Here is a 135,565-nt window from a genome sequence, read left to right as displayed (position 1 = left end):
TTATAGTGCCAAATTTAAAGGGAACTGGACCCATATGTAAAAATATTACATTAAGTACTCATAGAATCCAATGATTCAAATCCAAAACGTCCAATTATACACATGTTTTGTCCATATTTATAGATTCCCCTCAGTATTTCATCATACATTTTATTTTGGTTCAATAAATGTGACGTTTTAGGACATTTAGTGAAGTGGACAATAGGCAATAGTTTTGCTTTAAAAGAGGATCTGTCACCAGTTTAGTAATGCCCAATCTCCTAGCGAATCTAATAGGCACTGTCACACGGATCATGCTAGTGAAAATTGTGTCCCAAAAAGTTTATTATTTTAGACGTTATGAGCCTCTCAAAATATGCACGAGCCTATACTGGAGTGGGTGTCAACACCAGTGATCCTTCTGAGGTGGAGCTACCTCACAGCCTCGGACGGTGTCCTATCAGCATGAAGCTGCTTCACAGTGTGAGAGACTGAGGCTGGTGGGAAGGAGGATCACTTCAAATAGCCATATATCGGGCTGCAGGCCACCTAGAACAGTGGTTCTGGTGGCATATGAAAGAGGAGATTCTAATCTTTCATATGACACCAGGATCACCAGCCGTGAAATAACCAGAGGTATCACCAGCTGAAAACAGTCGATAATGGAATACTATATGACCATGCAGTGTTGCTGGGATGGGAAGAGGAGAACTGTATGATGCTGATTGGACAGAGTCATACAGAAAGCATTACACCGCCCAGAGTGAAAAGAAAGTCACCTCCCATTTGGCAAGTATAGCCAAATTAGCATATTTATAGAAAAATGCACATAACTTGCAAATAAAAGTGTTTGAAAGTAATTACACTGTAGTTATCAGCATCATAGCACCTATTAGATTAGATAGGAGATAGAAATCTAATAAACTAGTGACAGATCCTCTTTAAATGCCACAGGATGCAGAAATACCGATCAACTGTACAAATAAAAAAAAATCTTGCTTATTTGTTGAATTCATTTTTAATCCAACTGCGACCAATTATTTTTTTGTCCAACTGTAAGGGACCTGTAGCTGACCAGGAGAGAATGTGTGGGAGTCTTAGTTCCCCATTTTACAGTTCCCTATTTAGAGAGCCAAATGTTGCTTTTGGACGGCCTCACACTCAACGTTTTTAGGGAAACGCCACATTTTATTGGGGCATCTTTCCTGGAACTTGTGACGTCTAAGGGGGAAATATAATACACACTACAAACATGGTGTTTTTTTTATTTTGTGTTGCATTTTTTGGCTCAGTGGCACTTTTTTCAACTGCAAAAAAGGCTGGCTTTGGAGTTTTTTTTCCGGAATTTAGTAGCCTTTCTCCCATAGACCTCCATAGTTTTTTGTTTTTTTTGCTTCTTCAAAAACACACAAGCGTAAAAGGAGTTTGGCGTTTTTTTTTAAAGGTGTTTTTACAAAAAAATTATGCAAAAGAGCAATCTTTACACCACATGATTTTAATGCGAAAATACCAAATAAACAAAAAAATGCAGGTAGTAAAGCACATTTTGAAAATATGGCACAAAAAAAAAAAAAACACACCCTAAAGATTACATGTACGATTTTCCTAGAATTTTTTTTTATATGTGTTTTCCTTACCAAAAAAATGCCACATTAAATGTCTGTGCAGGAATCCTCAGCCTGCTTTAAAAGCACCTTCTACTTTGTAAAGAATAACACATGACAGCATGAGATGTAAATTCTAACAATTTGTCTTCAGAAAACGTATGGTAGGGGATCGTCTGTTGTGAAGTTCTAGAAAGCTGTCGTTTCCACGTAGAAGACAGTTAAGCCAGTAAAAACGCTGAGCCTATTTGCTAATTTGGCCAACATAAGGCCTTTTTAATCCTTATCATGCTAAACAGAAAATCTCATTTGGGATATAGCAGCTTCCGCTGTATAAAAGCAACGTCTGTACTGCTGTCCATGCAGAGTAAATAGCCATAATAATAGCTAATGCCTAACAGTGGGAAAACCAACATAAGGCCTTTTTCACGCAATCATAAAACAGATACATTTTTCTTCCCATAGTTTTTGTTTTGTTTTAATTGTTTGTCTATGTTCATACCTATATCCAAATAATAACCAACGATAATGAATAATAGCAGAAATCGTATTATGCACACAATCGCATTATGCCTCTGTACAAACTCCAGGTTATACGCAGCCGTAATAGGGTGTATATAGATATCTTTGGGTACCTACTGTATCTCTGTATGCCTTCAACTTCATACGGAGATACAAGGATCTTTTTTTTTTGTACTGGGTTTTATCAGATGGCGTATTACGCTCCACACAAAGTGTACAGGCTCTGTGCACAAGTTTTGCCCCCGTGTGTTTGTTTTTTTTTATCTTAATAGGTCCAACTTTCTCTGCTGATTAATTTCTTAGGCTATATTCCATGAAGTGATTTGCTGCAGGTATACACAATACAGTATAAGCAAAGCGGATGAGATTTTAACAGATCTAATCCACATGCTGTGGAAAGTTTCCATGCAGAAATTGAACTGCGGTGTGGTGCACAAATCTTTAGAGGATTTTCCCCATTGAATTCAATTGGTAAAAAGAAATCCACAAGCAAATCCTATTGTTGCGGATTTATCTGTGGATTACTTGCGAATCCGCAGCAAAATCCGCAAGTCCAGAGTAGTTTAAAGAGGCTCTGTCACCACATTATAAGTGCCCTATCACCTATATAAGGAGATCGGTGCTATAATGTAGGTGACAGTAATGCTTTTTATTTAATAAAACAATTTTCACCACTTTATTAGCGATTTTAGATTTATGCTAATGAGTTGCTTAATGCTCAACTGGGCATATTTTTACTTTAGACCAAGTGGGCGTTGTACAGAGGAGTGTATGACACTGACCAATCTGCATCATGCACTCCTCTCCATTCATTTACACAGCGCATAGGGATCCTGTTAGATCACTATGTGCTGTCTTATACTAACACATTAACAATACTGAAGTATTTAGACAGTGAATAGACATTCCACGGGATGTCTATTCACAATCTCTGCACTTCGTTACTCTGTCTGTGGTAGTTACAGCAGAGGAAGCGTGATCTCATTGTAACCTGTCATTTACCGCGTAATCTCGCGAGATCATGCTTCCTCTGCGGTAACTACCACAGACAGAGTAACGAAGTGCAGAGATTGTGAATAGACATCCCGTGGAATGTCTATTCACTGTCTAAACACGTCAGTATTGTTAATGTGTTAGTATAAAACAGCACATAAGGATCTAGCAGGATCCCTATGCGCTGAGTAAATGAATGGAGAAGAGTGCAGGACGCTGATTGGTCAGCGTCATACACTCCTCTGTACAACGCCCACTTGGTCTAAAGTAAAAATACGCCCAGTTGGGCATTAAGCAACTCATTAGCATAAATCTAAAATCGCTAATAAAGTGGTGAAAGTAGATCGTTTTATTAAATAAAAAGCATTACGGTCATCTACATTATAGCGCCGATCTCCTTATATAGGAGACAGGGCACTTATAATGTGGTGACAGAGCCTCTTTAAAATAAAATAAAAATACATTTACATTTCGCCACCATGAAACCACCAACTCCGGAGAGATTGCCCCTTAACCCTATAGGAACAGGAACACACAGATCTTAAAAGCCCCCACCCCCTTCCTGGCCCCAGTTAGTTTCCTGTTCCTGTAAGGTCAGGGGCACATCGAGGTACCTCTATATTCCATGGATTGACACCGCACCGGTGAGGGGCGTTTAGTCACTCTCTCCCTCTAGATACCGCTTCCCCCTTCCTGCGGGATTGGAGATAAGGATGGCAACTGCACTCTAGACGGGTTATATGTTGCCTCCTGGTATGCCACTAGGATCGGAGGTCGTCCTGGCTTTCCCTGATATTCCTCTGTAATTTCCTTGAGATGTGGTGGTGAAGGTATGCTGTTGCCCCCCCCCCACCCGCTCTATCATTTGCAGGGAACCTGGCGTCACTTCCTGTGGCGCCATGTGAATGCCGGGCGTGTCGTATGTGTCACTTCCGGTGATACTGGGTGAGCGTCGGACGCGCCATAGGCATCTGGCGTCACTTCCAGGAGAGCTGGAGCGTTGGGCGCCACGTCATCGGCATCTGACATCAGCATGGCCGGAAACTCCAAATTCTTGCCGCCTGGAGAGGGGTGCACCAACACAGGAGCAACATGGCTTATGGTGGCGGACGCGGTGACATTAATACCTCAGGTATTTAGGAATGACATATCACTAAGCTGGGGCTATGTCAAGATGCCTACCTCTGATGGCAAAGTTCCCCAGCACCCTGATTATGTGAAGCCCTTGGTTATCCCTGGTACAGTAGTAAAAACCCCTAGGGGGCTCTATTTACAATACCATTGGTTTAAATGTAGTTAAAGGAGTCTTTGTAGTTCTTTCCTTTAGAGCGACAAGACTCCTTCCGCAAAACCTAAGTCCCAGACTTTAAAATGCGCAATATGCACCAAAAAGCTCATGCCTGACTACAAGTACCCCCCCCCCCTCCCAGTAAAGAAACCGAGACTGGTAGTTTCATTAGAGTCAGAGCAGGACTCAGATCCAGAAACTATTACCTGAGTATTTGGAAGAAGGGGAAGTCCCTCCGTATCTAAATCTGAAGAATTCAGAAAGTTTTATTTTTCAGCTGAAGAGACCGATATTCTATTAGAGGCAATACAGTGCACAATAAATACGGAGGACAAAGAAGCTATGTAAGGTGAACGATGAAATGTTTGCAGAGCTGGCTCCTCCTAAAAGGGGAGTGTTCATAAAAATCTATGTAAGCTAATATTAGACTAATGGAATAATCCAGATAGAAAACTGGTTATTTCTAAAGACATCAGGGTTACATTTCCCTTTGATCCTGAAAGTTGGGATGAAATTCCAAAAGTTGATGTGCAAGTATCCAAGGTTGTCAAGGAAACAGCATTTTGTTTGAAGATGATTCACAGCTAAGAGGACAGAAAAATGCATGGGGGTTCTTAGAAAAGCCTGGGAAGCTTCTATGGCACTATTTAAACCAAATTTGGCAGCCACTAGTGGGGCCAGATGATTGTATATCTACAGGGTGGGCCATTTATATTGATACACCTAAATAAAATGGGAATGGTTGGTGATATTAAAGGGAATGTGTTGCCAGAAAAACATGTTTTTTTTTTTAAAAATTAAACATTTAGTGTGTGGGTGATTAAACATTGTTCAAATTTTTTTTATTTTTTTCACGAGTCAGGAAATATTATAAATTAATTCTAATTTATAATACTACCCATTTTTGGTCACTAGATGGAGCTATTCCCAAAATTGCAGCATTGCAACATTGGGTTAAAAGCCCTCGCTCTAGTGAGCTCTCAGCATCCCCCCCTCCTTTATCCTGTCTAGTGCCGGGATAAACGAGGGGTTTGAACGGTGTAACCTCCTACACTGTGTGTCGCCATTTTTTTGAGCTAACACACAGTGTAGTAGGTTTACATACAGTAGTAAACACACACAAACACGAACATACATTGAAATCTCTTACCTGCTCCTGCCGCCGCGGCTCCCTCCGGCCCGTCCGCTCCGTTTGCTGCCGCTGGTCCAAGTGCACAAATCCGGAAGCCGCGACCGGAAGTAGTAATATTACTGTCCGGCCGCGACTTCCGGTCCACAGGAAAATGGCGCCGGACGGCGCCAATTTCGAATTGGACTGTGTGGGAGCGGCGCATGCGCAGTTCCCACACAGACGCCGTACACTGAAGTCAATGGGACGGGAGCCGTTCGCAGTCCCTATGGGACTGTGGCTGCCGTATTCCATGTCTGTATGTGTCGTTAATCGACACAGACAGAAATGGAACAAAAAATGGCAGCCCCCATAGGGAAGAAAAAAAGTGTAAAAATAAGAAAAAGTAAAACACAAACACACAAATAAATATAAACGTTTTTAATAAAGCACTAACATCTTGAACATATGAAAATTTTTTTGGGTGATGACACTGTTCCTTTAACTTCCTGTTTGTGGCACATTAGTATATGGGAGGGGGGAAACTTTTCAAGCTGGGTGTTGACCATGGCGGCCATTTTGAAGTCGGCCATTTTGTATCCAACTTTAGTTTTTTCAATGGGAAGAGGGTCATGTGACACATCAAACTTATCGAGAATTTCACAAGAAAAACAATGGTGTGCTTGGTTTTAACGTTACTTTATTCTTTCATGAGTTATTTACAAGTTTCTGACCACTTATAAAATGTGTTCAAAGTGCTGCCCATTGTGTTGGATTGTCAATGCAACCCTCTTCTCCCACTCTTCACACACTGATAGCAACACCGCAGAAGAAATGCTAGCACAGGCTTCCAGTATCCGTAATTTCAGTTGCTGCACATCTCGTATCTTCACAGCATAGACAATTGCCTTCAGATGACCCCAAAGATAAAAGTCTAAGGGGGTCAGATCGGGAGACCCAGGGGGTCATTCAAATGGCCCACGACGACCAATCCACTTTCCAGGAAACTGTTCATCTAGGAATGCTCGGACCCGACACCCATAATGACATAAATAACTCATGAAAGAATAAAGTAACGTTAAAACCAAGCACACCATTGTTTTTCTTGTGAAATTCTCGATAAGGTAGTTACAGATTTTCACAGATCACAAGATATCATTTTGCAACAATCCCAAGTCAAGTAGGGAAGAATTCCATACTCTGGACGTTAGACGTATGATTTTGTTTTACTTTCAGTTAACCAAACCTCGGAGAAAGGATCTAAATTTATTTTTACAATTCCAATGAGCCAACAAGGGTAGGAAAGCCTCTAAAGGGACTTTAGCATGTTGGCTAGAAATGGCCATCTAGGAGGCTTATAAAAATTTAGGGAAAGATCCTCCAGAGGCTCTCAAAGTCATTTCACTAGAATAATCTCAGTCTCCTGGTCTCAAAAATCTTCTGCGTCACTAGAGCAGATTTGTAGAGCAGCTACGTGGAAGAACACACATAGCTTCTTTAGACACTACAAATTACATGGAGATTCATATTCATATCCAGCGTTTGGATGCAAAGTTCTACAGGCAGATGCCCCTCCCTAATTTTTTTTCGATTTGGCACCTCTCCGGTGTTGGTGCAGTCATGGTGACGATATGGAATGGTAGAATTAAGCCGTACCGATAATTTGGTTTTCATGAGTTCACCATGACAGCACAGTTTATTTCCCTCCCTCTTGGTACATTCTTTTATTCTAAGGTTTATACTTGTATCAATTCCCTGGTAACCTTATATGAGCTGGAAAAAACTGGGGCCAACTGTGTGTTCCTGTCCCTATAGGGTCAAGGGGGAAATCTCTCCGGTGTTGGTGCTGTCATGGTGAACTCATGAAGACTGAATTATCAGTAAGGATGTAATTCTACCTATACTCATCTCCCCTGGCGCTCCCGTGGCAACACTGCCATGGTCTCCTGCCAGTCTCACCGGCCGCAGCGGTCACACGCAACGACACGACATCGCGGAGGTCATGTCTAGAGACAAGCGGGGGACCAAGCAAACATTGCCACAGGTGCACCAGGGGAGGGGAGTATAGGGGTATTTTTTTTTTTTTTAAGACACTTGGCTGTTTCATGCATGGAAATCCGCACTATAAGTATAAATGAACACGATGCGTATTACGTGCGGTTTTGCTGTGCATATTTGCGTGCAGCAAAAGCGCAGCGCAATACAGTACCAGCATAGGCAATGAGATTCCAGGGAATCTCACGTCCACTCTGTATTTTTCGGGACCTAAATTGACCCGCGGTGCGTATTTTCAAAACCGCGGCATGTCAATTTATCCCACTTGCGAATTCTCTCTCTCTAGTGCTGGACAAATACGCAAAAAAAAATGCAGCATGAAAACGCTGCGATTTAAGCAGCAAAATTTAAAAACCGCACAGAAAAATCGCATAAAAAAAAACGAAACCTCCAGGTGTTTTTTTTCTGTGAATTTCTTGCAGTTTTGCTGCGTATTTTGCATAGCAAAATCCGCAACATGTGCATGTAGCCTTAGATACCCCAAGATACCCAGCTTCTTTCACTGCACAGTGTGATTGTTCAGTGAAAGAAGCTGGGCTGGAACAATGAGAAGTGCAGGACACTGATTGGTCAGCCTCATACACTCCTCTGTACAATGGCCAGTTGGTAAAAAGTAAAAACACGCCCAGTTGTCTATTAAGAAACTAATTAGCATAAATCGAAAATGGTTTATATCTTGCTCAAAAATTATTGTTTTTCAAAATAAAAACCACTGTTATCTACATTCCAGCGCCGATCAGATTATGTAGGAGACAGGGCACTTATAATCTTGTGACAGAGTCTCTTTAACACCATAGCGTCATCCGTACAGTTATGTTGGATATGCGCAATCATGATATGGATGACACCCGGCCGTATTGACCCGCAGAATAAAGTTTTTATGTTGTTTTTACCACATTGTCAACATAAAAAAAAAAAAAAGCTGTTTTTTCTTATTCCGCACCACAAAAAAAAACATAAAAATGTAATCGTTTCCCAGTTAATTAAATTGTACAATAAAAAAAACTACAACGCGTCCTGCAAAAAACAAGCCCTCATACAGCTATGTCGATGGAAAAATAAGAGTTATGGCTCTTTGAATGCAATGATGAAAAAACGAAAATTGGCTGTGTCTCTGAGGCGCTATGTCACCGATCCTGAATTGTTTATTTTAGTAAATACTTGTATGCTCATAAAATAATTATTCTAGAGCGACTTTTCTTAGAACTCTGCGTTGCACTGTTCCTCTATTAAGACTCCTAGAAATTTATGAATACATTGACGACTGTGTTTTTACATTCCTCTTGTCAGTGTGTGTGTACGAACACACCCATTTGACCAGACCGTCAGAATATGTAGGGACAACCCCCCAACTAATACTAATTGTCAATTTATTCATACATTTCTAGGAGGAATAACAGAGGAACGGCAACACAAAAAGGGACGGATGTACAGTTGCAAGAATAAAATGTGGTCTGAATACTGCCAAATCTATTCTTCTAAAGAATAATTGGTTAGTGTAAACCATGTCTTAAAACAAACAACTTTCATAAGACGTGTTATAGAGATGCATGAAGCAGACAAAGGCCACAAAAGCTAAATTGTCTAGAAATAGACATTTCAGGACTGTTGCTACTCTCCCTAGGAGTGGGCGTCCTGTTAAGACCACTCCAAGAGCACAACGGCCAATCCTGAAAGAGGTGTGAAGCAACCCAAGGGTAAGAGCAAAAGGCCTACTGAAGTCTCTACAAACTGCAAAAACCTCTGTTCATGTGTCCACTATTGGAAAACCACTGAACACGAATAAACATTGCAGGCAAAAAAAAGTTTGCCCGAGACCACCTGGATGTTCCACAATGCTTCTGTGTGGCACTACAAACAAGGGAAGAGCATTGTGGCACTACATACAAGGGAAGAGCATTGTGGCACTACATACAAGGGGGGTTCTGTGTGGCACTATATAGAAGGGGGGGCGGGCTGTGTGGCAATATACGGAGGGATTGTTGTGTAGAACTATATACAAGGGGGTGCTGTGTGGCACTATATACGAGGGAGGGGGCTGCGCGGCACTATATACAAGGGAGGGGGGCTGTGCGGCACCATATACAAGGGAGGGGGGCTGTGTGGCACCATATACAAGGGAGGGGGGCTGTGTGGCACCATATACAAGGGAGGGGGGCTGTGTGGCACCATATACAAGAGAGGGGGCTGTGTGGCACCATATACAAGAGAGGGGGGTTGTGTGGCACCATATACAAGAGAGGGGGGCTGTGTGGCACCATATACAAGAGAGGGGGGCTGTGTGGCACCATATGCAAGGCAGGGATTGCTGTGCAGCACTATCGACAAGGAAGGGGGTGTGGCACTATATGCAAGGGAGGGCACTGTGGCACTATGTACAAAGGGGGCTGTGTGGCACTATGTACAAGGGGGGGGCTGTGTGGCACTATATATACACACGGGAGCGGTGCTGTGTGGCACTATAAATACAAGGGAGGAGGGCTGTGTGGCACTATATACACACACACACACAAGGGAAGGGTGCTGTGTGGCACTATATATACACAAGGGAGGGACGCTGTGTGGCACTATATATACACAAGGGAGGGACGCTGTGTGGCACTATATATATATATACACACAAGGGAGGGGCGCTGTGTGGCACTATATATACACAAGGAGGGGAGCTGTGTGGCACTATATACAGGGGGGTTTGTGTGGCACTATATATAAATGGGGTGCACTGTGGCGCTATCTACAGGGGGGCTGTGTGTGGCGCTATCTACAGGGGGTACAAAGGGGGGGATTACTGCTGGAGGGTCACAGTTACTGATGGGGCACTTTTATTGTGTCAAGCATAGAAAGATCATTATTACCATTTGGGGCACTGCAGATTACAAGTTTCTTTAGAGGATGGGGTATAGGTGTGGAGGGTGCTTGAAAAGCAAGAAACCAACATGCCTGTGTGCCAAATTCTGCAGAGACGAGTCGTGGCTGGAATAAGTTGTTACAGTGGTCTGAGCCAGATGGAGGAAAATCCCTCCCCTGGGTGTCACACAACCCCCCCCCCTTGTAGATAGTGCCTTTTTTACAAACCCCCCCTTTTGATAACGCCATACAGCCCCCCTTGTAGATATCTACAGAGGGGGCTGTATGGCGTTATCTACAGAGGGGGCTGTATGGCGTTATCTACGGGGGGGGGCTGTATGGCGTTATCTACGGGGGGGGCAGTATGGCGCTGTCTACAGGGGGGGGCTGTATGGAGCTGTCTACAGGGGGGGCTGTATGGCGCTGTCTACAGGGGGGCTGTATGGCGCTGTCTACAGAGGGGGCTGTATGGCGCTGTCTACAGAGGGGGCTGTATGGCGCTGTCTACAGAGGGGGCTGTATGGCGCTGTCTACAGAGGGGGCTGTATGGCGCTGTCTACAGAGGGGGCTGTATGGCGCTGTCTACAGAGGGGGCTGTATGGCGCTGTCTACAGAGGGGGCTGTATGGCGCTGTCTACAGAGGGGGCTGTATGGCGCTGTCTACAGAGGGGGCTGTATGGCGCTGTCTACAGAGGGGGCTGTATGGCGCTGTCTACAGAGGGGGCTGTATGGCGCTGTCTACAGAGGGGGCTGTATGGCGCTGTCTACAGAGGGGGCTGTATGGCGCTGTCTACAGAGGGGGCTGTATGGCGCTGTCTACAGAGGGGGCTGTATGGCGCTGTCTACAGAGGGGGCTGTATGGCGCTGTCTACAGAGGGGGCTGTATGGCGCTGTCTACAGAGGGGGCTGTATGGCGCTGTCTACAGAGGGGGCTGTATGGCGCTGTCTACAGAGGGGGCTGTATGGCGCTGTCTACAGAGGGGGCTGTATGGCGCTGTCTACAGAGGGGGCTGTATGGCGCTGTCTACAGAGGGGGCTGTATGGCGCTGTCTACAGAGGGGGCTGTATGGCGCTGTCTACAGAGGGGGCTGTATGGCGCTGTCTACAGAGGGGGCTGTATGGCGCTGTCTACAGAGGGGGCTGTATGGCGCTGTCTACAGAGGGGGCTGTATGGCGCTGTCTACAGAGGGGGCTGTATGGCGCTGTCTACAGAGGGGGCTGTATGGCGCTGTCTACAGAGGGGGCTGTATGGCGCTGTCTACAGAGGGGGCTGTATGGCGCTGTCTACAGAGGGGGCTGTATGGCGCTGTCTACAGAGGGGGCTGTATGGCGCTGTCTACAGAGGGGGCTGTATGGCGCTGTCTACAGAGGGGGCTGTATGGCGCTGTCTACAGGGGGGGCTGTATGGCGCTGTCTACAGGGGGGGCTGTATGGCGCTGTCTACAGGGGGGGCTGTATGGCGCTGTCTACAGGGGGGGCTGTATGGCGCTGTCTACAGGGGGGGCTGTATGGCGCTGTCTACAGGGGGGGCTGTATGGCGCTGTCTACAGGGGGGGCTGTATGGCGCTGTCTACAGGGGGGACTGTATGGCGCTGTCTACAGGGGGGACTGTATGGCGCTGTCTACAGGGGGGACTGTATGGCGCTGTCTACAGGGGGGACTGTATGGCGCTGTCTACAGGGGGGACTGTATGGCGCTGTCTACAGGGGGGACTGTATGGCGCTGTCTACAGGGGGGACTGTATGGCGCTGTCTAGAGGGGGGACTGTATGGCGCTATCTAGAGGGGGGACTGTATGGCGCTATCTAGAGGGGGGACTGTATGGCGCTATCTAGAGGGGGGACTGTATGGCGCTATCTAGAGGGGGGACTGTATGGCGCTATCTAGAGGGGGGACTGTATGGCGCTATCTAGAGGGGGGACTGTATGGCGCTATCTAGAGGGGGGACTGTATGGCGCTATCTAGAGGGGGGACTGTATGGCGCTATCTAGAGGGGGGACTGTATGGCGCTATCTAGAGGGGGGACTGTATGGCGCTATCTAGAGGGGGGACTGTATGGCGCTATCTAGAGGGGGGACTGTATGGCGTTATCTAGAGGGGGGACTGTATGGCGTTATCTAGAGGGGGGACTGTATGGCGTTATCTAGAGGGGGGACTGTATGGCGTTATCTAGAGGGGGGACTGTATGGCGTTATCTAGAGGGGGGACTGTATGGCGTTATCTAGAGGGGGGACTGTATGGCGTTATCTAGAGGGGGGACTGTATGGCGTTATCTAGAGGGGGGACTGTATGGCGTTATCTAGAGGGGGGACTGTATGGCGTTATCTAGAGGGGGGACTGTATGGCGTTATCTAGAGGGGGGACTGTATGGCGTTATCTAGAGGGGGGACTGTATGGCGTTATCTAGAGGGGGGACTGTATGGCGTTATCTAGAGGGGGGACTGTATGGCGTTATCTAGAGGGGGGACTGTATGGCGTTATCTAGAGGGGGGACTGTATGGCGTTATCTAGAGGGGGGACTGTATGGCGTTATCTAGAGGGGGGACTGTATGGCGTTATCTAGAGGGGGGACTGTATGGCGTTATCTAGAGGGGGGACTGTATGGCGTTATCTAGAGGGGGGACTGTATGGCGTTATCTAGAGGGGGGACTGTATGGCGTTATCTAGAGGGGGGACTGTATGGCGTTATCTAGAGGGGGGACTGTATGGCGTTATCTAGAGGGGGGACTGTATGGCGTTATCTAGAGGGGGGACTGTATGGCGTTATCTAGAGGGGGGACTGTATGGCGTTATCTAGAGGGGGGACTGTATGGCGTTATCTAGAGGGGGGACTGTATGGCGTTATCTAGAGGGGGGACTGTATGGCGTTATCTAGAGGGGGGACTGTATGGCGTTATCTAGAGGGGGGACTGTATGGCGTTATCTAGAGGGGGGACTGTATGGCGTTATCTAGAGGGGGGACTGTATGGCGTTATCTAGAGGGGGGACTGTATGGCGTTATCTAGAGGGGGGACTGTATGGCGTTATCTAGAGGGGGGACTGTATGGCGTTATCTAGAGGGGGGACTGTATGGCGTTATCTAGAGGGGGGACTGTATGGCGTTATCTAGAGGGGGGACTGTATGGCGTTATCTAGAGGGGGGACTGTATGGCGTTATCTAGAGGGGGGACTGTATGGCGTTATCTAGAGGGGGGACTGTATGGCGTTACCTACAGGGGGGGGGGGTCTGTAGGGAACGCCATACAGCCCCCCCTGTAGGGAACACCATACAGCGTCCCCCCCCCCCTGTAGGGAACGCCATACAGCGTCCCCCCCCCTGTAGGGAACGCCATACAGCGTCCCCCCCCCTGTAGGGAACGCCATACAGCGTCGTCCCCCCCTGCAGGGAACGCCATACAGCGTCGTCCCCCCCTGCAGGGAACGCCATACAGCGTCGTCCCCCCCTGCAGGGAACGCCATACAGCGTCGTCCCCCCCTGCAGGGAACGCCATACAGCGTCGTCGTCCCCTGTAGGGAACGCCATACAGCGTCGTCGTCCCCTGTAGGGAACGCCATACAGCGTCCCCCCCCCCTGTAGGGAACGCCATACAGCGTCCCCCCCCCCTGTAGGGAACGCCATACAGCGTCCCCCCCCCCTGTAGGGAACGCCATACAGCGTCCCCCCCCCCTGTAGGGAACGCCATACAGCGTCCCCCCCCCCCTGTAGGGAACGCCATACAGCGTCCACCCCCCTGTAGGGAACGCCACACAGCGTCCCCCCCTCCCAAAAAAATGCGACCTACAGTGTGTCCTAATAAAAGACATGTATCCCCTATGCACATGATAAGGGATACATGCGTGATCGCTGGCAGCGATAGGGAGAACGGGGGACTGAAAGTACCCCAATGTTCTCCGTGACTAACCTCTGACTTCCGGCGTCTGCGCAGCTCTGTAGAAATGAATGGAGCGCAGGTCACGCATGCGCACAAGCGGGACCGGCGCTCCATTCATTTCTACGGAGTTGCCGACACAGACCCCGGAAGTCCGAGGTTTGTGATGAAGAGCTTCAGGGGACTTTCAGTCCCCCGTTCTCCCTATCAATGCCAGCGATCACACATGTATCCCCTATCCTGTGGAGAGGGGATACATGTCTTTTGCTTAATGGCAGAGCGGGGAGATACCTCCCTGCTCTGCCGTACTGTTCAGTGGCGTCGCGCTGTAGCAGCCATAGCGGCTGCTAGCGGAGCCTCCGGCCATGGTGGGGGCCCGTACCGGCGGGCGACACGGGCCCCCTCATGCCGCGGTCCCCGTAGCAGCCGCTACTGCTGCTACGGCGGTAGTTACGCCACTGGTATGGGGGTATTATTCAGTCACTATGTGGTTATGGTGTGGCGGTATTATTCAGTAACAGTATGGGGGTATTAGTCAGTCACTATGTGGTTATGGTGAGGCGGTATTATTCAGTAACAGTATGGGGGTATTATTCAGTCACTGTGTGGTTATGATGTGGTGGTATTATTCAGTAACAGTATGGGGGTATTAGTCAGTCACTATGTGGTTATGATGTGGCGGTATTATTCAGTAACAGTATGGTGGCATTATTCAGTCACTATGTGGTTATGGTGTGGTGGAATTATTCAGTAACAGTATGGGGGTATTATTCAGTAACAATATGGGGGTATTATTCAGTCACTATGTGGTTATGGTGTGGAGGTATTTTTCAGTATCAGTGTGGAGGTATTATTCAGTCACTATGTGGTTATGATGTGGCAGTGTTATTCAGTAACAGTATGGGAGTATTAGTCAGTCACTATCTGGTTAGGATGTGGGGGTATTATTCAGTCACTATGTGGGTATGATGTGGGGGTATTATTCAGTAACAGTATGGGGGTATTATTCAGTCACTATGTGGTTATGATGTGGGGGTATTATTCAGTAACAGTATGGGGGTATTATTCAGTCACTATGTGGTTATGGCGTGGAGGTATTTTTCAGTAACAGTATGGGAGTATTATTGAGTCACTATGTGGTTATGGTGTGGAGGTATTATTCAGTAACAGTATGGGGGTATTAGTCAGTCGCTATGTGGTTATGGCGTGGAGGTATTATTTAGTAACAGTATGGGGGTATTATTCAGTAACAGTATGTGGTTATGGTGTGGCGGTATTATTCAGTAACAGTATGGGGGTATTATTCAGTCACTATGTGGTTATGGTGTAGAGCAGGGGTCTCAAACTCGGCCGGGTAAGTGGGCCGCATATAGAAAAAATGGGAAGTTGACGGGCCGCATTACTTTCAAATTTGATACAATACTAAATTATTGTTAATCAATTAGTTATTTGAACTACTATAACACTATATTACTATAATACTACATTACTATAATAATACCGCTAGGTTTAAAATTTGAGATATTTCTCCACGTGCTTATTTCAACAATCCAGCTTTCCAGTTTAAGTGTCGCTAAATGCAGTCCGGCGGCTCAGTTAGCACACATGTCAAGATTGGGCAGCCCCTTTTTAGATAGTGCCACAGTGCCCTCTGTGGATGCTGCCGCAGTGCCCTCTGTAGATGCTGCCGCAGTGCCCTCTGTAGATGCTGCCGCAGTGCCCTCTGTAGATGCTGCCGCAGTGCCCTCTGTAGATGCTGCCCCACTGCCCTCACGGGCTTGCCCAGAGCTGGAGTCCCAGGCAGAGCGCTAGTAGGCTCTTCCTGGGACTCCAGCTGTGCTCCTGACATCACTGGGACTCCTGCTCTGGGGAAGCCCCTGACATCATTGTCGATGTATGGACAGCGATGTCAGAGGCTTCCCCAGAGTCCCGGAGCAGAGCCGATAATAGCGCTCTGCCCGGGACTCCGCACTGGGGAAGACCCTGACACACTGTCCATATATGGGCAGCGATGTCAGGGAATTCCACAGAGTCCCGTAGCAGAGCCGACACCAGCGCTCTGCTCGGGACTCCGGCTCTGGGGAAGCCCCAGACATCGCTGTTCATATGTGGACAGCGATGTCAGGGAATTCCACAGAGTCCCGGAGCAGAGCTGACACCAGCGCTCTGCTCGGGACTCCGGCTCTGGGGAAGCCCCAGACATCGCTGTTCATATGTGGACAGCGATGTCAGGGAATTCCACAGAGTCCCAGAGCAGAGCTGACACCAGCGCTCTGCTCGGGACTCCGGCTCTGGGGAAGCCCCAGACATCGCTGTTCATATGTGGACAGCGATGTCAGGGAATTCCACAGAGTCCAGGAGCAGAGCCGACACCCACCAGCACTCTGCTCGGGACTCCGGCTCTGGGGAAGCCCCAAACATCGCTGTTCATATGTGAACAGCGATGTCAGGGAATTCCAGAGTCTCGGAGCAGAGCCGATACTAGCGGCTGTGTCCCGCGGGCCGCAGATGACAGCCCTAGGGGCCGCATGCGGCCCGCGGGCCGCGTGCTTGAGACCCCTGGTGTAGAGATATTATTCAGTAACAGTATGGGAGTATTATTCAGTCACTATGTGGTCATGGTGTGGTGGTATTATTCAGTAACAGTACGGGGGTATTATTCAGTCACTGTGGTTATGGTGTGGCAGTATTATTCAGTAACAGTATGGGGGTATTATTCAGTCACTGGGGGTTACATTGGACTGAAAGAGATTTTGAAATATACATTGAGGGCATGCAGTTTTAAAATACAAATAAAAAAAAAACTGCAGCACGCCCAATTCATAGTACTTTTTTCCTTATTGACGTCATTGGAGAGCATCGCAGCATTAAAATCACATGTAAAGATTTGTCTTTTTTAAAAAAAAAAATAAATATATATATATATATATAACAGCTTTAAGTTTTCCCAGTACGGTGTCTAAAAGTCCAAATGAAGAAAAACTGTATTTGCCGGCCAGTTTCAGACAATTGGTCAGATTTTAACATGTGTATGCCTCCATACCCAGTTCCCTCACAGGTTTACTAATCCAAACTTATTACAATAAACATTTGTGTCAGGAAAAAACAACAACTTCAGCCCACTGTAAACAAGGAATATGCAGGGAAGGAATGCCGTATTATAACACAATTATGACTTACAATTGTTGTAAATATGTTCAGAAACTCATTCCCTCACAAAGCAAAATAAAATATTCCTCAAATTACCACAGTTAAGCAAACCACATTTAGGGCGACATGTCTGAGGAGAATTGTTTTTTTTTTCTATTTATAAACATCCTACACTTCATAGAACGAACCACCTGAAACCTACACTGCACGAGCGCCACCTCAGCTGAATCACTAGTCAGCCTTCCTTACATCACTTCCGCCTTCACCAAGATGGCGGAACGACGGCGCCTTACGTCGTATTTACGAGACAGGTGACGGAATTGCGTCATTTGACGTTGCCATGGGAAACCGGCAGATTTGACAGCAGGCTTGGAGACGGGTGGAGGAGGGGTTAAGTGAAGGTGGCAAGCGAGAGCTCTGTGTGTGACAGCTGTGTATTCGGAGCTGCTCCTGAGGTTTGTACAGATGTGATCGCCGCTTCATGCAGTACGTGTGGATGTGCAGCGTAGTGTGTACTTAGTCCTATCTCCAGATACACAACTATGTCTCCGTTATACGGCAGATTTCCGGTGATTGCCGAGCGTGGACACAGATTACAGGCTGTATCTGTCAGTGAGGGTCATACAGAGGGTCATATAGATTGCATGTCAGTCTCTTATATTGAATTATATGATGATGTGTTTAGTACTTGTCTGATCATACGCACATTAATGTCCATTAGGCCGGATTTACACGAGCGTGTGAGTTTTGGGCACGCAAAAAACGCAGCGTTTTGCGTGCGCAAAAGGCACTTGACAGCTCCGTGTGTCAGCCCCATATGATGCGTGGCTGCGTGATTTTCACGCAGCCACCATCATTATGACACTCCGTTTGGATGTTTGTAAACAGAAAAGCACATGGTGCTTTTCTGTTTTCATTCATCCTTTTCACAGCTGTTGCGCGAATCACACGCGTCCAACGGAACTGCTTCCGTGTGACCTGCGTGGTTTTCACGCGCCCACTGACTTCAATGGGTGTGTGATGCGCGAAATACGCACAAAGAACGGACATGTCGTGACTTTTTCGCAGCGGACTCACGCTGTGTAAAAATCACCAAGCTGTCTGCATGGCCCCATAGACTAATATAGGTCCGTGCGACGTGCGTTTAAATCATGCGCGTTGCACGGACGTATATCCCGTTCGTGTGAATAAGCCCTTAGGGCGGATTCACACGAACGTGATTTGCGTCCGTGTAGCCCGCATGGTTTTCACGCGGGTCTGCGCGAAAAGCACGCAGCCGCGCATCCATATGAACAGGGCACACGGAGCTGTCAAGCCTTTTGCGCGCGCAAAACGCTGTGTATTTTGCGCGCACAAAACGCACACGTTCGTCTGAATCTAGCCTTATAGTTTCTAGCAAATATTGCTTGTCTCATAAAGACTATCCCTGTACATATTCTCTATGGACGTCACAATGGGGGTCCCCCCCCCCCCCTGCATGCACCCCCTTTATGAGACAGAACGGAGAGAGACGCTTAGGTGGAGCAGACGTCCAAGAACAGCCGTTCAATTTATATAATGTATAGTCAGACGCAGTTGATCGCCGGGGTGACTGGGGGGGAGGCATTCTGGAGCGAAATGTGCTGCCCAGTGTCAGGAAGCTTGCTCTCAGTCGCAGGTCATGGGTCCGCCAACAGAATAATGACCCAAAGCACACAGCAAAAAACATCCAAGAATGGCTAAAAACAAAGCATTGGACTATTGTGAAGTGGCTTCTATGAGCCCTGATCTAAATATTATCGAACATCTGTAGAAGGAGCTGAAACCTGCAGTCTGGAGAAGTCACCTTCACACCTGAGACCGCTGGAGCAGTGTCCTCACGAGGACTGGGCCAAAATACCTGTGGACAGGTGCAGAAGTCTCATTGAGGCCTTATTCACAGGAACATGTCCGTTTTGCGCACGCAAAAAACGCAGTGATTTCCTGCGTTGCAGCTTCGAGTGGCATCAGTGTACGATGCGTCTGCATTTTTTACGCGCGTATGTCATCCGTATGTCACAAGTTTTTTACGTCAGCAAAATAAACTGAAGGTGTTTTTTTTCCTTATCATTTCTTTAGCAACTGTTGCGCAAAAAACGCATGGCACACGGATGTGCGTCCGTGTGTTGTCCGTGATTTTCACGCATCCATTGACTTCAATGGGTGCGTGATGCGCAAAAAATGCACAAGTATAGGACATGCAGTGAGTTTCACGCAGCGGACACATGCTGTGTGAAAAACACGGAATGTCTGAAAGGCCCCATTGAATTGCATAGGTCCGTGTGACGTCCGTTGTTTTAACGCGCGTAACACGGTAGTGAAATACGATCGTGTAAATAAGGCCTGAGAGTTAGCCTTTGTTCACACGACCATGTTACGTCCGTAATGTACGGAACGTATTTTGGCCGGAAGATCCGGACCGAACACAGTGCAGGGAGCCGGGCTCCTAGCATCATAGTGATGTACGATGCTAGGAGTCCCTGCCTCGCTGCAGGACAGCTGTCCCGTACTGTAATCATGATTACAGTACGGGACAGTAGTTCCACGCAGAGGCAGGGACTCCTAGCATCGTACATCACTATGATGCTAGGAGCCCGGCTCCCTGCACTGTGTTCGGTCCGGGTCTTCCGGCCGAAATACGTTCCGTACATTACGGACGTAACATGGTCGTGTGAACCCAGCCTTACACAAACCGTTTGTTTGCAGTGATTGCCTCAAAAGGTTGTGCAACAAAATATTACGTTAAGGGACCATCATTATTGTCCAGGCCAGTTTTATTAGTTTTTAAAAAAAAATACAATTCTGTTGAACCACAATTCAAAAGCAATGTCTGCTTTACATTAGTTGATTTTCATTGTCCACAACTGTGTGTTTTAAATATATATACATACATACGTACGTACATACATACATGCAATCAATCAATCAATCAATCAATCAATCAATCAATCAATCAGTTAGGTCCAGAATTATTTGGACAGTGACACAAGTTTTGGCATTTTAGCTGTTTACTAAAACATATTGAATTTACAGTTATATAATCAATATGGGCTTAAAGTGCAGACTCTCAGCTTTAATTTGAGGGTATTCACATCCTAATATGAGGAAGGTGTTAGGAATTACAGCTCTTTAATATGTAGCTGCCTCTTTTTCAAGGGACCAAAGGTAGTTGGACAATTATCTCAAAAGCTATTTAATGGGCTGCTTGGGCTATTCCCTCGTTAATCCATTATCAATTAAGCAGGTAAAAGGTCTGGAGTTGATTCCAGGTGTGGCATTTGCATTTGGAAGCTGTTGCTGTGAACCCACAACATGAGGTCAAAGGAGCTCTCAATGCAAGTGAAACGGACCATCGTTAGGCTGAAAAAATGAAGAAATCCATCAGAGAGATAGCACATGTGTTAGAAATGGTCAAATCAACAGTTTGGTACATCACGTGAACTCCAAAAGGCCTGGACGTCCACAGAAGACAACAGTGGTGGATGATCGCAGAATCCTTTCCATGGTGAAGAAAAACCCCTTCACAACATCTACCCAAGTGAAGAACACTCTCCTGGAAGTAGGTGTATCAGTATCTAAGTCTACCATAATGCGAAGACTTCATGAGAGCAAATACAGAGGGTTCACCACAAGGTGCAAACCATTAATCAGCCTCAAAAAATAGAAAGGCCAGATTAGACTTTGCCAAACAACATGTAAAGAAGCCGCCCAGTTCCGGAACAGCATGAAACTAAGATCAACCTGTACCAGAATGATGGGAGGAAGAAAGTATGGAGAAGGCCTGGAACAGCTCATGATCCAAAGCATATCACATCCTCTGTAAAACATGGTGGGGGCAGTGTGATGGCATGGTGGGGGCAGTGTGATGGCATGGTGGAGGCTGTGTGATGGCATGGGCATGCATGGCTGCCAAAGGCACTGGGTCACTAGTGTTTATTGATGATGTGACGGAAGACAGAAGCAGCCGGATGAATTCTGAAGTGTTCAGGGATTTACTTTCTGCTCAGATTCAACCAAATGCAGCAAGGTGATTGGACGTCGCTTCACAGTACAGATGGACAATGACCCAAAACATGCTGCGAAAGCAACCCAGGAGTTTTTTAAGGCAAAGAAGTGGAATATTCTGCAATGGCCGAGTCAATCACCAGATCTCAACCCGATCGAGCTGCATTTCACTTGCTTAAGACTAAACTTAAGGCAGAAAGACCCACAAACAAGCAACAACTGAAGACGCTGCAGTAAAGGCCGGGCAAAGCATTACATAGGAGGAAACCCAGCGTTTGGTGATGTCCATGGGCTCCAGACTTCAGGCAGTCATTGTCTGCAAAGGATTCTCTACAAAGTATTAAAAAAACAATTTTATTTATGGTAATGTCAGTTTGTCTAGTTACTTTTGAGCCCCTGAAATGAGGAGATTGTGTAGAAAAATTGTTGCGATTCCTAAATGTTTCACAGGATATTTTTGTTCAACCCCTTGAAATAAACCTGAAAGTCTACACTTCAATTTCATCTCAGTTGTTTCATTTCAAATCCAATGTAGTGGCAAGCAGAGCCCAAATCATGAAGAAGATTGTGTCACTGTCCAAATAATCGTGGACCTACTGTGTGTGTGTGCGTGTGTGTGTGTGTGTGTGTGTGTATATATATATCTCAAAGTTGGGGAGATGTTGGTTTATTCACCACCGGATGGAAAGAATGATCAACGTTTCGGTTCACACCTGAACCTTTCTCAAGCTTATATATATATATATATATATATATATATATATATATAAAAAGCTGCAGCAGTATGGAGGAGATTATACAACAGTAATGAGAAGTGTAGCTGAGAATTCAGCACTAGGGTGAGAAAAAAACACTTACCAGGAAGCTGCAACACTTCTGTGTGTGTCCTTCTCACATTGCTCCTGCTCCCACCTCCCCTCTCCATGGATTTGTATGGGCAGCATGTGCAGGGTCAGCTGCTGCTGACGATGTTTTCTTCCTGCCCACGATCGCGGCCGCCAGCTCAACTGTGCTCACTGGCGTCCGCCTCCTCCGGGACGTCGGCAAGCTCTGAACTATGTGAGGCAGAGCATGATCTGCCCGTTGGGTGGGTGCGCATGCTCTAGCAGTCTCTTAAAGGGCCAGCGCACCAGTTAAATTGTCCCCAGCCTATCCCTGCATACCCTGGACTATTAAAGGAAGTCTGCCTTGTATCCCAGTGCCTGAGCAATGTTGTACTAGCCTAGTGTTATCCTCCCAAGGTTCTGCATCCTGTGTCAGTTACCATTTGGTATCCTGTACCCTGTGTCCATTACCAGTTGGTATCCTGTGTCCGTTACCAGTTGGTATCCTCCATCCTGTGTCCGTGACTAGTCCTGTGTCCGAGACCAGTCGATATCCTGTGTCCGCTTCCAGTAATCCGGCACCAGCTTGTATCCACCATGTGCCTGTTCCGGCAGAGTAGCCCAGTGAATCCACAACCCCATTGGACGTTACAGCGTCTCTGTATCTCTCTCCCTCTGCTTCCCCCTCCCCTTCCCATAAATTTCTATGGTTAGCATGTCTGTGTGCTCTCTCTTTCTGCTCTGAATTTGTATGGATAAAACAATTACATTTTAATAGTAAGTACATTTTTAAAGTTGATATATATCAAGTATACTATTAGATTAGCATATGTTGCTTGAAAATTTAGTGTCCATTTAAAAGCCAAAACTGGGTTGGTCCTCATGAGGTTAATAATTGAAATAACATGACATATGTTTAGGTAGTAAGTTTGCTATAATTGTTTAATCCAGTGGTTGAAGTCACATGTATCCTGTTGACTATCATAGAGCAGTTACTTTCCTGAATCACTACTTTTATATAGAGCCAGTGTTATCTGGAAATGTAAGCTCACGTGTCTACAGTTTTTACAGGGGGTGTTCAGATTGTTCCTGAAAATGTACACTCTTTGTATCATCAGTTATTTTTATGTTGTGTGTTTGTGGATATGTTGAGATACAGTCACCTCTGTTTTAGTAGGACGATCATGGGCAATATTTGAACATGAAAAACTAGAAGGTTAAGAAACAGGTAAAACAAGCATAAGACGATGTTGATAAGTAGATATTTGTAGTCTACGTTGTATTTCTGCTGTGCTACTATAACAATTTTTTGTATGTTGCAATGATTTTAAATTAGTTGTTTTTTTTGGAAATCCAATGTCTGGTTCCTGATTTATAATGTACAGCTTTACAGAATGTGTTGTATAAATCCATAATAATGTTCTCCTGCAAAACAAAGCCTGACAATCTGGAATTTTATTAGACATGGTCCATATCAGACATTTGCAATCCCTTGACTTTCCACCTGATGTAGAACTAAAGGTTGCAGCATATTTTAGCAATTACAGGATAGACCTAAGTACAGTACTGTGACCTGCAGTTCTACAACAGAAATGGAACGTTTTTTCAGGAACATGTAAGCAAATAGTAACATAGTAAAAGTTAGTCAATCCTGGCACTGTATGCACCTTTATTTATTGAGACACTTCAGAAGATTGGATTGGTGGAGTCCATGAGCTAGGATCACAAGAAAAACCCATACAATTTAAAGGGAATGTATAACCTATTTTTATTTTTTAAAAGCAGATTCAGTAGTCAAGCATATACTTTTTATCTAATCTGTTTTTATTTTCTGATGGTAGATTTTAATTTCATATTTTTTATTTTCTGAACATGATTACGGGGGCAGCCATCTTGCCTGAGCAGCTGTTCTGTTAACATTTAGACATATGCTCTACAGCAGCCACGTAGACCACAGGAACTTGTAGTCTAGAGGTAAAACATTGACTTCTGTGGGAGGGTTTTCTAGGAATGCTCTGCAACCTGTGCAGGGAGAGGATAGGAGGGGAGCTGTGACTTCACTTTTTGTCAATGGTGGATCCTGTGATATCTCTATATAGGTGTTACATTTCATTGTAATCCTGTTTGTGCTGATAATGTGATGACTATTGAAAAGTGATCTGTACGAAATACAAAGTGGTGACATGAAAAAAAAAAATAACCATCAAAACTTCTGAAAAAAATAAGTTTAACATATAAACTTGATTTAAACAATAGGTAACTTCTCTTCATTTCAGCTCGATTCACAGCACAACGTGATCTCGCGATATCACGCTATCACATGACTTCCTCCCGCAGGTCCTTAACCGGAGCGACGGAAGACTGAACAGACATCACCTCCAGCCGCTGCAGATTCGGATAAACGTCCAGGCACGGCTCAGGCAATGTCTGTTCAGTCTTCCGTCGCTCCGGTTAAAGACCTGCGGGAGGAAGTCACGTTACAGCGTGATCTAGCAAGATCACGCTGTTGTGTGAATCAAGCTGGGCCGGAATGAAGAGAAGTGTATGACGCCGATTAGTCAGCGTCATACACTTTTCTATACAATGCCCACTTGGTGAATAGAAAAAAAACGCAGTTGGGCATTTAGAAAAAATTTGCATAAATCTAAAAATGTTCATAACTTGCTCAATAATAAACTTTTTTTGAAAAAAACAGTAGTTATCTACATCAAAGCGCCTATTAGATAAAGTAGGTGATAGGCAAGTTACAAACTGGTGACAGAGACTCTTTAAAGAGGATCTGTCACCAGATTTCACAATACAAGCTGCACACATTATTAAATAGATATCTTAGACCTGATGAAGCTGGTGTACTTACTTTAAAAATCCATGTAGGAATGGCTGTATAATCCTTTCTCAAAGTTTTCCTGCCTGATATTCAAATGAGCATTTTATGGGACGACGAATATGCAGGATATAATCTTAATCTCATCCCACCTAGAGCTGACAAGTTCCTACCAGTGTCCCTCCTTCCCTTAACCGTGGTCAAATACCACACATTTTCAGTAAAGTTGCAGTTTTCCTGGTTCTGCAGTAATAGAAAGCAGCAGTTGGAGTTAGAAGCTGTAATTCCACACTAAGGGTATGTGCACACACACTAATTACGTCCGTAATTGACGGACGTATTTCGGCCGCAAGTCCCGGACCGAACACAGTGCAAGGAGCCGGGCTCCTAGCATCATACTTATGTACGATGCTAGAAGTCCCTGCCTCGCTGCAGGACAACTGTCCCGTACTGTAAACATGATTATACTACGGGACAGTTGTCCTGCAGCAAGGCAGGGACTCCTAGCGTCGTACATAAGTATGATGCTAGGAGCCCGGCTCCTTGCACTGTGTTCGGTCCGGGACTTGCGGCCGAAATACGTCCGTCAATTACGGACGTAATTAGTGTGTGTGCACATACCCTAAAGCTGCTGCTGGAAGACTGGCTCTCACTGCAGAACCAGGGAAACTGCAGCTAGTACTGAGCATGTGCAGGATTTCTGCATGGTGCAGGGACACTGACAGCCCTTGGTGGGTAAAGATTGAGATTACATCATGCATATACTTGGTCCCATGAAATGCCCATTTTAATATATGGCAGGAAAACTTTGAGAAAGGATTATACAGCCATTTTGGCATGGATTTGCAAAGTACATTAGTCTTATCAAGTCTAAGAGATCTATTTGATAATGTGCAGCTTTTATTGTGAAATCTGGTGACGGATCCTCTTTGAATAGTACAACATAGTACAATCTTAAAGTTAAAATATGTCACATAAAACACATGAAAGAAAGAGGTAAGATATGGATTCAAGAAATAAAACTTCTATGCAAGTTAAGATAAATGAATATGTTACGTTTAGGATATATGAAAATAAATGTTAATGTGAAATATTGGAGCTAGTATGCATAAGATGTAAGAGCTTAGGGAAAGTAAATGGTATTGAGATTGAAAGGTTTAGGGAGATTAGCTTGTATTGGCTAGAACAGGATCAGCTTAGTAACAATGAGCAAGAGTATAAAACTGAAATAAATTAATAGAATATTTTTTTTTTTTATTATTATTATAGCCAGCAAGCATAATACACATAAGAAATTGACGATTAACTTCAAGATGGCCAAGGACAAGATCAATTGCAGGTATGCTACAAATTCTGTACACAGTGGTCTAATGGTTTCTCTCTTAGGGTATGTGCACACGTAGTGACCAAAAACGTCTGAAAATACAGAGCTGTTTTCAAGGGAAAACAGCCCCTGATTTTCAGACGTTTTTTTGAGCAACTCGCGTTTTTCGCGGCGTTTTCTACGTCCGTTTTTGGAGCTGTTTTCATTGGAGTCTATGAGAAAAGAGCTCCAAAAACGTCCAAAGAAGTGTCATGCACTTCTTTTGACGAGGCTGTATTTTTACGCGTCGTCGTTTGACAGGTCGTCTGCACAGTACGTCGGCAAACCCATTCAAATGAATGGGCAGATGTTTGCCGACGTATTGTAGCACTATTTTCAGACGTAAAACGAGGCATAATACGCCTCGTTTACGTCTGAAAATAGGTCGTGTGAACCCAGCCTGAAAGATCTTCTCTATTACTTATCTAATGGTACTTCTTGACTTCTTAAAGTTGCATGGTTTTAAATCAGATTTCTACTTAAAGGTGTGGTCCTGTCCTAAGAAATTGAAGGCCAATCCTCAGGATAGTACATCAATGTCTAATCGGTGGGGGTCAGACTCTTGGAAACCCCGCCAACCAGCTGTTTTGAAGGGGGCACAGCACTCGTACGAGCACCATGGTCCCTTCATTCCTTATCTGCTTGTACTGCTTATCACACTTGTAGCAACGGTTCAGTGCTACAAGTATGTCGGCAATTCACAGTATGAGCAGGTAAGGAGGAAGCGGCCCATTCAAAACAGCTGATTGGTGATGGTGCCTGTTGTAGGACCCCCACCGAAAAGATATTGATGGCCTATCATGAAGATAGGCCATCAATTTCTTATGACTGGACAACCCCTTTAAAGGCTATAAATATCTTTGATGACGATTTTATTTTATTTTTTTAAATGTAATGTATGTGTTTTGGCATAATAAACATTTCTCGAACATAGTTATAATATAAAAATTGTTAGAATATAAAAAAAAATATTTCATTTTAGTGCTGCAGCTTCTATGTATCCACTATACATAAAAGCTGCATAACGCTGCTGTAAGCCAAACCAGCCAGTCAGCTGGAATGACCTCAGTTCCTGTGTGCCTCTGACACCCAATCTAAGGCCTCATGCACACGACCGTAGCCATGTGCACGGCCGTGATTTTCGGGTCGGCCGGCAGCGGACTGTCAGCCGCGAGCCGCCCGCAAATCACGGGACATGCACATGGCCGCGGCCATTATTTTCAATGAGCCCGGACCGCAGAACACGGCCGTAATAAGACAGGTCCGTTCTTTCTGCGGTGCGGGCTCCCAGGCCATGCATGGACCGTAAAAACTACGGTCGTGTGCATGGCCCCATAGAAATGAATGGGGCCGCAATTCTCCCGTGGATTTTCGGGGGAATTGCGGCCGCAAAAGCACGTTCGTGTGCATGGGGCCTAATCCTAATACCAATCAAATCGAATTGATCGGTATTAGGGTTAGATTGTGTATATCTCTAACAAAAAAAATATACCATTACCTGCTTATTAGTTTCAGAACATATTGGCTAAGACATTGCAATCATTTCGAATCTACGTATTCTTAATAATGAGGGACAAAAAAATGTAAAACCCTTATTAAGTTATTTGGACACGGATAAGATTCAACATATATTTTACGATTCTGAAAGCAGCCGGATGAATTCTGAAGTGTTCAGGAATTTACTTTCTGCTCAGATTCAACCAAATGCAGCAAGGTTGATTGGACGTCGCTTCACAGGACAGATGGACAATGACCCAAAACATACTGCGAGAGCAACCCAGGAGTTTTTTAAGGCAAAGAAGTGGAATCTGCAATGGCCGAGTCAATCACCAGATCTCAACCCGATCGAGCTGCATTTCACTTGCTTAAGACTAAACTTACGGCAGAAAGACCCACAAACAAGCAACTGAAGACGCTGCAGTAAAGGCCGGCAAAGCATCACAAAGGTGGAAACCCAGCGTGTAGTGATGTCCATGTGTTCAAGACTTCAGGCAGTCATTGCCTGCAAAGGATTCTCTACAAAGTATTAAAAAAAACATTTTATTTATGGAGATGTTAATTTGTCGTTACTTTTGAGCCCCTGAAATGAGGCGGCTGTGTAGAAAAATGGTTGCAATTCCTAAACGTTTCACAGGATATTTTTGTTTAACCCCTTGAATTAAACCTGAAAGTCTTCACTTCAATTGCATCTCAGTTGTTTGATTTCAAATCCAATGTGGTGGCAGCAGAACCCAAATCATGAAGAAGATTGTGTCATTGTCCAAATAATTCTGGACCCAACTATATATGGATTAGTAGACGTTTCCTTATCTTTTGCCTCTAATTCAAGTGGTTCTAAAATGCACAAATATGTTTGATAGCAACAGTCACACTTGCGTTTTTGAGCTTCGGAACTGATGTATGCATGAATAGAGTTCTGGATTAGTCCATTAAAGACACAATAAAATACAATACAATTGTACCTCACCGCTCAAATGATGATTCTATAAGGGAGTTCTTAGGAAACGAAAGCTGTCCTCTTATCCAGACACCACTGTATACACCACGAGGTAGACTGAAGAGATTTTCTCTCACACCACTTTGTTGTGCTGCCTTTGCCTACTTGCCCTTCTAGTTCTCCAAGTTGGAGGCACTGGGATAAGACCAAGGACCTCCCCTTCACGGATACTAGATAAGGCAAAAGCAACCTCACATAGTGTAATACTGTAACCACTTACAAAGAAAATTCAGTTTTATTGTACTTACAAAATATCCATTATAAAACAAGCATGTATAATGAGAAAATGTGGCACGCTTCATTTCTGCCCGACCATAGTTTCGCCCTCTTGGCTTCTTCCGGGGCATGCTCCCTGTCACACTGCAAAACTTCAGTAATGTTTTAAGCAACATGACAGGAGGATATGTGGGATGTGGTGGAAAAACAACTCTGATCCATAGAGGCCCCACCGCAAAATTTACAGGACTTAAAGAAGACCTCCGGTGGAAACACAACTTTCCATGTCTGCTTTCCCCACATGACTGTATACCACACTCTACACTTCTTTTATGTATATTTTACTTACTTTATGAACTGCTGTGTTGTCTGTGCTTTAAAAAAAGCCTCCATCTTGATTCTTAGATTCCTCCAGCTTTCTCTTCCTCTCTGCTTTGCTATCAATTCCATGATGCTTCAGCACAGCATCACATGACCAGCTAAAGACCATACCATCTCTGCATGCTGGGGGACACTGATTATCATTCTCTCTACATTCTCCTAAATAAGCTGAGAAACCATAAGTATACAGACAGGGAGGCTGCACTATATTCTTCTACATTATACCTGTGTGACAGGAACCTGTGTAAGTATTAGTGGTAGCTGATGATAGACGTTTCTGTCCCCCCTGTGTATAACTAGTTTGGTACAGGAACTGCTGAAGCCTGTGATGGGTGACACAAAGATCACCATAGACTCAAGTAGAGAAAGCATGTCACCGGGCCGGATTTACACTGCTGCTAAGCAACCATCCTAGTCCGATATATAGCTACAAGCAGCAAGAAAAATAACAGGTGTGACACATGGAATACCATAATAGTACACATGGGAAAATGTAGTTTTGGCAGGAGCGTGCGTCCCTTTAAAGGATCTTCTGCAAACGTCTTGGTGCCAAATACCACATAACACCTTTAGAGGTGTTGTGGAGTCCATGCCTTGATGGGTCAGAGGTGTTTTCTCAGCATTATTCACGGGGCTTTAATGTTATGGCTGAACGGTGTATGTTACACATTGTTGATTTTACATGAAAACGCATTATTGTCATTACAATAATATTCGAAAATGAAAAGTAAATATTTTTTTACAGTCCTGTACAGGTTGCCCATTACATTTCGTCCCTAGCTTACATGGTTACCTCTAAGTGTCCTGGAAAAAGATAATGATGAATTAATCCTTCCTCTTCTCTCTTGCTCTACAGCCTACACTTACTGGATCTGCCTTGGGAAGATGTGCTTGTTCCTCATATCCTTTCTTATTTACCTTTGAGGCACATCATATGTCTGCAGAGAGTCAGTAAAGCTTTCCAGGCCTTAGTTCAGCTCTATTTGGCCAATTGCCGCAGCTTCGATTCAACCCAGGTAAAGTGCCAAAATGTACTGTGAGCATTGACTTTTAGTTTGTCATATGTCTACATAACACCATGTGCATTATGCTGTCACTCTTTCAAGTGTAAAAGTCCTTTTATAACAAATTGCTAAGACAATCACTGATTGGCAATATTAGCAAGTCATTATGTTCCCAAGACTAAAGGCCCTATTACACCTGCCGATTTTGGCCGGTGCAGCGAGCGCTGATCAACGAGACCGCTCATTGATCGGCGCTCGTTTGCTCCTGACACAAGGAGCTATGTATGGGGATGAGCAGTAGTTACTCCGATCGCTCGTCCCCATACATCATTATGTCGGCAGCACGTCTCCATGTTTACACAGGAAGATGTGCTGTCGACAATGATATTTTACTTTTTTAAAACGATACTTTCAGCAGATGATCAAGCGCTTGCTCGTTCATCTGCTGATCGCTGCCCTGTTTACACAGGCAATCATCAGCAACGAGCATTCTATGAACGATCGTTTGCCCGATAATTGCCCAGTGTAAAACCCCCTTAACGGCAGGCGTATAGTGTTTTTACGTCGGCCGTTCAGGGTAGTTCTTCTGAAGCGCCGCCTTTTCACGTCGGCACTTCAGAAGAAATTTCCCCGCTTCGTGCGGGGATCTCCTGAAGCCCGTGCTGTTGCTAACCGCCTCGGGCTTCAGGGCAACGATCGGAGACCACTAGCAGCGTTCTCCGGTCATATTTAACCCCTCAGATGCGGCGCTCAATAGCAAGCACCGCATCTGAGTGATTTTAGAAGGAGGGGGCTCCCTCTCTCATCCCACTGGCATCCCCGCGTGCATCGCGGGGTGCAGTTGTGTTCTATGGCAGCCTGGGAACCTAACAAAGGCCCCCAGGTCTACCTTTAGTGATTGCCTATTCGGCTATGCCAGAGGCATGGCCTAACAGGTGCCTATCAGTTTTACACTGACCGGCAATAATACACTGCAATACAGAAGTATTGCAGTGTATTATAATAGCGATCAGAAGTCTGCACAGTAAAGTCCCCCAGTGGGACTAAAAATAAAGTAAAAAAAAAGTTAAATAAAGTTTTAAATAAATAAATAAATGTCCCAAGTAAAAAAAATAAACCCCCCCACTTTTTCCCCTATTATGAAAAAAAGTAAAAAGTTAGTCATATTTGGTATCGCCGCATCCGTAACAAACCCAACTATAAAACGATTACATTATTTAACCCGCACGGTGTACGCCGTAAAAAATATAATAAAAAGCCGCCAGAATTGCTGTTTTCTGTTCATCCTGCCTTCAAAAGTATTTGATAAAAAGTGATCAAACCGTCGCATCTACTCCAAAATGGTACCAATAAAAAAAAGCCCCCATACAGCTGCATCGGTCAAAAAAAAAAAAAAGTCATGGCTCTTAAAATATGGCGAAACAAAAGCAAATAATTTTGAAAAAAATGTGTTTATACTGTGTAAAAGTAGGAAAACATAAAAAAAGCCATATAATTGGTATTGCACAATTGTAACGACCCGCTGAATAAAATTATGTTATTTATACCGCACGGTAAATGGCGTAAAATTAAGATGCAAAAAAATTGCAAAATTTGTGTTTTTTTTCCAGTACCCCACTAAAAAAGTTATTAAAAAGTTAATCAATAAATTATATGTACCCCAAAATGGTGCTATTATAAAATACAACTTGTCCCGCGAAAAAAAAAGTCCTTATACAGCTATGTCAACAGAAAAATAAAAAAGTTCAAGATCTTTCAATGCGACGATGGAGACACTTACAAAATTGCTCTGTCATTAAGGTTTAAAATACCTTCGGTATTAAGGGGTTAAGGCCCCATGCACACAACCGCGCGTTTGCGTCTGTATAATATCCGCAATTACAGAGCTGCAATTGCGGATAGTATAGGGCACATGATGTCCTATGGGCCAATGCATACGACTGTGGTTTCCACGGTCCGTGCATTGCCCAGAGCCTGGACCGCAAAAATAGGACATGTCATTTGCGGGCTCATTAAACTCAATGCACTCTTGTGTGTACATATTCCATGATTTACACTGGAAAATTGATTGAGAACATTTATTTGATCTAACGATTGGGCGATTATCGCCCTGTGTAAAAGGCCCTTAAACTGTATAGAAGGGAATTGCATTAGCTATCCCCAAATAAATATATATTGCATGTGGAAGTAATTAGGGTAATAGACCAGGCAGTGGATAAACAAATCTAATTCCTTGCAGCTATCCTCCCTGTGCCAGCTGCCACCAAAGTTTTTTGCATTGTCTTTCAGTATTTAATGGTTTGCAATTGATTTAGGCTCTGTTCAGACTAGCAATTGTCTCTATGGTATTCTGTTCCATAATTTTTGCAGAAAAAAAGTTGAGAACCTTCCCCATTAATGTCCCTATTGATTTCTGTGAGATTTTTCATTGGAAAATGCTATCAAATGGCATCAGTTAGCCTGCGTTCCAACAGGTTTCCATTGTTTTTGACATGCAAAATATTGTAGTCTGCTATGCTTTACCGTGCTAGTAAAAGACAAAAAAAAAAAAACCTGGTGGATATCATCAGAGTTAATGAGATCCTTCAGGATCCATTATGCTATTGTAAAAAAAAACAAAACAAAAAAACAACATCCTTTATAAATGATCGCCTTGATGTAGATGTGCACAGAGCCTTAATGCTTTCATTGAAAGTACAGTATATTACCTTGAAGGAAATTTCCACCTTTTATTATAGTTATTTTTAGGTCCAAAACTTTATGCAGCTTAATTGCTTAATATGTCTTTTATAGCTCCAAAGCCCCTTTATAGACATAGATTTAAAACATAACATCCTGGCTGCCTGTAACCACCACTAGGGGGAGCTTCTGAGCTTGCTGCATACTGTGTTATTATTGAGTTCTATGTATAAACAGTATGCAGTAAGCGCCCTCTAGTGGTGGCTGTAGGCAACCAGGATTTTATAATGACAGAAATATATGTATATGCTGGGGATTTGAAGCGCTGTATCAGAGAATAAAAAGTTCATATCATTATATAACTTTATTTATAAATTAATCAGCACAATATTTTTAATCTATTGAAATTTAAATAAAGTGGCATTCAAGGGTGGATATTCACTGTAAGATAGTTTTATGAAACTCATGAAAAAATAGCATCTTCTCCTTTAAAATGAATCTCATATTTTCTAGAAATACAGACTGGCCAGGATTTTGTGGCATGTGATAAATGTATCTCAAGGTTTCCCCTTGTAGTTAAGGCAGCAGACTTGGAAATAATATCATGAGATAAATTTACTTCCCACTGAAGAATCAATTGTGTGATATGAAGTAATCAATATAAATTCACTTGGATTTATTCTGTTCCCAATCAATAATTATTCAGTAAGGTAAATGGAACAAGTAACGTAGAATAATTCATCATCTTTGTAGTCACAAGTTATCAGTGAAGATGTTTGAAGAGACTGACACTTCTCTGAGATCAGACTTGAAGCATTGACCTATTATGTAGTGAGCAGTAGGTGGCATGGCTGGTTGACAAATGACGTTGCCTAGCTGACAAAGCCAGTTAGATAATAGAGACATCCAATGTCAAACAAGGCATCATAGATTCTGAAAATATCCATGGGACAAATCAATAATTGCTGTTCAGTGCAAGATATTTTCTTCTATGTTTAATGATAAATGGCCACTAAATACGTACTGAATGTTTCTATTTGCGGTATGGTGGATCTCTGGTGAACATACATGTGTTTATGGGTATTACTGGCTGGTGTAGCATGGCAGCTTCCATAAATACCCACTATGATTTAAATGTCTAATGCTGGTACCGATGCAGCATAAATGTTTCATTAGCTACACTAACTCAACTCTATTTAAAATGTACATTTCACATTTTTTTTTTTTTTTTTGCAGACTTAGGACCAATTTGCCACCCTACAAAATCTGGGTCCATTAAAAATAGAGATACTCTGCCTGATTCCCACAGAGCATGACCACTTCTGTACCTGCACTGACTGATGTCATGACCTGTCCTAATCTCTGTATAAAGTAGTGCTCCTTCTGCTGGATATCACAGGATCAAGCAGAGAGAGTATTTCTTTATATAAGTACCAGGGCTGATAATGACACTTCTGTGTGGGTGTTACTGCACAATACAATGAAAGTGAGGGATCAGCAGCGCTCCTCCGAGATCATCCATGCAGAGAAGTGATGTTTTTTATTGGCTGCCACCCACTGCAGTCCCTTGGTAGTAGAATCCTTCTTACCGTGGACGAAACATATAGAGGAATGATGAGCAGAAAAGTAGCAGTGTCGTATCGGGTATCGGTACTGGTCCGGCCCAGAAAGCGTTGTCGTTCCAATAAAAGAGCACCTTGAACAATAAAACCAGAGAATTTGTTCTTTATCTTCCGAGCCTGGCGCCGATACCCAATACGACATTGCTACTTTTCTGCTCATCATTCCTCTAACTGACTTAAAGGGGATCGGTCTCCTCTCCTGACATGTCTGTTTTAGTAAATGCTTGCATTCCCATAAAATAACAATTCTGGAACATATTTTCTTTGAACTTTGTGTTGTTCCTCCTAGAAATTTATGAATAAAGTGACAACTGGGTGTTACCATTCCCCTTGTCAAAGAGGCGTGTCCCTACAGTCACTCTGTCAGCACTGATTGGACATTGTCAGTCTGTTTAAGGACACCCCCCCCTCCAAATGTTAACACCCGATTGTCAATTTACTCATACATTTCTAAGAGGAATAACAGGGGAACGGCGCAATATAGAGTTTGAAAAAAAGATGCTCCAGAATTGTTATTTCATGGGGAATACAATTATTTAGTAAAACAGACATGTCAGGAGAGGTGACCGGTCTTCTTTAAGTAAGAAGTTCCAAGAAGCCCCAAGAATGTTAAAATTCCAACTCTCCAGTTAAAATTTGGAGGGTTCAAAAAATCATTTTTTTTTTTTTTGCTGGAGTTTCATTTGGCACCAACACTTTGTTGAAGCATGAAGATTCTCGAAAATCATAGTTAAAAAAAGGCCAACCTTTAACCCCTTAACGACCAAGGACGAAAATGAACGTCATGGTCGGCTGCTAGTTCCCGCACCATGACGTTCATTTTCGTCCGCATTTCAAACTATCACTCTGTGTAAACACAGAGTGACAGACCCGCGCTGACAGCTGTCCTAGACAGCTGAGACATCAGTCTCGCCGGACAGCGGACCATCGCCGCTGCTTTCGGCAGTTAACCCCTTAAGTGCGGCGACAGATTGCCGTCGCCGCATTTAAGTGGCTTGAAGCACATCAGCAGCCCCCACGAAGTGATCGTGGGGGCTACCGATGCTTGTCACGGCAATCGGAGGTCAGATAATGACCTCCGGGTTGCCATGTACGGAAGCCTCGGAGGAACAGCCTCCGGCCGTTCCTCCTCTGCTTCCTGTCAGTGTGACAGTCACCTCACAATGACAGTTAGAGTACATTACACTACGTGTGTAGTGTAATGTACTCCAGCAGCGATCAAAGCTGCAAGACTAAGTGTCCCCTAGTGGGACAAGTTAAAAAAGTAATAAGTAATAAAAATGTTTTAAAAAAAGTGTAAAAATAAAAGTTAGAAGTTCTATAAACACTAAATGCTTTTTTTCCTATAATAAGACTTTTATTATAGAAAAAAAATGAACACGTTAAAAAAGTACACATATTTGGTATCACCGCGTTCGTAACGACCCAAACTATAAAACTATAATGTTATTTTTCCCGCACGATGAACACCCCAAAAAAAATCAATAAAAAACTACGACAGAATCGCAATTTTTTTGGTCACCACCGCTCCCTAAATAAAGAATAAAAAGTGATCAAAAAGTCGCATGTACCCGAAAATAGTACCAATAAAAACTTCTATCTGTCCCGCAAAAAACAAGCCCTTACACAGCTTTTTTGACTAAAAAATAAAAAAATTATGTCTCTCAGAATATGGTGACAAAGAATTTTATATTTTTTAATAAATAAGTCATTTTATTGTGCAAACGCTAAAAAAAAGGACAAAACCTATATACATATGGTATCGCCGTAATCGTACTAACACGCAGAATAAAGTAAAAATGTAATTTATAGCGTACGGTGAGCGCCGGTGTCAGAATTCCTGTTTTTTGCTCAGGATTGCAAAAAAATGGAATAAAAAGTGATCAAAAAAAATCGCATTTACCCCAAAATGGTACCAATGAAAACGACAGATTGTCCCGCAACAAATTAGCCCTCACAGGGCTCCGGTGGTGAAAAAAATAAAGAAGTTCTGGCTTTCAGAATATGGCGATGCAAAATGTGCAGTGTCCAAAAGCGGATAAGATCGGGCGCCATTTATCAGTGCAACACCGGCCACATATCTATGAAATATTATTTATTTACCCCATTATTATACCCTCTTATTATGCCCTGATGTACCCCGCACAGATTACATATGCCCCCACATTATAAACTGAAATACCAGCGAAACCCAAAACAGAAAAACTACCAAGCAAAATCTGCGCTCCAAAAGCAAAATGGCGTCCCTCCCTTCTGAGCCCTGCAGCGTGCCCAAGCAGCAGTTTGCGCCCACATATATGGCGTCGCCATACCTGAGAGAACCCGCTTAACGTTTTATGAGGTCTTTGTCTTCTGTGGCACAAACTGGGCACGACATATTATGCACTAAAATGGCGTATCAGTGGAAAATTGCAATTTTCACTTTGAACCATCCGCTGTGCATTAACCCCTTTGCGCACTATGACTTAATAGCACGTCATGGTGCAGGGTTTGATGTATGGAGTCGGCTCACGTGCTGAGCCCGCTCCATACGCTGCGGGTGTCGGCTGTGTATTACAGCTGACACCCGGGACTAACGGACAGGTACAGCGATCGCTCTGTTACAGAAGCCTGTAAAAATAACAATATACTGCAATACATTAGTATTGCAGTGTATTCTACCAGTGATCAAATGATCGCTGGATCAAGTCCCCTAAGGGGACTAATAAAATGTGTAGAAGAATTATAGTTATTAGTAGTGAGAATTATTTTTTTTAAAGTTAAAAAAACAAAACACCTTTTCGCATTTTTCTTCTAAAGTAATGTAAAAAAAATGAACAAAATTGGTATCGCTACGTCCGTAAAAGTCCGAACTGTTACAATATACCAATATTTAATTCGCCCAGGGAACACCTTAAAAAAAAATTTAATAATTGAAACCGCCAAAATCGCTATTTATTTATTTTTGTCACCTTCGCTCTAAAAAAAAATGTAATACAACTTTTGAATCACTTTTTATGTACCAAAAAATGGCACCAATAAAAACTGCAGCTCCTCCCGCAACAAATAAGCCCTCACACCACTCTATTTATGGAAAAATAAAAAAGTTATGGCTCTTGGAAGGCGGGGAGTGAAAATCTAAAATAAGAAAGCAAAAAATGGATCAGTCCTGAAAGGGTTAATTCATTTCTAATGAAAAACCTTTTGACCCCATGTGGGGTATTTCCGTACTCGGAAGAAATTGCTTTATAAAAAATGGTTGTTTTTTTCTCCTTCATCTCTTGTGAAAATGAGAAAATTCAACATTTTAGTGGAAAAAATGTTGATATTAATTTTCGCGCCCTAATTCCAATAAACTCTGCAAAAGACCCGTGGGGTGTAAATGCTCACTATACCCCTAGAAAAATTCCTTGAAGGTTTTTCCAAAATGGGGTAACTTGGGGGGTTTCCACTGTTTTGGTCCCTCCAGTGCATTGCAAATGCGACATGGCACCGAAAACCATTCCAGCAAAATCATAAATCCAAATGGCGCTCGTTCCCTTCTGAGCCCTGTTGTGGGTCCAAACAGCAGTTTATTACCACATATGGGGTATTGTCGTAATCGGGAGACATTGCTTTACAAATGTTGGGGTGCATTTTCTTCGTTATTCCTTGTAAATAATAAAAATTCCTATGTTGTTTCAGAAAAAAAGTACATTTTAATTTTTACAGACTAATTCCAATATATTTAGCGAAAAACCTGTGTGGTCAAAATGCTAACTATACCCCTAGATAAATACCTTAAGGGGTCTAGTTTTCTAAATGGGGTCGTTTATGGGGAGTTTCTATCGTTCTGGCAGCTCAAAGCCTCTCCAAATATACAGTGGGGTCTAAACATTTTCAAGCAAAATATGAGTCCTGAAAGCCTCCGGGTGCTCCCTTCCTTTTGGGTCCTGCCGTGTGTCCAGGCAGCGCATTAGGGCCACAATGTGGGTATTTCTGAAAACAGGAGAAACAGGGTGATAGATTTTGTGGTGTGTTTCTTCATTCTCATGGTCGCTTTACAAAGAAATTGGTCTTCAAACTGATACTTTTATGAAAAAAAGTGAAATTATTTTTTTTTTCACCTGCTATGTATTAAATTTAGCAAAAAACTGTGGGGTCAAAATACTTACTATACCCCTAGGTAAATACCTTAAGGGGTCTAGTTTTCTAAATGGGGTCATTTGTGGGGGTTTCCATCACTCTGAGACCTATGAGCCTCTGAAAACCTGGCTTGGTGCAGGAAAACAAAATGTACTTCAAAATTTATAAAATTATTATTCAATTTGTAAGTCCTCTAAATTGCTGAAAATTTATTTTATTTTTTCAAAAGTGCTGCCAAAATAGAGTAAAGAGATAGAAATATATATTTAATTAAAAAAATTGTACTGTATGTATGTACATATGTGACATATTGCAGTTAAAAATAGGGGAAAATTGTAATTTTTACAAAATTTCTTCAATTTTTCTATTTTTTAATTAATTTCCGCAAATCGTATCAGTCTAGTTTTACCACTAAAATAAAGTACAACATGTGACGAAAAAACAATGTCAGAATTACTTGGATATTCAAAACTTTCACAGAGTTATTCTCTGATAAAGTCAGACATACCAGATTTGACAAATCTGGCTTGGTCATTAAGGTACAAACATGCCCGGTCATTAAGGGGTTAATAACGACTGACGTGTCACCAACAGAAATTATATTCGGTACCACAGATCACATTCATACAAGGCAGTATTGTAATAATTACATTTTAGCATGGTGATTTGCATTTATGTATATTTGTCAGACTTTATTTACTTTTTCTCTGACAGCTTGGCTCACAGTTACCCAAAAGTGCTTTTTCCAGCATGCTCAGACACAATTCAGTATTACAGAGACTGGATCTACGAAGTTGTTCTGACTGGTTAACAGATAAGGAGCTACTTCCAGTCATTGGGCAGAACCATCATCTCCTTCTTATCAATCTAAACAGCTGTGTCCAGCTGAGCCGTCAGTCCCTGGTGGCCATCTCACTCAGCTGTCCCCATTTACGGAATATCTGCCTGGGACACTGTGAATGGCTGGACTGTCTTTCCCTCCGCAGCCTGGCAGATCACTGTAAACATTTGGAGGCTGTTGACCTGACAGCTTGTCGTCAGCTGAAGGATGACGCAATATGTTACTTGGCGCAGAAAAGCAAGCAACTCAAATCTCTCTCGCTAGCAGTTAATGCAAACATTAGTGATGTGGCTGTGGAAGAGACTGCTAAAAATTGCCGGGACTTAGAGCATCTTGACTTAACCGGCTGTCTGCGTGTCAAGAATGAATCCATTAGGTAAACCTGCATTTCAATTACTGTTATTAAACCTTCACTCACACCTAGTAACCAAAAGCTGTATTAGGCCTTATTCACACATTGCAGATTTGGTCAATATTTTAAAGACAAAATCAGGAGTGGTTGTGTGTTTAGGATCCAGTCGTGGTTTTGGCTTTAAAATACTGTTGCAAAATACTGACTAAATCTGCAATGTGTGAAAAAGGCCTTCGATTGATCAGTTGCATACAAGGCTGCACTTTTTCCCATATAGCCCATATGAACTACTACTACTACTGTTTCATGGTCCAGTTTTTAGTCACAGGCCAATTAACATCACAAATAAGTCTTTCATTTAATGGGAATTATATAAAGGGAATTGAAGCACAGGAAGAAACCCATGCAAATATGCATTAGATCTGTTGTAGTACATTAATAAGTCATATGAAGGTAACCGCAGTTTGAGCCCTTAGACTTCTATCTCTACTCATATAAAGTGCCCTATTACAACTCAGAACTTGGATAGAGCTGTGATATGGCCATGTACATAAGACCTTAAAGAGGTATTCTGAGGATCAACAATTATCACCTATCCATTAGATCAGGGGTCTCAAGCACGCGGCCCGCTGGCCGCATGCGGCCCCTGGGGCTGTCATCTGCAGCCCACGGGACACAGAGCTGCTAGTACAGTCTCTGCTCCGGGACTTTGGAATTCCCTGACATCGCTGTCCACATATGAACAGCGATGTCTGGGGCTTCCCCAGAGCCGGAATCCCGTGCAGAGCGCTAGTATAGGCTCTGCTCCGGGACTCTGTGGAATTCCCCGACATCGCTGTCCATATATGGACAGTGTGTCAGGCTCTTCCCCAGAGCGGAGTCCCAGGCAGAGCGCTAGTATAGGCTCTGCTCTGGGACAGCCTCTGACATCGCTGTCCATACATCGACAATGATGTCAGGGGCTTCCCCAGAGCAGGAGTCCCAGTGATGTCAGGGGCCCAGCTGGAGTCCCAGGAAGAGCCTACTAGCGCTCTGCCCGGGACTCCAGCTCTGGTATTGCCCGACATCTCTGTCCATATATGGACAGTGATGGCAGGAGCTGAGCTGGAATCCCAGGCAGAGTGCTAGAAGTGGCTCTGCTCCGGGACCCCAGCTCTGGGCAAGCCCCTGACATCACTGTGGCAGCATCTGCGGAGGGCACTGTGGCAGCATCTACGGAGGGCACTGTTGCAGCATCTACAGAGGGCACTGTGGCAGCATCTAGAGGGCACTGTGGCAGCATCTACAGTGGGCACTGTGGCAGCATCTACAGTGGGCACTGTGGCATTATCTAGGGGTGTGTTGCATTATCTAGAGGGCACTGTGGCTCAGATATTTCAGTCACTTCCATAGATATTGAATGGAGCGGCAGACGCACGCTCGACGGCCGCTCCATTCAATGTCCTCCTCACTGTGGGGGGTTGTAATGAAGAGGATCTCGGGTTTCAGGAGACCTGTTCTCATGACCGGTGGGGAGCCCAGTGATCAGACCGTTATCACCTACCTTCTAGATAGGTGATAATTGTCGATTTTGGGACAACCCTGTTATCCTTTACAGGATTACATTAAACTGGGTTACATTAGAGAATAAAGAGCAGCTTATAACTGAAAATCTGCTGTATAATTCATTTTAGTAACAGCTGTATGATATATGGAATAGCTTGAACAAAGAAGCCAAAAGCTGCCTGTTGAAAAGCATTTAATTGTCTTGTAACAATTTTGAAGTGGTTTTCTTCTTGCAGTATTGCAATGTATGATTCCTACCCAGTGACAATGAGCTGTGAGCTGGAGGCAAATTCTTTGTTCTGTGTTTACTTATTTAATGGATTTCAAAATCTGCATTGTAAGCAATCACAAGGAGTGTGGGTTTTAAATCTGGCGTTCCTCTCCAGGAGAATATCTATTAATATTTTATAAGTTTACAGTGATAATTTATTTAGGACTTTTGGAAAAGGTAATAAGATGTTGAGTTTTGATCACTTGGGAATCACAATTTACTTATATTTTCAAATGATAGCGGTTATAATAAAAACAAGGCAACAAAACCTTCACATTGTGTGCCATAAAGACGGAGCTTCCTAATACTAAACGTATTCTACAAAACTAATATTGCTATAGATGGCAGAGTTTGGTGTATTATAAAGGAGTTGAGGAAGAATGAAACTCCTCCAAAAATGCAGCGGTGGAACATCGTTCATCACAGAAACTACTTGTAGGCAACATATGACAATAAATTACAGAAATCAGAGGTAGCCGCAGAATATATTGTACACAGGTCGACAATTTACAAAGTATTGCACAAAACGGACCATTATGGGGCATTTACCACGAAAGCGTTTGACTGAAAAAACCTCTGAACAGCATCGCCAGATGTGACCAATGGACAAGAGTGGCGCTGTTTCTGGAAAAAAAAAAAAAAAAAAGTCGACTCTTTTATTTAATCTCATACCCACCTACAAAGATTAAATCTGCCCACAGATGTAAAGATTATGTTAATGTAAATTATTGTACGGTTGTTACCAATAATCAGTTCTCGCCAATGAAAATCAGTCTGAACACTTTTCATGGCTTAAAATAGTTTCCCTGCCATTAGTGACCTGCTACAATCAGCTATTATCTGAGAGAAATGCAAAGATATACAACAATTTTATTGGGAACAAACACTCATATCCTGGGAAATATGTTTTTTTGTGCATGCCCCTCTTCCATTCAAACGCTCTGATCACACAGGCCATACAAACTTAGTAAGCCATTGGCAGCACGATGGCTCAGTATTATCATTGTTGGTCTTGCAGCGTTGAAGTCCTGTCTTCAAAACAGACCAAAAACAACATCTTCATGGACTTTGTATGTTCTCCCCATGTTTGCATGGGTTTCCTCTCACACTCCAAAAACATACTGAGATGTTCATTTGAAATTTAGGTTTTCAGCCCCAACGGGGACAGAGACCAATGTGAGTGATGACAATCCCTGTACAGCACGGTGGAGTATGTTAGTGCTATATAAATTAACTTTTATAAGTACGAGTGTGCGGTGGAAGTTGCACTCATTTAAAAAAAAACTTCACTTTATACAGTTGATATTTACAGTAGCAACTATCAGTTTCTCCAGAAATAATGAAAAAATGAGTGCAATACTTTACAAGTAAATTCTGCTAAAAATCTGAGGTTGACTTTTCTGTCAGTCGCACGTTCAGCCTAATGGTACCTGCTGAAAAAAATAATAGTGATAAACTGCCAAGTAAACCCAACATATCATCTAGTTATCCAATATTCACACTTCCTGCTTAAAAGAGAACTAAACTTTAAAAAAAAACTTGAAATGTCATAGTTACATGTTCGAAGCTTCAAAACGGTGGGGGTCCAATCGCTGAAACAAAGTGGCAGAAGAGCTCGGGTGAGCGCTGTGCTGCTTAGTTTCTGGTCGACTTTCCTCGGAAAGCAGAGTAAACGGGGTACGGACCCATAGACTTTCTATTGAGCCAGTACACCGCTCGCTCAACTTTCCGAGAGAAGCCCATCAGTAACGAAGTAGCATAGCACTTACCCGAGCACTTTTACCGCTTTGTTTAAGCGAATGGTGGGAGTCTCAGTAATCAGACCTCCACTGATCAAAACTTCTGACATGTCACTCTGACTTTTCCAACTTTTTTAAATAGTGTAGTCGACTACGCTATTGATTCCATCAAAACGACGGAACCCTTGCACAACGGAGACAAACGGAAACCATTGGCACTGGATCCATCATCATTGAAATCAATGGTGATGAAAACAGAAATCTATGGTTTCCGTTTGTGTCCGTCAAGCTCAGACGGAACGGAGCCCTAGCGCAGATATGAACAAAGCCTTAGACAGAAAAGCTGAGGGCACATATTTATAATGGGATTAAGGTCAGCAGGGCATTTAAGGGCTGTCTTCTTTATAACCCATTCTAGTATTGCGCTGCACTTTCATCTTCTCAAAAGACAAACTTAAAATGTTTTTCAAGTAGTGTGCACAAATCTAGCTCATATTAGCGACCATTTACTCAACTGGTATCTGGGTACAGACTTCATGTACTACTAACGCTTTACTGTTACCTACTGCAGGTAAACTCCAAGATGATAAACATTTTTTTTTACTCCAACGGTGTACTTAATATGACGGTCTTTCTATAAATACTTGGGCTAATGTGTACATGCTGGAGATTGTGAAATTAGATTGTGAGCTCCTTTGAGGACAAAGACTGATCTGAGTAAATGCATTTTACCAGAACTATTTAAGGGTTTGTGATAGATTTGTTTGCCGAAATTTCTGTGATTGAAACTCCGTTCCAAATATCTGAATGGGGTTTTTCCGTAAGTGAATATATGCTTAATGTCAAGTTTGTCACTGGGTTTATATAAAAAGTTTTCATTATTTTTACAGGACTCTTGCGGAATACTGTGCCAAGCTGAAATCCCTCAAAGTAAAGCATTGCCATAATGTGACAGAATCTAGTCTAGGAATCTTGAGGAAGAGAGAAGTTACTCTGGACGTGGAGCCCCCCTTGCAAAGAGCATTGGTTCTTTTGCAGGACGTTGTTGGATTTGCACCATTTATTAATCTTCAAATATAGCAATATTTCCAGAGTAGGGCCATCCATTAGCTTATTTACTACCACTGCCCAAAACACCAAAACCCAGCAGACCTGACCCGTACCACTGCCACATAGTCTGCAGCCAGACTTTACAGCAGCAGTAAACATTTTAAAAGGTGCTGTGAGGACGGAGCACATTACTTTGTGGCTGGAGGCAGCTGAGATTTACTGCCATAATTCAACAGGAGGTTGATAGTGATTATTAGCCCATCAAGATCTTTGATTTGTTGACCTTTTACAAAGCAAGAAACAGCAGACTGCCCCGCCGGTGACACCACGGATGGTTTTATTTATTACTGCAGCGCCAGATCAGACATATTTACACAGTATCATTCACTCCAGCTAACTTCATGCAGCGAGTGAAGCGTGGCTCTGCTGCAGAGTAGACGATCAGGATAGATTCTGAATATGGATAGACAGTTTGGTGGAAATATTTTGTGTTTAATGACTACGTTAAACATGAGTTAATAAAATGAAAGGATTATCTGAAGCCTGAGTGTGGGTTGTTTGCATTTTAACTAATTACAAAAATAATATGACACACACACACACACACACACACACACACACACACACACACACACACACACACACACACAATACCCGGTGGGGATACTTCTTCCCATAGATCAATGGTGCCCAGTCGTTGCATAAGCTGGGAGAACACCAATATAGGGTCAGATAAAAGAATAATTCAGGTATGGGGCTAGAGGTTCTACCTCAGTTTCTAAGAGACTTTACGTCTTACTTTACAGAGGTACACTAGCTGGATACTGCAAGGGAGATTTTTAGTGCATACATTAGGAGAAAAAAAAATGTATGTACCTTTTTCTATGTTGTTAGACTTTCTTCACACTAGAGACATGACTTATTTATAACAGAGCCATGATAAATATGCTGGAGTTCATGGACTTCAAAGGGGTCCGTCAGGGCTCCGGTATTTTTGATGGCAAGAATACAGCTGCAGGCTGTGCTATTCCTGCCGTCAAGAATACGGAAAGCCTGATTGAAACCCCTAAGGTTCTGTTAACACATGCGTCATGGTTATAGTTGATAACAGAAGCCACAATGCAGTGCCAGATCCGTCGCACTATGGATACCAGCACCGCCCGATGGACTACATTGACTTACAATGGAGTCTGTCGAGGTGTCCGTGACTTTGAGCAGTGATATTATTCCATATTAAATTTGATGGAATCTGTGTTTGGAGTCTCCATAGCAAATGTGAACATGGCCTAAGCCACACAACGAATTAGATAAATAGGTGCAAAGCTAAAGTGCGGTCACACAAACAAAGGCAACTGGTATAAATAATAGAAAGAATTGCAAGCTAAAAAAAAAATCAAAAATTCTTGAAAAAAAACAAACAAATAAAAACACAAATGAATAGAATCTAATCTACAATTTATTAAACACAGTTGTATAAATAAAAACACAATATACAAACAAACAAGCAGTGGCACAAAAATAAAGTCTGCAATGAAAAAGGCATTGTTTAATATCACTGATCAGAATGTGCTGCAGAATCCTTTACAAGTATTTTAATATTAGGGTATTGGAGATCATACATATGACTACAACCACCAGAATCCCTTTCATCACCGTTAATTTTATGTCATGATGATTAGTAAATAGATGTACAAGGTATGTGTGTAAGCTGCAGATCCTTTCCCTCTCCATTCACTTGATTTACAGCACCGCCGTGCTAGAGAGGTCATTTAGTTTACTTAATTTCTCTATCTAACACAAACAATTGAATGACTGTACATAAAGCCTGCATTGTTGATTTTGTAAGGTGAATAAGAACCATTGATTTCTAATAAACCCATGGAGATATGAGGCATATATAAGAAATAACAAAAACTAAATGTAGAGGACAGTCAATGTAGAACAAAGTAAAGCTTTGTTCACACTGTGTTTGAGCCTTACGTTAGGTGTATACGCATATGTCAAATGTATCCAGAGGACTTTATTTACCGGGTGGAGGTGAAAAGTGTCCTTTTGCCGTTTAAAAAAAAGCATAGTCGACTACGTAAAAAAAAAACAAAAAAATAAATAAAATACAGCGCGGTATACGTTTTTTAACATATATGCCACTCTATGCCTATGAAGTGGTATACGTCAGGGCAATACTTCCGTCGTATATGTCTGATGAAAGGCTCTGACGTGATATGAATAGAGCCTTACCAACAAAGTGCAAAAAAGCACATGACTTAACTTCTTGGAACAGCACTGCTCTTGTCCATAGGTATGTCTGGTATTGCAGGTCAGCCTCATTCACTTGAATGACACCACTTATGGACAAGGGAGGTGCTGTTGCAAGAAGGAAGCAGCCATGTTTTTTGATCTTATACAACTTCAAAACGGTCTAACAGAAAAAATTTGCTTTGTAGCCCCGTAGCAACCAATCACAGTGAAGCTTCCACATTTTAAACTGCTCTGAGAAAATGAAAGCTGAGCTCCGATTGGTTGCTATGGCCTACTACTACTGCATAATATTGGTTACCGCTTTTAAAAAAAGCCAATAGTCCGAAGTAAAGAAATCATCAGTTTGGCAATACATGTAGGTTGCTAACTAGAAAATTATGAGCCTGAACAGCCATACTGTTCTTTCTGTATAAGGGACCTAGAGTAATGTAATGGTCATCTTCTGATTTCTTTAGTAGTCCTTCTTATAACCTCTACCAAATCAGTCACACTTATAGTGTGTGGGCCAGCTTAATACACTTAGCTTAATAATCTTCTAGCTATCTATAAAGTAAACCTATAGAAGTTTGGTCAAATCGAATTCCTTTAGTTCAGCACCCAAAAGTCCAAAATTCTGTTGCTCTGCAAAATGAAGGTTTGAATGCAGATGTAAAAGTGTTGGAAGATTCAGCAACAGACCAGATAGAAATGGCCTACAGGAGTTCTGCCTTGGAAGATGCCTTTTAATGTATTGCTGTCAGACAATTTGCTAAAATAACAACGGTAAATTGCTAACTTTATTTCTGCATATTATCCCACTTTAATGAAGTCTTGCAGCAACAAGCTCCTGAACCCTGGAAGTTTGGCTAAATAAAGTTATTCTTCTATAGATTTGCACAAACCATTCGCAAAGAATAAAGACTATGTGCACCAGCTGTTACTGCCTCTGGTTCATCCCATTTTTTGGGCAGAGGAAGTTACCAATCAGCCAGGGAACTCTGCCATCAAGAAGATCATTGCCTTCCATAGAGCACGGATGTTTGAAATCGTAAGTACCAGCTCGAGCTTATTAGCACAGCCTTTTGTTTTTACTCAATACGCTTTGATGCAAAATTGCATGAAGGCGCCCAAAAAGTGTGAAAATTGTCCGGTAGTGAAAGGATTAAATTGGCAAACGTTAGACATCTCTAATACCAGGCTCATATACACGTATAAAATGCCAATGGTTGCTCAGTGCACAGTGTATCAGGGAGGTATCAAATGTCCGTCATGACAACCCAGTGCAGAGAAATATAGGAAATGGACAACTACTGTTTTAATAAACAAAAATACATATTCTGCTTTAAGAAATAATTATGTAATCTAAGCACACAAAAAAATACTCATGATCAGTAACATGTGATGAAAATACTCACTGGTACATGGAAAATGGTTTAATAGTTACAATTGCATTTAGTGTTATGGAGGGGACAGGAAAAAAACAAAAACCTGTTTTCCTTGGGTGCAACACATGTCATGTCAGTGGGCTAGTGGCCTGTCAGCAACTCTCTCCTGTCGACACGCATGCAGGCATAATGTGCAGCTAAGCTTGCCACTCACCATGTGTGCAAGAGATTTAAGGCCCGTGCGTTCACAGAATGAACAAGCAAACACTCGTATATCGTTGTCGGCAGTACATCTCCCTGTGTAAACGGAGATATGCTGCCGACATGATAGAAATGTAGAGGGACGAGTGATCGTAGTAATGAGCGCTCGTCCCCATACAAGCTCCTCATGAAAGGAGCAAACGAGTGCCGATCAACGAGCCGTCTAACATACCTAATGTTTCAATTCCTCACCATTTTCAAGATCTCGGTTTGCGGCCAGTGAATGAGAACATTCTTGTTTACGATCACAGGCTGCAAACCTATACAGACCTAGTCCTGCTGTCAGCTGATAAGTGGATATAATTGTATCTAGTCTAGTCAATGCTCTCTGGGCTAAATGCATCATCTACACAAATCTCTGATGGTTTGATATAATGTATCAGTCTGGATTCCAGGCTATTTTTTTTTTCACATTGCCTAGTCTCAGCTGAAAGCAGGACTAGGTCTTTAGGGGTTAACAGTCTCTGGGAATGTTTTCATCCATTGACAGCAAAAAAAATCTTGAAAATAATGAGGAATCTTAAAATAAAGGGGGGAATTTATTAAGACTGGCCCTCATACGCCAGTCTTAACATGAAGAGTGCTGGAGTAAAATGTGCCTAAGTTATAAAGAGGCGCACACCTCTTAACAAATTAGGTGCATCTTTGGCTGTCCGTGAGCCCCAGAGTGAAATCTACACTAGCTAGGAGCTGGTGTAACTTTTCGCCGTAATTTATGCCAGTTTCTGGCGTAAACTATAGTTAATGTCAGGCCAGGTGTGGCCCAGCCTCTACAGTTATCTCCATCAATTTTTTTAGAAAAGTGCCGTGAGCAAAATGCGACTTTTGTGCAGTTTGAGACTTTTTTTTGCACCAGAAAACTAGCACAGCAATTACAGGAGTTGTCCTCAAAATGTAGTAGAAAGTTGTTTTCATTATCGAAGGTTAAGGGTTTCTCCCCCCACAGCTTCCAGAAATTACATCACTTTCTAAAAATCTCCTGTGGCTATGCCATATATGTCTGAGATGGTAATACCTGTGAAAAAAAAACCCTTTCAAACGAATTTTTGCGGATTTACTACTCTACTAAATTTTTACTAGATGTAATCCCAAAAATTTAAAACATAAATAAAAGCATTAAAAGAATTGTGAAAAGTTTCGTGAACAACCCTTTCATTACAGGATCTAATCCACAAAGAAAACAAAACAAAAACAACAGCATAAAAAAAAACTTGATACGATAAACTACAAATAAGTAACTAAAAAAGTATAAAAAATAAAAAAAATGCGGTCTAGCCAATTGTCACTACTATATACAGGACTACTGTATCTGGGCACTGACGTGTAAAAACTGTTCCAAGTGTCAGAATGGTCTGTAGCAGCCAATCAGATCACTACTATAACTTTTAAACCTAGACATGGAAATTAAAGCTGGAATCTGATTGGTTAGTGTAGGCAACACTGACACTTTGTTAGCACAGTTTTTCTGCATGAGGCTTTATATGTAGTGAAGCACTCTGTGTAGCTATAGTAGTTCTGGCTAGTTCATACACGTTTTTCATATAAATGGATTAAGAGGGCTCTGTTTTTGTTTCCAGCACAGGACAATGTTGGCAGGCTTAGGCTGGCAGAGTAACGGAGTTGCTGTGTTACCAGGATTTTCCAATGTTATACACCTACTGGGATTCATGGCGTTGTGTATTTGAGACCAGTTGAGAACAGCTTTACAAAGAGGAAGTTTCTGTGGGCCGACATGGAGCTGTAGGTAATGCATCATTAACAGTTTCAGATCCTGTGGACAGTAATGGATTAACCAAACTGTCCTGAGATGCCATCATAAGAGCTTTACATGTAGCGGCTAGGACTCTCCCACCTGACATCATATATTGCTTATTTATTGCGAGGGAAATGATCACCCCCATGGGTGAATAAACCAGTGATGAAACCTGAATGTTCTCTTCTCTGTTAGAGTGTATTGGTATCTACCTATGGTGGTAAACAGAAGCTGGGAAGGCCCCGATGCTTTCACGCCTCAGTGAAACTTGTACTTTCTTGCAGGCTTGAGATTTATGTAGGTCTTTTTCATCTCCTCGCTCTCAGGTTTCTTGATATCTTTGTATCGCTCCCCCTTTGTGCTGACCACTTGATTGTCAATGTATCGAATCAGTTTCTTAGGGGCCTAAAAAAAAAATGGATAAACTGAAATTTTGTAGGCACCAATGCCACTTACAAAGTACAGGTATTGTTTTATTTTATGGAAAAATCCTCATTCAATGAACTATAAATATATTATCCTGACCTCGTATGACGGGTTTTCTTCAATAGATTATGCAGTTGTAGTTTTCTGCCTTTACTTTCTATTCTAATCCAGAATATTTGATAATACAGCATATATTATTAATTCTGGATTACAAAAGGAAAACAAAGTGATAGTGCTACATTTTCTATTAGTAATTTAGACTATGACTGTCCAATAATCAAGAATATTTGCTAATCTGCCACCAATCAGGCCCACACGTCGTTGCTCTTACCTCTTTTGGCATTAAAGGCCTGTGAGTTTTTTTGTCTTCTTCGTTGTCAACCAACATGTATCTGAAGATAAAAGAACCATAATAATAATAATAATCTTTATATAGCGCAAACATATTCTGCAGCACTTTACAATTTAGAGGGTTCATTTACAAACATTACATAGTGACAAAACAAATATACAATTCAAACAAGAGGCGTGAGGACCCTGCCCGCAAGAGCTTACAATCTATGAGGAAATAAGGGAGACAAAATGTAAGAAGTGCTTGTTAAGTACAATGACCCAGCCATCATTTATACATATGGGGTATTACACATAAAGCTGCATGAGCCGTCACCAGCCAGTGTCTGTGTATGACAGATATAAAGTGAATTCGGGTGCAAGGAGTGTGGGGGATGTTGCTCAATGAAGGGGTCAGGTTCTGATGACTAATGTAAAAGGGGGGCCAGGAAAGGAGTCAGATTAGAGAATGCTATGGGCCTGTCTAAAAAAAGACGTGTTTTCAGGGCACGTTTAACCCCTTCAGGACCAAGCTCATTTTGGCCTTCAGGACCAGCTCCATTTTTTCAAATCTGACATGTGTCACTTTATATGGTAATAACTTTGGAATGCTTTTACATATCCAAGCGATTCGGAGAATGTTTTCTCGTGACATATTGTACTTTATGTTAGTGAAAAAATTTGGTCGATAAAGTCATTGCTTATTTGTGAAAAACACCGAAATTTAGAGAACATTTGAAGAAATTATGATTTTTCGAATTTTAAATGTATCTGCTTGTAAAACAGATATTAATACCACACAAAATAGTTACTAATTAACATACCCCATATGTCTACTTTATGTTTGCATCGTTTTTTGAACACCCTTTTATTTTTCTAGGACGTTACAAGGCTTTAACAGCAATTTCTCACATTTTCAAGATAATTTCAAGAGGCTATATTTTCAGGGACGAGTTCAGTTCTGAAGTGGCTTTGAGGGGCCCATATATTAGAAAGTCCCCATAAATCACCCCATTTTGAAAACTTCACCCCTCAAAGCATTCAGAAAGTGTTTTAACCCTTTAGGCGTTTCACAGGAATTAAAGCAAAGTAGAAGTGAAATGTACAAATTTAATTTTTTTTGCCAAAATTAATTTGTAATAAATTTTTCCTGTAACACAAAAGGTTTTTACCCAAGAAACGCAACTCAATATTTATTGGCCAGATTCTGCAGTTTCTAGAAATATCCCACATGTGGCCCTAGTTTGGTAATGGACTGAAACACCAGCCTCCGAAGCAAAGGAGCACCTAGTGGATTTTGTGGCCTTCTTTTTATTAGAATATATTTTAGGCACCAGGTCAGGTTTGAACAGGTCTTGTGGTGCCAAAACAGTGGAAACCCCACAAATGTGACCCCATTTTTTAAACTACACCCCTCAGGAATTTTTTTTCTAGGAGTATAATTAGCATTTTGACCCCTCAGGTTTTTGGCTAAATTTGAATTAGTCTATGAAAATTAAAAAAGGAATAAAGGAGAAAAAGCAAACCAACATTTGTAAAGCAATTTCTCACTATTACGGAAATACGCCATATGTGGTCAAAAACTGCTGTTTGGAGCCACGGCATTTCTCAGAAGGGAAGGAGCGCCATTTGGATTTTGGAGTGCAGATTTTACTGGAATAGTTTTTGGTGCCATGTCGTGTTTGCAAGGCACTGGAGGGACCTAAACAGTGGAAACCCCCCAAAAGTGACCCCATTTTAGAAACTACACCCATCAAGGAATTTTTCTACTGGTATAGTTAGCATTTTTACTCCACAGGTCTTTTGCTGAATTTATTGGAATTAGTCTGTGAAGATGAAAATCGACTTTTTTTCTGCAAAAACAAAAGAATTTTCAAATTTTTATAAGGAATACAGAAAAAGCACCTCAACATTTTGGACCCACGACAGAGCTCAGAAGGGAAGGTGTGCCGTTTGGATTTTGCAGCTCAGATTTTGCTGAATTCGTTTCTGGGGGCCATGTCGCATATGCAGAGAAATTCCCCAGGTGTGATCCCATTTTGGAGACTATACCCCTCAAAGAATTAAATTAGAGGTGTAATGAGGATTTTGATCCCTCAGATGTTTTATAGATTTTATTAGAATTGAGCCGTGAAAATGAAAAAATATTTTTTTCCCAATAACATTTAGATTTAGCTCATAATTTTTCAATTCCACAATCAATACAGGAGAAATGACACCCCAAAATGTGTTACACAATTTCTCCTGAGTAGGGAAATACCCCATATGTGGTTGTAAGCTGCTATTTGGACACTTGGCAAGGGCCTAAAAGGGAAAAAGCGCAATTTCGTTTTTGGAGTGGAGATATTACAAAATAGTTTTTTGGCGCCATGTTGCATTGCGCTGAGGTACCAGTACAGTGAAAACCCCCGAGAAGGGACTCCATTTAGGAAACTGCACACCACAAGGAATTCATCTAGAAGTGTAGTGAGCATTTTGACCCCAAAGGTTTTGCAGAAATTAGTACACAGTAGATGTTGCAGATTCATTATTGCCATTTTCCACAGATATGCTATTTCGGTGCCCAATGTGTTGTGCTCAGATTGTGCCCCATAAATTGTTAAGCAGGTAATCCAAAGTACAGTAATACCCCATATGTGGTCATAAACTGCTGTTTGGGCACACTGCCAGGCCCAGAAGGAGCACCATTTGGCTTTTGGAGCGCAGATTTTGCTTGGTGATAGTTTTGTTTAGTGTTTTACTGGTGTTTCAGTTTATAATACATCAGGCTATATGTAAGCTGTGCGGAGTACATCAGTGTATGTGTAAGCTGTGCGGAGTACATCAGGGTATATGTAAACTGTGTGGAGTACATCAGGGTACAGTGGAGGAAATAAGTATTTGATCCCTTGCTGATTTTGTAAGTTTGCCCACTGTCAAAGTCATGAACAGTCTAGAATTTTTAGGCTAGGTTAATTTTACCAGTGAGAGATAGATTATATAAAAAAAAAAAAAAGAAAATCACATAGTCAAAATTATATATATGTATTTGCATTGTGCACAGAGAAATAAGTATTTGATCCCCTACCAACCATTAAGAGTTCAGCCTCCTCCAGACCAGTTACACGCTCCAAATCAACTTGGTGACTGCATCAAAGACAGCTCTTACATGGTCACCTGTATAAAAGACTCCTGTCGACAGACTCAATTAATCAGTCTGACTCTAACCTCTACAACATGGGCAAGACCAAAGAGCTTTCTAAGGATGTCAAGGACAAGATCATAGACCTGCACAAGGCTGGAATGGGTTACAAAACCATAAGTAAGACGCTGGGTGAGAAGGAGACAACTGTTGGTGCAATAGTAAGAAAATGGAAGATATACAAAATGACTGTCAATCGACATCGATCTGGGGCTCCATGCAAAATCTCACCTCGTGGGGTATCCTTGATCCTGAGGAAGATGAGAGCTCAGCCAAAAACTACACGGGGGGAACTTGTTAATGATCTCAAGGCAGCTGGGACCACAGTCACCAAGAAAACCATTGGTAACATATTACGCCGTAATGGATTAAAATCCTGCAGTGCCCGCAAGGTCCCCCTGCTCAAGAAGGCACATGTACAGGCCCGTCTGAAGTTTGCAAATGAACATCTGGATGATTCTGAGAGTGATTGGGAGAAGGTGCTGTGGTCAGATGAGACTAAAATTTAGCTCTTTGGCATTAACTCAACTCGCCGTTTTTGGAGGAAGAGAAATGCTGCCTATGACCCAAAGAACCACGTCCCCACTGTCAAGAATGGGGGTGGAAACATTATGTTTTGGGGGTGTTTCTCTGCTAAGGGCACAGGACTACTTCACCGCATCAATGGGAGAATGGATGGAGCGATGTACAGTCAAATCCTGAGTGACAACCTCCTTCCCTCCACCAGGACATTAAAAATGGCTCGTGGCTGGGTCTTCCAGCACGACAATTACCCGAAACATACAGCCAAGGCAACAAAGTAGTGGCTCAAAAAGAAGCACATTAAGGTCATGGAGTGGCCTAGCCAGTCTCCAAACCTTAATCCCATCGATAACTTATGGAGGGAGCTGAAGATCCGAGTTGCCAAGCGACAGCCTCGAAATCTTAATGATTTACAGATAATCTGCAAAGAGGAGTGGGCCAAAATTCCATCTAACATGTGTGCAAACCTCATCATCAACTACTAAAAATGTCTGACTGCTGTGCTTGCCAACAAGGGTTATGCCACCAAGTATTAAGTCTTGTTTGCCAAAGGGATCAAATACTTATTTCTCTGTGCACAATGCAAATAAATATATATAATTTTGACAATGTTATTTTTTTTATATAATCTATCTCTCACTGGTAAAATTAACCTAGCCTAAAAATTCTAGACTGTTCATGTCTTTGACAGTGGGCAAACTTACAAAATCAGCATGGGATCAAATACTTATTTCCTCCACTGTATATGTTAGCTGGGCAGAGTGCATCAGGGTATACGTAAGCTTTCCGTAGTGCATCAGGGTATATGTAAGCTTTGCGGAGTACATCAGGGTATACGTAAGCTTTGCGGAGTGCATCAGGGTATATGTAATCTGTGCGGAGTACATCAGGATATATGTAATCTGGGCGGAGTACATCAGGGTATACGTAATCTGGGCGGAGTATATCAGGGTATATGTAAACTGTGCGGAGTACATCAGGGCATATGTAAGCTGTGCGGAGTGCATCAGGGCATATGTAAACTATGTGGAGTACATCAGGGTATATGTAAGAAGTGTGGAGTACATCAGGATATATGTAAGCTGTGAGGAGTGCATCAGGGTATATGTAATCTGGGCGGAGTACATCAGGGTATATGTAATCTGGGCGGAGTACATCAGGGTATATGTAAACTGGACGGACTACAGCAGGGTATATGTAATCTGGGCGGAGTACATCAGGGTATATGTAAGCTGTGTGGAGTACATTAGGGTATATGTAAGCTGTGCGGCGTACATCAGGGTATATGTAAGCTGTGCGGAGTGCATCAGGGTATATGTAAGCAGTGTGGAGTACATCAGGGTATATGTTAGCTGAGCGGAGTACATCAGGGTATATGTTAGCTGAGCGGAGTACATCAGGGTATATGTAAGCTGGTCGGAGTACATCAGGGTATATGTAAGCTGGTCGGAGTACATCAGGGTATATGTAAGCTGGTCGGAGTACATCAGGGTATATGTAAACAGTGCGGAGTACATCAGGGTACATGTAAGCTGTGCGGAGTACATCAGGGTATATGTTAGCTGAGCTGAGTACATCAGGGTATATGTAAGCTGTGAGGAGTACATTAGGGTATATGTAAGCTGGGCGGAGTACATCAGGGTATATGTAAACTGCGCGGAGTACATCAGGGTATATGTAAGCTGTGAGGAGTACATTAGGGTATATGTAAGCTGGGCGGAGTACATCAGGGTATATGTAAACTGCGCGGAGTACATCAGGGTATATGTAAGCTGTGAGGAGTACATCAGGGTATATGTAAGCTGTGCGAGGTACATCAGGGTATATGTAAGCTGTGAGGAGTACATCAGGGTATATGTACGCTGTGTGGAGTACATCAGGGTATATGTACGCTATGTGGAGTACATCAGGGTATATGTAAGCTGTGAGGAGTACATCAGGGTATATGTAATGTGAGTGGAGTACATCAGGGTATATGTAAACTGCGCGGAGTACATCAGGGTATATGTAAGCTGTGAGGAGTACATCAGGGTATATGTAAGCTGTGCGGGGTACATCAGGGTATATGTAAACTGTGCGGGGTACATCAGGGTATATGTACGCTGTGTGGAGTACATCAGGGTATATGTACGCTATGTGGAGTACATCAGGGTATATGTAAGCTGTGCGGAGTACATTAGGGTATATGTAAGCTGGTCGGAGTACATCAGGGTATATGTAAACAGTGCGGAGTACATCAGGGTACATGTAAGCTGTGCGGAGTACATCAGGGTATATGTTAGCTGAGCTGAGTACATCAGGGTATATGTAAGCTGTGAGGAGTACATTAGGGTATATGTAAGCTGGGCGGAGTACATCAGGGTATATGTAAACTGCGCGGAGTACATCAGGGTATATGTAAGCTGTGAGGAGTACATTAGGGTATATGTAAGCTGGGCGGAGTACATCAGGGTATATGTAAACTGCGCGGAGTACATCAGGGTATATGTAAGCTGTGAGGAGTACATCAGGGTATATGTAAGCTGTGCGAGGTACATCAGGGTATATGTAAGCTGTGAGGAGTACATCAGGGTATATGTACGCTGTGTGGAGTACATCAGGGTATATGTACGCTATGTGGAGTACATCAGGGTATATGTAAGCTGTGAGGAGTACATCAGGGTATATGTAATGTGAGTGGAGTACATCAGGGTATATGTAAACTGCGCGGAGTACATCAGGGTATATGTAAGCTGTGAGGAGTACATCAGGGTATATGTAAGCTGTGCGGGGTACATCAGGGTATATGTAAACTGTGCGGGGTACATCAGGGTATATGTACGCTGTGTGGAGTACATCAGGGTATATGTACGCTATGTGGAGTACATCAGGGTATATGTAAGCTGTGCGGAGTACATTAGGGTATATGTAAGCTGTGCGGCGTACATCAGGGTATATGTAAGCTGTGCGGAGTGCATCAGGGTATATGTAAGCAGTGTGGAGTACATCAGTGTATATGTTAGCTGAGCGGAGTACATCAGGGTATATGTTAGCTGAGCGGAGTACATCAGGGTATATGTAAGCTGGTCGGAGTACATCAGGGTATATGTAAGCTGGTCGGAGTACATCAGGGTACATGTAAGCAGTGCGGAGTACATCAGGGTACATGTAAGCTGTGCGGAGTACATCAGGGTATATGTAAGCTGTGAGGAGTACATTAGGGTATATGTAAGCTGGGCGGAGTACATCAGGGTATATGTAAACTGGGCGGAGTACATCAGGGTATATGTAAGCTGTGAGGAGTACATCAGGGTATATGTAAGCAGTGCGGAGTACATCAGGGTATATGTAAGCTGTGTGGAGTACATCAGGGTATATGTAAGCTGTGAGGAGTACATCAGGGTATATGTAATGTGAGTGGAGTACATCAGGGTATATGTAAGCTGTGAGGAGTACATCAGGGTATATGTAATGTGAGTGGAGTACATCAGGGTATATGTAAGCTGTGCGGAGTACATCAGGGTATATGTAAGCTGTGAGGAGTACATCAGGGTATATGTAAGCTGTGTGGAGTACATCAGGGTATATGTACGCTATGTGGAGTACATCAGGGTATATGTAAGCTGTGAGGAGTACATCAGAGTATATGTAAGCTGTGCGGAGTACATCAGGGTATATGTAAGCTGTGCGGAGTACATCAGGGTATATGTAAGCTGTGAGGAGTACATCAGGGTATATGTAAGCTGTGAGGAGTACATCAGGGTATATGTAATGTGAGTGGACTACATCAGGGTATATGTAAACTGCGCGGAGTACATCAGGGTATATGTAAGCTGTGAGGAGTACATCAGGGTATATGTAAGCTGTGCGGGGTACATCAGGGTATATGTAAGCTGTGAGGAGTACATCAGGGTATATGTACGCTGTGTGGAGTACATCAGGGTATATGTACGCTATGTGGAGTACATCAGGGTATTTGTAAGCTGTGAGGAGTACATCAGGGTATATGTAAGCTGTGCGGGGTACATCAGGGTATATGTAAGCTGTGAGGAGTACATCAGGGTATATGTACGCTGTGTGGAGTACATCAGGGTATATGAACGCTATGTGGAGTACATCAGGGTATATGTAAGCTGTGAGGAGTACATCAGGGTATATGTAAGCTGCGCGGAGTACATCAGGGTATATGTAAGCTGTGCGGAGTACATCAGGGTATATGTAAGCTGTGAGGAGTACATCAGGGTATATGTAAGCTGGGCGGAGTACATCAGGGTATATGTAAACTGTGAGGAGTACATCAGGGTATATGTAAGCTGGGGGGAGTTCATCAGGGTATATGTAAACTGTGCGTAGTACATCAGGGTATATGTAAGCTGGGCGGAGTATATCGGGGTATATGTAAGCTGGGCGGAGTACATCAGGTCATAATAGGATGATGTAATAATGGGGTAACTGGATAATAAAATTATTTATCCACGGATAGTGACGTACGCTTTGAACCAATCCTTTATGCACGGGCCAGATATTTGGGTGCAGGAATCGCACTTCTAAAGGGTGTTCGTGGTATTGTACAAAATATCTGCACTCCAGCATTGCCTAATCTTTGACTTCTTCACTAGCCCCATATGTAGCACAGACACCAAAATGTCATAGTTTACGCTGCATTTACAGGGTCTATCAGTGGGGGCTGCAAATGATGATGTGGGGTTTTAGGTGAAGAACTGCTGCGCATTAGTCTGGGTTGTAGTTTTGCATTATTGTGTTCCGAGTCATAACTTTTTATTTTTCCGTTGACGAGCTGTGTGAGTGCTCCATTTTATGGGACGAGCCGTAGTTTTTATTAGTATCATTTAGGGGTATATGCAATTTTTTTGATCAGTTTTTATTCAAATAAAGGAGATCAAAGGAGATCAAAAAACAGAAATTATCCAACTTTTTTTTCATAAATTTTTAAGGGCGATCTCTAAGCAGTATAAACAACATGTTTATGGCAATTACGATTATGGCAATACCAAATTTATATAGTTTCTATATGTTTTACTACTTTTACACAATAAAAACACTTTCTAAATAAAAATTTTAGTGTCACCATGTCCTGAGAGCCATAACTTTTTTAGTTTTTGTCAACTAGGCTTGTTTTTTGCGTGACACACTGTAGTTTTAATTGGTACCATTTTGGGGTACTTGCGACTTTTTGATCACTTTTTATAAAAAATATTTGGAAACAAAGTGACCCAAAAAGGAAATTCTGCATTGTTTTTTACTTAATTTTTTTTACGGTGTTCACCATGTGGAATAAATATGATATTTTCATAGGTCAGGCCGATACGAACGCAGCAATACCGATTATGTATAGGTTTTTGTTTTTTTTTCTAATTATAAAGGACTTGAAAGAGAGTTTGATAAAATATAACTTTTACGCATTATTTTTTTTAAAATGTGCAAACAAATGCATATAAAGACACTCTTTTAAAATAAAAAAATATGCTCCCTATAGCAGGGGGAAATTGACATTCTGTGCGGTTATTAAATGGCAATTTGCGCAGGTTGTAACCATGTTTTTCACAGAATACATATAAAGCTCCAAGTCATTGTAATATATAAGGAAAAGGTTTTTCAGAAGAGTAGGCATTGTTGTATTTGGGGTGATCAGCCCCCCTACCCGTTTTGTGGTGTAACAGAGTTCATGCTGTTCCTGTGGCTGGGGACTGGGAAACCTCATTATTCCTTTATATATAGCCAGGCAACCAGTGTTTTGCCTTCTCCCAGGGAGCATATATGGACAGTGATGTCAGGGGATTCCACAGAGTCTTGGAGCAGAGCCTGAAGCACCAGACATCTCTGTCCATATATGGACAGCGATGTCAGGGGATTCCACCGAGTCCTGGAGCAGATCCTATACCAGCGGCTCTGTGTCCCGCAGGGACCGCATGCGGGCCATGTGTTTAAGACCCCTGCTTTAAACTATCTTCTCGAGAAGTAACTGACAGGCTTCTTCTCTTCAATTCCCCTATGCTACATAAAACATTATGAGGTGTTATGTATTCAGATATAGATGTTCGTAAGAGAAACATGATCTAATCATTTAACAGAACCTCTCAGGACAAGGTGTAGACAAGGAATGGTAAAAAAAAAATTATTCACACAGACAAAGTGCATAGTGGCAGGCGATGAGTCAGAAGGAGGACAGCGGGGACAAGGGTTGTAGGCTTATAATAAATGGTGCACCATGAAAGTTATACCCTAAAAATGTTTGGCTCTATTCAGATATGCGTTGTCACCTCTGTTCAAAACAGAAGCCAAAAAATGGTGTCGGATCCAAAACCACATGACCCTGAAATCTTTCATGGACAAGAGAGGGGCAGTAGGAGTGGAAAGGAACGGTGAAGCTTGCAGGAGTACATGCGCAAGTGCAAAGGAGTCAGCTGCCCTCTGCACCATAGACTACTTACCTTTCAAATTCTCCTCCTTTCCCCTGCCTCTCAATTCTGGCGTGACAACATGTTCTGCATAAAGACTGCCCCCACATGGACACTTTGCATGACATCATTATGGACACTTCATAACACTAAGCAAGGGGAAACGAATAAAAAGTTCATGCAGTCTCTCAGTAACGGCGCTAGGCAAGTAAGTACAAATGAAATGTACTTATTCATGCAGACTGCACGTTTCAGGACCAAACTGGCCCCTTTGTCGGGACAGTTTATACCTTACCTGACGAAAGGACCTAGAAACGCGTAGTCTGTATGAATAGAGAAAGAATTTAATTTTACACATTTCATTTGTACTTACTAGCCTGGCGCCGTTACCGAGAGACCGCATGAACTTCTTTGTTTTCCTTGCTTGCAATTTTATCCCCACGACAAGGATTCACCCTTTCAGGGATTGCAGTAGGTGGCTGCCAGCATATACCACTATCTCAGAGACTCACGACTGCAGGATTCTCTGGTGGTGTGCCCACTACAAGTAAAAAGGTTTTCTGCGGAGTCTTTTGGTATAAGACTAATTCTAAACTGTACAAAGCGTACATAAGACGATATTGCCTTAGAGGTGCGCCTCCGTCCCCCCGCCCATTAGCTCCCCATCTTACTGCAAGATTTTCACATTTCTTCTATAAATTTCTAGTTAAGCTGATTCAGCTCAAAACTAAGCAAACTAGTTACAAAGGTGTAAATTTGATTCACTCAAAGGAGATGTCCAAACCATTCGTCCAGATGCCTTATTAGACATCCCCCTAGACCCCTCTCGATTAGCCTGATCAGAGTGCTGCTGTAAAGAACAAGCACAGTTTAACACTACGTTTCCTCTGCGAGTTGTGTGGCCACATGCAACTTCCCCAGCAATAAAAGCAGATTATTTATAGTGAAGCACTTACTTCTGTAAGATGAATTCTTTAAGGTCTTCTTTTTTCAGATTTTTTTGCAATATCTAACAGAAAAAAAAGTTAAGAACAACTGTACAGATTATACACTGAATGGCCACTTTATTAGAGACACCGGCCCTTTCACCATTGGACACTGGAGTGTGACTTGTGATCCTGGAATGCAGCATAGAATCAGGTTTTCCGTGGATCAGTTTTAGTGTGAATACATGTTAGAATAAGAAAATCGAATGAAGACGACATTGTCATCGGTGCTAGAGTAGCTGGAGCCATGCCGACCTTGTGGGGTTTTCTCATGCAACAGTGTCAAAAGTATGACGAGAATGGTGTGATCGAGGAAAAACATCCAGCATATGGGGATCCTGTGTATGTAAACAACTCGATGACGAAAGGGGTCAGAAGAAGATGGCAAGAATTGTTCAAACAGGCCACGGCGCACAGTCAAGTAAATTGCAGCTGAATACAACCGTGGTGCTCCAACTGATGTGTCTGAACGCACAACTTGCCCTTTCTTAGCACGGATGGGCTATAACAGCCCACGACCAGTTCAAGTGCCATTGCTATCTAAGGCTGGGTTCACACGACCTATTTTCAGACGTAAACGAGGCGTATTATGCCTCGTTTTACGTCTGAAAATAGGGCTACAATACGTCGGCAAACATCTGCCCATTCATTTGAATGAGTTTGCCGTCGTACTGTGCAGACAACTTGTCATTTACAGCTGTCAAACGACGACGCGTAAAAATACACCCTCGTCAAAAGAAGTGCAGGACACTTCTTTCAGACGTAATTTGAGCCGTTCTTCATTGAACTCAATGAAGCACAGCTCAAAATTTACGGCTGTCAGAGAAGCCTCGCAAAATGCGAGGAGGAGCTTTTACGTCTGAAACGAGGCAGCTGTTTTCTCCTGAAAACAGTCTGTCTTTTCAGACGTAAAAGCCTCTCATCGTGTGCACATACCCTTAGGGAAACTAAAAAGGCAAGACTCCAGTGGTCAACAGAGTGCAAATATTGTCCCACTGAGCAGTGGTAAAATATTGCCTGGTAAGGAGAATCCAGATTTCTCAGGCACCATGCTGATGGGAGGGTGAGAATTTGACGCAAGCAGCATGAATTGATAAACACTTCCTGTCAGGTGTCAACAGATCAGGCTGGCGGAGTAATGGTGGAGAATGTTTACGTGGCACACCCTGGGTCCTTTGATACCTGTAGATGACGTTTGATCAGTAAGGCTTACCTAAGCATTGTGGCCTATCAAGTTAATCCCCATGTAGCATGCAATTTAACCTGTGGCAAAAGGACACTTTAGTGGCAACTGCGAGAAGCTATTCTAGACATATGGGCCAATGTTCCTGCAGAACAATTTCAACACCCAGTGGAATCTATGCCACGACAAATTGCAGTAATTATCAAGGCCAAATGATGTCCGATGCGCTACTAGATGGGTGTCTCTTATAAAGTGGCCAATCAATGTATGTTGGTTTAGACAAGGGAATTAACATGTCACCAAAGATCTTTAAAAACTGCCGAATTATACTCTATAAATTGGTAGTAGATTATAATATTGCACCATGTGCACTCACCTGTGGTTCTGTTGAATCAAAAGTCACCTCTCCCTCCACTATAATCTGTACAGCGTCTTCCAGGTTGCCTTTGGCCATAGAGAGCAGTTTCTCAGCTTGACGCAGTGTGCATGCTGGAAACATCTCCAGCAGCACATCTACATTATTTGTTGTATGCTCTTTTTTCTGAAAAAACAAAAAACAAAATGTAAAACGGAGAACATGGTACTGCTTAATCTGTATTCACATCTGTGTCTAAGGCTCCGTTAGGAGCCTGTGTTGCAGATCCGGTAAAAAATGGCAGACAAAATACGCAGCATGTTAAAATGCTAAAAACAACAGACACCATGACGGAAACCCATTAAAATCAATGGGTTCCGTTGGGTGCCATTGGTGTCTGTCAGTGGCGCGGTTTTATTTTTATCAGTATTAAGATCCTGGAAGATCACAATAAGAGTGAGAACCATACAATTAGGTTAGCTATTGCGATATGTAGATAGTCACTGAATAATTCTGACATGTAGACATCACAGTTGTCCATTTCATCACCTTCATGAGTATTCTTAATGTACCTGCATAGTGAAACACTGAGAAATTTATAACCACAAATGTAATTACAGTGTAGCCTGTGCCGTAATTTGTACATCAGACGCACGTGCGCCCCCTTTCTTCCCAATAAATATGAACAGTGGGGTGGAGACATTGCATTCATAAATAGTTATCATTGTGTTATTTTATAGTTCATTCAGCTCACCTGTGCCTCTGCTCCTTCAGATGCTACAAGCAATCTGTTTTCTCCACGTTCGATGCCACGAGATTGTGTTGCGATCATTAAAGTCTCGGATGTTTTAGGGGAGCAGTTTTCTTCAAGAAATGGAAAGCGCATTTTTAAATGGACATGAAATTGTTCGTGAAATGCAGTTACCACAATTCGCAAGCAGCATCATCATCATCACATCACAGTGTAGCCCTGGCCTTCCACTCTATAAAGCGCATTTTAGCCTTCCCTTCTACCAAAAATACCTCAAGATAAGAAAGAACAACTAAATTTAACATACTGGAGCTCTGGAAAATGGCCACGAATATAGATTTATTTTCTTGCTAACAATACCGATTCCAAACATGTGTAACTTACCCTTATTCCGAGCTTCACTCCCTGAGAGTCCTGATAGTTCAAACATCATCTCATACACTTTTTCACTACAAATGAAAACGGGTTACTTTAAACAGACCCAGTTATTCATGAACCAGCCACCCAACATCTAAAGCGGGCAAGCAGTTAGAAAACTAAATATCGTAAGCCCAGTCACAACTGGGACTATTTTTAAGTGCCATAATTGTACCCTACATATGAGAAGCCATATAATTGATTCTTCATAGACACAGGTCTCACTTCTATCAGCAGCCTCTGGAAGGTGCCCTTACCGTAAAGATTTTCCAAAAATGTGTGTTGTCTAGAGAATCTGCCCCTTCCCATTACTGCTGCAGAAGAGAAAAATGTTGGCAAGAATACAACACTCTCACTGCAGACTGTTGGGAAGTGGTGGTCCTATCTCCAGAGATGTGGCTACCCCTTAAAAGCAAATATATTTTTTTATGATTACCATTGTAATGAAGAGCACCCTCTTCCTCTAAATCAAGATAAAACATAAGTAGCTTCTGAAATAATTGGGTCCCCAGTTTTATATTGTAACAATACCGTGGTGAATTGTACAGTACTATACCTGCCAATTTCAGCAAATCCTGGGATGTAACCCTCCAACATTTCCATAAACGTTTCCATCTCAAAGTCTTCTTCTGAGGAGTCTTGAGATCCCAGTTCTTCTAAAACCCCAGTGACGTATGAAAAGAACACATCATCCATAGCACTGAGAAGAGTGGAGAAACCAGAGTAGTACACACATTAGGGCCATTACTTTATGGAATAATTCTACGCAAACAAAATATATATATATCTCCTAATAAGTAACTCCATCAACAGATTATATATTTTTCGGTGTTTTGACCTAGAGGGAGGTTCTGAAAATGAAAGGCTGTCAAGTACTGTGATAGGGTATTTTCACACAGGGTGGATACGCTGTGTAAAAGTCTGTGCGTATCTGTCTTAGAACTCGCAGGGAATTCCATCCAAATTGTGGTGCAGATTTTCGGGCGGAATCTCCACTGTCAAAACCGTGCTGGAAAAAAAAAAAGCCAATACTTACCACCCGGGTGTTGTCATAGTGACACGTCTCTATATTCGTCATGCAGATGAATTCAATGGGGAAAACCCGCAACAAAAGAGCAACGATTCTGCAGCATAAATTGACATGCTGCGTATTAAAAAACCGCACATCAATTTATTAACAGTTTCTCGGCCGTTTTTTTTTTTTGCAGCGTGTGGATGATAATTGTTCAAATCTGTTACTGTAATACTCTGCAGATTTTCTGCAATGAAATCCACAGTGTTTGCACGCTGTGTGGATGTACTCATGTGGTGTAAGGAGCAGCAACTGTCAAAAACTGAAAACCAGCGGTAGCATCAGAAGTATACAATTACAAATCACGAAAAAAAAAAAAAAGTGACCATAAGTGGACTTTAGGATCCAATTTGACTTTTTTAGTTGTTTATGAACATTTTTAGACCTCTAGAGAATCAACAAAAAAAGCAGTAAAATTCTAGGTGCATTGGCTACCTGACTCCTGCAATTTATCCATTCCTTTTCTGGCAGCCAGCAGGTAAACAGTTATTACTTTTTGGGGAAACAGTCAATGACATTTTACAGGACACAATGGGGTATGATGATATTAAGACAGGCATTAATCTAAAGAGCGCTGGAGAAAGATGCAATATTTGATCAATCATCAACAAGTATTATGTGACTATTATATGTATGTTTTTGTTTTTTAAATATTTTTTTTTTCCATGAAGTCTAATTCCTGTTTTGTGCCTTTAATTTCCTCGCTCTGTGCAGTGATAGCACAACGAAGAGGATTTCATAACGCTCTCCGGCCTACCAGCAGTTTGACCAGGGAGAAGTACGGGTTGGTGACTCAATTAGAGCATCACAACTCCACCATTCATTCCCAAAATACAGGAGTCACACTGTAAAAACTTGGATGGTGGGTAGATTCAGAGGATTTGACTGTCCCCTTCAGTATCCACAAAAGAACTGAATGCATTGAATCAGCCCTCTAAGTAGATATAAATTCAAAATTACTTTAAATCACCCAGTGCCCACAGCGGCGTTTCACCTTCTCATTACAGTGGCCACGTATGCCCTCCAAGCCCTATAAGTGCCCCTATCAGCGACAGTTAAAAGGATCATGCAGCTTTCCAGTTTATTTTGACAGACGTGTTCCTTCTGGACCAATAGAAGCAAGGGGTGGGTATTGTGGCATCCGGGGGGCATCGCTTCCATTGAGCCTCCTGTTAAGCTGTACATGCTCTGTGGTTAATATACACAGCCCTACTAATACACCTTCAGACAGCTTTATTTAGTGTGACACATTTCAAAGGGCCAATTGTTGCGCTTATATGCCGATCTATATGGTTTCTTATTGCCACAAGGATCTGTCAGTATTGGCAGGGCTGGGTGTATAACCACAGAGCATGTACAGTTCTACAAAGGTGGCTCCAGAAGCCTGCCCCATGTCCCTTGACCGGTACTCTCCGGTTCGGTTGATCCGGTACATAAAACAACAACTGGATCATAGAACTTGAGGAAAAGAAGAATCCCGGTCCCCAGGCTGCCCTTTGATTACACAAATTGCTGTGGAGTAAACTTGTTGTGCTCTACTCCAGCACTTGCTGATCATCTCTCCAGAGGCTTTGTGTGTTTACTTCTTCGTCTTGCCTGCCTGTAACTGCTGCGTAGTTTGTGTTCTGGGTAACCACATGGTCACTACAGTAATTGCAGAGGGTCACTGCTCTGGATGTGGTGAAGACGTGCAGACTCTGAACCTTACAGACAGTTTAGAGCTGGGACGCAGGTAATAAAAGGCAGAGAGAAGAAGCACAAGAGACAGAAGGAGAGTTGTTGGGGAGACTGGGGGCGGGGGACACAGGGGATGACAACCAGTGATCCTACCAGACACCCAGTAAAAGAGTGAATGATGACACCAAGCTGCAGCTTACATCTAGATATATCATACCACTGTTACAAGTACTGAGCACTCCCTACATTAAACTCCTTCATAGCTAGAATCTTTTTTGCTGTATCTAATCCTATCATGTGTGACACTGTCTGATGAACCGTGTATACAATCCTATCATGTGTTATACTTTCTGCTGAGCTGCTGTATCTAAGGCTGGATTCACACGACCATGTTACGTCCGTAATGGACGGAACGTATTTCGGCCGGAAATCCCGGACAGAACACTGTGCAGGGAGCCGGGCTCCTAGCATCATAGTTATGTACGATGATAGGAGTCCCAACTGTCCCGTACTGAAAACATGATTACAGTACGGGACAGTTGTCCTGCAGCGAGGCACGGACTCCTAGCATCGTACATAACTATGATGCTAGGAGCCCGGCTCCCTGCATTGTGTTCGGTCCGGGATTTCCGGCCGAAATACATTCCGTCCATTACGGACGTAACATGGTTGTGTGAATCCAGCCTAAGCCTATCATGCATGCAACTATCTGCTGAGGCATGTATCTAATCCTATCATGCGTGATACGGTCTGCTGAGGCATGTATCTAATCCTATCATGCATGATACTGTCTGCTGAGGTCTTGTACCCAATCCTATAACTGTGTTAGTGAAACTCCATCTGCTCTGCCTGCAACCCGAACCCCTGGACATCGATATGATTCCCCATTATACTACTTTCTTTACAATGACTCTGGAGAGATCCATTAAAAAAACGGAAGGGTTTGCTGGGAATTTCAGACCTGCAGGTTGCTAACAAGTCTGCATGGTATATTCACACGTTTTGCAATGTCTTTTTGCCGTATGCCAAACATATCCATAGGGCTCCAATCATCCGACTAAGCCTTCGTTCCATGTGTGGTCTGACTAGTGATTTGTATTAGGGCAAAACTACATTCTTGTCTCGATCATCTACGCCTCTTTTGATGCATCCCATGATTTTATTTGCCTTGGCAACAGCTGCCTGGTACTGGTTGCTAAAGGTAAATGTACTGTCCACCAATATCCCCAAAATCTTTTTCAGTGGCAGTTTTACCCAGTGTTTTACCATTCAATGCAGAATTGTAAAATCTGTTTCCTCGGCCAAAATACATAAGCTTACATTTATTCACATACTTAATTTACCATTTCCCTGCACAAACCTCCAGCATCCCCAAATCCCTCTGTAGTATTACATTATCCTCCTATGTGTTGATTATTTTACAGAGCCTAGTATCATCTGCAAATACTGAAAATATACTCTGTAAACCCTCTACAAGGTCATTAATAAACACATTAATAAGAAGAGGGCCAAATATTGACCCCTGTGTTACCCCACTGGTTAGAGCCGCCTCCAGGCTTATGTGGGACCTTGGGCGACACAGACTTAGTAGGCCCCTTTACGGGGGAACTCACGGCGACAGTAAAATGGCAGAAAACGTCACTTTGTGCCACTATAAAGACATTAGGCCCTGTTTATGCCCCCATATAGAAGTTAGGACCCTAGTTTGTACCCCCTTAAATTTAGTGCCCTTTGTAAGATAGTGCCACCCAGTCCCCCACCCAGGTAGTGCCACACAGCCCCCTCCTCCCAGGTAATGCCACACAGCCCCCTCCCTGGTAGTGCCACAAAGCCCCCCCTGGTAGTGCCACTCAGCCACTCCCCGCTGGTAGTGCAACACAGCCACCCCCCCCTGAGAGTGCAACACAGCCACACTCCCTGGTAGTGCAACACAGCCACACTCCCTGGTAGTGCCACACAGCCACCCTCCCTGAAGGTTGCGCCTTTGGGGATCCCCCTAGGTGTGGAATTCCCAGCCAGAGCATTGCCGACGCTCTGGCTGGGGATTCCGCTGCAGGAGAAGCCCCTGACATCACTGTCCATATATGGACAGTGTTGTCAGGGGCAACTCCAGAGCCAGAGTTCCGGGCAGAGCACTACAAGCACTCTGCCTAAGACCAGGGGCATAGCTAAAGTCTCATGGGCCCTGGTGCAAGAATTCAGCTTGGCCCCCCTACCCCTCCCCAACACCACCAGACCCCTGCGCACGCCTATGCCCAGCTGCCTTGCCCGACAGACCCCACGAATGCCCCCACAGTAGAATGCCCCCATAGCTGCCCCCCCAGTATAATGCCACCACACAGTATGATACCCCGCATAGCTGCCCCCCACACAGTATAATGCCCCCCCACAGTATGTTACCCCTATAGCTGCCCCCCACACAGTATAATGCCCCCCCACACAGTATAATTCCCTCCATAGCTGCCCCATACAGTATAATTCCCCCCATACAGTATAATGCCCTCCATAGCTGCCACATACAGTATAATGCCCCACACAATATAACCCCCCACAGCTGCCCCCCACAGTATAATGCCCCCATAGCTGCCCCCCAGTATAATGCCACCACACAGTATGATACCCCGCATAGCTGCCCCCCACACAGTATAATGCCCCCCCACAGTATGTTACCCCTATAGCTGCCTCCCACACAGTATAATGCCCCCCCACACAGTATAATTCCCTCCATAGCTGCCCCATACAGTATAATTCCCCCCATACAGTATAATGCCCTCCATAGCTGCCGCATACAGTATAATGCCCCACGCAATATAACCCCCCACAGTATAATGCCCCCATACGTATGCAATAGAAAAATAATAACATAATTACTTACTTATCCCCGTTCCCACGATGGGTGGAGGAGAACCTTCTCCTCCTCTGCACTGTGCTGTAGAGTCGGCGCAGACAGGCGCGGTAACTTCACTACATAGCGCCTGCCGGCGCCGAGCCGCTTGCGCCATAGTGAATGCTGGAGCAAGGCTCCAGCATTGAACCCAACTAAATGTGCATCCTGCAGACACAGATTCAGTTGGAAGCGGGGCCAGCGCTGTGTGGCAATGGGGTGGCAACGCTGTGTGGCTGCGGGCCGCCCACCGCCTGGGATACCGCTCTGCTCCTGACAACACTGTCCGAAAATGGACAGTGATATCAGGGGCTTTCCCAGAGACGGAGTCCCGGAGCAGAGCTGCTTCTAGCGCTCTGTCTGGGACTCCTTCTCTCCTCCTGACATCACTGTCCATATATGGACAGTGATGCCGTGACGATGGAAGCGTTAGCACGCGGCGGACGAGCGGGCCATATTAATATGTGCACTTTCTAACTTTTCAATGCATGTACAGCAATTGTAAAAAGTGCTCCGAAAAAAATTGACTTATTATTCAACGTCAGTCAACATGGGTTCGCCACTCGCAATCTATTTCATTGTTAGAATTGTGGCTATGGCAATGAACATTAATAGTTTCTGCTCTGCCAAGTCTACAGACCAAGTCAGATATCTGCATTGTAGATATCAAAGCCATAAATATAGCCTAAAACTTACCTTAAATCAGCATTAGGTATATGAGACTGGATGAAACCTGTGAGTGCATCTCGGATAATCTTTTCCAGAGACATCCCCTTAATTATTTTTACCTAGAAATCAATAAGAATAGGTTTTTAGAATAGACTTTGGTTTTAGAGCGCAGCTGATTAAGAAATAAATATAGCCTTTCATATTAGATCTTTCTACTTGTAGACCAGACTAAAAAAAAGCAGCAATTTGCTCTGTGCGAGAAAGCAGCAGGAATAGATTAGTAGAAATAGCATTTTAAAAACAAAATTAATGTTATTCTGATCAAAGCATCGATGAATGAAAAAAGCCTATGCTTCCGGAATCAAATCTGTGTCGGCATAACCAATTTTTCAGGCAAAGTCAGAAGTGGATTCAACAGAAAGGACAGGAATAAAGAAAAGTCTGATGCATCTCCTCTCTTTTGTATCCACTACTATACATCAAAAACTGCATGTGTGAATCCAGCCCAATGTGTACAGACTAACGTTAGAGTCTGTTCCGCCCGCTTTCTTTAGCCTTTTTTATGGTCAGAATAGTGTAGACTGCTGCGCTAATACTGAAACCTGACAGACCCATCATAAATCAATAGGATCGGTTACACAATTGATCAGTCATAACTGTAATGGCTCTAGTGATAATTATAAGCTACTAGGGATGCCACGATACAGAATTTGGACTTCGATACCGATACTTTGTGTAGTATTGCGATTTAGATACCAAAACGATACTTTGCCAACAGTAATAAAAAAAAGTTCTTCCATTTTCTGATGTGAGGCGCGAGATTAGATCAATTTTGAATGTGCCTCACATTAAGGCGAAAGTCACACAAATGTGTGCGTTTTGCGCGTTGCAGTTCTGTGTGTCAGAAGTGTTTGGTGAATGGCTGCGTGATTTTCACGCATATGCCACCCTTATGAAACGCTGTTTTGATGTTTAGAAAAAGAAATGAAGGAGGTGGTCTTATTTTTCCCTTCATTTCTTGATCTACTATTGCGCGAATCACGCGGAAGTGCGTCCATGTGCTGCGCGTGATTTTCATGCACCCATTGACTTCAATGGGTGCGTGATGCGCAAAACACGCTCAAGGACATGTCATGAGCTTTATGCAGCGGACACACGCTGCGTGAAAATCACGGACTGCCTGAAAGGCCCCATTGAGTTACATAGGTCCGTGCGACGCGCGTGATTTTCATGCGCGTATCACAGACATGAAACACGTTCGTGTAAATAAGGCCTAATAGTAATCAACCCCATCATGTTTCCCAGTCATAATGGGTTAATGTGTAAGGTACATGATGGGGTTAAAATAGAAAAATATTTTACTAAAAGTTTCGCTCACCTCATAACCACCACGCCATGGTTGCGTTTTCCATGCGTTTTTTATATATAAGATATTGCAAAGTGATTGATCCAAATGCTGTAGGTGCTTGTAGATACTCCTAGACTGATCCTGTATCGACTGCAGGCAATTGAAGCAAAAACGATGTGTAGAAAAGGTAGATCCAGCACTCGAATAATTAAAAGTCAAATTTTATTTAGGTCATGTTAAAACAAGGGATAAAACAAAAATCCCGGGACCACGCTTACGCGTTTCAGACCACTAGGGTCCTTATTCATAGCTTACTTTACAAAGATAAAATTCACATATAAATAGTCAAAGACATTCAATCAGGTGACTGTTTAGGGCTGGATTTGAGAATTTAACTCTATGTTGTATGTTACAAAATTTGTGTCGTAGTTGCCCTATAATGTTATAATTCGCAAAATTATTATACAAGAAAAGGTGAAAACATCCCAAATGGCATATTAAAGAAAGACTGTCGTATAGTAAGAACTATTTCAATATACACAAAAAATTTTGTAACATACAACATAGAGTTAAATTCTCAAATCCAGCCCTAAACAGTCACCTGATTGAATGTCTTTGACTATTTATATGTGAATTTTATCTTTGTAAAGTAAGCTATGATTAAGGACCCTAGTGGTCTGAAACGCGTAAGCGTGGTCCCGGGATTTTTGTTTTATCCCATGTTTTAACATGACCTAAATAAAATTGGACTTTTAATTATTCGAGTGCTGGATCTACCTTTTCTACACATCGTTTTTGCTACATGATGGGGTTAATTACTATTAATGTGAGGCACATGGAGGTTAAATTCATCACACCTCAAGCCTCACAATGAGTGAAAGCAATTTATTTTTTTACAGCGTATACATCATAAATGATGCAAAAAATATTGTTGTCCAGGCTATTACGGCCGTGCCAATACCGAATATGTGTATATTGTATGTATTGACTTATTTTAATGTTTATTGTAAAAAATTTGGATGTGTATTTTTTTTAAATTTAATATTACTTTATGTTTTTACTTTATTTTTAAACTTTAATGCACTGGCATATATCTATATGCCAGTACATTAGCCTGTGTACGGATAGTACACAGGCAGTTGTTAGGACATACCATATTTCCTGTTAGGGCATACTTAGGTAAGACAGCCCTGGTATGGGCCTTGATCGCGTCACAGGAGTTCCCTGTGACACGATCCAAGGGGCATCCCCGCTTCTCATTTACCTCTGAATGCTGTGGTCAGCTTTGATGGCAGCATTCAGGAGAATATCGGCGGAGATGAGAGGTTTCTCTGACCTCCGCCGTTATAGAGTGGGGCTGGGGCTGTGTAATACAGCCATTGCCCCGCTCCTGACAGTAAGTGTGCGCGTGGTCAGCATGAGGTGATGCAACTGGCGCTGCACTAATGAGCGGCGGTTCAGGCACTAAAGACAGAACATGGGGGTGTTTTGCAGTGCGCCCGCAAAGTTTGTTCTTCAGTGCCGCTGGTCATTAGTGCAGCGCCGCCCGCATCACATCATGCTGATCGCGCGCACACACTTGTCAGGACTCAGGAGAGGGGCTATGACTGTACTACACAGCCGCAGCCCCCGCTCTCATACATTCATGTATTACTATACTAAGCTGAGCGGCCGCACAGCTTAGTATCGAAATACATTAAATAACGGTATTGAACCATTTGGGGGTGCACGGTATCGAAACAGTATCAAAGTTTCGATGCATCGTGCATCCCTATAAGCTACAATGCCAGTGTGAAAAGTATATCTGTTCTCATCCCAATATTTCTACAACCCTAAACTACTGATTCAGCACCAACGTAAAAGGATTGTACAAAATGAAAAGCTTCTTTCATTGCAAGGGTCCCCAATGATTAGATGTAACACCTCATGATCATCAGTTATAGCCAAATCTGTACCCACTAGAATTAAAACGCACCTCCTGGAGGAAAACCACTCTTTGAAGTTATTGTCTTCACAGGGTAAAAGAGGGGAGTCCTGAAAGGTGAAGGCCCTCTATTACATCCATATGTCCTAATAGTAAATAATGTTCACTGTTACTGGTGTTTAAGAATGCAGCTCATTGTCCTGCACTGAATTTGTGTGCCCTGTACAGTTAAAGGCTATGGACAAGTAACATTTTTTTTTATAATATATATTATATATATATGTAGCCCACCAGTGGTACTGTCCGTTGATATTTGCATAAGATGGACAGAGTATACAAGAAAGCCATTTCTTAAAGAGGCTCTGTCACCAGATTTTGCAACCCCTATCTGCTATTGCAGCAGATCGGCGCTGCAATGTAGATTACAGTAACGGTTTTATTTTAAAAAAAACTAGCATTTTTGGCCAAGTTATGACCATTTTTGTAGTTATGCAAATGAGGCTTGCAAAAGTCCAAGTGGGCGTGTTTAAAAGTAAAAGTCCAAGTGGGCGTGTATTATGTGCGTACATCGGGGCGTTTTTAATACTTTCACTAGCTGGGCGCTCTGATGAGAAGTAACATCCTCTTCTCTTCAGAACGCCCAGCTTGTGACAGTGCAGATCTGTGACGTCACTCACAGGTCCTGCATCGTGACGGCCACATCGGCACCAGAGGCTACAGTTGATTCTGCAGCAGCAACAGCGTTTGCAGGTAAGTCGATCTTACCTGCAAACGCTGATGCTGCTGCAGAATCAACTGTAGCCTCTGCTGCCGATGTGGCCGTCACGATGCAGGACCTGTGAGTGACATCACAGATCTGCACTGTCACAAGCTGGGCGTTCTGAAGAGAAGAGGATGTTACTTCTCTTCACAGCGCCCAGCTAGTAAAAGTATTAAAAACGCCCCGATGTACGCACCTAATACACGCCCACTTGGACTTTTACTTTTAAACACACCCACTTGGACTTTTGCAAGCCTCATTTGCATAATTACAAAAATGGTCATAACTTGGCCAAAAATGCTCGTTTTTTTAAAAATAAAAACGTTACTGTAATCTACATTGCAGCGCCTATCTGCTGCAATAGCAGATAGGGGTTGCAAAATCTGGTGACAGAGCCTCTTTAAGTAACAACACATTATCACCATATCAAGAAGTAAACCATATAACCTGATCAAATGTAAAGTGTCTCATTTACATTAGCCACCGAAAGACAGATTATAAAACGATAGGAATGAAAACAATTCCTGCAGTCGTCACAAATCGGATGTTACATCAATCTGATCTCTGAAGCAACCAAGGGATCAAAGTTACACTTGACAGAACCATTGAATTCCCAGTCTGGTCAGTCATGGACTTGTGAAACTTCACAATTCTGTCTGGAGCTGCTATTAGACTGACTGGTATTCAATGCCGTAATTAACACAGATCCAATTCTATAAACTGATGTAGAAAGCAGTTCAATTCACAGGTTTTCTAAATAGGACTAGTCCTCGACAGCTGGCAATTGAATACAATAGCAGACGTCAGAGTTGGGAAAAATCCGAATTTTCCAGAGGATCATAATCATAACTGACCAGAATTAGAGAAAAAAAAAATTATACATTTTTTGTTTGTAGTTTACATGCACATATTCTAGTACTTCTTCTAGTAGTAAATTGTTTTGCATCTCCCCTCCTAGTAGTCACAGCAGGCCTGCCTATCCCCCTCTGTCCCCGATCTTCTCCCCTCCTACAAGGCATATTCTGCATTGGTTTATGCGGAGACTGATGCAAGAGGCGCATAAAGCGTTGTCATTATATGTTCTCTCTGCCCTGTAGGTGGGATCTCTAATCACTTCTGTAAGAACCAAAACTCAGTCGCCAGGGCAGATTTTGTTAGTCGCCATAGTGCCCATGTTTTGGAGGGTGTCTGGTGTCTGTGGGAATTATCGCCCATTCATCCAGAAGAGTATTCGTGAAGCAGACGCTGATGTTGGAGGAGAGGACCTGGCTCACAATCTCTGTTCTAGTTCATCCCAGAGGTGTTAGTTGGGGTTGAGGCCAGGTCTCTGCTGGACAGTCAAGTTCTTCCACACCAAACTTACCCATCCATGTCTTTATGGACCTTGCTTTGTGCACTGGGGCACAGTCACGCTGGAACAGAAAAGGGCTGAACCCAAAACTGTTGCCACAAAGCTAGAAGCTACAATTGTCCAAAAATGTTTTGGTATACTGAAGCATTAAGATTTCCCTTCACTGGAACTAAGGGACCTAGGCCAACCTTATATAGTTTTATTACAAACATTACAATAAAACTCTCACAAATGCCTTGAGTGAAGAAGTTCCACCTACACTCTGATCCACCCGCCACAGATGGCAACAACTTTGGCACACTCAATTTAGCTTTCTTCAGCGGTGATCGATATACGCCAAACGTCTGTGGAGAAAACTGCATATCTCAGGAGCTTCCCTCCATTACAAATTCATGTTCAAAACTTACAACTCTGCCCTACGCCGTGCCAAACAAGCCTATTCCACCTCTCATCTCCGCATTATTAATCCAAAACGCCTCTTTGATACTTTTCATTCCCTCCTTAGGCCTCGTGCACACTTCCATCACCGTTTTCACGGCCGTTTTTCATGGATCCATGTGTCCGTTATGGTTTCCGTGTGTACTCTGTGTCGGTTCCGTATTTTCGTTTTAAACTGACATTTTGCTTCAGTTTTTCAAGGATCTGTTAAGTCTCTCAACATCCATCTTCAGGAATGAATGTGTACTGTAGTCTGTGAACTTTGGCACGTCCTGCCATTGCTAGGCCAACGGATCCGTCAAAAACGGACGACACACAAAAGACTTCAGTGTGCCTTCCGTTTTTTTCACTGACCCATTGACTTCTATGGGCCGCACGGTCACTGAATCACTGACAAAAGTAGGACATGCTCTACATTTGACGTAATGGAACAACGGATCCGTGAAAATAACGGAAGTGTGCATGGGCCCATTGAAATGAATGGCTCAGGGTGCTATTAGCGAAAAAAACGGACGTGGGCATGAGGCATTAGTCCTAAAGTGCAGACGCTGATCACAGATCTCAGTGCTGAAGACCTGGCCACTTATTTTAAGGTTAAAATTGACATCGGGCATATTATCATCTCCAGGTTCCCTGGTAGCATTTGACTCAATAACAGAAGTAGTCTCTAGGCTCTTCTTGTCCTACTACCTTCTCTAGTGATCTTATTCCCTCCCTTTACTACCAGACTAAACATTTTAACCTCTCTCTTTCTGGAATCTTTCCCTCCTCTTTTAAATATGCCGTTATAACCCCATTACGGAAAAAAACAACGCTTGACCTGTCCTGCACTGCCAACTACCGACCTATTTGTAATCTACCCTTCATCTCTAAACTCCTGGAATGCTTGGTCCGCTCTCTGCTAAGGGTATGTGCACACACACTAATTACGTCCGTAATTGACGGAACGTATTTCGGCCGCAAGTACCGGACCGAACTCAGTGCAGGGAGCCGGGCTCCTAGCATCATAGTTATATACGGTGCTAGGAGTCCCTGTCTCACTGCAGGACAACTGTCCCGTACTGTAATCATGTTTTCAGTACAGGACAGTAGTTCCACGGAGAGGCAGGGACTCCTAGCATCGTACATAAGTATGATGCTAGGAGCCCGGCTCCCTGCACTGTGTTCGGTCCACTACTTGCGGCCGAAATACGTCCGTCAATTACGGACGTAATTAGTGTGTGTGCACATACCCTAACTCTTCTTCACCCCTTACAATCTGGTTTCCACTCTACAGAAACTGTGCTTACTAAAGTCTCAAATGATCTGATGGCTAAATCTAACGGCAAATACACTCTACTGATTCATGTAGATCTCTCTGCAGCGTTTGACACTGTAAACCATCAACTTCTACTACCTCTGATCCACTCTACTGGCCTTAAGGACGCGGCTCTCTCTTGATTTTCTTCCTGTCTCTCTGACCCCTCTTTCGGTGTGTCATTTGCTGCTACTTCTCTTCTTCTTCCTGTTGAGGTTCCTCAGGGTTCCGTCCTGGGTCCAATACTCTTTGCTCTCTACACAGCCCCTATTGGACAAACCATCAGCAGATTTGGCTTCTGGCACCATCTATACGCTGATGACACCCAATTATATACCTCTCATCACGATATCAACCCTGCTCAAATACAAAACACCAGTGATTGTCTGTCCACTGTCTCTAAGATCATGTCTTCTCTCTATCTAAAACTGAGCTCCTTATGGTTTCCACCATCTGCTAACCTACATAAACCTGATGTCTCCATCTCAGTGTGTGGTACTACCATAACTCCTAGGCAGCACGTCTGCTGTATTGGGGCTATTTTTTAATTAGACCTTTCCTTTACTCCTCACATTCATGTCACCTGAACCTTAAAAATGTCTCCAGGATCTGCCCTTTTTTTTTTTTTTACAGTAGAAACAGACAAAACTCTCATTGTTGCTCTGATTCACTCTCATTTGACTGCTGTAACTCATTACTAATCGGTCTTCCCCTCACTAAACTTTCCCCTCTTCAATCTATTGCTAATGCAGCATCTTTCTGACCAGCCGCTACACCAATGCCTCTACCCCGTGCCAGTCACTGCACTGGTTGCCTATTCACTTTAGAATAAAATGTAAACATACCACAAAGCTCTCCACAGTGCTGCACCTCCTTATATCTCCATCTACTACTCTACCCATACTCTACATTCTGCTAACGACCTTAGATTAACATTCTCCATAATCCAAACCTCCCACTAGTTGTCTGGAATGTGCTACAACTAGTTTCAAACATCCACAGTTTTAAACGTGCCCTGAAAACACATCTGTTTAGATAGATCTTTAACAATCCCTAATCTGACACCTTTTCTTGGCCCCACTATTAAATTTGTCATCAGAACCTGACCCCTTCATTGAGCAGTATCCCCCACACTCCTTGCACCCGATTGCACTTCAGGTCCGTCAAACACGGACACTGGCTGGTGACGGCTCATGCAGCTTTAGGTATAATACCCCTTTTGTATAAATGATGCCTGGACCATTGTACTAAACAAGCACTCCTTACATTTTGTGTCCCCCTTATTTCCTCATAGATTGTAAGCTCTTGCGAGCAGGGCCTTCTCCCTTTTGTTTATATTTGTTTTATCACTATGTAAAACTGATATTGTCTGTACATGTTCCCTCTGAATTGTAAAGTGCTGCCAAAGTATGTTGGCACTATATGAAGATTATAATTATTGCATTATCCCACCTCCACCAAACTTTACAGTTGGTGCAATGCAGTCAGACAACCAAACCCAGACTCGTCCATCAGACTGGCAGATAGAGAAGGGTGATTCATCCCTCCACAGAACACGTTTCCACTGCGCCAGAGTCCAGTGGCGGCTGCTTTACACCACTCCATCCGACGCTTCGTATTGTGCCCGGTGATGTAACGCCGTCATTGCAGCTGCTCGGCCATGGAAACCCATACCATGAAGCTCCCGGCGCATAGTTTTTGTGCGGATGTTATTGCCACAGGAGGTTTGGAGCTCTGCAGTGATTGAGTCAGCAGAGCGTGGCCACTTTGTAACTTTACGTGGTCTATCACTTCATGGCTGATTTGCTGATGTTCGTAAACGCTTCCACTTTGCAATTATATCACTGAGAATATTTAGGAGGGGAGAAATGTTATAACCTAACTTGTTGCAATGGTGACATCCTATTACAGGACCACGCTGGAATTCAGTGATCTCTTTAGAACGATCCATTCTTTCAAAAAAGTTTGTAAAGGCGACTGCATGGCGAGGTGCTTGATATTATACACCTGTGACAATGGGACTGAATGAAAAACCTGAATTCAATGTTGAAGAGGTGTGTCCCAATACTTTTGTACATATAGTGTATGTTCTTTTCACATACTAAATATAGTCGACAAAAATTCATGTAAAAAAGTCCAGCTCTGTGTGGCAGCTGAGAGTTCGCAGCCGCTTACACTGAATCCCATGAAACAGCTTCCAGGCGACTGCTGCATGCGAAGGACTCACCCATTTGTTGCTCCTCTGCCCTAATATTTAGAGCCGTTCAGAAAGGCAACATTTTTAATAAATTTATAGTACGCAGAATTCACACTAGTAATATACATTCATCAGCGTTCTAATCACAGAAACTAATGGCATATTACTAGGCTCGTTGGGGGTCCAACTGCTGGGACCCCCACTGATACTGGAGATTAGGGGGGGGCAGCGCTGTTATGGACAACCCCTCTAAAGTGGTTGTTTCATGAACGGATATCCATATGCTCTGCAGTATTTGGTCATATGAATGTCTAAGGGAAGGCAACAGAGCGTAGAGCCACTAACTAATAGCAGCTCCCACTCTAATGCAGTGGTTCTAAACTTGGGGTACACCGGGAGGAAATAAAATCTAAGATTGCCCTAGCGATCAGCAATGTTTCATTACTGGTTGCCAGGGGACTGACGGGCGATCCGACATGCTTACAGAATAAACAGGTCAGCTCTTAAAGCCCACCCAGCTCAGGAAGCCTGCTCTCCCACCACCATCATGATCCTTCTTCTATGCGGGTTGGTCACATTGTTATGGGGGGTCTGTAATCAGAATGGGTCTGATCTAGGGCCTGTCAGTTTTAGGGGGGATGGAGATATATATATATATATATATATATATATATATATAGACTGGTCTGGGGTAGGTATCTTTATTTATGAGGTCTGGCGTGTGTTCTGCATCCATTCTGGGGTCCGCTGAAGGGGTCATATGTACTATTAGTGACTCAAAATGAGCATGTCGGTTGCACGTTGAACCACGCAAGCCACTTTTTATACCCGTCTTCTGCGCAGACACCATGAAACAGTGCCGCATCCGCCACACAACAGACATCCTACCCTCCAACATTTTCGTCCCCATTTGCGCTCCCGATCAACCCTGGAACGCACAAAAATCATTCAGAGAACACTTTTATGGCAATTTGCGGAAGCTACACCCATTAGTATGCAGACACCAATGGCACCCGATAGATCCCATTAACTTATAACGGGGGCCATCGGCGTTCTGACGTGCGCTATTCTTCCCTTCAAATCTGAAAGAATTGCCGACTGAGGCTCCAAACCTAACCTACGAGGGCAGTGTGAGGTCTATGGTCAGCTCTAGCCTTTAATATTTTCTATTATAGGACCAACACGTGCACCTGTAATGGGAGAAGCTCGTATATTATACACATAGTACTCTATAGAGATTACCATAGTAACAGCGGAGCACACCACATACACATGACGGTTACCGTGACTGCACCTCGCCAAGATAGCGCCTCAGAATGACGCATTATACCGGCAGTCATGTCCGCTCTGACCCCGTGTATAATAAAAAGCTGAGCTTGTTCAAACCTACCGCTCGAATCCACAGGCAAAGGTGCAGCGCCGCGCCTCTCATTGACGTCACTTCCGTAAACAACAAAACCGTCAGGGGCCGCAGACTCGTCCCGCCATGTTGGTTTTGGGCAACGCTGGGGTCTTGCCTTTCTACACCTGCTCTAGTAAGGGAAAGGCGCCGTAATAGTGGTTATACTTCCGTGTGGATGGAACGCGTGCGTTTCGGCTCCATAACAATAAGGAAATATATTAATACTAGAGGATTATGTGACTTCATCTTCTTCAAGTTCCAGGTCAGCAGGCAGCCAATCAGTGTAGAGGGCGGGGCTTGTAATATTTACAAATAGTGGCTCTTCTCACGCACATGTCGGTATCCTGGTCAGTATTTTGCTTCAGTATTTGGAAGCCAAAACCGGTAGTGGCACATAAACAGAAAAAACCTATAATGGGAAGATTTGCACCTCTTCCGTGTTTTGGCCCCACTCCTGGTTTTAGCTTTCAAATACTGAAGCAGAAGAAATTGCCAACTTTGAAGTTATAATGTTGTTTTAGTGGTCAACCATGTCTGACGTTTTGGCTAGTCCTTTTCAAGCATTAGTGTCCATTCACACGTTGCGGTTGAAGCGTATCTGAAAACCGAATTCGGTTTTACCTTGATTTGGTGCGTTTTTCAATGTGGTTTTGATTTGGTGGCTCTTTCAATGTGGTTGCACCTCAACCGCAAGGTGTGAACTGACCCTTAGGCTAGCTGAAGCATTGCACACTAGTGATCAATCCATTTTCTTCGTCCCGGTCTATTGTATGAAAGATTGAGTCTTATTTTAGCTGGCGTGCATCCAATAATGTGGCGCTGTCTCATCTACATTGCATATTTATCAAGCCCCGCTCTTTTTCTGACCCTTGTTGGCTAATGGGGAATGGCTAGTATGTTTCAGACTGAAATTTACAAAGAAAAATCTACGTAGGTCAGTAGCTGCGCCAAATTCATATAACCGCTCTGTCATGTTTAAAAATATGGCGCATGCTAAGCTAAACTGCAGTATTTCTCACCAGTACACCTGTATTAATAAATATTTTCCACAAGACCTCAGAATAAAAAATATAAGAAAAATCCTGATTGTCAATATCAGAATTCGAAGTCCCAAGTTATCGCACAGCTGGCACACTTCTTTTTGGGGAACTTCTTTGGCATGCATTCGGGAATTTGTAGCTTACAGGATCCGTAAAAAAACGTGGGAAGTTTGGCTCAATGCCAGTTTCCTTCTTTTGGAGGTTAGAGGTAGAGATGAGCGAACCGGGACAACCGAACCCGGTTTCGGTCCGAACTTCCGGTAAAGTTCGGTTCGCAGCGAATCCGAACTTCACCGGGTTCGGCCGAACCCGTTTTGACCGAACCCGGTCAAAAACATTATACAAATCGGCAGCCACTTATCTCTATCAATCACTGATAGAGAAAAGAGGCTGCTGATTAAAAATAAAATAAAAAGCATTTCATACGTACCCGGTCGTTGTCTTAGTGACGAGTCCCTCTTCTTCCTCCAGTCCGACCTTTTCTGACGCGGCAGCCTGTGATTGGCTGCAGAGGCCTCTGCAGCCTGTGATTGGCTGCAGAGGCCGCGGCAGCCTGTGATTGGCTGCAGCGCTCACATGGGCTGCATCGTCATCAAGGAATGTCGGGCCGGATGTCGAGAGGGACGCGTCACCAAGGCAACGGCCAGGAGACCGGACTGGAGGAAGCAGAAAGTTCTCGGTAAGTATGAACGTCTTTTTTTTTACAGGTACTGTGATCGGTAGTCACTGTCCAGGGTACTGAAACAGTTACTGCCGATCAGTTAACTCTTTCAACACCCTGGACAGTGACTATTTAGGGTATGTGCACACACACTAATTACGTCCGTAAATGACGGACGTATTTCGGCCGCAAGTACCGGACCGAACACAGTGCAGGGAGCCGGGCTCCTAGCATCATAGTTATGTACGATGCTAGGAGTCCCTGCCTCTCTGCAGGACAACTGTCCCGTACTGTAATCATGTTTTCAGTACGGGACAGTAGTTCCACGGAGAGGCAGGGACTCCTAGCATCGTACATAAATATGATGCTAGGAGCCCGGCTCCCTGCAGGGTGTTCGGTCCGGTACTTGCGGCCGAAATACGTCCGTCCATTACGGACGTAATTAGTGTGTGTGCACATACCCTTACTGACGTCGCCTAGCAACGCTGCCGTAATGACGGGTGCACACATGTAGCCACCCGTCATTACGGGGCCTCATGCACACGACCATAAAAACACCCGTTATCACGGGTCGTAATTACGACCCGAAATAGCGGGCCCATAGACTTCTGTTAGCCACGGGTACCTTCCCGTTTTCTCACGGGAAGGTGCCCGTGCCGTTAAAAAGATAGAACATGTTCTATTTTTTTATTTTACGGGCCGTGCTCGTAATTACGACTCGTAACTACGAGCACGGCCGGCCGGCCACGGGCAGCCGGCCGCTTTTGCGAACCGTGCTGTCATTATAATTATAGCAGCACGGCCCGAAAAATAGAACATGTTCTATTTTTTTAACGGCACGGGCACCTTCCCGTGAGAATACGGAAAGGTACCCGTGGGTAACAGAAGTCTATGAGCCCGTTATTGCGGGTCGTAATTACGACCCGCAATAACGGGTATTTTTACGGTCGTGTGCATGATGGGAGCACGGCTCGGAAAAACGAACGGCTGCCCGTGCTCATCTCCTGAAATAATCTGTGCTGCCTTAAACTTTGTGGACAGGTCAGGATCCTGTTTCTTTTAAATGCTGCTAGGGAACCCGCTCGATCCACTATATAAGGCTACGCTACAGTGCAGCATTTAAAAGAAACAGGATCCTGACCTGTCCACAGAATTTAAGGCAGCACAGAGTATTTCAGGAGATGAGCGTGCAGATTCAGTGCTGCTGTGAACTCTGCTCTTACCATTACGTAGCTCTCAGTCTGTTATCTCTCCTCCACTCCTGTCCTCAAGAACACCTTCACATGATTGGCAAGTCACCACGTAATGGTAAGAGCAGAGTTCACAGCAGCACAGAGTATTTCAGGAGATGAGCGTGCAGATCTTGTGCGTGGTGGTGACTTGCCAATCATGTGAACGTGTTATAGAGGACAGGAGTGGAGGAGATGTAACAGACTGAGCTACGTAATGGTAAGAACAGAGTTCACAGCAGCACAGAGTATTTCAGGAGAGGAGCGTGCAGATTCAGTGCTGCTGTGAACTCTGCTCTTACCATTACGTAGCTCAGTCTGTTACCTCTCCTCCACTCCTGTCCTCAATAACACCTTCACATGATTGGCAAGTCACCACCCCGCACAAGATCCGCACGCTCATCTCCTGAAATACTCTGTGCTGCTGTGAACTCTGCTCTTACCATTACGTGGTGACTTGCCAATCATGTGAAGGTGTTCTGGAGGACAGGAGTGGAAGAGAGGTAACAGACTGAGAGCTACGTAATGGTAAGAGCAGAGTTCGCAGCAGCACTGAATCTGAACGCTCATCTCCTGAAATACTCTGTGCTGCCTTAAACTATATGGACAGGTCAGGATCCTGTTTCTTTTAAATGCTGCACTGTAGCGCAGCCTTATATAGTGGATCGAGCGGGTTCCCCAGCAGCATTTAAAAGAAACCGTGTTTGTGTATGTGTGTGTTTGGGTATGTGACTTTGTCTGTTTTTGTTTTTATATGTGTGTTTGTGTATATGTGTGTGTATATATGGGTGTGTTTGTGTATATGTGTTTTGTGTATATGTTTGTGTATATATGGGTGTATTTGTGTATATGTTTGTGTGTAGATGTTTGTGTGTGTTTTTGTATATGTGTATATGTGTGTATATGGGTGTGTGTTTGTGTGTATATATGGGTGTGTTTGTGTATATGTGTTTGTGTATATGTGTGTTTGGGTATGTGTGTTTTTGTTTGTATATGTGTTTGTGTATATGTGTTCGTGTATGTGTGTATAACTGTGTGTGTGTGTGTGTTTGGATATGTGTGTTTTTGTTTGTATATGTGTGAGTTCGTGTATATGTGTGTTTGTCTGTTTATGTGTGTGTGTGTGTGTGTGTGTGTGTGTGTGTATATCTTGTTGTGTTTGTGTATATATGTGTGTGTCTGTGTATGGTTGTTTGTTTGTGTGTGCGTGTATATATGTGTGTAGGTGAGTAGAAGTATTGGTATTGTTCACATTGATAACTGTTTTTTTATGTTGTTGCAGATTTTGATGTACCGATTGGACTACATCTTCAATTCGTTGGACTACTGCGTAGATCTGCGTTTTTTCAAATTTTAATAAAATGGTTAACGAGGGTTTTGTTGGGGATTTCTTATTTCAATAAAAAAGAATTGTCTTTGTGTTTTTTTTTCAAACTTTATTAGTGCCTAGATAATGGCAGTTGGCTGATTGACAGCATCCATTATTAAGGCGGTACTTAGTGTTAGCCGGTGCAGAGGCTAGCACTAACCACCCATTATTACCCCGGTACCCACCACCACCAGGGGTGCCGGGAAGAGCTTGGTACGATCCAGTACCCGACCATCTGTTGTGATGGTCGGGTACTGGGGCGGCCGTAGGCTGGTATTATGAGGCTGGGAAGGGCCAAAATCAGTGGACCTTCCCACCCTTGTAATGCTAGGCTGCAGCTGCTGTGTTGTATCGGGCTGGTTATAAAAATGGGGGGGACCCCCACGTCGTTTTTTTTTTTGAATTTAACAAATTTAGCAATAGACGGGTCCCCCACATTTTTAATAACCAGCCATATACAAGGCCGCAGCAGTCTGGCATTACATGGGTGGGAAGGGCCACTGGTTTTGTCCATTCCCAGGCTAATAACACTGTGTTGTATGTGGCTGGTTATGATAAATTGGGTGGAACCCCATGTCTTTTTTAAAAAAAAAATGTAAATAAATAAATAATTTAAAAAAAATGACGTGGGGTCCCCCCCCACTTTTATAACCAGCCAGATACAACACAGCAGCAGCAGCCTAGCATTACAAGGGTGGGAAGGTCCACTGTTTTTGGCCCTTCCCAGCCTCATAATACCAGCCTGCGGCCGCCCCAGGGCCCGACCATCACAACAGATGGTCGGGTACTGGATCGTACCTGGCTCTTCCCGGCACCCCTGGTGGTTTTGGGTACCGGGGTAATAATGGTGGTTAGTGTTAGCCTCTGCACCGGCTAACACTAAGCCTCGCCTTAGTAATGGATGTTGTCACTCAGACAGCGGCCATTACTAAAGTGGTAATAATAAAATTTGAAAAGACAAAGATATAGATAAAATATTTTATTGAAATAAAGCACCCCCAACACAACCCTCATTAACCATTTTATTGTAGAAAAAAAAAACGTCATCTAAGTAGTCCTCGAAACCGACGTAGTCCAAACACCAAACCTGTAAAAAAAAAAAAAAAATGAAATAAAACATGTCGTAGGCTTAGATTCAGTTTAATGTGTGATACTGACTGTTATACCATGTATAGAAGCCTGCCGTGAAGTTGACTTAGATACAGGGCGCCAGCAGACAGTATCATACATGGCCATACATACATATATACAAATATACATACATACATATATACAAACATACATACATATATACAAGCATGCACATATATACATGCAAATATACATACATGCAAACATACACACATATATACATGCAAACTATCATACATACATGCATACACACACACATGAAAACATACATACAAACAAACATGCAAAGATACATACATACATATATACAAGCATGCACAAATATACATGCAAACATAAATACATGCAAACATAATTACATACATGCACATATATATAAACATACATGCAAACATACATGCAAAAATAAAAACATGCAAACATACATACATGCACATATATACATACATACATGACAACATACATACAAACATACATGACAACATACATACATGCAAACATACATACATGCAAACATACATACACACATGCAAACATATATACATGCAAATATACATACAAACATGCACATGTATACATACATGCCAACATACATGCAAACATACATGCACATATATACATACATACATGACAACATACATACATGCAAATATACATACATACATACACACATGCACATATATACATACATGCCAACATACATGCACATATATACATACATGACAACATACATGCATAGATGACAACATACATACATATATATATACACACATGCAAATATACATACAAACATGCATACATACATGCAAACATACATTCATGCAAACACACATACATGCAAACATACATACATACAAATATACATACACACATGCACATATATACATACATGACAACATACATACATACATGACAACATACATGCAAAAATACATACATGCAAACATACATACATACATACATACATGCAAATATATACATGCAAATATACATACAAACATGCACATATATACATACATGCCAACATACATGCACAGATATACATACATACATACATGACAACATACATACATGCCAACATACATACATACATACATACATGCCAACATACATACATGCCAAAAAAAAATAATAATACGTTCATACTTACTTTCCTCCTGTCCGGCCTCCAGCGATGACGTTTCATTCATGTCGCCGCTGCAGCCTGTGATTGGCTGCAGAGGCGGTCACGTGGGATGAAGCGTCATCCTGACGTGCGTGACCGCCACTACAGCCTGTGATTGGCTGCAGCGGCGAAAGGGATGAAACGTCATCGCTGGAGGCCGGACAGGAGGAAAGTAAGTACGAACGTATAATTTTTATTTTTTTATTACATAAATAGTGTTTTCCGCGCGCCGAGCATGTACTGTGAAGGTTGCTGAAAGAGTTAGTGCAGCCCATTAACTCTATCAGCACCCTGGACAGTAGCATGCTCGGCGCACGTAAGTGACAGGTTCGGTCAGAACTAGTTCGGTCCGAACCGAACTTTTTTGTGAAATTCGGCGAACTAGCCGAACCGAACTTTTGATAAGTTCGCTCATCTCTAGTTAGAGGGATGGATCTAGCTCTGTCTAGAATCATTACAGTAAAGTGTAGCTAAACGTTTGACAAACTTCTGACATGTCATAGTGACGTGTCGGAAGTTTGGATTGGAGGAGGTCCAAGCACTGAGACCCCCACCAATCTCTAGAACGAAGCAGCCGCTCAGCTGCTTCGTGTCTGTTCGGCTATTTCCGTAAAGCCGATGTATCGGATTACGGGCTCATAGACTTTCTATTGAGTCCATACACGATACATTTATTTTCGGAAAAAGCCGAATAGACACGAAGCGGCTGAGCACTCACACGAACGCTTCAGCTGCTTCATTCTAGAGATTGGTGGGGGTCTCAGTACTCGGACCCTCACCAATCCAAACTTCTGACATGTCACTATAACATGTCAGAAGTTTGTCAAACGTTTAGCTACACTTTAAGGTTCAATGAGAAAAAAAACAGTAGTCTGCATTTACACTGTGCGTTTTTGTTGCGTTTTTGGCATGCATTTTGGTTTTGGTAGATAAATCCCATATCTGTCATATATTTCAATGTGAGTTAACCAAAACCAAAAAAAAAAGAACGCATTCTAAAACTGCAACAAAAAACACACAGTGTGCCCCAGGCCGAAGAGACGTTAGCATTCTCAAAGGGATTGTCTCATGAAAATAACCCCTGTCGACATACACTATAAGGGCATATGGATGCCATAGAGGAGTGTGCGATCCCTGCACCTGTGTGTCCATCACATGACCATGGACAGAATTTTATCTACTGGGAGTAAACAATGAATGTTCGTACTGAATGACAACAAGCAGAGATCTTGAAAACAGTGAAAAATGAATACAGAAAGTATATTGAAATTGTACCTGGACTGCTCCCTACTGAATGAATACATTCTTAACTGCAGATTCGCACCACAAACAAGCTGCCTCTACTTAGCCACAAATCATATATTCCTTGAAAAAAATGCCCCCTGATGTAACATTACATTCCTTCACGGAAGATATTATAGATACTAATCTGCTCATTACATGTAAAGCTTTCATTATTGTGTATGTTCAAGTAATGTGCTGCATGACCACTAAGTGTCACCCTCTCCCCATTGTAATGAATTGACCATTTTGTAGCTTTGCAATAGAATTGTTTGTTTTTTTTACATAAATAAGGCATTGTCCACACTGTTTTTTTTTTCTTTTGTGTTTCTTTTTTTAATACAATGATTGTATACATCTTTTTTTCTTATATTTCCTGACGGAAGTGTAGCCAACTGTCTGTCCATTGACTTTTTTTTTAAATGTACTCTAAATTACTTTTTTCCATTATTAAATAGCGAAGCAGGCTAAGAAAACAGAAACCTATGAAATGTGTACCGAAGGACAGTATTTGATGTGTGTTTACCTAGGGCCGATTCTAGCTTTTCTGCTGCCTGAGGCGAAAATTGAAATGGCGCCCCCCAGATTTTGATTGACATCCCCCTGGCTGTTCTACATCACCAGCAGCCTCCTCCAACTCTTGCAGATGCGCCGTTGCCTTGTACTGGCATACGCGGTGCAGCCGGGCAAAGTACACTTGCTGCACGGTGTGTGCCCAAGTAGTACAAGGAAATGGTGCATCCGAGAAAGTTGGAGGAGACTGGTACTGATGTATAACGGTTAGAGGGATGTCAATCAATCATGGAAAGGTGTGTTTGGAGGCAGGACTATGTGACTCTTCAGGATAGCGGCACCGTCCCATGACCCTTTAATGAGTAATTAGCATATAGCGTGCAGCATTTTAAAACTTGATTTTATAGCTTTTGCTGCATCTGAAAAAAAAACGTACAGGGGAATGTATGGAAATATTGTCAGGACAAGTATTACCGCATGGTGGCGGTTCAAGGAGTTAAAACTACATGACAGGTTAACATTAAATATACAATGAATTGAAATCAACTCCATCTGCCCTGCAATTTCGTTATTATAAATATATCCTATATAATTACAGTTCAGAACCAAGTGCTGACATATATACAATACCAGAACAAAGCTCGTACATATATACAGCACCAGAACAAAGCTCAGTACAAATATACAGCTCCAGAACAAAGCTCAGTACATAATTACAGCTCCAGAACCAAGCTCAGTACATAATTACAGCTCCAGAACCAAGCTCAGTACATAATTACAGCTCCAGAACCAAGCTCAGTACATAATTACAGCTCCAGAACCAAGCTCAGTACAAATATACAGCTCCAGAACAAAGCTAAGTACATAATTACAGCTCCAGAACCAAGCTCAGTACATAAATATAGCACCAGACCCAAGCTCATACATATATACAGCACCAGAACAAAGCTCAGTACATATATACAACACCAGAACAAAGCTCAGTACATAAATACAGCACCAAGCTCAGTACATAAATACAACACCAGCACCAAGCTCAGTACATAAATACAGCACCAAGCTCAGTACATACATACAACACCAGAACCAAGATCAGTACATATATACAGAACCAGAACAAAGCTCAGTACATATATACAAGATCAGAACCAAGCTCAGTACATAAATACAGCACGAGAACCAAGCTTAGTACATAAATACAGTACCAGAACCAAGCTCAGTACATATATATATATCTCCATAACCAAGCTCAGTACATATATACAGCTCCAGAACAAAGCTCCGTTCATATATACAGCTCCAGAACCAAGATCATTACATATATACAGCACCAGAACAAAGCTCAGTACATATATACAACACCAGGTTTCAGGCACTCTTTTTAGGACTTCTCATGTTGAGAGCCTTGGGTGCTAACTTTTGGTTGTATTTTTCCTATGTAATATGTTTGAAAAAGCTTAATAAAAACTCTTAATGATTGAAAAAAACAAAAAACATATATACAACACCAGAACCAAGCTCAGTACATATATGCGGCACCAGAACAAAGCTCAATACATATATACGGCACAGACTCCCATAGAAGCCTATGGGTGCTTCCGTAATTAAGGAGGGCTACGGACGTGCATCCATAAACCGTCCGTATTTACGGAAACGTTGCTATGCAACATGTTGGTGACATAATTTGCAGCCTCCCCTTTTTTTACAGGTCTGTATATACGGATCAAATACGGATGCAATACGGACAGTATTTACAGAAAGATGAAAATACGGTTGTGTGCATGGAGCCTTAATAAAGTTAAAACACAGGAATCATGCATACAGTGACGTCACAGTATAAGAAAAAATTCACATAATGATGTCACAGCAAAAGAATAATTGAAAAATAGATGCCACATTTTTTTTAAAAAATGGTGATGTCTTAACACGGGAATAATGCATACAGTGATGTCACGGTAATGCACAAAAAAATGTCATTCACATAGTGACATCACAGCATAAGATAAAAAAAACACATAATGATGTCACAGCAAAGTAATAGTGAAAAAATGATGCCACGGTGAAATAATGCACAGAACAGGGATGCAACAAGTAACCATGGGACTTCATAGCAAAAGCATACCTGCCGTACAGTTACTATAAAACTACCACAATATTTATCCTGCGTGGTGAACGCCAAATAATGCCTTGAATTGCTGGCATATCCTTTTCCAAAGAATGGAATAAAAAGTGATTAAAAACTCACATGTACCCCAAAAATAATACAGCCGGTCCCGCAAAAAAAACATCCCCACTCAGCTTAGTAGATGCAAAAATAAAAAAAGTTATGGCTCTCAGAATATGGCGACACAAAAACCAAATATTTTTTTTTTTATAAAAAGTGATTTTATTCTGCAAATGCTGTAAAACATAAAAAAAAACATATAAATTTGGTATCACCGTAATCGTATCAACCCGTAGAATAAAGATAACCTGTCAATTTATGGTGCGCGGTGAACACCTTTTTGGTCACCTTGCCTTCCAAAAAATTAAATACACAGTAAACAAAAGTTGCATGTACCCTAATTCTGTACCAATAAGGTAAAAGTACTAGAGGTTGTCCTGCAAAAAACAAGCTCTCACGCAGCTCCGTCAAAAGAAAATTAAAAAAGTTATAGTTTATTTAAACAAACGTGTTTTTATTGTGTTAACGTAGTAAAATATCAAAAAGTATATAAATTTGTTAGCAGCTAACATGTCATTTATACTGCACGAGGAATGCCCTGAAAAAAAGAAATAAAACGCAATTCCAGATCCACTGTTTTTTCAATTTCAAGGGCGGGCCCAAGCACATCTGCTGGAAGCAAGGCTGCCCGTATTGTACCAGGGCAAAACCTTCCCAGCGAAAAGTTCCCCGAACTGCAAAGAAGGAAAGGTCTCTAAAAAGGTGCAGAGTGTGTTCCAAAAAGGGGATTGGAATGGATAATTCGTTAGGGCGACACTGGCCTGTGCATAAAGGATTGCTTCAAAGCGTTCCACACATCTATGGATTATTTTTATTATTTAGTTATCTCTTTATGATACCACTCCCCTCAACTCATATGCCCCACATTATAAATTACAAGACTTAGAACATCAGAAGCAAGTAGAACAAACCGCAATTTCTCATATTTTGAAGAAAATTTCAAAAGCCTTTTTTTTTAGGTACCAGTTCAGTTCTGAAGTGGCTTTAAGGGGCCTATATATTAGAAACCCCCATAAACACCCCATTTTAACCCCTTCCCGACATTTGCCGTACATGTACGTCATGGAAAGTACTGACTTCCCGCATCTTGCCGTACATGTACGCCAAATGTTTGGGACCGGCTCAGAAGCTGAGCCGGTGCCATCATCACCTGATCTCAGCTGTATCTTACAGCTGACATCCGGCTGTAACGGCGGGGACCGAAATTAGCTTCGATCCCCGCCATTAACCCCTTAAGTGCAGCGCTCAAACGCGATCGCTGCACTTAAGGTGTTTGCAGCTCATCGGAACCCCAGTAATGAAATTGCCGGGGTTCCGGTGGCTGCAATGGCAACCGGAGGCCTAATACTGGCCTCCCGGTCTGCCTAGCACCGAAGCCGGTCAAGATCCGCCCGGCGGCGGAGCCTGATCGGCTTCCGTAGCTGCCGGCAAGATGGCGCCGGGTCAGGAGCTGATCCGGCGTCATCAGCGGTGGAAGTCAGCTGTACTGTACAGCTGACATCCACCTGTAACGGCAGGAACCGGAGCTAGCTCCGATCCCTGCCATTCACCCCTTCGATGCAGCAATCGAAAGCGATTGCTGCATCGAAGCGGTTACTAGCAGATCGCCAGCCCTGACAGGCAATCGGGACTGGCGACTGCTGTTATGGCAACAGGAGACACAATGGTCTCCTGCTCTGCCATTACGGAAGCCGATTTAGGCCCCGCCGGGAGGCGAAGCCTAATCGGCTTGCTGTCAGTGAATGACTGACAGATCTAATACATTGCACTACATAGGTAGTGCAATGTATTAGAAAAAAAAAAATCTGACCGTTGGAACTTCAAGTCCCCTAGTGGGACTTGAGAAAAAGTGTAAAAAAAGTATAAAAAAGTGTAAAAAAAAGTGCAAAAAATAAAAGTTTGAAAACAATAAAAGTTTCAAGTAATCAAATAAAACACAATCCCCCTTTTACTCTTATCAAGTCCTTTATTATTGAAAAATAATAAAAAACCATATGTATTTGGTATCGCCACGACCGTAACGACCGGAGGTATCAAAATATTATATTATTTATTGCACATTTATTGCGGTGAACAGCGTAAAAAAAAACGTAAAAAACGTTACCAGAGTTTCTGTTTTTTGGTCACTTTGCCTACAAATATTAGAATAAAAAGTGATCAAAAAGTCGCACGTATCCAAAAATGGTACCTATAAAAACTATAGCTCGTCCCGCAAAAAACAAGCCCTCACACACCTCCGTCGACAAAAAAATTAAAAAGTTATGGTTCTCACAACTTGGCGACAGAAAAAATACATTCTTTTTACAAAAGTAATTTTATTGTGCAAAAAGTTGTAAAACATAAAAAAGTTCTATAAATTAGGTATCGCCGGAATCGTACTGACCCACAGAATAAAGTTAACATGTAATTTATAACGCATGGTGAACGCTGTATAAAAAAAAAACGAAAAAAGCTGTGCCAGAATTGCGTTTTTTTGTTTACCCGGCATCCCAAAAAATAGGATAAAAGGTGATCAAAAAGTCGCATGTACCCCAAAATGGTACCAATAATAACTACAGCTCGTCCCGCAACAAACCAGCCCTCATACCGCTACGTCTATGAAAAATAAAATTAGTTATGGCTCCAATAAGTCAGGAAATAAAAAAATATGCAGTTGTGCCCGAGGGGAACATTTCTTCTGTTTGAAGAGGCGATTTTTCAAGGACCTAAAATTAGGGAACCAGGAAAGGGAGGGCCCAAACATATCCGCTGGAAGCGACGGTGCCCGTATTATACCAGGACAGCACTTCCCAGCAAAATTCCCCAAACTACAAAGGCGCGGAGTGTGGACCAAAAGGGGGATAAGAAATGACACCATTTATAAGTGCGACACCGGCCTGTGCGGAAAGGATTGCTTCACAGCGTAACACACATCTATGGATCATTTTATTGGTTTTTTTTACCCCGTTATTATACCACCTGACTATGCCCCTTATATACTCCGCCCGGCTTACATATGCCCTACATTATAAACGGAAACACCAGTAAGACTCCAAACAAAACTACTACCAAGCAAAATCCACGCTCCAAAAGCCAAATGGCATTTCCTCCCATCTGAACCCTACAGCGTGCCCAAACAGCAGTTTCCTTCCACATATATGGCATCGTCATACCCGGGAGAACCCTTTTAGCAATTTTTGGGGTGTGTGTCTCCAGTGGCATAAGCTGGGCACGACATATTTGCCACTGAATGGCATATCTAGGGAAAAATATAAATTTTTAATTTGCACCATCCGCAGCGCATTCATTTATGGAAAAGACCTGTGGGGTGAAAATGCTCACTACACCCCTTAATAAATGCCTTGAGGGGTGCAGTTTCCATAGTGGGGTCACTTCCCAGGGGTTTATTTTTATTATTTCACATCTGAGCCTCTGCAGTTGTGAACCAATACTTTGTAAATCGCCAAATTAGGCCTCAATTTTACATGGTACGCTTTCACTCCTGAGCCTGGTCGACTGTCCAGGCAAGAGATTAGGGCCACATGTAGGGTGTTTCTAAAACCAGGAAACCCAGCATAATAATTAGAGAGCTGTCTCGTTATGGTGGCACAAGCTGGGCACCACATATTGTCCACATATCTGTGGAAAAAATCCCATTTTCACTCTGCAACATCGAGTTCACACTAATTTCTACAAAACACCTGCAGGGTTAACATGCTCACTACACCCGTAGGTAAATGCATTGAGGGGTGTAGTTTCCAAAATGGGGTCACTTCTGGGGGGTTTCCACTGTTTTTGGGCCCACAGGCGCCCAGAAACCAATCCAGAAACATCTGCACTCCAAATGGCGGTCCTTCCCTTCTGAGCCCTGCCGTGTGCCCAAACAGCAGTTTATGACCACATATGGGGTATTGCCGTACTCGGTAGAAATTGCTTTACAAATGTTGGGTTCTTTTTTTCCTTTATTTGTTGCGAAAATGAAAAAATTTGCGCTAAAGCTACGTCTTATTGAAGAAAAAGGATTGTTTTTATTTTCACTGCCCAATTCTAATAAATTCTATGAAACATCTGTGGTGTCAAAATGCTCACTACGCCCCTAGATGAATTCCTCAAGAGGTGTAGTTTCCTAAATGGTGTCACTTTTTGGGCGTTTTCATTGTTTTTTCCCCTCAGGGGCTTTGCAAATGTGACATGGCCGCCGCAAACCATTCCTGCTCAATGTGATCTCCAAAAGCCAAATAGCGCTCTTTCCCTTCTAAGCCAAGCCGTGTCTCCAAACAGCCGTTTATTACCACATGTGGGGCATTGTTTTACTCGGGAGAAATTGCTTTACAAATTTTGTGGTGCTTTTTCTCCTTCAGTCCTTGTGGAAATGAGTAAAAATAAGCTAAACCTACATTTTCTTTGAAAAAATGTTGATTTTTATTTTCAGGGCCTACTTCCAATAATTTCTGCAAAAAACCTGTGGGGTCAAAGAGCTCACTATACCCCTAGATAATTTCCTCAATGGGTGTAGTCTCCAAAATGGGGTCACTTGTGGGGGGTTTCCACTGTTTTGTCTCCTCAGGGACTTCGTAAATGTGACCTGGCCTCCGCAAACCATTCCTGCTAAACTTGAGCTCCAAAAGCCAAATAGCGCTCTTTCCCTTCTCAGCCCTGCCGTGTCTCCAAACAACCGTTTATTACCACATGTGGGGCATTGTTTTACTCGGGAGAGATTGGTTTACAAATTTTACGGTGCTTTTTCTCCTTCAGTCCTTGTGGAAATGAGAAAAAATTAGCTAAACCTACATTTTCTTTGAAAAAATTTAGATTGTCATTTTCAGGGCCTATTTCCAATAATTTATGCAAAAAACCTGTTGGGTCAAAACGCTCACTATACCCCTAGATAATTTCCTCAATGGGCGTAGTTTCCAAAATGGGGTCACCTGTGGGGGGTTTCCACTGTTTTGTCCCCTCAGGGGCTTTGTAAATGTGACATGGCCTCCGCAAACCATTCCTGCTAAACTTGAGCTCCAAAAGCCAAATAGCGCTCTTTCCCTTCTCAGCCTCGCCGTGTCTCCAAACAACCGGTTATTACCACATGTGGGGTATTGTTTTACTCGGGAGAAATTGCTTTACAAATTTTACGGTGCTTTTTCTCCTTTAGTCTTTGTGAAAATGAGAAAAAAAATCGCTAAACCTACATTTTCTTTGAAGAAATGTTGATTTTAATTTTCACGGCCTACTTCTAATAATTTCTGTAAAAAAGCTGTGCGGTCAAAATGCTCACTGTACCCCTAGATAATTTCCTTGAGGTGTGTAGTTTCCCAGATGGGGTCACTTTTGGGGGATTTTGACTGTTTTGGCACCGCAAGAGCCCTTCAAACCTGACATGGTGCCTAAAATTTATTCTAACAAAAATAAGGCCCGAAAATCCACCAGGTGCTCCTTTGCTTCTGAGGCCGGTGCTTCAGTCCAGTAGCACGCTACGGCCACATGTGGGATATTTCCTAAAACTGCAGAAACTGGGCAACAAATATTGAGTTGCATTTCTCTGGTAAAACCTTCTGTGTTATAAAAAAAATTGTACTAAAAATTTATTTCTGCAAAAAAATATGAAATTTGTAAAATTCACCTCTACATTGCTTTAATTCCTGTGACATGTGTAAAGGGTTAAGACATTTTCTAAATGCTGTTTTGAATACTTTGAGGGGTGAAGTTTTTAAAATGGGGTGACTTTTTGGGGGTTTCTAATATATAAGGCCCTCAAAGCCACTTCACAACTGAACTGGCCCCTGTAAAAATGGCCTTTTGAAATTTTCTTGAAAATGTGAGAAATTGCTGCTAAAGTTCTAAGCCTTGTGAGGTCATAGAAAAATAAAAGGATGTTCAAAAAACGATGCCAATCTAAAGTAGACATATGGGTGATGTTAATTAGCAACAATTTTGGGTGGTATAACTGCCTGTCTTACAAGCAGATACATTTAAATTGAGAAAAATGCACATTTTTGCAATTTTTTGCTAAATTTTGGTGTTTTTCACAATTAAATACTGAACATATCGAGCAAATTTTGCCAATAACATAAAGTCCAATGTGTCACGAGAAAACAATCTCAGAATCGCTTGGATAGGTGAAAGCATTCCGGAGTTATTACCACATAAAGTGACACATGTCAGATTTGAAAAATGAGGCTCGGTCAGGAAGGTCAAAAGTGGCTAAAGAGGGAAGGGGTTAAAAACTAGACCCCTCAAAGTATTCAAAACAGCATTTAGGCCTCATGTACACGACCGTAGCCATGTGCATGGCCGTGATTTTCGGGTTGTGTCATCCGCAAGCCGCCCGCAAATTTCGGGCCGTGCAGATTGCCACGTCCATTATTTTCTATAAGCATGGCCGTAATAAGACATGCTTGTTCTTTCTGCGGTCCAGGCTCCTGGGCAATTCACGGACCGTGGAAACCACAGTCGTGTGCATGGGCCTATAGAAATTAATGGGACCGCAATACTCCCGTGGATTTTCGGGGCAATTGCGGTCGAAAAAGCACGTTCATGTGCATGGGGCCTCAGAACGTTTCTTAACCCTTTAGGCGTTTCACAGGAATTTAGAGCCAAGTAGAGGTAAAATTTATATATACATTTTTTTTTTAGGTTTCAAGAGGTCTTGTGGTGCCAAAACAGTGGAAACCCCCCAAAAGTGGCCCCATTTGGCAAACTACACCCCTCAAGGAACTTATCGAGGGGTATAGTGAGCATTTAGACCCCACAGATTTTTTTGCTGCCTTTTGTGGAGTTAGGCTGTGAAATTGAAACTCATATTTTTACGATACAATGTACAAATTTTACATTTTTGCGAGGAATAAAGGACAAAAAGCACCCGAACATTTGAAAAGCAATTTCTCCCGATTACATCAATACCACATATGTGGTCATAGACTGCTGGTTGGACACACGGCAGGGCTCAGAAAGGTAGAAGCGCTATTTGGCATGAAGCTGGATTGTGGGCGTCATGTCGCATTTGCAGAGCTTCTGAGGTACCAGTACAGGGGAAACCCCGTAAAAGTGACCACATTTTGGAAACTAGACCTATGAGGAATTCATTGTAGTTTTTATGGGGTGGGTGCGACTTTTTGATCAGTTTTATTATATTTTTAAGTGGCGTGGTGACTAGAAAACAGCAATTCTGCTATTGTTCTTTATTACTTTTTTTACAGCATTCACCGTGCGCTATAAATGACATATTCACTTCATTCAGTGGGGTGATACCATATATTTAGTGTTTTTTTTATGTCTTATGGCGTTTGCACAATAAAAATACTTTTTTTTAAAAACCATTTACTTTTTGTGTTGCCTTATTCTAAGAGCCATAACTTTTTTATGTTTCCATCAAGAAAGCCATGTGAGGACATTTTTTTTTGCGTAACGAACTGCAGTTTCCATTTTTGGGTACATGCGACTTTTTGATCTCTTTTTATTCCATTTTTTGGGAGGTGAAGTGACCAAAAAATTGTGATTCTGTTATGGTTTATTATTATTTTCCTTAACGGTGCTAAATAATAAAATACTTTTTTAGTTCAGGCCGTTACAAACGCGGCGATACCAATTATGTATAGTTTATTGATTTTATTTCTTTTTTTAATAATAAAAGACTAATCAGGGAAAAAGGTTTTTTTTAACTTTTATTGCTTTAACCCGTTCCTGACATTTGACGTAGCCATACGCCAAAGTCGGGTAGGGGAAGTATGGAACGGGCTCACGGAGTGAACCCGCTCCATATGATGCCGGTGTTGGCTGTTTGTTACAGCCGACACTTCAGAGTAACTAGCGGAACTAGCAGAGTAACTAGCTCGTTTAACTCGTTAAATTCTGCGGTCAATATCGACCGCAGCATTTAAATCGTTAGAAAGAGGGGGGCGACCCCCTCTAACAGCTCATCGCGCCCCCCGCAACGCAATCGCGCGGGGGGGGCGATGGTTGCTATGGCTGCCTGGGGGCTTAATGAAGGCCCCCAGGTCCGCCATCTTTGTACACCTATTAAGCCTTGCCTCCGGCAGGGCTTAATAGATGCCTGTCAGAATCACGATATACTGCAATACGATCGTTGGTTGAAGTCCCCTAGGGGGACTAATAACTTTATTTAACTCATTTTTACTTTTTTTTTTTTGTGTAAAAAAAAATAAATATATTAAAAGTTCAAAAAAAAAAACCTTTTCCCATTTTCCGCATAGAGCATAGTAAAAAATTAAACAAATAAACGTAATTGGTATTGCCGCGTCCGTAAAGTCTGAACTATTACAATATATCATTATTTAACCCGCACGGTGAGCGCCGTAAAAAAAAATTTGTAAACGCCAGAATCCCACAAAAAATAAAATAAAAAGTGATCAAACCATCCCATGTACACCAAAATGGTATTATTAAAAACTACAGCTTATCCTGCAAAAAATAAGCCCTCATACCACTTAATCGACGAAAAAATAAAAAAGTTATGGCTCTCGGAATTTGGCGACACAAAATAAATTTTTTACACTTAGGTTTTTACTTGTAAAAGTAGTAAAATATAGAAAAAACTATATATATTTGGTATCGCCGTAATCGTATTGACCCACAGAATAAAGCTAACATGCTGTTTTAATTGCACAGTGAATTCCGTAAAAACGGAGCGCAAAAAACCATGGAGGAATCGCTGTTTTTTTAATTTTCTACCCCACAAATTATTTTTTCGCGTTTCCTAGTACAATATATGGCAAAATAAATGGTGCTACGAAAAACGACAACTCGTCCCACAAAAATCAAGCCCTCATAGTGCTATAATGACGGAAAAATAAAGACGTTATGGCTTTTGGAATGTGGGGAGGAAAAAACGAAAATTAAAATCTGAAAAAGGGCTGCGGCGGGAAGGGGTTAAAGCCTTTATTTTTTTATTTTTATACAACTTTTTTTAACTTTTTTTTTGCCCCATTAGGGGTCTTGAAGGCAGGAGGCCCTGATCGCTATTCTAATACACCGCACTACATGCGCAGTGCAGTGTATTAGAGCTGTCAGCTACTCACAGACAGCAAGCATAGTGGGTCCTGTCTTTGTCAGGACCTACTAGGCTTCTGTATATCACATAGCCGGAGGCCATTATTAGGCCTGCAGTTGCCATAGCAACCATTGGCGCCTGAGATCATGTCACGGTATGTCAATGGTGTTTTAACCCCTAAGAAGCCGTGATCGCTACTAAACGCGACTTCTAAGGGGTTAATCGGTGGGGACCACCGCGATCGGTCCCTGCTGATGTCACAGCTCCTGTGTGAGTCGGGAGGGGGGGCGGAATAGTGGTTCCTCCCGTGACGTAGTATTCTGTCACTGAGCGCGAATTATGCGCTCATAATGACGGAATAGTACATCAAGGAGAGGGAAGGGGTTGAGGTTAATTAACTAAATGCTGTTTTGAATACTTTGAGAGATGCAGTTTTTAAAATGCAGTGAATTCTGGGGTGTTTCTAATATATAGGCTCCTCAAAGCCACTTCAGAACTGAAATGTTTTTTCAAAAATTATGTTTAAGAAACTGTCTTGAAAATTTTTACATTTGCTGCTAAACTTATAAGGCTTTTAACATCTTAAAAAATAATAACAGAACATTTGAAAAATTATTTATTAATAATTATGAACTATTTTGTCAGGTATGACTATTTGTCTAACAAGAAGAGAAATTAAATGTTTGAAAAATTATACTTTTACATTTTTTTTTATCAATTTTCTTGTTTTTTACAAATAAACACACAATGTATCGACCAAAATTTATGCAAAATACAATGTGTGATGAAAAAACAATCTCATAATCATCCAGATAAGTAAATGCATTCCAAAGTTATGTCGGATACGGGTGTAAATTATGGCACAGATCTAAACCTGCTCAGATTTTAATTTCTGTCGCACAAACAGCCAAAGATGGGCCAAATATATTATAAGCTTGTCTTATGCTGACCATTCTCCTGATGATGATAATGGCTCCTTACCTAACTACGCCTCTGATCCAGCTCTTATTCCACCACCATTCGGTAACTACCCGACCGGGAAAGTCTATACCACCTTGCGGTGATTAAAGAGTCTCTGTCACCACATTATAAGTGCCCTATCTCCTACATAATCTGATTGGCGTTGTAATGTAGATAACAACAGTGTTTTTTATTTTGAAAAACGTTCATGTTTGAGAAAGTTATGAGCAATTTTAGATTTATGCTAATTAGTTTTTTTAATGCCCAACTGGGCGTTTTTTAACTTTTGACCAAGTTGGCGTTGTACAGAGAAGTGTATGATGCTGACCAATCAGTGACCAATCAGCGTCATACACTTCTCTCCATTCATGTCCATTTGTACTCAGCACAGCGTGATCTCGCTGTGCTGTCACATACACCCACATTAACTTTACTGAAGTGTCTTGAGAGTGAATAGACATTGCCTCCAGCCAGGACGCGATGTCTATTCACACTCCCGACACTTCGGTAAAGTTTGTGTGGGACTTAATTACAGCACTTCGTGATCTCGCGAGATCACGCTGTGAATTACAGCATGCTTTTTAATCCATTTTAATCAATTTTCTTCTGTAACACAAAAGGTTTTACCAGAGAAACGCAGCTCAATATTTATTGCCCAGATACTGCAGTTTTTAGAAATATCCCACATGTGGCTCTAGTGTGCTAATGCACTGAAGCACCGACCTCAGAAGCAAAGGTGCATCTAGTGGATTTTGAGGCCTCCTTTTTATTAGAATATATTTTAGGCACCATGTCAGAGTTTGAAGACGTCTTGTGGTGCCAAAACAGTGGAAACACCCCCCAAAAAGACACCATTTGGCAAACTACACCCCTCAAGGAATGCATCAAGGGTTATAGTTAATTTAATAATTGTAATAATTTTTACAAGGAATATAGAAGAAAAAGCGCCCCAAGATTTGTAAAGCTTATTTTTCTGATTACGGCAATACCCCATATGTGGTAATAAACGGCTGTTTGGACACACGGCAGGGCTTAGAAGGGAAGGAGCGCTATTTGGCTTTTGGAGCTCAAATTTACTGGATTGGTTTTTGGGTGTCATGTCGCATTTGCAAAGCCCCTGAGGGAGCAAAACAGTGGACACCCCCCAGAAGTGACCCCATTTGGGAAAATATAGCCCTAAAAAGAATTTATCTAGGGGTATAGTGAGCATTTTGATACCATAGGTTTTTTGCTGAATTTAGTGTAATTAGGCCATCAAAACTTCTATTGTTTTTTATTCTTTTTTTTTACGGCGTTCACCGTGCGCTATAAATTAGATATTTAATTTATTCTGTGGGTCGATGCGATTACGGCAATACCATATGTATATAGGTTTTTTATGTTTTACAGTGTTTGCGCGATAAAATCACGGTTTTAAAAAAAGTATTTCGTTTTTGTGTCGACATATATTCTAAGAGCCACAGCTTTTTTATTTTTCCATCAAGAAAGCTGTGTGAGGGCTTGTTTTTTGCGGAGTTTTTATTGGTACCATTTTTGGGTGCATGCGACTTTTTGATCCCTATTTATTCAATATTTTGGGAGCTGAAGTGACTAAATATAGCGATTCCGGTATCGATTTTTGATAATTTTTTTTATGCCAGTCACCGTGCAGGATAAATTACATTATATTTTTATAGTTCAGGTCGTTACAGAAACGGCAATACCAATTATGCATAGTTTATTTATTTTTTAAATTTTTTTTCTAATAATAAAGGACTTTATAAGGAGAAAAGGGCGATTTTTTTAAATTTTATTATTTTGAAATTTACCTTTTTTACTTTTGTAAATTTTTTGTAACTTTTTTAAACTTTTTTTTTTATAGTCCCACTAGGGACTTGAAGATCGAACTGTTGGATCGTTGTTATAATACCCTGCAATACTTATGTATTGCAGGGTATTATACCTGTCAGTTTCACACTGACAGGAAGCATATTAGGTCCTGCCTCTGGCAGAACCTAATCGCCTTCCATAGATGGCAGAACGGAAGCCTTTGTTAGGCTTCCGGTTGCCATAGCAACAATCGGCCGCCGCAATCGCGCCGCATAGTGCAGATGTTGCTATAACAACATAAATACGGCAGTCGCTATTGATCGCCGCATTTAAGGGGTTAATCGGCGGGGATCACGGCTGTGATCCGACCCAATGTTTTCCCCTAGTACTAAGGCTGCTAGTAGCAGCCTGTACTAGGAGATGCCGGGCTGCGGGGAGTGCCTGTGCACTCCGTTAGAACACACGTAGATTAACGGGCTTCAGGCACAAGGACCAGTGCTGCAGCCCGTTAATCTACGTGGGGTGGTCGGGAAGGGGTTAAAATAGATTACTTTGTGAACAATTTCTAAATGGTCACAATACAGGATTTGTATTACAGCCAGACGACGCAATACATGGGCACCAGACCGCTTCAGCATCCTAGCCAACAGACTACACAGGCGCAGGAATATTCTAACTAAGAGACCATGCAGACGCAGGAGTGCCAGTTATCCTCGGTATCCCAGTTGACTTTGTTGCACCTTGTGCGCAAGTGCAGGAGCAACAAAGAGAGACATTGATATCCCAAGTCCTAAATACAGGCACACCAAACGCCATATAGCATTGTACCTTAATGGTATGTTCACACGCAGCGAATACGCTGCAAATTTTTAGTCTTTTGGACTTCTGGTCCGAGTTCTTCTAAAACATCTCTAGCTAATGCTGAACCGAAAGTTTTACAGTTAATAATTTAAAATGATGCCTTCTGTACAAGCAAGTGTATTAAAAGCCATAGCACTCAAATGACAATGGAGTAAATAATCTTGCAAACTATTCTAGGTCTGGATTTAGCAAAGACATTTTATTTTGCAAATGCCCCACTGTGGCTAGTTGTGCCATCTATGTCCACACTGTAACCTGGGGTATGCAAACCTGGCTTTACACATAATTTTAGGTTATGTCCCCTTATTGCTCTTCCTCATTGTCCTAATAGATCTACCCTTGGTAACTATTTCATTGCCTTCCCACTCTCCTCTAGTTGTAAAAATTGTTCCAATTGCTCTGCTTTTTACTTCCCAGCCATCAGAGCAGACCCCACCGTGTTCCCCTGCACCCCTCATTAATACATTAAAAATTGTAAAATAATGTGCCTACTTCTCGGTAATATGATGGCTACATTTACATTAAATTGAAGGCAACTGTGGATAACGGTGCATGAGTAGGATCTGGATATACTGTTTACAAGTAAGATAAGCAGCTGTACTCAATACCAAGCAGCAGCTGCAAAAACAAATACATTTTTAGGGTGTAAGAGATTTAAAAAAAGAAAATCTAAGATTCAGATTTAATATTGCCTCTCTTTAAATCCCTTGTAATAAAGGATACAGTTTTGTGAACCATGTTGTAAAAATGATATAGGACAGCTGGAGGGGTTTCAGAGGAAGGAGACTATATTCATAAATAGCTTCTTAATAATAAATAGATCCTGTTAATATGTATAAATATATACAGGAGCAATACAAAGAATTGAGCACAGTTTTTGTACCATCTTTTATGTGTGGAGGATAGGCAAAATAATCTTCAGCAAAGAAAAGGGTTCTTTACAGTAAGAGTAGTCAAACTCTGTAATGCTCGTAATACCATGCGAGGTCGGAGATAATAGATTCAAAACAGGAATGTCCAAAAATATGCAAAGGATGCTGCTAATTGACTAGTAAAAAAATGTATGTTGCATACTTTTGATATACATTATTTATGTAGAAATGAATTAGGACCTATAAATGTACATTTCTTAACTTTTTTGGATTAAAAAAATGTATACAAAAACATATAACAAAGTGTTATGAGAACAGAACCTAAGTCAAGACAGGATTTCTGTGTTTGAAATTGTTTTTTTCAGTCGTTGAGGGTCAAGCAGCATCACTTAACTTCCAATTCATATGCATTGTAACTTGCTACTCACGTGTATGATTGAGTGGGTGAGACTGTCAAAGGGTTACTCATTTACCCTAGTAAAATATTTCATACATGACATCTCATTCCACTTACACCAAAGTCCCAGTGGTGAAATATTTTATCTACTAAGGGAATCCAGCCTGCATGCTCGGCTTATGTCGTTCGCATCCATCTTCCTAGACCCTCCTTGTATTAGCATTGATCTACTCTGGAAATAAGATGCATCGGGGGTGTATTTTTTTATACCCTGTTGCAATTTCTGTTCCAGTGATTGAGTGTGTAGGCAGTTTTTTTGAAACACGGCCGTTCTAACTTATTTTGTCTTCCTGTCAATATCATGGCACTTGTCCAAATTATGGATCAATACCAACTGATCTTTTTATGTTAAACTGTAATGAAGCTGGCCGTTTCTTATTGGAGATGTGATTTTGCTCTGGGCGACATTTGAAACGGAGAACTTTGAAATGGAAATGAGATATAAGGAATGGAGAGTAGGTGAATTTTACTTTGTATATTATAGAATAAATGGCAGAAAGATCTAGAGCTCCCTGTTGTAACTTAATTAAAGAACCTCACACACAGGAGGGTCAGTTATCCCAGTCAATGATAAATTGGTTTGTGTGGTAGGATAAAGATACCATGTAGAGGATTGTCTAACAGCACTAAAGATAAGGATACATTTTTAATTTTTATTGGTATTGGAACCTACAAATTATATTTTACAGATGATATGGCATGATATGATCATACTATGGAGAAGTGTGTAATTACTAAGAGGTATCCTTACGTACGTAAGCTCAAGGCTAAGCCTAATTGCAATTTCAAGCAAACTTCACAAGTAAAATGAAGAACTGACGTATGAGAAGTTTTTAAAAAAAATTGTATTGCTTTTATAACAAAGCATATCAGATCATTATTGGTATGAGAAAATAGTACTGAATACGTAAAAATACCAACAGTACATACACAGTTGGAGATTTATCAATATTGTCATAAGAAGCATGAATATAAGTCATCAGAAATGGAGCAAATTTAGCCATATTTATCGAAATGGTGTACATGGCATAATATATTTGACCCAACTCACTAAATATGTGAGAGACATTTCCCTTCCTTACACCATCTCATGGCTGGTGTACATGTACACCAATAATTTGCACCAAAAATTGATGCAGGTATTTGTAACCCTTTAATGGCCACATTAAAAACTTTGACTACTATGTTACTAGAAATAAAAGGGGTTTCCACCAAATACATTCATCACCTATCCACAGGATTTGGAGACCAATGGCTCCTATCAAGGTCTCATCTGCACACGTAATATACTAAGTTACACGTAAGAAATACTAAATGGGTAAGAGCCAGGTCTATTTTTCCTTCTATTGTTGCCATATTACATGATCTTCCAATTTTCTTGTGTATGACACTGAACACCATTGAAAATATTCTGGCAAGTTTTTGATACCATGTGGATAACGCTATAGCTATTCTATTGAAGTGTATGTGCCAATTGAACTCTTGTGTGAATATGCAATATGGCCTTACTCTGCTCCAGTCGAAACACCTTGCCACTCCGTGAGTGCCACTACAGAGTTCTAGCCGCCGCTGTCTGCCATAACTTTACTCCAGCTGTATCTATGCTCTAACTGATATACCTTATCAGTCCGAGAGTGCCAGATATTCCAGGTTCCTGATGATGTTATGCATGACCACTCGCAAGAGTTTTGCCACATCTATAAGCATTCACGCTGCTCAGATGCTTCAGGATCGGTAAAGGGTGAGTACTGTGACAAAATGTTTCTACCAATGTTTAGAAAAAAGGCCAGACTAGAGCTAAATCTGTGGCTGCTATATTGCTGGGTTTCTTTTGTTGTGGGAAACATTTCCCTTAACAAAAGAGACCCAGCGATGTAGCTGAAAAACAAGGGTGGAGGGCTAACATGGGGGGTGGCATGGAGAGAGCTGAGGGGTGGTTAAGCTCAGCTGCTCCACCTTACTCCCCCCGCCCACTATTCTGCCGCCCAGTTAGCCGTTCTGCGTAGAGAGAGAAAGGGCAAGGCTACAGGAAGAGGAACTCTGAGCCTGCACCTCCTCCTAGACGCCCTGACCCGCCATTGCCTAAATTGGTCCTCCTGTTCCCTGATCCTAACTACCTGTAAGTAAGAAGCTAGTAGCTGCTAGTATGGCAGCTACAAACCAGATATGGATTTACACAAGCCAGTTTTGTGTCCTTTTTTGCAAAATTGCGGCAAAAAACTCATTGGTTATACAAAATGCCATATTTTTGTGCAACTGCTAAATTTTTTTTTGTCATGAGGACTGACTGCTCAGCATGACAATCAATAAATAAATAAATACATCCATCTAAAAAAAATACATCTCTCTAAAAAAGATATAATTATTATGACAATATATAGATAGACATATATATATATATATATATATATATATATATATATATATATATATATATATATATATGTGTGTTATATCAAGCCCAGAGTCAACGCAGCCGTCTACCAGGAAATTTTCGAGCACTTCATGCTTCCCTCTGCTGACAAGCTTTATGGAGATGCTGATTTCATTTTCCAGCAGGACTTGGGACCTGCCCACACTGCCAAAAGTACCAATACCTGGTTTACTAACCACAGTATCACTGATTGGCCAGCAAACTCGCCTGACCTAAACCCCATATGGGGTATTGTCAAGAGGAAGATGAGAGACACCAGACACAACAATGCCGACGAGCTTAAGGCCACTATCAAAGCAACCTGGGCTTCCATTACACCTCAGCAGTGCCACAGGCTGATCGCCTCCATGCCACGCTGCATTGATGCAGTAATTCATGCAGAGTCGGAGCCCCGACCAAGTATTGAGGGCATATATTGTACATAGGCCAACATTCGGGATTAAAAATAATTTTTGAAATTGGGCTTATATTCTAATTTTCTGAGAGACTAAATTTTGGGTTTTCATTAACCCCTTCCCTCTTTAGCCACATTTGACCTTCCTGACAGAGCCTCATTTTTCAAATCTGACATGTGTCACTTTATGTGGTAATAACTCCGGAATGCTTTCACTTATCCAAGCGATTCTGAGATTGTTTTCTCGTGACACATTGGACTTTATGTTACTGGCAAAATTTGCTCGATATGTTCAGTATTTAATTGTGAAAAACACCAAAAATTAGCGAAAAATTGCAAAAATTAGCATTTTTCTCAATTTAAATGTATCTGCTTGTAAGACAGGCAGTTATACCACACAAAATTAACATCACCCATATGTCTACTTTAGATTGGCATCGTTTTTTGAACATCCTTTTATTTTTCTATGACCTCACAAGGCTTAGAACTTTAGCAGCAATTTCTCACATTTTCAAGAAAATTTCAAAAGGCTATTTTTACAGGGGCCAGTTCAGTTGTGAAGTGGTTTTGAGGGCCTTATATATTAGAAACCCCCAAAAAGTCACCCCATTTTAAAAACTTCACCCCTCAAAGTATTCAAAACAGCATTTAGAAAATGTCTTAACCCTTTACACATTTCACAGGAATTAAAGCAAAGTAGAGGTGAAATGTACAAATTTCATATTTTTCTGCAGAAATAAATTTTTAATACAATTTTTTTTATAACACAGAAGCTTTTACCAGAGAAATGCAACTCAATATTTGTTGCCCAGTTTCTGCAGTTTTAGGAAATATCCCACATGTGGCCGTAGCGTGTTACTGGAATGAAGCACCGGCCTCAGAAGCAAAGGAGCACCTGGTGGATTTTGGGGCCTTATTTTTGTTAGAATATATTTTAGGCACCATGTCAGGTTTGAAGGGCTCTTGCGGTGCCAAAACAGTGAAAATCCCCCAAAAGTGACCCATCTGGGAAACTAGACACCTCAAGGAAATTATCTAGTGGTGTAGTGAGCATTTTGACCGCACAGGTTTTTTACAGAAATTATTGGAAGTAGGCCGTGAAAATTAAAATCAACATTTCTTCAAAGAAAATGTAGGTTTATCGATTTTTTTTCTCATTTCCACAAGGACTAAAGGAGTAAAATTTGTAAAGCAATTTCTCCCGAGTAAAACAATACCTCACATGTGGTAATAAACGGTTGTTTGGAGACACGGCGTGGCTGAGAAGGGAAAGAGCGCTATTTGGCTTTTGGAGTTCACATTTAGCAGGAATGGTTTGAGAGGCTATGTCACATTTACAAAGCCCCTGAGGGGACAAAACAGTGGAAACCCCCCACAAGTGACCCTATTTTGCAGACTACACCCATTGAGGAAATTATCTAGGGGTATAGTGAGCGATTTGACCCCACAGTTTTTTTGCAGAAATTATTGGAAGTAGGCCCTGAAAATAATAATCTACATTTTTTCAAAAAAAATCTAGGTTTAGCTAATTTTTTCTCATTTCCAGAAGGACTGAAGGAGAAAAAGCACCACAAAATTTGTAAAGCAATTTCTCCCGAGTAAAACAATACCCCACATGTGGTAATAAACGGCTGTTTGGACACACGGCAGGGCTTAGAAGGGAAAGAGCACTATTTGGCTTTTTGAGATCACATTTAGCAGGAATGCTTTGCGGAGGCCAGGTCACATTTGCAAAGCCCCTGAGGGGACAAAACAATGAAAACGCCCAAAAAGGGACTCCATTTAGGAAACTACACCTCTTGAGGAATTCATCTAGGGGTGTAGTGAGCATTTTGACCCAACAGATGTTTCATAGAATTTATTAGAATTAGGCAGTGAAAATAAAAACAGTCCTTTTTCTTCAATAAGACGTAGCTTTAGCGCAAATTTTTTCATTTTCTCAACAAATAAAGGAAAAAAAGAACCCAACATTTGTAAAGCAATTTCTCCCGAGTACGGCAATACCCCATATGTGGTCATAAACTGCTGTTTGGGCAAACGGCAGGGCTCAGAAGGGAAGGACCGCCATTTGGAGTGCAGATGTTGCTGGATTGGTTTCTGGGCGCCTGTGGGCCCAAAACAGTGGAAACCCCCCAGAAGTGACCCCATTTTGGAAACTACACCCCTCAATGCATTTACCAAGGGGTGTAGTAAGCATTTTAACCCTGCACGTGTTTTGTAGAAATTAGTGTTCACTCGATGTTGCAGAGTGAAAATGGGATTTTTTTCCATAGATATGCCAATATGTGGTGCCCGGCTTGTGCCACCATAACAAGACAGCTCTCTAATTATTATGCGGTGTTTCCCGGTTTTAGAAACACCCTACATGTGGCCCTAATCTTTTGTCTGGACATATGACAGGGCTCAGAAGTGAAGAGTACCATGCGGAGTGGAGGCCTAATTTGGCGATTTACAAAGTATTGGTTCACAACTGCAGAGGCTCAGATGTGAAATAATAAAAAGAAACCCCTGATAAGTGACCCCCACTATGGAAACTGCACCCCTCAAGGCATTTATTAAGGGGTGTAGTGAGCATTTTCACCCCACAGGTCTTTTCCATAAATGAATGCGCTGCGGATGGTGCAAATTAAACATTTATATTTTTCCCTAGATATGCCATTCAGTGGCAAATATGTCATGCCCAGCTTATGACGCTGGAGACACACACCCCAAAAATTGTTAAAAGGGTTCTCCCGGGTATGACGATGCCATATATGTTGAAGGAAACTGCTGTTTGGGGACGCTGTAGGGTTCAGAGCCGAGGGAGCACCATTTGGCTTTTGGAGAGCGGATTTTGCTTGGTACTATATTTGTTTGAGTATTGCTGGTGTTTTATAATGTGGGGGTACATGTAAGCGGGGCGGAGTATATAAGGGGCATAGTCAGGTGGTATAAAAAAATATATATAATCCATAGATGTGTGTTACGCTGTGAAGCAATCCTTTCCGCACAGGCCAGTGTCGCACTGATAAATGGTGTCATTTCTTATCCCCCTTTTGGTCCACACTCCGCGCCTTTTGTAGTTTTGGGGAATTTTGCTGGGAAAGTGTTGTCCTGGTATAATACGGGCACCGTCGCTTCCAGCGGATATGTTTGGGCTCTCCCCTTCCTGGTTCCCTAATTTTAGGTCCTTGATAAATCGCCTCTTGAAACAGAAGAAATGTTCCCCTCGGGCACAACTGCATATTTTTTTAATTTCCTGACTTATTGGAGCCATAACTAATTTTATTTTTCATAGACGTAGCGGTATGAGGGCTGGTTTGTTGCGGGACGAGCTGTAGTTATTATTGGTAAAATTTTGGGGTACATGTGACTTTTTGATCACCTTTTATCCTATTTTTTGGGATGCCAGGTAAACAAAAAAACGCAATTCTGGCACAGCTTTTTTCGTTTTTTTTTTATACAGCGTTCACCATGCGTTATAAATTACATGTTAACTTTATTCTGTGGGTCAGTACGATTCTGGCGATACCTAATTTATAGCACTTTTTTATGTTTTACAACTTTTTGCACAATAAAATTACTTTTGTAAAAAGAATGTATTTTTTCTGTCGCCAAGTTGTGAGAACCATAACTTTTTATTTTTTTTGTCGACGGAGGTGTATGAGGGCTTGTTTTTTGCGGGACGAGCTATAGTTTTTATAGGTACCATTTTTGGATACGTGCGACTTTTTGATCACTTTTTATTCTAATATTTGTAGGGCAAAGTGACCAAAAAACAGAAACTCTGGTAAAGTTTTTTACGTTTTTTTTTACGCTGTTCACCGCGTGCAATAAATAATATAATATTTTGATACATCAGGTCGTTACGGTTGTGGCGATACCAAATACATATGGTTTATTATTATTTTTCAATAATAAAGGACTTGATAAGAGTAAAAGGGGGATTGTGTTTTATTTGATTACTTGAAACTTTTATTGTTTTCAAACTTTTATTTTTTGCACTTTTTTTTACACTTTTTTATACTTTTTTTACACTTTTCTTCAAGTCCCACTAGGGGACTTGAAGGTCCAACGGTCAGATTTTTTTTTTTCTAATACATTGCACTACCTATGTAGTGCACTGTATTAGATCTGTCAGTCATTCACTGACAGCAAGCCGATTAGGCTTCGCCTCCCGGCGGGGCCTAAATCGGCTTCCGTAATGGCAGAGCAGGAGACCATTGTCTCTCCTGTTGCTATAACAGCAGTCGCCAGTCCCGATTGCCTCTCAGGGCTCGCGATCTGCTAGTAACCGCTACGATGCAGCAATCGCTTTCGATTGCTGCATCGAATGGGTTAATGGCAGGGATCGGAGCTAGCTCCGGTTCCTGCCATTGCAGGTGGATGTCAGCTGTACAGTACAGCTGACTTCCACCGCTGATGATGCCGGATCAGCTCCTGACCCGGCACCATCATGCCGGCAGCTACGGAAGCCGATTAGGCTCCGCCGCCGGGCGGATCTTGACCGGCTTCGGTGCTAGGCAGACCGGGAGGCCAGTATTAGGCCTCCGGTTGCCATTGCAGCCACCGGAACACCGGCAATTTCATTGCTGGGGCTCCGATGAGCTGCAAACACCTTAAGTGCAGCGATCGCGTTTGAGCGCTGCACTTAAGGGGTTAATGGCGGGGATCGAAGCTAATTTCGGTCCCCGCCGTTACAGTCGGATGTCAGCTGTAAGATACAGCTCAGATCCGACGATGATCGTACCGACTCAGCTTCTGAGCCGGTGCCAAATATTTGACGTAAATGTACGGCATTTTGCAGGAAGTCAATGCTTTCCATGACGTACATTTACGTCAAATGTCGGGAAGGGGTTAACTGTTACCATAATCATCAACATTAAAAAAAAAAATGCTGGAAATAGATCACTCTGTGTGTAATGCATCTATATAATATATGAGTTTCACTTTTTGAATTGAATTACTGAAATAAATTAACTTTTTGATGATATTCTAATTCATTTGGAAGGACTAGTGTATGTATATATACACTACCGTTCAAAAGTTTGGGGTCACCCAGACAATTTTGTGTTTTCCATGAAAACTCACACTTATATTTATCAAATGATTTGCAAAATGACTAGAAAATATAGTCAAGACATTGACAAGGTTAGAAATAATGATTTTTATTTGAAATAATAATTTTCTTCTTCAAACTTTGCTTTCGTCAAAGAATGCTCCATTTGCAGCAATTACAGCATTGCAGACCTTTGGCATTCTAGCTGTTAATTTGCTGAGGTAATCAGGAGAAATTTCACCCCATGCTTCCAGAAGCCCCTCCCACAAGTTGAATTGGCTTGATGGGCACTTCTTGCGTACCATACGGTCAAGCTGCTCCCACAAAAGCTCTATGGGGTTGAGATCTGGTGACTGCGCTGGCCACTCCATTACAGATAGAATACCAGCTGCCTGCTTCTTCCCTAAATAGTTCTTGCATCATTTGGAGGTGTGCTTTGGGTCATTGTCCTGTTGTAGGATGAAATTGGCTCCAATCAAGCGCTGTCCACAGGGTATGGCATGGCGTTGCAAAATGGAGTGATAGCCTTCCTTATTCAAAATCCCTTTTGATTTTGTACAAATCTCCCACTTTACCAGCACCAAAGCAACCCCAGACCATCACATTACCTCCACCATGCTTGACAGATGGCGTCAGGTACTCTTCCAGCATCTTTTCAGTTGTTCTGCATCTCACAAATGTTCTTCTGTGTGATCCAAACACCTCAAACTTCGATTCGTCTGCCCATAACACTTTTTTCCAATCTTCCTCTGTCCAATGTCTGTGTGCTTTTGCCCATATTAATCTTTTCCTTTTATTAGCCAGTCTCAGATATGGTTGTTTTTTTTTGCCACTCTGCCCTGAAGGCCAGCATCCCGGAGTCGCCTCTTCACTGTAGACGTTGACACTGGCGTTTTGCGGGTACTATTTAATGAAGCTGCCAGTTGAGGACCTGTGAGGCGTCTATTTCTCAAACTAGAGACTCTAATGTACTTGTCTTGTTGCTCAGTTGTGCAGCGGGGCCTCCCACTTCTCTTTCTACTCTGGTTAGAGCCTGTTTGTGCTGTCCTCTGAAGGGAGTAGTACACACCATTGTAGGAAATCGTCAGTTTCTTGGCAATTTCTCGCATGGAATAGCCTTCATTTCTAAGAACAAGAATAGACTGTCGAGTTTCACATGAAAGCTCTCTTTTTCTAGCCATTTTGAGAGTTTAATCGAACCCACAAATGTAATGCTCCAGATTCTCAACTAGCTCAAAGGAAGGTCAGTTTTATAGCTCCTCTAAACAGAAAAACTGTTTACAGCGGTGCTAACATAATTGCACAAGGGTTTTCAAGTGTTTTCTAATCATCCATTAGCCTTCTAACACAGTGAGCAAACACAATGTACCATTAGAACACTGGAGTGATGGTTGCTGGAAATGGGCCTCTATACACCTATGTAAATATTGCATTAAAAACCAGACGTTTGCATTTCTGATTAATTTAATGTTATCTTCATTGAAAAAAACTGTGCTTTTCTTTCAAAAATAAGGAAATTTCTAAGAGACCCTAAACTTTTGAACGGTAGTGTATGTTTTAAGTTTATGTTACTTCCAATCTCCCGTGCCTTTGTCCATTTGTAATGTAGCAGTGCCTTATAAGATCCGTTCTTCCGTTCTTTTTCTATCTTTGAATCTCTCATTTGCATTGCGGTGACCATATGCGTAACCGGTTTGGATCTTGGCAGCAGCACTATTAGATTTTTACCGTGAACATTGTTTAACCACTGTTTAAATACAGTACTTAGGTGAGCAAAGTATTGTATAACCTAAAACCTGCTTACTTGGATTAACCTGCACTATGTAGCACCGTGCATTTTGCTTTTATTTCAACCTTATATAAGATCCTCTTCCCATTCTGTAATTATTTGTAAAGCCACTATTGTGAACATGTATGAGTATACCACATATTCCTGCAGCTTTCTTTTGCTAGTTTCCCTCTGCCACATCATATTTCCCTATCTGATGTCAGATGGTCAATTTAAATTGCTTCATTCATCTGGGCAAGGTAGTTCAGAGAAAGGGCTTGTATAGATTCCCTTTAAAACAGATGTCCTAAGCAATAAAACCTGGTGTAAAGCAACCTTCTGTCTGGATGGAAAGTGGTCCTTGGCCTAGCTTCCGATTTAAAAATCTATTTTTGGACCAGGCCTCCCTACAAATACTTCAGTTCATTAGCCAGCTTGGAACATTATTCATATAGAAGATGGCAAGGTGATACACAATCCTTGTTAACAGATCAGGTTTGGTAATTTAAGTTTACTAATTTGGCAATATGACCATTTATATTCCCTCCCCTAGAGACTGTGCAGATTCATCTTTGTCTGTCACCAGTTTTTTCTTTTCTCCTCTTTATCCAGTTTGTGAGAGTGCTATGCAAACTGTTCACTACGCTAAGACAATAAATGCAATAACCTGGTGTTCGCTGTATGAGCTTTGGAAATAACTTCATCCACAAATGAAGCTACCAGCAGTAATGTGTTAATCCTGTTCTCCGCCTGCATTCTGTCTATCTTTCTAATAGTTCGCAATGTTGTCAGTCAATGATTTTTTTCTGACAATGTCAAACAGGGAACACCATTATAAACCAACAGGAATTTCATCTGAGCATGCAGAACGAAGACTGGTAGAAGGCATGCACTAGACTAGTAATGTGTGTATATGTTATGAACCTGGGCGTCAATCCTCTGAAGCAAGCGGTCTAAGGAAACTTTGCTTTTGATCTTTAATCCCTGCAAGGAGGTCTTTACAAAGGCTTTGTGCAGCCAAAATGTCCTATGTTGTTGTAGTAAAGATAACACTTTCTTCTTACTGAGTTTGGCTCCTGTTTGCTGTCTGGGATTTCTTTCGGACTTTGCAAGGAGATTCCTGACTTTGTGTCACTGCTCACAGTTCCCACAGTAGTCTCTGATCAGTGGTTGGCAGGACATGACAATAGGCATGGTGAACAGTAGTTCGGGGTGATACTGTACTTGGTTTGAGGCAGGACGTCAACAGGTGCAGCTATTGTGCAATGTAGCCGAGATCATTGTAACTGCAGAAGTGCCAAAGGGTGTTCCAAAGGGTGAGCCAGAGTCATAGCCAGTTATGTTTCTGGGAAAATACTTTAAATAAGCTGCCGCTGATGATATCATCAGACCGCGTCAATTACCATAGTAGCGCAAGTTGGCTAAGAGGAGGACCAAGAATCGGTTCAGTAGTGGGGAGTAACAACTTACTAACCACACTATAATGCAACTTCAGAACGGATATAGCTACCAGCATGTCGCTTTGCTCATTTCTGAAACGTAGAGATGTGGCTAATAGTATAACTATAGCCAGAACCACCCAAAACAGAGAGGGGGTAGGGCAGGCACTTGTCTTAGGTCCTATGGGTCAAGGGCCTGATTAACTTACTTAGTGAACTTGCTGAGTGCCCATAATGCATTCTAGCCTATTACAGAGGAAACTGTGTGACTGGGATATTACAGTTGCCTTCTTCTGGATAAACACGTTAGGATTACAGGTTAGACTTAGTAGATCTGTGTCTTTTTTTCAACTTTATCAACTATGTAACTTTGTAACTATGGTCAGGATCTCTATTTTTCAGTGCAGGGCGGGATGAGGAAGCTAAATGTGATAAGCCAATTCAGTTCAGCTTTCTGTCACAGTGTAAAGGATCTGCCTGACACAGCTTCTGTGTCGACGCCCGTGGTTACTCACTCTGCACCTGCTCCTAAGTCTGGTCGAGTGACCCCTTCTTCCACCAATCAGCCTGGGAGGCTGAGGAGTGTGAGAGCCTATCACAGCCTGGCCAGACAGAGCTAGCTCCCGCCCTCTGTCTATTTATTCCTTCACTTCCTGCTCCTTTGCCTGTGATTCTTTCAGTCTGTTTCCTGGCCCTGCTGCTGCTGCTGCTTACTACTTGTCTTCTGCTTCATATTGACCCTGGCTTGACTAACTACTCTCCAGCTCTGCGTTTTGTACCTTCTGGTTTGACTCGGCTCGTTCACTATTCTCCTGCTCTGTATTTTGTACCTCGTCCACTCCTGGTTTGACTCGGCTCGTTCACTATTCTTGCTGCTCACGGGGTTGCCGTGGGCAACAGCCCCATTTCCCTTAGCTTCTGTGTACCCTTGTCTGTTTGTCTGTCGTGCACTTAGTGAGCATAGGGACCGTCGCCCAGTTGTACGCCGTCGCTTAGGACGGGCCGTTGCAAGTAGGCAGGGACTGAGTGGCGGGTAGATTAGGGCTCACATGTCTGTCTCCCTACCCCGCCATTACACACAGGCAACAGGAACAAGGCCTGGATAGAAAAGTAACCTACTACAGTACACCTTGTCTACCCGAGATCACCAGGGATGCTGACACTAATTCTTTCACTACCCCAGACCACCAGGGAACCATAGACCAATAGGCAACTTTAGATCACAAAGGATATTACCATTAACTTCTTCATCTCCCAAAGAGCATCAGGGATAAAAATATATTAACCCCTCACCCAACATAGACAACCAGCGATATTATCACTAACCCTTAAGCCACCTTAGAACACCAGGGAGATTGTCATAACCTCTAAACTACCCTAATAGTATTCACCATTAACCCTAAGCTACCTCAGTCTTATGAAATTTTCTTATCAAACAGCTGGTTCACCCTTCAGGAGTGAACCAGGAGACTCAAAATAATATTGTGTACACAAGAGACCAGATCTAAAGTTTGTTGTTAATATTGAGCATTTTATAGATTTGAATAAGCAAAATAGAATAAATATTAGTAACTTAACCAATATTACTAAATCACTCGATGCCAAGAAGCATTCCTTAAAGCATCACAATGTTGGTAGTATCCAATAATATTTCACTAGTACTAAAGAGTTAAAGAGGCTCTGTCACCAGATTTTGCAACCCGTATCTGCTATTGCAGCAGATAGGCGCTGCAATGTAGATTACAGTAACGTTTTTATTTTTAAAAAACGAGCATTTTTGGCCAAGTTATGACCATTTTTGTATTTATGCAAATGAGGCTTGCAAAAGTACAACTGGGCGTGTTGAAAAGTAAAAGTACAACTGGGCGTGTATTATGTGCGTACATCGGGGCGTGTTTACTACTTTTACTAGCTGGGCGTTGTGTATAGAAATATCATCCACTTCTCTTCAGAACGCCCAGCTTCTGGCAGTGCAGACACAGCCGTGTTCTCGAGAGATCACGCTGTGACGTCACTTCCCCAGGTCCTGCATCGTGTCAGACGAGCGAGGACACATCGGCACCAGAGGCTACAGATGATTCTGCAGCAGCATCGGCGTTTGCAGGTAAATCGATGTAGCTACTTACCTGCAAACGCTGATGCTGCTGCAGAATCAACTGTAGCCTCTGGTGCCGATGTGGCCGACACGATGCAGGACCTGTGAGTGACGTCACAGATCTGCACTGCCAGAAGCTGGGCGTTCAGAAGAGAAGTGGATGATACTTCTCATCAGAACGCCCAGCTAGTAAAAGTAGTAAACACGCCCCGATGTACGCACATAATACACGCCCAGTTGTACTTTTACTTTTCAACACGCCCAGTTGTACTTTTGCAAGCCTCATTTGCATAAATACAAAAATGGCCATAACTTGGCCAAAAATGCTCATTTTTTAAAAATAAAAACGTTACTGTAATCTACATTGCAGCGCCTATCTGCTGCAATAGCAGATAGGGGTTGCAAAATCTGGTGACAGAGCCTCTTTAAAGAGTTGAAGTACTAACTACGTTTTATGATTATTTGTGCACAATATATACAATCCTTGAAGTGGTGTAGCAAAAGCAGCTATGTTTATAGTAAAAGGAACACTTACTAAAAAATATAGGAACATGACAGATATCAAGAATACAAGGAACACATAATAACTTGCAAATACTGTAATATACGACCTGCACTCGTTTTGTGTTCTTAAAATGAAGAACAGCTTCAGCCGCCATCTTAAACAGCCAAAAAAGTTCCATCACACTCAGACTGCCGGCATTCAGTATTAACATTTTAGGCCATCCTCAGTTACAAGAAATACAAGGTATTACCCGCTAAGGTATTAAAGTTCCCATTACCATTTCTGTTTACTTTTGATCGGGTACCTAAAAATCCGCTCAATCCAAGAGAATACTTACATCCTTGTAAAAGGATTAAAACGGTGATGGATACTTCAAGTTTGCACACCTCTAAAATTGCAGTAGCATCTTTCGGAGTGCATTTTGGCAACAATCTTTGAACTTGTCCCCTTTTATTGCATTCTTGTCGCTGTATCTTTTCTCAACATAGAAAAAATTAACAAAAAAAGAAAGCATGAAAAGTACAAGACTTTGGGAGAAATGTCTCACTTTCATGCAGTACAAGTCACAGATTAATTAAGTAATTTGTATACATTAAAAACAACGTGTGAGTATTAAGACTTAATGTTTGTTTGTATATATATATATATATATATATATATATATATATGTATATATATATATATATACACACACACACACACACACACACACACATACATACATACATACATACACAAAATGCTGCATATTTACGCCATTATTTAGTCCCCTTTTTATTGCATGTTTTCACTTATATTGTAATGGATTTTTAGCTATATTTGTATTTCTCTCTCTCACATACTATAGATCAGACCAATCACTGTTGGCTAATATAAAAATCTCTAGCTGTTTGCTGCATTAGCAACCTTCCCCCACTGTTCTTTTTGAATTTGTGAATAGACATGCCAAGCCACAGTCGTTTACCTAAGCCTTACCGCCTTACCCACGCCCTATCTCAAGCCAAAACAGAGGGAATTGGGAAAAAATAATACTTTTTTCCTCTGTCCGATTTCTTCAAAACTGTCTGCTTCAGCTGCTTGTAAAAAAATAAAATAAAAGCCATGCAGTCTTAACAAATACTCTTTTATTTTTTGCTTTGTATTTTTTTCTTATTTCTTGTCTGTGTTTAATTTTGCAGCTCTTCACACAACAAATATAACAGAAAATAATAATTTTTATTCAACTGCAATCTTTATGGCTTAGTGTATGAAATAACCTTATCTGGCCCAAGTGGCTTTGTTCTGTGTCATATCACCATTGAATTGACACCTCAATAAAGTCTTATATTCTTCTTGGGCCAACGCTTTATCTTAATGTCCCTTCTTGATATTTCAAGAACTACTAGAAATATCATGTTTCCTTTCCTTTCAGATACACACCTGCTCCATAAAATGATGGTTTTGTTTTAAACCTCTAACCAGGGAGCTTTAATTAAAGAGATAGTAGTCCTATTTTATTAGTTTACCAAGATTAGGTTTCAGCAGCGATTGTCAAAATCCAGTTCACATGCTGCTGGAACAATAACCCATTTACATTCTCTTGCACTAACCTTGTGTGTTTTGTAAAGTACATCAGGTTATCCTATTTGTAAAGATTTATAGAATTATGTCTTCATCTTTTCTTACTGAGGACTATGAATTTACAATTACATTTACGAAAAAAAAAAAAAACACCTCAGAGAAATTTCTTAGGCCTTGTGCACACTTCCATCACCGTTTTCACTGCCGTTTTTCACGGATCCGTGTGTCCGTTATTAGATCAGTGTGCTTCCACTGTGTACTCCGTGTATACTTTCGTGTTTCAGTTTCCGAGAGGAAACTGTTCTCATTCATACTATGTACACGATATTGTGAGCGCCGCGCATGGTATTCACTGTCCAGCGGTAGTCACTGTCCAGGGTGCTGAAAGAGTTACTGCCGATCAGTGCAGCCCCTGGACAGAGAGTACCGCTGGACAGTGAGTACCATGCGCGGCGCTCACGTTATAGATTATTAATGTTTCATTTAAAAAATAAAAAAAAGTTACTACTTACCCAGAACTCCCTGCTTCTTCCTCAAGTCCGGCCTCCTGAGATGATGTTTCAGACCATGTGACCGCTGCAGCCAATCACAGGCTGCAGCGGTCACATGGACTGCCGCGTCATCCAGGGAGGTCGGACTGGATGTCAGAAGAGGGACGTGTCACCAAGACAACGGCCGGGGTACGTATGAACTTATTTTTCTTTCTATCGCTGCGTTCCAGCACTGATCAGCAGCCTCTTCTCTCTATTAGTGCTGATAGAGAGAAGGGGCTGCCGATTAGTGCAGTGCAATATCGGTCTCTATGTGTACCTCTGCCCGCCCGGCCGTTGCTAGGCAATGGTTCAGTCACACACGGACGGCACACGGATGACTTGTATGGGCCACACGGTCACGGAATCTCGGACAAAAGTAAGACATGCTCTACTTTTGTTGGAACGGAACAACGGGACTGTAAAAAAAACTGACGTGTGCTTTAAATGAATGGGTCAGGGTGCTAACCGTCAAAAAAACGGCTAGCACCGTGAAGGAAAAAACGGAAGTGGGCATGAGGCCTTAAAGTGGTTGTAAAGTCCTGGCCAAAAGTTTTGTGACTGACACAAATTTTGGTTTTCACAATGTTACCTGCTTCAGTGTTTTTAGATCTTTAAGATGTTTCTATGGTATACTGAAGTACAATTCTAAGAATTTCATAAGTTTTTAAACTTTTATTGACAAATACATCAAGTTTATGCAAAGACATAAAGGGGTTATCCGGGGACCAAATATTGCATTGCAATAATATATTGATGTGAAAGAAAGTAACTAATATACTTTAATTTAAAATTCTGTACTAAATGGTGCAGTTCAAACCTCGTGAATTGTTCCCGGAAGTCCTGGAGCTTTTCTAATAATGATGACGCTCCGACTCGGCCACCACGTGACTGAGCTCTTGCTTCATGTGCTGATCGTGAACATGACCGCAAGGGGCTGTCCAGTGGCGTAACTACCGCCGTAGCAGCAGCAGCGTTTGCTACGGGGCCCGCGGCATGAGGGGGCCCGTGTCGCCCGCCGGCACGGGCCCCCACCATGGCTGGAGGCTCCGCTAGCAGCCGCTATGGCTGCTACAGCGGGACGCCACTGAACACTACGGCAGAGCAGGGAGGTATCTCCCCGCTCTGCCATTAACTGGTTCCCGACCGCTGGCTGTATTTTTACGGCCAGCGGTCAGGGTCCTTAAAACCAGAGCCATAGACTTTCTACGGCTCGGGTTTTAACTTGCTGCCCGCGCGATCGGGCAGCTGAATGTCGGGTCTCTGGCTGTCAGTGACTGCTGGGGACTCTGAGGAGAGGATAGAAGCAGCTTTCGCTGCTTCTGTCTTCTCTGATCACTTGTACACAGCGCTGAATGCGCGCTGTGTACAGGAATAGAGACAGCAGCAGCGGCGCTGTCTCTATTCCTCCCGGTGATCATGTGACTGGTCACATGATCGCCGGGTGCCGTTACTGACAGACTGCTGCTGGGTCTTACTAGACCCAGTACAGCCCTATTAGTGACAATCGTCACTATGAGAGGGCTGATTTCCCCTGTAACTGGGACTGCTGTGCAGCTCCAGTTACAGTGGAAAAGATGGTGTAAATGAAAGAAAAAAATATATAAAGTTCCCCAAAGGTCTTCTTTGACCTTTGAGGGACAGACCATAGTAATAAAAAAATAATAAAGTAAAGTGCAAAAAAAATGTAAATAATAAATACACATAAAATACCCACGCCCAAAAAAAAATGTTCCCCCCCGCCAATCATTGTTGTAACGCTAGCGCTGACCCAATTACCGTAATATAGACATGTAATATATAAAATTTACGGTAGACAATGACAATCACAAATAAAAGGTCTATTTTAGGGTAATACTATGTTATTACCAAAAAAAAAAATAGCTGAAACGTAAAAAAGCTTATTTTTTTACTATTATTTTCAAACTTTATGAATAAAAATTCTAAAATGGCAAAAAAGGTGTGTATAAAAACGATAAAAAATGAAACCTGCATTGTCTACGGAAAAAACGTCGCAAAAATCACGTCGTTAGCCGAACAAATAAAAAAGTTATAGCCATTTAACTAACACGTGCTAAAAATGGCTAAACGGTGTCTGGTCCTGAAGGCGCAAAACAGAGCAAAATACATGTATCCCCCCCCTCTCCACAGGACATACACAGGATAGGGGATACATGTGTGATCGCTGGCATTGATAGGGAGAACGGGGACTGAAAGTCCCCTGAAGTTCTCCATCACAAACCTCTGACTTCCGGGGTCTGTGTCAGCAGCTCCGTTGAAATTAATGGAGCGCCGGTCGTGCTTGTGCGCATGCGTGACCAGCGATCCTTTCATTTTTATTGAGCTGCGCAGACTCCGGAAGTCAGAGGTTTGTCATGGAGAAGTTCAGGGGACTTTCAGTCCCCCGTTCTCCCTATCAATGCCAGCGATCACTCATGTATCCCCTATCCTGTGGAGATCCTGTGGATAGGGTATACATGTATTTTGTAGGACACACTGTAGGTCTCATTTTTTTGGGAGGGGGGACGCTGTATGCAGTGGCGGATTAAGAAGACCATGGGCCCTGGGCTGTTACCCAAACTTGGGCCCCCCTTCTCCACCACCACCCTGCCGCGCCGTAACTATTGCTAACACTACCTAAACACTAGTACACAAAGTAGGCACATTATGCACAAAGTACACACAGTACGCACATTATGCACAAAGTACGCACATTATGCACAAAGTACGCACATTATGCACAAAGTACACACAGTACACAAAGTAGGCACATTATGCACAAAGTACGCACATTATGCACATTATGCACAAAGTACGCACAGTACACAAAGTACCACATTATGCACAAAGTACACAAAGTAGGCACATTATGCACAAAGTACGCACAGTACACAAAGTACCACATTATGCACAAAGTACGCAAATTATGCACAAAGTACGCACATTATGCACAAAGTACGCACATTATGCACATTATGCACAAAGTACGCACATTATGCACAAAGTACACAAAGTAGGCACATTATGCACAAAGTACGCACATTATGCACAAAGTACACAAAGTACCACATTATGCACAAAGTACACAAAGTAGGCACATTATGCACAAAGTACGCACAGTACACAAAGTACCATATTATGCACAAAGTACGCACATTATGCACAAAGTAAGGACATTATGCACAAAGTACGCACATTATGCACAAAGTACACAAAGTATGCACATTATGCACAAAGTACGCACATTATGCACAAAGTACACAAAGTACGCACATTATGCACAAAGTACGCACATTATGCACAAAGTACGCACAAAGTACGCACATTATGCACAAAGTACGCACAAAGTACGCACATTATGCACAAAGTACGCACAGTACAAAGTACGCACATTATGCGTACAGAAAAAATGCAGAAAAAAATCCTTCAGCTCACCTTATCACAAGAAAGTCAGCACACGGATCCTCGTGTCGGCACACGCTAGAAATACTTCAGGAACAAGGGGGTTGGATCCAGCGCTGTGATGCGATGTCTGTTAAAACGGGAATCTGTTCCCAAGTTTTATTTTATCTTGATTAAAATCGTAGCATGTGAGCTACGCATAGCAGTTGAAGTGACAAGTGGGTATCGTCCAAATGCAGAGGGAAAAAGAAAGATAGGTAGCCTATCTTTCTTTTTCCCTCTGCATTTGGACGATACCCACTTGTCACTTCAACTGCTATGCGTAGCTCACATGCTACGATTTTAATCAAGATAAAATAAAACTTGGGAACAGATTCCCGTTTTAACAGACATCGCATCACAGCGCTGGATCCAACCCCCTACGCACATTATGCACAAAGTACGCACAGTACACAAAGTACACACATTATGCACAAAGTACACAAAGTAGGCACATTATACACAAAGTATGCATAGTACACAAAGTACACACGAGTATGCACATTATACACTAAGTAGGCACATTATACACGAGTATGCACATTATACACAAAGTACACCTTGTAAACACATGAATATGGACATTAAACATACATGAATATGGACATTAAACATACATGAATATGGACATTAAACATACATGAATATGGACATTAAACATACATGAATATGGACATTAAACACACATGAATATGGATATTAAACACACATGCACTTACCTTTTATGTCTTCACTGCAGCTCTTCTCCTGCTCACAGCACAGAGCCCGCCGACAGTCTCCCCTCCCCCATGTCCCGACAGCTAGCAGCAGAGATGTTTAGAGCAGGGAAGGGGGGCTGGAGGGGGAGCTTCTAAAGCAGCACAGACCAGGGCTGCTAAGTAGAAGCAAAGCTCCCCTCGCCTGACAGGTGCGGTCCTGGCACCGGGGCTCCCTCCGGTGCTAGCGACGCCACTGGGCATGAGGGGGTTCGGGCGGTCATAGGCTCCTTGGGCCCCCTGGCAGTCTTGGGCCCCGGGCGACCGCCCGAAACGCCCTAATGATAATCCGCCACTGGCTGTATGGCGTTCCCTACCGGGGGGGAATGCGGCTGTATGGCGTTCCCTACAGGGGGAGCTGTATGGTGTTCCCTACAGGGGGGGCTGTATGGCGTTCCCTACAGGGGGGGAGCTGTATGGCGTTCCCTACAGGGGGGGAGCTGTATGGCGTTCCCTACAGGGGGGACCTGTATGGCGTTCCCTACAGGGGGGACCTGTATGGCGTTCCCTACAGGGGGGGGGCTGTATGGCGTTCTCTACAGGGGGGGGGCTGTATGGCGTTCTCTGCAGGGGGGCTGTATGGCGTTATCTACAGGGGGGCTGTATGGCGTTCTCTACAGGGGGATGTATGGCGCTATCTACAGAGGGGGGGCTGTATGGCGTTCTCTGCAGGGGGGCTGTATGGCGTTCTCTACAGGGGGGGCTGTAAAAAAGGCACTATCTACAAGGGGCGGGGGGTTGTGTGACACCCAGGGGAGGGGGGCCCCAGTCAAAAGTTTGCTATGGGGCCCAGTCTTTCCTAGTTACGCCCCTGGGGCTGTCATATTGCCTATTGCTTGAGTCCCAAGCAGAGCATCAGCTAGCGCTTTGCTCGGGACTCCAGCCCTGCTCCTGACATCCATATTTGGTCAATTCAGGGGTTTCCTGGATAGCTGATGCTCTGCATGGGGACTCCAGCACTTCTGCCCACGTCACGAAAACCTGACGGAACGGAGCCTAAGCGTTGCTGAAACCTCCAACGGAACCCTTAAAGGAAAAGCAACGCTGATGTGAACAGAGCCTTACTGAGCACAACTGATGCAAAAATAAAACCCATTGAAATCAATGTTTTTTTTTAACGTAAAACGTTAACTTCCCTTCCTGTGGTCCTCTGACGGATACCTTAGAACGGAAGCCACAATGCAGATGTAAACGCAACCTTATTGTAACTTTAAAAACGTATACGTCATCGTATACCACAAATGTGTGCACAAAATGAGATGTGACTTTAGCCTTAATCTGCCCCTTTGTGTTTGGTTCCTCCCCAATTTCATGACCTCTGTTTGCTGTCAGTGAATGAATACACAATTGCTTCTATGCAGAGGCTGTATATTGGTATAGACCTAATATTTCTCACTGCTAAATGTTAGTGACAATGTGTTGTTTAGGCAATCCTCTGTGAGGTAAATACATTGGAAGGGCACATCTCTTTCTTGTCCTGCGAGTTTTCTGCAATGTATCAATGTAGGTTAAGGGTATGTGCACACGACCTCTTTTCAGACGTAATGGAGGCGTTTTACATCTCGAATTACGCCTGAAAAGACGGCCCCAATACGTCGGCAAACATCTGCCCATTGCTTGCAATGGGTCTTACGATGTTCTGTGCAGATGAGCTGTAATTTTACGCGTCGCTGTCAAAAGACGGCGCGTAAAATTATGGCCGCGTCAAAGAAGTGCAGGACACTTCTTGGGACGTAATTGGAGCCGTTTTTCATTGACTCCAATGAAAACCAGCTCCAATTACGTCTGTAAATGATGCCGCGAAAAACGCGTGCACTTGTAAAAACATCTGAAATTCAGGAGCTGTTTTCTCCTGAAAACAGCTCCGTACTTTCGGACGTATTTGGCGTTGTCGTGTGATCATACCTTAAGAGTGATCATCCTTGAGTTTTTGGCTCACAGAGGATTACTTGGAATGGATACATTGTAGAAAATTCCCATCTGCTAGAAGTATGATATCTATATGGGTTAAGACCTCTGAATGTGTAAACACATGTTTCCATTCATTAACAGCAAGCACAGGTCTTGAAAATAGGGAGGAATAGAAACACAAGACATATTAGGAAGTTGCATAAGTTTTCATTAAAGCCATGGAAAACAGCCTCTTATGTAAGAACAGTCATCAAGCTATGTGTAAGTCAGACTTTGCTTTTGATATACCTAGTACTCTTTTGGCAGAGGCGTAGCTAGGTTCTCCAGCACCCGGGGCAAAGATTCAGTTTGGCGCCCCCTCCCCAACCTCTTTCCCGACATCTCCTTCCCCCTCGCCGTGTTTGTTTTCTCTACCAATCGACGTGTTATTTCTTTTTATGTAACGCGAGCATAAAATTATTTGTACATTTCATAAGCAATATGGTTCTATACACAACACCAGAACCAAGCTCGGTACATATATACAGCCCCAGAACCCAGCTCAGTACATATATACAGCCCCAGAACCAAGATCAGTACATATATACAGCCCCAGAACCAAGATCAGTACATATATACAGCCCCAGAACAAATACAGCTCAATTTAGTGCAACCCCTGCCGTATAGGTTTGTACGGCGTAAAACTACAGCTCCCAGCATGGCCCGAACAATGATAAGGATATGCTGGGAGATGCTGTTTCACAAAAATAAATCCTATCATAATCACACCACCCATCATCTCGCTGCAGATCATACAGTGACTACAGTGCTGATTAGAGGCAGAATGAACATTTACATTAAGTGACTCACCAGTGACGTCTCAGATTCTAGTTCTTTTTCTCCATCCGGTCCAGACCTCTATGATGACTTCTCCCGATCACAGCTCATTGTTGCAGTTTGCTGCTCAGATGTCTTCAGCTTCTCACTTTACCAACATTTCTACACCTATAAATAAATATAAAGTTATCATTATACCACACACTACACCCCTAAATATAATAGCACCATACACTGCACCTCTAATTATAATAGCACCATACACCGTGTCCCACACACACACACTGTGCCCCCTGTAGATAGTGCCTGCCATTGAGCCCCCTGTAGATAGTGCCTGCCATAGAGCCCCTGTATATAGTGCCCCCATATAGACCACCCCTGTATAGTGTCCCACAAATAACTCCCCCTATAGTGCTCTACAGATAGCCCACCCCTGTATATAGCCCCCTGTAGATATAGCCCACCCCTGTATATAGAGCTCTACAGATAGCCCAACCATGTATGTAGCCCCCCTGTAGATATAGCCCACCCCTGTATATAGTGCTCCACATATAGTCCACCCCTGTATATAGTGTTTCACAGATAGCCCACCCCTGTATATAGCCCCCCTTGTACATATAGTCCACCCCTGTATATAGTGCTCCACTAGATAGTCCACCCCTGTATATAGTGCTCCACAGATAGCCCACCCCTGTATATACTATATACAAGGGTGGGCTATCTGTGGAGCACTATATACATCGGTGGACTATATGTACAAGGGGGCTATATACAGGGTTGGGCTTTCTGTGGAGCACTATAGGAGGGAGCTATTTGTGGGATACTATATACAGGGGTGGGCTATATCTACAGGGGGACTATATACAGGGGTGGGCTATATCTACAGGGGGACTATATCTACAGGGGGACTATATCTACAGGGAGACTATATACAGGGGTGGGCTATCTACAGGGGGACCATATCTACAGGGGGACCATATCTACAGGGGGAACATATCTACAGGGGGACCATATCTACAGGGCTGGGCTATATCTACAGGGCTGGGATATACACAGGGGGGCTATATACACAGGGGGGCTATATACACAGGGGGGCTATATCTACAGGGTGGGCTATATACAGGGGGAATATATCTACAGGGCTGGGCTATATACAGGGTGACTATATCTACAGGGGGGCTATATACTGGGGTGGGCTATCTATGGAGCACCATATACAGGGGTGGGCTATATCTACAGGGGGCTATATACTATATAGCCCACCCCTGTATATGGTGCTCTATAGAGAGCCCACTCCAGTATATAGCCCCCCTGTAGATATAGTCCCCCTGTATATAGCCCAGCCCTGTAGATATAGTCCCCCTGTAGATATAGTCCCCCTGTAGATATAGTCCCCCTGTATATAGCCCAGCAGATATAGTCCCCCTGTATATAGCCCAGCCCTGTAGATATAGCCCCCCTGTATATAGCCCAGCAGATAGTCCCCCTGTATATAGCCCAGCCCTGTAGATATAGTCCCCCTGTATATAGCTCAGCCCTGTAGATATATTCCCCCTGTATATAGCCCAGCCCTGTAGATATAGTCCCCCTGTATATTGCCCAGCCCTGTAGATATAGTCCCCCTGTATATAGCCCACCCCCTGTAGATATAGTCCCCCTGTATATAGCCCAGCCCTGTAGATATAGTCCACCTGTATATAGCCCAGCCCTGTAGATATAGTCCCCCTGTATATAGCCCAGCCCTGTAGATATAGTCCCCCTGTATATAGCCCAGCCCTGTAGATATAGTCCCCCTGTAGATAGACACCCCCCCGTAGATAAAGTCCCCCGTGTAGACAAAGTCCCCCCCGCAGATACAGCCACACTTCTATTACAATTTAAAAAAATACAAATAAAAAAATAAATAAATTTCAAACTCACCTTATTCCCGCTCCCACGCCGTCCGGCAGCTATGGAGACCTGCTCTCTTCTGTGCAGGTCTCCAGGGGGTTGAACACAGCGTCTATGAAAGGCGCTGGTTGGCTGGGCAGGATGACTTTCCCTGCCAGTCAGTCAGCGCCTTTCATCGACGGAAGCGTCACTGGTACAAAAGGTACCAGTCGCTTAATTCGTGGAAAGGCGCTGAATGGCCGGGCATGGAACGTGCCCGGTCATTCATTGCTTCTAATTGTACCTGTGTCCTTGCGACACAGGTACAATTATAGTGCAGGAGGAGGGGGCGCTGGCGCCCCCTCTGAACTGCGCCCGGGGCACATGCCCCGCTTGCCCCCCCCCCTAGCTACGCCCCTGCTTTTGGTATCATTAAATTCTCATGGAGTCAAAGTATTCAACCCTTCATTGATTTAATGTATCAGAACTTCAGAGCAAAAACATTCTGTAGTGTGTGTGTGCGTGTGTTTGTGTGTGTGTGTGTGTGTGTGTGTGTGTGTGTGTATATATGTGTGTATATATATATATATATATATATGTAATAGCATACATGTTGTGCCAGGCTTGAGGCCTTAGGGCATGTTCACACGAGTTGCCACAGTTTTCAGTTTTTGCATTGCAAAGGCTGAAATACGCAGTGAAATTCCGCTTCTTCTCCGCAACAGACAGTGCATGCTGCGGAGGGAAAATTCCGCACCACAGCCTATGGTCCGCAGCTGAGTTTTCCACAATGTCTGAACTAACTTGCCTAAAAATTTATTGAAACAAATGTAAAAAACGGCCGCTGGAGAATTCCACTACGGACTGTCCACATCGGAATTCCACAGCAATTCTGCCACGTGTGAACATGCCCTTAAAGGGTTTGTCCAGGATTAAAAAAAACATGTCTGCTTTCATACAGAAACAGTGCCACACCGGTCCATGGATTGTGTCTGTGTATTGTAACTCCGCTCTATTGAAGTGATAGGGCCGAGCTGCAATACCACACACAACCTGTGGGCAGGGGTTGGCACTGTTTTTGAAAGAAAGCAGCTATGTTTTACTACTCCTGGACAAACCCTTTAATTGTGTCCTGGAGTGTCAAAATAATTATAGAAAGAAGGATTATTTTCAATACTTGGATGCAAATCCTTTTCAGCCAATGACTGCCTGAAGGTCTGGAACCCATGGACTTTCTGAGTTTCCTTCCTTGAGATACTTTGCTAGTCCTTTGCTGCCGCCGCCTTCAGTTGCTTCGTGTTTGTGGATACTTCTGCCTTCAGTTATGTCTTCAGTAAGCGAAAAAGCATTCTGAATCGGGTTGAGGTCACGTGACTGACTTGGCCATTCAATGTTTTTTCCCTTGAGAAGCTCTTGGGTTGCTTTCGCGGTATGTTTTAGGTCATTATCTATCTGTACTGTGAAGCGCCTTCCTATTAGTTTTGCGGCATTGGATTGAATCTGAGTAGAAAGTCTCGCTCTATACACTTCACAATTCATCCTGTTACTTCTATCCGCAGTTAGTTCATTAATAAACACCAGTGACACAATTCCATTGGCAGCCATACATGCCCATGCCAAAATAACCGCCTCTACCATGTGTGTTATATATGATGGGGGGTATGCTTTGGATCATGAGCCTTTTCTTTTCCATATTGCTCCTTTTACATCATTTTAGTACATGTTAATCTTGGTTTTATCTGTTCAAACAATCTCCAGAACTCGGTGTCTTTTTTTAGATGTGTTTTAGCATGAGTATTACCAGAGGTTTGCATATTGAGATAAACCCTCAGTCTTTACATTCATGAAGACATCTCTTGATTGTAGACTTTGACAATGATACTTCTACCTCCTTTAGAGATTTCTTGACTTGACTAGATGTTGTGAATGGGTTTTTCTTTACCAAGGAAAGAATTCGGTGATCACCAACTTCAGTTGTTTTCCTTGGTCTTCCAGGCCTTTTGGTGTTGCTGAGCATTCCTACTTTTTTTTTTTTTTAAATGTACCAAATTGTTGATTTAGCCATTCTCAAAATCTCTGCCATCTCTCTGATAGATTTTTTTTTTTTTTTAGCCTAATGATGGGATCCTTCACTCGCATTGACAGCTCTTTGGACTGCATGAACAGCTTCCCATGAACAGTTACCTAATGCAAATTCATTCACGACTTGGAATCAACTCCAGAATTGTATCTCCTGAATGTGTCATGGAATACAGTGGGAACAGGCCAAACTCGACCATGAATCAGTCAATTGTTCTATTTCTTTTGGGCCTATAATAACAGAGGGACTATGTAAAATATGTCTGTAATTCCTTAACGGTAAATGTAATAGTTTTGTTAAACCCCTTGAATTACATCTGAAAGTCTACGCTTAAATCGCATTTTCATTGTTTTATTTTATGTCCACTGTGGTATATATAAAGCAGTAAATAGGCAGCACTCACAATGGCTTATGGTGAAAAAAGTGGGTGCTTTATTGACCCAAAAAGTGCGACGTTTCGGCTCACACAACCTGAGCCTTTCTCAAGCCAGAAAGGCTCAGGTTGTGTGAGCCGAAACGTCGCACTTTTGGGGTCAATAAAGCACCCACTTTTTTCACCATAAGCCTTTGTGAGTGCTGCCTATTTACTGCTTTTTGTCTAGAGGGACAGTGGTCAGTTCCCTAAGGCTTGCACCACCTTTCATTTAAGCCTGTGCTGCTGGATTCTATTTTTGTATATATATATATACACTACCGTTCAAAAGTTTGGGGTCACCCAGACAATTTTGTGTTTTCCATGAAAACTCACACTTATATTTATCAAATGAGTTGCAAAATGACTAGAAAATATAGTCAAGACATTGACAAGGTTAGAAATAATGATTTTTATTTGAAATAATAATTTTCTCCTTCAAACTTTGCTTTCGTGAAAGAATGCTCCATTTGCAGCAATTACAGCATTGCAGACCTTTGGCATTCTAGCTGTTCATTTGCTGAGGTAATCGGGAGGAATTTCACCCCATGCTTCCAGAAGCCCCTCCCACAAGTTAGATTGGCTTGATGGGCACTTCTTGCGTACCATACGGTCAAGCTGCTCCCACAACAGCTCTATGGGGTTGAGATCTGGTGACTGCGCTGGCCACTCCATTACAGATAGAATACCAGCTGCCTGCTTCGTCCCTAAATAGTTCTTGCATAATTTGGAGGTGTGCTTTGGGTCATTGTCCTGTTGTGGGATGAAATTGGCTCCAATCAAGTGCTGTCCACAGGGTATGGCATGGCGTTGCAAAATGGAGTGATAGCCTTCCTTATTCAAAATCCCTTTTACCTTGTACAAATCTCCCACTTTACCAGCACCAAAGCAAAACCTAATTTCTAAGCTATGAAAGCATTGACAGAATAAGCATTGCATTTGCTAAATTATAGCATTATCATGCTTATACAGTACAATGCTTTAAATCCAGTTTTTCTATTTCATCTGATATTTGGCCCTACGAGATGGAGAAGGTTCTATTTAACTAAAACTGTGACTTCAAGATATCCAGAACAGTAATTGTTGCAATTGAACCACCTTCACTGTGCTTCATTAGCATCTCTAGTGATTAATATGTGGGTGGGAATTTGAGTATTCTTTCTTTAAGCAGTTGTCAGGTTTCATTTGGACAAGAGCTTGTCCACTCTCTGCCACCTGCATGTGTGTGTGCACCCTGACATAAATACTTACACACACACACACACACACACACACACACACACACACACACACACGCGCACACACACACACACACACACACACACACACACACACACACACACACACACACACACACACGCACTCCTCTTAAGGTCTTCTGGATAAAGCTGTTACAGAAGGCGCATATAAGAAGGGGTCATAACCCTGTCCTTTATTCTCTTGAGGGGGTTTGTATAATGAAGGAAAAAGAAACAAGGCCCTAGGCTAATTTGTAGTGGCATTTCCTGGATTCTCTTCTTCCAATGAAGCTCTGTTTCATCTTCAGCCTTATCAATTCTGTAGTCATGTGGCTTTCTGCATGGACGCCTCTATCAGCTATAGCCCCCCCAGTCCAATTTCTGATGCTAATGGAAACTTCGTTAATGCCATTAATCTGCTGAGCAGAACAAGTCAAGAAAACATAGCCAGCACTTTTTGCAAAGTCCGAAACTACCCTCGAGGCTAGCGGCCAGAGGTGAATTCTGTTTTCAATGCATTCTTTTTATAGGATCTTAAAGAAACATTTCCTTTACTTGCTCTTTAATCCTTGCATATTTGTTTGTCTTATGTTTTCCTCCTTGAATAACCTCTAGTTGCTTTTGCAAGCCACACAAGTCATAGAAAACCTGTTTGAAAGCCCTCTCACTAGCTCATGTTTACAATAAATAATAGCGCTTATGTTCGGCTTACTATTGTGCTTGCATACCATGAAAGGATTGCCACAGGCGCTCCTCTCAATAATGAGTATA

General features: G+C 42.5%; 2 protein-coding genes across 8 annotated transcripts; one reads left to right on the top strand and one right to left on the bottom strand.

Annotated features, from left to right (window-relative positions):
- The first annotated feature begins 17,729 nt into the window (after window positions 1-17,729).
- Window positions 17,730-45,290, top strand: FBXL15 (F-box and leucine rich repeat protein 15). Its single transcript, XM_075841602.1, has 5 exons — window positions 17,730-17,869; window positions 26,355-26,424; window positions 30,399-30,558; window positions 39,666-40,168; window positions 44,590-45,290. Exons 2-5 carry the CDS (start codon window positions 26,399-26,401, stop codon window positions 44,777-44,779), a joined length of 879 nt encoding a protein of 292 aa, XP_075697717.1. The 5' UTR covers window positions 17,730-17,869; window positions 26,355-26,398; the 3' UTR covers window positions 44,780-45,290.
- Window positions 42,622-83,482, bottom strand: CUEDC2 (CUE domain containing 2). 7 transcript variants are annotated; one of them, XM_075841595.1, is made up of 10 exons: window positions 81,836-81,921; window positions 71,265-71,356; window positions 65,492-65,635; window positions 64,903-64,967; window positions 64,522-64,631; window positions 63,789-63,953; window positions 62,200-62,252; window positions 51,144-51,204; window positions 50,599-50,791; window positions 42,622-43,393 (listed from the first exon to the last, which is right to left on the bottom strand). In XM_075841595.1, exons 1-9 carry the CDS (start codon window positions 81,890-81,892, stop codon window positions 50,645-50,647), a joined length of 894 nt encoding a protein of 297 aa, XP_075697710.1. In that variant the 5' UTR covers window positions 81,893-81,921; the 3' UTR covers window positions 42,622-43,393; window positions 50,599-50,644. The 7 variants fall into 7 exon arrangements, with proteins under 7 accessions (XP_075697710.1, XP_075697713.1, XP_075697711.1 ...); XM_075841598.1 differs by lacking the exons at window positions 42,622-43,393; window positions 81,836-81,921 and adding an exon at window positions 83,425-83,482 and having other exon boundaries at window positions 46,188-50,791; XM_075841596.1 differs by lacking the exons at window positions 42,622-43,393; window positions 81,836-81,921 and adding an exon at window positions 81,943-82,192 and having other exon boundaries at window positions 46,188-50,791.
- Between the last annotated feature and the right edge of the window lie 52,083 nt (window positions 83,483-135,565).

Source organism: Rhinoderma darwinii, chromosome 11 (assembly GCF_050947455.1).
Source record: "Rhinoderma darwinii isolate aRhiDar2 chromosome 11, aRhiDar2.hap1, whole genome shotgun sequence".
NCBI lineage: Eukaryota > Metazoa > Chordata > Amphibia > Anura > Rhinodermatidae > Rhinoderma > Rhinoderma darwinii.
The sequence above is the reverse complement of the archived record's forward strand: the minus strand, read 5'-3'. Positions and strand labels throughout refer to the sequence as shown.

What these genes read in the sequence shown, in the direction of transcription:
- FBXL15 (XM_075841602.1), top strand. Translation starts at nt 26,399, where the DNA reads ATGGCCAAGGACAAGATCAATTGCAG. An exon ending in AAGGACAAGATCAATTGCAG is followed by an intron (nt 26,425 to 30,398) that starts GTATGCTACAAA and finishes CTTGCTCTACAG; the next exon opens with CCTACACTTACTGGATCTGC. An exon ending in GTCAAGAATGAATCCATTAG is followed by an intron (nt 40,169 to 44,589) that starts GTAAACCTGCAT and finishes TTATTTTTACAG; the next exon opens with GACTCTTGCGGAATACTGTG.
- CUEDC2 (XM_075841595.1), bottom strand. Translation starts at nt 81,892, where the DNA reads ATGACTGCCGGTATAATGCGTCATTCTGAGGCGCTATCTTGGCGAGGT. An exon ending in CTTGGCGAGGTGCAGTCACG is followed by an intron (nt 71,357 to 81,835) that starts GTAACCGTCATG and finishes ATTGATTTCTAG; the next exon opens with GTAAAAATAATTAAGGGGAT. An exon ending in GAGTGAAGCTCGGAATAAGG is followed by an intron (nt 64,632 to 64,902) that starts GTAAGTTACACA and finishes CATTTCTTGAAG; the next exon opens with AAAACTGCTCCCCTAAAACA.